This window comes from Salmo trutta, chromosome 40 (assembly GCF_901001165.1).
Source record: "Salmo trutta chromosome 40, fSalTru1.1, whole genome shotgun sequence".
Taxonomy (NCBI): Eukaryota; Metazoa; Chordata; class Actinopteri; order Salmoniformes; family Salmonidae; genus Salmo; species Salmo trutta.
Window position 1 is genome coordinate 8,655,955 of NC_042996.1, and position 118,950 is coordinate 8,774,904.

At 43.0% G+C, this 118,950-nt stretch overlaps 7 protein-coding genes and 2 pseudogenes across 13 annotated transcripts in view; 4 read left to right on the plus strand and 5 right to left on the minus strand.

Moving 5' to 3' along the window:
* Positions 1-14,584: 14,584 nt before the first annotated feature.
* LOC115180138 (peroxisome assembly protein 26-like) lies at positions 14,585-16,056 on the minus strand (annotated as a pseudogene).
* A 2,520-nt stretch (positions 16,057-18,576) lies between these two features.
* On the plus strand, positions 18,577-23,094 carry LOC115180139 (cystine/glutamate transporter-like; annotated as a pseudogene).
* Positions 23,095-23,111: 17 nt separating this feature from the next.
* Positions 23,112-29,152, minus strand: LOC115180162 (forkhead box protein M1). 5 transcript variants are annotated; one of them, XM_029742041.1, is made up of 9 exons: positions 28,317-28,414; positions 27,354-27,869; positions 27,095-27,243; positions 26,670-26,864; positions 26,354-26,482; positions 26,128-26,184; positions 25,766-25,817; positions 25,474-25,643; positions 23,112-25,379 (listed from the first exon to the last, which is right to left on the minus strand). In XM_029742041.1, the coding sequence occupies exons 2-9, from the start codon at positions 27,823-27,825 to the stop codon at positions 24,573-24,575; spliced, it is 2,031 nt and encodes a 676-aa protein (XP_029597901.1). In that variant the 5' UTR covers positions 27,826-27,869; positions 28,317-28,414; the 3' UTR covers positions 23,112-24,572. The 5 variants fall into 5 exon arrangements, with proteins under 5 accessions (XP_029597901.1, XP_029597902.1, XP_029597903.1 ...); XM_029742042.1 differs by lacking the exon at positions 28,317-28,414 and adding an exon at positions 29,084-29,152 and having other exon boundaries at positions 23,816-25,379; XM_029742043.1 differs by lacking the exon at positions 28,317-28,414 and adding an exon at positions 28,551-28,669 and having other exon boundaries at positions 23,816-25,379; positions 26,143-26,184.
* LOC115180164 (uncharacterized) lies at positions 28,800-30,725 on the plus strand. The gene is made up of 3 exons (XM_029742045.1): positions 28,800-28,916; positions 29,115-29,317; positions 29,470-30,725. Exons 2-3 carry the CDS (start codon positions 29,135-29,137, stop codon positions 30,235-30,237), a joined length of 951 nt encoding a protein of 316 aa, XP_029597905.1. The 5' UTR covers positions 28,800-28,916; positions 29,115-29,134; the 3' UTR covers positions 30,238-30,725.
* Positions 30,726-34,714: 3,989 nt separating this feature from the next.
* On the plus strand, positions 34,715-80,149 carry LOC115180516 (tubby-related protein 3). 2 transcript variants are annotated; one of them, XM_029742666.1, is made up of 13 exons: positions 34,715-35,622; positions 52,953-52,994; positions 60,126-60,177; positions 67,993-68,155; positions 69,181-69,387; positions 71,087-71,245; positions 72,617-72,750; positions 72,996-73,187; positions 73,438-73,550; positions 74,187-74,304; positions 76,394-76,492; positions 76,921-77,092; positions 77,240-80,149. In XM_029742666.1, exons 1-13 carry the CDS (start codon positions 35,522-35,524, stop codon positions 77,371-77,373), a joined length of 1,686 nt encoding a protein of 561 aa, XP_029598526.1. In that variant the 5' UTR covers positions 34,715-35,521; the 3' UTR covers positions 77,374-80,149. The 2 variants fall into 2 exon arrangements, with proteins under 2 accessions (XP_029598526.1, XP_029598527.1); XM_029742667.1 differs by lacking the exon at positions 71,087-71,245 and having other exon boundaries at positions 34,723-35,622.
* A 477-nt stretch (positions 80,150-80,626) lies between these two features.
* On the minus strand, positions 80,627-87,440 carry LOC115180140 (protein mono-ADP-ribosyltransferase TIPARP). The gene is made up of 6 exons (XM_029742029.1): positions 87,170-87,440; positions 85,978-86,846; positions 83,726-83,894; positions 83,375-83,562; positions 81,378-81,656; positions 80,627-81,080 (listed from the first exon to the last, which is right to left on the minus strand). The coding sequence occupies exons 2-6, from the start codon at positions 86,835-86,837 to the stop codon at positions 80,627-80,629; spliced, it is 1,950 nt and encodes a 649-aa protein (XP_029597889.1). The 5' UTR covers positions 86,838-86,846; positions 87,170-87,440.
* An 18-nt stretch (positions 87,441-87,458) lies between these two features.
* Positions 87,459-90,057, minus strand: LOC115180517 (nuclear factor 7, brain). Its single transcript, XM_029742668.1, has 6 exons — positions 89,912-90,057; positions 89,280-89,723; positions 88,969-89,064; positions 88,630-88,883; positions 88,422-88,543; positions 87,459-88,236 (listed from the first exon to the last, which is right to left on the minus strand). Exons 2-6 carry the CDS (start codon positions 89,694-89,696, stop codon positions 87,692-87,694), a joined length of 1,434 nt encoding a protein of 477 aa, XP_029598528.1. The 5' UTR covers positions 89,697-89,723; positions 89,912-90,057; the 3' UTR covers positions 87,459-87,691.
* Positions 90,058-95,026: 4,969 nt separating this feature from the next.
* Positions 95,027-98,049, minus strand: LOC115180600 (zinc-binding protein A33). The gene is made up of 6 exons (XM_029742815.1): positions 97,142-98,049; positions 96,835-96,921; positions 96,496-96,726; positions 96,264-96,286; positions 96,056-96,186; positions 95,027-95,950 (listed from the first exon to the last, which is right to left on the minus strand). The coding sequence occupies exons 1-6, from the start codon at positions 97,538-97,540 to the stop codon at positions 95,418-95,420; spliced, it is 1,404 nt and encodes a 467-aa protein (XP_029598675.1). The 5' UTR covers positions 97,541-98,049; the 3' UTR covers positions 95,027-95,417.
* A 17,993-nt stretch (positions 98,050-116,042) lies between these two features.
* The window catches only part of LOC115180601 (pleiotrophin-A), a 41,769-nt gene continuing 38,861 nt past the window's right edge, over positions 116,043-118,950 (plus strand). Inside the window, exon 1 of one of the 2 annotated variants that reach the window (XM_029742817.1) lies at positions 116,043-116,297. Coding sequence is in view for 1 of the 2 variants with exons in the window: in XM_029742816.1 (XP_029598676.1) it covers positions 118,558-118,625 (68 nt within the window). In the remaining variant the exon portion in view is untranslated. Of the gene's footprint in view, positions 116,298-118,542; positions 118,626-118,950 lie in introns of those variants that run through there. The other variant, XM_029742816.1, reaches the window with a different exon arrangement.

Below are 118,950 nucleotides of genomic sequence, written 5' to 3' on the forward strand. Positions count from 1 at the left end.
TCTTTACTGCGGAGAACTGTTGAGACACAAAACAGAATTTCTGTCACTGCAATGTGTTTGTTTTATTCATGAATCCCCCCAACAAAAAACAAGTAATGCACAGGTTATTATGGTGTAATTAACATTTTACCCTGCGACGTAGGTAAGAACCTTTTCTGTAAGACAACCAAAGTATCATTCATATCTGTTTGAGCACCCTGCACATCTGGAGAACATATGGTTCTCACCCATACTTAGATATTAAAGACAACCAAACTATTCTCCATTACCTTTCCTGTGTGTCTCTGCAAGGTGTTGCAGGTCGTCCTGGTGGAAGTACTCATAACACGATGTCCCCAATAGTTCCTGTGGCAAGTAGCCCAGAACAGTGGTGGCTCTGAAGGATAGAATACAAGGAGGCTGTTATTCTCTATAAACCAACTACAGTACCAGGTTGATATCTTCTGTCCACTTACCAGCTCTAACTATGTACATCATTTCAGAATGGCATAATAAATACTAACTCTAACCATCAATATACATGATGCAGACTTTCTGTTTCTATGGAAAAGAGTAAATGGAATGATTGTCAAACATTTGACCCCGGTAAAGTGAGCTGGGTTCTTGTTCTCTGAATTGGGATCAAATGCCAAAGTAGAAAGAATCTCACTCAAAAGAAACAAAAAGAAAACTACTTACAGATATGAATTATACTGTAAACATAAATCAAATTGGATGCACTCTCTGGTGTTGGTCAAAAGATCTCACCACCAGTATAACATTTTAGGACAGCCTGGGTCACAATAACAAATTCACATACGTGAAAGGCCTCCTGTTCTGAAATGGAGCTGCCTATTTGACCATCGATAAGTAAAAAGATCTTTATCTTGACATGCTTACTATATATAAAAAATGTATTTCCAACACAATGTTCCAAGTAAACATTTTCCAACTCACTAGTTAGCAAAGCTTTAATCTGTATTTCAAACCAAAAGTAATAGTATTGTACTGTTGCCATCTCTTGAAATAATCAGTACAGTCATCTCTTCAAGGGGCATATTGTCTCATTTGGAATGCATTCAGACCAGTTGCCGGAAAACTTGGGGTAACCCCATTACACTTACAGCCACTGTGGTATGGGTAGGGGGTGCCATGGCAAACCCTATCCAAGATGACTGCCTGCCAGGCCTGCCTTAACCAACGTCATTGCTTTTCTCTTTATTTGTTTCTTTCTTTCGCTGTTAATACAAGCACAGGTTGGGTTACCCAGGATATAACTGTAATGTTAACCAAGGCCAATTTAACTTACCGTAGCCTTGGCTAACATTACAGTATGTATCAAAACATACTCAACTGAAAGAGATCGAATCTGAACAAAACTCTGAGAACAATACGCTATGAAAGTTACCAGGAAGTGACTGCCCCTCAGCCTCGTAGTTGGTTAACTTTTGTAGGCTTTTTTGAATGGTCTTCAATGGGCAAAAATGTAGCACAATGGTTTTATGCACAAAAACTCCGTAAAAGGCATCTGGCAGAAGTAAATTAATCCACAAACAAAAATATAATTTTATATTTATTACGAATTTGATTATATAATCGTGAGGCCCGTTCAAAAGATTAGCGGACTTGTGTGACGCGGTGAGGTTGGACCCAGGCGCAGAGAAGAGACCAGACGAGGAATCAGTGGTTAAGGATAAACTTAAACACTTTTCTGAGAAACAGTAACCAAGGGATCACAGTAACACAGGGTGGGGAAAACAACACGTCTCAAAAACTCACTCAGGAAACAAACGCACACGGCAAACAATTCAAGCTTCTGCAAAAGACAATAGAAAACACACCTCTTTTAACATGGAAATCAGAACGAGTAATAGGAGATACCTGTCTGTTGTTAATGTCTCTAGGGCGGTCTCTGCCGCTCTTTGGTGACAGGTGAAACTATGACAACTTGATCCAGAAGTAAATTGAAATGGGTGGTTACTTTCATAGGGTATAGATTTCCTCTCTGCCAACACTTTCCTCTCTGCTCATAAGATGTATTTAGTGAAGTTCTCTCTGCATGGCTCTTTCACCCTTCTTCTTGGAGCTGCTGGGCTGGATGGTTTTGTCTTCTGTCTTCATAACTGTTCTGCCGAGCTTCACGTGGTAGAAGAAGGAGCAGTTGCTCCCACAGGGTGGTCAATAGTAAAACGTGGATTCGCTAATGCTGTTGAACCATTTTAGCATTACAAAAATGTGAAGCTTGTCAATAGATGGTTTATTATATTTAGACTTTATAAACTATAAAGATTTTTGCAACACCATTCATTAAATATACTTTTTTTTAAATTTGATATTTTTTTTCAGAATATTCAGCCTCCATACTCATATGTGTTCATTACAACAGTTTCCTAATGTAATGGGTACAGTTTCTCCACAGAAAGATGAAAAGCATCGGGTCTATCTCTTTGCTTATTATTACGTCAAGATTCAAAGATAGAGCGGCATATGTTTGTCTAGAGATACCCTCAGTCTTGGTTATTAGGACTCTTCCTTTTAAAGATAAGTCCCTCTGTAGCTATTGTGAGTTAAAATGTAGTAAGCCTCTAGACTTCTGATCTTTATTAATGGTTATGCCTAAATATTTAAGTTCTTCTTTCACTGGAATACCATAATACAAGGGTGTCACACAATCTTTGACAGCCATGAGTTTACATTTATTAATGTTAATAAAGAAATGTTTTGGTTATCCTGACCTTTCTATTTAAGCTAAGTGCAAGGGCGTCCATTCATTGTCATATGGACAATGAGGGAGGGTGGCGGTTTGCCTCTTACTGAAGAACTCCTGGAGGTCGAAGTATTCAGGAGGGAGAGCGTAGAAGTCTTGATCTTCAATGGATGCAGGAGGATACAGCGAGGCTCTTGGAGGGGGTCTTAGACATTTAGTCTCGCAGTTCTTACCCCAGTCTAGTAGGTGTCCCATAGACCAGGAGAATATTGGGTTATGTAGTGCTAGCCAGGGGATCCCTAGGATAAGGGGGTACTTAGGAGCAGTGGTCAAAAGAAAACTAAGAGTCTGAGTGGTTCACCCCAACCTGCAGTAGAATGGGCTTGGTCTGATATTCCACCTGACCAGAGCCAATGGGGTGTCCATCAAGGGCGTAAATCTCTTGCAAAGTCTTCATCAATGAAACTATCGATGGCCCCGGAGTTCACGAAGGCTTGAATCTGGTGCTGACGGTTGTCCCAGTGGAGGGTTGTGGGTAGTGACAGACGGTGACTGGGTAGCCGGGGTGAAACTGCACAGCTCGTCAGGATCTCCCCTTGTCATGGTGAGCCCTGGCATTTCCCGTCAGCTCTGGGCATGAAGCATGGAGATGGCCGAGACCTCCGCAGTAGAGGCAGCAGCCTTCGTGCCTGCGCCTGTCACGTTCCAGTGGGCTCAGATGTGTGTGTCCCAGCTGCATGGGCTCCTCAATGCTGGGCTCGGGGGGCTTGGGGTACTCAGGAAACTGGGATACTGGCGTGTTGTCAAAAAAGCATTGTCTCACGTGTTCTCGGAGGCGGTTGTCAATCCTGATTGTCAGCATTATCAGAGACTCAAGGTCCTGTCCCAGTTCCAGAGAGGCCAGTTCATTCTTGGAGTTAGACAAACCCTGGTGGAAAGCGGTGACCAGTGCCTTCCATATTAAGCCCACTCTCAAATTAAACTCACCCACTCTCAATGGCGAAGTCAGCCACTGTTCTTGCCAATGGCGGCTGTTGAACAGTCGGCTGGCCGCTTCTCATCCGCCAACTGGGTGGTCGAAGACTCGTCGCAGCTCAGCAGTGAAGGCTAATATAGAGCTGCAGGATGGTGGCTGCTGTTCCCACACCGCCGTTGCCCACGCCAGGGCCTTGCCTGAGAGTAGAAAGATGATGTAGGCGATCATAGCCTGATTGGTGTGGAACGAGGAGGGCTGTAGCTTGAACACCAGAGAGCACTGAGTGAGGAACCCCTTGCATCCTCCCGGGTGGCCTTCATACCGCTCAGGGGCTGGGATCTTGGGTTTCCGGTGCAGCATCCCTGGAGGAACTATGACGGCACCTGTAGCACTGGGCGATGAGACTTGTGCAATGACTCCTCATGGGTTGAGGTTGGACTGTGGTTGGAGGGAGTCGGTAAGTGCCCGGAGGGTCTCTGATGTCATGACGTTGCCCTCTTTGGGTACAGCGAGCACCATCCCCCTCTCTCTGCACCATCCCCCTCTCTCTATACTCCCTACACCAGGCTCTGTTAGGCAGGTCATAAATTCCTTGAGGAGTTCTCTCCTCATGGCCAGATTAGAAGAGAGGGTGAGTTTTCATAGAGAGAACGAAGTAATTTCTTCCACCTCACAGAACTTGAGAACCGAACAATATTCATGTTCTGGAGAATGTATACAAGGTTGGTGACGTAGCCAGCTACGAACTGGTCCGTTTGGTACAAACATAGACCACAACTCAAAACCCTGAAATAATAAATCAAACGCCCTCCTAACTAACACACCACCCTGAACCACATAAAACAAATACCCTCTGCCACGTCCTGACCAAACTACAATAACAATTAACCCTTATACTGGCCAGGACGTGACAGTACCCCCCCCCCTTAAAGGTGCTAACCCCGGAAGCACCTTAAAAAACAAAAAAACAAAAAACCACAACCCCAAACAACAAAACAAATTTCCCCTCTACTAAAAGGGAGGGAAGGGAGGGTGGCTGCCGTCATAGACGGCACTGTGCTACACCCCCCCTCCCCAACCCACCTATATCAGGAGGTGGCTCCGGTTCTGGCCGTTCCAGGCAGTCTGGCCACTCCGGCAGTTCAGGGCAGTCTGGCCACTCCGGCAGTTCAGGGCAGTCTGGCCACTCCGGCAGTTCAGGGCATTCTGTCCTCTCTGACGACTGTTGACTGGCGGGCAGCTCTGACGACTGTTGACTGGCGGGTAGCTCTGACGACTGTTGACTGGCGGGCAGCTCTGACGACTGTTGACTGGCGGGCAGCTCTGACGACTGTTGACTGGCGGGCAGCTCTGACGACTGTTGACTGGCGGGCAGCTCTGACGACTGTTGACTGGCGGGCAGCTCTGGTGACTGTTGACTGGCGGGCAGCTCTGGTGACTGTTGACTGGCGAGGCTGGGTTTACGCACTTGAAGCCTGGTGCATGGTGCTGGTACTGGGCGTACCAGATTGTGAACACGCACCTCCAGGCTAGTGCGGGGAGCGGGAACAGGACGAGTCGGACTGGGTTGACGCACTTCCGGGTCCGCACGAGAGACAGGTGCTGGAAACCCAGGGCTATGGAGGCGCACAGTCGGTCTTGATCTTACCTCCTGCACAACCCGCCTTGGCTGGATGGAACTAGTAACCCTGTACGAGCGGGGTGCTCGTACAGGGCAGACTGGGCTGTGCAGGGGCCTGATGGTAGCCGTGCGTAGTAGCGGGAGTTGGGTAGCCTGGTCCTCGGAGGCGTACCGGCGACCAGATGCGCTGCGCAGGCATCCTCCTACCAGGCTCGATGCCCGCTCTAGCACGGCACCTGTGAGGGGCTGGAATAACGCGCACCGGACTGTGCGTGCGTATGGGTGAGATAGTGCGCTCCTCAGCGAAACATGGCGCTCTCCACCTCATACGCTCCTCCATATAACCACGGGTAGCTGGCCTCCGGCTCTTCCTAGGCCTAGCCAAACTACCCGTGTGCCCCCCCCCAAAAAAATTATTGGGAGTGCCTCTCGTGCTTCAACGCCAGTCTTGTCCCTCAGAAACGTTCCCGGTCCATACCAGCCTTACTCCTTTCCTCTCTCTCGCTTACCACCTGTTTCCATGGAAGGCGATCTTTTCCTGCTTGAATCTCCTCCCAAGTGTAGGAGCCTTCTCCCTCCAAGATCTCCTCCCAAGTCGATCTCTCTCGTTTGTCCAATTCGAAATTCCTCTGCTCCTTCCTCTGCTGCTTGGTCTTGATGAGGTGGGAGATTCTGTCACGCTTGTCGTCGGTAATGGAGGACCAAAACGCAGCAGGTATGTGTACGCTCATCTTGACATTTATTTACTCAAAATGAACATACAAAAATAACAAAATGAAACGAACGACGAAACAGTCTTGAAAGGCTCACTCAACAAAACAAGAAACAATCTCCCACAAATGCACAGACAAACACACCCAACTAATATAGGACTTCCAATCAAAGGCAACACCAAACAGCTGCCTTCAATTGGAAGTCCACCCCAATTAACCCAACATAGAAACACACTCACTAGACTACACATAGAAATACATAAACATAGACCACAACTCAAAACCCTGAAATAATAAATCAAACGCCCTCCTAACTAACACACCACCCTGAACCACATAAAACAAATACCCTCTGCCACGTCCTGACCAAACTACAATAACAATTAACCCTTATACTGGCCAGGACGTGACAGTATGTAAACTACCAACTTCAACTGTATATAGATGAAATAAACTGGATAATATATATAGATGAAATAACCTGGATAATATATATAGATTAAATAAACTTGGTAATATATATAGATTAAATAAACTGGATAATATACATAGATTAATTAAACTGGATAATATACATAGATTAAATAAACTGGATAATATACATAGATTAAATAAACTGGATAATATATATAGATTAAATAAACTGGATAATATACATAGATTAAATAAACTTGGTAATATATATAGATGAAATAACCTGGATAATATATATAGATTAAATAAACTTGGTAATATATATAGATTAATTAAGCTGGATAATATATATAGATTAAATAAACTTGGTAATATATATAGATGAAATAAACTGGATAATATACATAGATTAATTAAACTGGATAATATACATAGATTAAATAAACTGGATAATATACATAGATTAAATAAACTGGATAATATATATGTAGATTAAAAACAGAAGGAGCCTTTATTAGATCTTGGAAAAAATGGCTTGAGGAGGGAGAACAGAATTCATGATTTAAGAAATGTCACTTTACAAATAACACTATCCATTACATTTTAGTCATTTAGCAGACGCTCTTATACAGAGCGACTTACAGTAGTGAATACATACATTTCATACATTATTTATTTATTCCGTACTGGTCCCCCGTGGGAATCGAACCCACAACCCTGGTGTTGCAAACCAGTCTACTCTGGTCCCGTGTGTCCCGTGTGGCTCTACCAACTGAGCCACACGGGACTATAAGTTATACATTGATGGTGTTATTACAGATGACCAAAAATGTAGCGCTAATTACTGTAGCAATTTTTACAAGAAATTGTATTGCTTTATGTCATCTCAGGAATCCATAGATGTGTTTTTTGACTGACTGAATAATGTTCACTCTATCAGGAATACAGAATCCAAACAGTGTGATGAACCTATCATAGTTGAAGAGATTATCGATTCTATCAAACATCTAAAGAACAATAAATCCCCAGGTATTGATGGAATTTTGTCCGAATTTTCAAAACAAGTAGCTCCCTTCCTACTTGAATTCTTTTTAGAGAGTATTAAAAACAATGTTCTTCCTCCTACATTGAGTCAGGGTTTAATAACACTGATACCTAAGCCTAAAAAATAAGTACTGCTCATGAATAGCTGGCATCCAATTTGTCTTCATAATAATGATACGGTAGACTATTCCATTGATATGGTAGACCATTCCATTCTTGTGGGCCGGTTAAGAAGTATTGGTGTCTCTGAGGGGTCTTTGGCCTGGTTTACTAACTACCTCTCTCAAAGAGTGCAGTGTATACAATCAGAACATCTGCTGTCTCAGCCACTGCCTGTCACCAAGGGAGTACCCCAAGGCTCGATCCTAGGCCCCACGCTCTTCTCAATTTTCATCAACAACATAGCTCAGGCAGTAGAAAGCTCTCTCATCCATTTATATGCAGATTATACAGTCTTATAGCCAGCGGGCCTCTTCCCGGATTTTGTGTTAAACGCTCTACAACAAAGCTTTCTTAGTGTCCAACAAGCTTTCTCTGCCTTTAACCTTGTTCTGAACACATCCAAAACTAAGGTTGGTTTGGTAAGAAGAATGCCCCTCTCCCCACTGGTGTAATTACCATCTCTGAGGGTTTAGAGCTTGAGGTAGTCACCCCATACAAGTACTTGAGAGTATGGCTAGACGGTAGACTGTCCTTCTCACAGCACACATCAAAGCTGCAGGCTAAGGTTAAATCGAGACTTGGTTTCCTCTATTGTAATCACTCCTCTTTCACCCCAGCTGCCAAACTAACCCTGATTCAGATGACCATCCTACCCATGTTAGATTATAGATCGGCAGGTAATGGTGCTCCTGAGCTGCTAGATGATCTTTACCATTCGGCTATCAATGCTCCTTATAGGACATATCACTGCACTCTATACTCCTCTGTAAACTGGTCATCTCTGTATACCTGTTGCAAGACCCACTGGTTGATGCTTATTTATAAAACCTTCTTTGGCCTCACTCCTCCCTATCTGAGATACCTACTGCTTCCCTCATCCTCCACATACAACACCCATTCTGCCAGTCACATTCTGTTAAAGGTCCCCAAAGAACACACATCCCTGGGACGCTCCTCTTTTCAGTTCGATGAAGCTAGTGACTGGAACGAGCTGCAAAAAACACTCAAACTGGACAGTTTTATCTCTTCATTCAAAGACTCAATCATGGGCACTCTTACTGACAGTTGTGGCTGCTTCACGTGACATATTGCTGTCTCTACCTTCTTGCCCTTTGTGCTGTTGTCTGTGCCCAATAATGCTACCATGTTTTGTTGCTACCATGTTGTTGTCATGTTGTGTTGCTACCATGCTGTGTTGTCATGTGTTTCTGCCATGCTATGTTGTTGTCTTAGGTCTCTCTTTATGTAGTGTTGTGGTGTCTCTCTTGTCGTGATGTGTGTTTTGTCCTATATTTTTATTTTATTTTTAAGCCCACCCCCTGTCCCCGCAGGAGGCCTTTTGCCAATTGGTAGGCCGTCATTGTAAATAAGAATTAGTTATTAACTGACTTGCCTAGTTAAATAAAGCTTAAATCTAAAATAAAAAATAACAACAAATAATGACTATAAGATGTTAGCCTTACTACTTGAAAAATAATTAAAGAAGTCCTGGATGCAATCATTGATGAAACACAGTCTGGCATTATGAGGAACAGACATATTTCTAACAATATCAGACTAGTATTATATATACTTCCCTACAAAGACCTAATAAGCGAGGATAGCTTCATATTTGTTTTAGATTTGTATAAAGCATTTGACACAATAGAGCATCAGTTCCTCTTCCACTCCCTTGAGAAGTGTGGCTTTGGGTTTTTTTCTGTAAGGCTATTAAGACTCTATATGAATGGTAACAGCTCTATCAAACGGAAACATGGCACCTCACCTAGATTTGAGTTAAAGAGAGGAATTAGGCAAGGTTGTCCTATCTCACCGTAACTGTTTCTATTAATCACCCAACTTCTTACAAATTATTTCAACAATAGTCCTGTACAAGGTATTTCCATAGCTGGTAAATAAATTATTATAAGCCAGCTGGCTGACGATACTACACTTTTTCTGAAAGACGCTAGTCAGATTCCCATTTCGATCAATGTGATATAATCCTTTTCCAAAGCATCTGGTCTATGTCTTAAATTGAGTAGGCTATGGCCTATGTATACATGGGCCGAGAAGCATGGGACAGTTATCTTTCCAAGGAAATGTACTTCCTAAATAGGCCCATGATTAGGCTATAGTTTACTACATTGCCTAAATATTGATCACCCATATTTATCTGTTTGAAAATCTTCCCACTCCTAAAAGGTAGGCTATAAAAATACCTCAAGAGAAAGTGCAAGTCTCTCCAAATCTGCTCTCTTCAAACTGCATTGATCATATTGTCTGATATAGCCCAGTAATACAAGTAAGGGCCATGTGAGAATCTCTGGTAATTTAACCTATTTCTTAAGTTATTTTTGCGCACCTATAGGGCAATATGTGCGGGAGCGGGATGAAGAAATTGGTCCTGCGCAGACCTCTACTGTGCACCATGGCAGTGAAGCCTGTAAAGTTAAGGCTGTTTATTACGGTGTCCGTGTGAAAAGTAGGGAATTAGCTAGGGAAACTGACAGATCAATAACTTTACATTGATATGCTGACGTTTGTTCAGTGCAATCTTCAATCGTTTGACTGATGGTTTCATCTTTTGATTCAGGACTAGTTTGAGGCAAAAATAATAGCTCATGTAAACCAACTTTTGGCCAGTTGTCTCTCTAAAGGTACATCAACTTGCGAAAGCTTGCCAAGTTCATTTACTTCTGAAACGTGACAAAACAAAGGCTACAAAACATGTCCATACAAACAACTGCTGTTAGATAGCGATATGAGGTGGCTTTTATTACCATCTGACAGATAACTAGAGGCTAGAGCTGAACTGGCTGTGGTAGTTACTCACTAGCGTAGCTTATTTATTCACCTCAGTTGAGAGGGGTTGAAACATTAGCTGACGTTACATGTCAGTTACAATACTAGCTCAGCACTGAGAATAAACACTTGTTTTTTTCTGTTAAGTTAAACAGCAGTTACCTTGCCAGCTACATCAGTCAGCTAAAGAGTAGCCAGTTTATGTTCCTTTACAACTCAGTGAAAGAGCACAGCGTGTATACTGAACAATGCTTAACTCTCCCATGCTGGTCCAGCCAGCCTTCCAGAGAAGCTTTGCCTTAACACAGCCTGTCAGCTCACTCTGTGGTGTCCGTGTGGCACTAAGTCTAGTCGGATAAAAACTCCAAACAGCCTACCCGACCGCTCGGAGGCGTCTGCATGGTCCTAAAGCACACCGTACCCTTGTTTGTGTCACATTCCAATGATAAAACTGGGGGGACAAAGATTTCAGGATGGGGGCGGGGTGCCCCCAATCCCCAGTGAAAGTTGCTCCCCTGCTAATAATGTAATAATGTAATCACTGTTCACAAAAAATAACATGTAATGCATGGCTGACTGCATATAGTGTAGAGGCATGGGCTATAGGCTACATCTGATATGTTTCTTCTTTCTTTGCACTTGATATGGAGACATTAGCAGAATCTCAACTAAAAGTCAGATTAGAGTATTTCATTGTCTTCTATTTACAGCAGTAGTCATTTGCTTTCCATGTGTTTTCCCACGATTCAATTTTGAAATATTGCAATATGCCTGGCTGGGCCTCTACTTTTCACTGACAGTCACAACTCAACAATAATTTATTTGTTATTTGGAGCGATTTAAAACAATCCACAATTTATTTTTAAGGCTAGGGGAAGCTAATGATCCTCTGTGGCCAAATCATGCTTTAGTAGCCTATTTTTAATGATTTTTTAAAATTCTGTATAGACAGGAGTACACTATATAATTTTGGCAATTTAATTCAATTTACTTAGGGAAAGCTGCTTCCCATAGCCTTATGCCTTAAGTGCAAGAGGTGTCTTTTTCCAAGTCTGTCCATTAGACCAGTGGTTCCCAAACTGTGGGGTGAGGGGTCAGCAGAGGTGGCGCGGGGGTCCCCCTCCACATTTATTATACTTTTGTCTTTATAAAATGATTCCCTCATTCAATGAATCAGGGATCAAATGGATAAGGTTGGCTACTTCAAAAGTAAAGTATCTAACTTCACATATTTATAAATAAGGCTAAAATATTAATGTTTTGGGGTAGATCTATGCATGGCAAATTATTTGTCAATCAGGCTATTCTTAGAATATTTTTTACATTGTTGCAATTACATAGCTACTGTTTAATAGAGGGGAATTCATTTTAATTTGGGAATCCCAGCTTTCCAACAGTGGAGATTTGTTAAGGCTCTACAGTGCCGGTGAAAAGGAACAACAGAACTAATGCTTAGTTAGATTTATTTAACTAGCAAGATAACTGCTACAAGTTATGTTTTGAATTGGGGATTTAGTTAGTCTGTGTTATTATTTTATACACCTGCTGCTGAAATGTCGGGCAACAGCCCACTCGCACTGGCACACACACAGCACCACAGACATGCACTGAACGGTCATTCTGATAATGACTGATATGTATACTGAACACAAATAGAAACGCAACATGTAAAGGGTTGGTCCCATGTTTCATGAGCTGAAATAAAAGATCCCTGAAATTTTCCATACACACAAAAGCTTATTTCTCTCAGATTTTGTGCACACATTTGTTTACATCCCTGTTAGTGAGCATTTCTCCTTTGCCAATATAATCCATCCACCTGACAGGTGTGGCATGTCAAGAAGCTGATTAAACAGCATGATCATTACACAGGTGCACCTTGTGCTGTGGACAGTAAAAGGCTACTCTAAAATGTGCAGTTTTGTCACACAACACAATGTCACAGATGTCTCAAGTTTTGAGGGCGCGTGCAATTGGCATACTGACTGCAGGAATGTCAACCAGAGCTGTTGCCAGAGAATGTAATGCTAATTTCTCGACCAAAGTCATTTTAGAGAATTTGGCATTATGTCCAACCGGCCTCACAACCACAGACCACATGTAACCAAGCCAGCCCAGGACCTCCACATCCGGCTTCTTCACCTGTGGGATTGTCTGAGACCAGCCACCTGGACAGATGATGAAACTGAGGTGTATTTCTTGTCTGTAATAAAGCCATTTTGTGGAGAAAAACTGTCTGGGCCTGGCTCCCAAGTGAGTGGGCCTGGGTCCTACCCAGTGGGTGGGCTGCACCCCTACCCAGTCATGTGAAATCAATAGATTAGGGCCTAGTGAATTTTTGTTCAGTATAGTTTAATTGATTGATCATATGTAAAAGTATGCTTTCATTAATCACATTAAAAACAATTCTGAAACTAATTTCCATGACCTTACAAACCCTCATTTGACAACTTGGAACAGAGCATCATGCCATTCAGGCTGGCACATTTTCAAGCTGCGCAATCTCGAACATGCTACTGTCATTCACAGATTCACAGACTAGCAGCAAATAAACTTGAACAAAGCAGAATCAGGAAATGAATGCCCACTCTCCATTGCTATTCAATGAAGATCCCACCTTCATTCTGCTTTGATCAACCTTTTTGCCTCTGTGTGTGAGTCAGGGCCAGCGATAGGCTATTTGTTTTTATAGAGGAGCAGGTACGCAATTCCCCAAAAATGTGAAATGCCGGTAAGGCGTTCTGTGCAGCTCCAGCCCAAGTCATGCACTGATAATACTGTATGTAGTAAAACCTTCAGGTTTCAATCAATTAAGTAGCAATATGTTTTCAAAATGCATACTGCCTCCAGCTCACTGCAAAGTGGTGTGTGACACACTGATGAAGCCTGCCTTCTGTGCTGCTTCTTGACACACTGCTTGCTTAACCCGGAAGCCAGCCGCACCAATATGTCTGAGGAAACACCATCCAGCTGGCGACTGAAGTGAGTTTGCAGGCGCCCGGCCCGCCACAAGGAGCCGCTAGAGCACAATGGGTTTCGGTCACGGCCGGCTGTGACACAGTCTGGGATCAAACCCGGGTCTGTAGTGACGCCTCAAGCACTGCGATGCAGTGCATTAAACCGCTGCGCTACTTGGGAGGCCCAAAAAAACGTTCTAACACAGGATTGATTTTACAATTGTTGCGCATTGATTGGGCGAATAAAAGAGCTGTCTGACAGATTTTCCGCTAAAAGGCCCTGCATCTGTATGCTGTGCATGTGATAAATAAGATACATAAGGAATATAATACACTCGTGCCAATTGAATTCCACAAAATTATGCAAATTAAGCCATAGACCAATAAGCATGACTGGTCAAATGTATTTCCATCAACTGGTATTTCCATCAATGAATAAGCTAAAAAGCATTATTTCGCAATGGGATTTATTTTCTTCATATTTCACATGCTTTGCGATTATGTAGGCTACTTTGTGCATAATGTCGCTATTGTACTACATAATTGATATAGTGAAGGTATACGCTGTACTACTTGGATACGCATCAGTGGGGATTAAGAAGTAATACGCAATACCCCCACTACACCACTGCTACCTAGTACACACTAGCTCGTTAATACATGCGCCATCATCTCTGGTAGGATTCAACCAGTCTGAGCCCGTATTTCTCACAGCGCCTGTGTCCTGAGAAGGTATCTGCTGGAGCCAGACCCTTTTGAAAGATACTGGAGTAATTCATAATGAGAGAATTATCATTTTACCAATTAAAAATCTTTCACTGTCATGTAAAAGTTATAGTTTGTCTGACATGCATCTGATTATAATTAGCTTGCATACAACAGTTGTTTTGGACTGGGCAATTCTTATCAACACAAAATGTGTCACCTCACACACTCAATCGCTTTCTCGCTCACACACACACACCTATATGGGAGCAACTGAATCTGCAACACCAGAGAAATTAACTCTGACTATTACTATCACATTCTGCCTTCACAGGTATCAATGCTGTTCACATTCTGCCTTCACAGGTATCCACGTTGTTGTTGCCAACAAAAGCCCCCCTAATTTCTCTTTATCTTTATCTTAGTCACTAATTCATATTTACATGGTTAGAGGGTCAATGGTGAGCTCTTGGTTCTCAGTCAAATTTAAACCATGATGTCCCAGCACTAGGCTGTATGGTTTTACAGTTCTTAGCTCTGAGCTCTGGCTCGATAATAAGGAGCAAACATGGCGTCCCACATCTGCTTCAGCATCTGCAGCAGCTGTGAGATCCAGGGGAAAGATGAGGGATGAGCTGTGGAGAAACCATATCCAAGAATCATCATAACATTTACGCTCTTTGTTCTGATATCTAGTCGCTGTTCAGTGCTTAGGTGCTTAAATACTGTAGGTAGGTTGGGTGCAATCAAAAGCTAGACAAAAGCTGAATGCTAAGTGCTAGACTAGTATTAACTAAAGACTAGACTAGTATTAACTAAAGCAACCACGTTATTTTGATGTTGACAGTTTCTTTCAATGATTGAATAATAGGCTTACAACGTTATTTATTTTGTACCTGGATCCATCCGGACAAAAAGCGTGTAGAAAAGGACCTCAGCCAGAAAGACTCTCCGAAGAGTGAATGACCCAGCACTAGCTACTGATAGGCCTCAAGTTTCTGAATCACAGCACCTATAAAGCACAAACACACAGTCAGTCACACTGTCTGGCAGCATTAAAGTCAATACAAAGGGTTAATGCAACTGTAAGTGAGATGCACCTTGAGGTGTGTAAAGTCCAGCAGCCACCACAGGACTGGGGTTGGGACTAGGGCTTGGAGGTTGTTCTTGGCTGAGGTTCTCTTTATTCGCCACGATATCCAGTGCCATTTATTTCTGGTCCTCTGTGAATGCAATACCTCCCACCTCACCAACAACTAACTCCCATGCCTCTGTCATATGACCTAAAGGCACTAGAATATGCAGTAAATACAGCTCTGCTACAGTCCCAAATCCTGCCAATCTCCCATTGGATGGGCAGCACAGCCAAACATTGCTTGCCTACTGCATCATAGCTTGCTCACCCACTTTGGTGTAGAGGAGTATGCTACAAAAAAGAGGAGGGACATGATGAGGGACATGGTGAAAAACATAAATCACAATGTGCAGTGTCTGTTATAAATGGTGTGGAAGAAATGAGAGCCTGCATATTAGCCATGTTACATTTTCCTCACCACATCTGCATTATTTTGGCAGGTATTTTCTCAGGGCACTCATAATGCTGCAGAATCCATGCCAGTACACCTGGCCACTGATTGAGTTCAGCCGTTGCTTGAATCCCCACAATGCAGAGTGCAGCCTTCAACTCCCCATACCTGAAAGTAAGATGGACAACGATTTAGTCCAATAATGCAATGCAACAAGGACCATGTCATAAAAGTAGAGACATTTCTAAGAATTAGTACCCACCTGTCTTGCTCCGCATTTAAAATACTATCCAGACCTCTCTCACATGTGTTGAAAGCAGCTTGGAAATCCCTCTGAACCATGAACTGTTCGGCAGCTGAGTTCAACAGGCCATGTGTCAGCGCAAAATTTGAACACAGTGGGGGGCTTTGACGGACAGACCTGAACCTGAGAGTCTGAGACATTGAGGTGGACGAGTTGCTCCTCATTGCACTCTAGGTAGCTAATGTTATGTCTCTTTTAGTTGTTTGTGCCGACAAATTATAAGACGAATCACAGACTGTCAACCAAACATTAGTATTGTATTTACCAATATGTTAAACGTGCCGTCAATTATGTGGTGGTGGTAAGTTTAATTGCAAAAAACTGTGGTACCTGCCTTGTACAAATTTGATTACATTCTGAGAAGATTTACATGCTCTTATTTGACTTCTGCACTCAATCATATTCAGAGATTACTCGTGAACACTAGGCTGTAAATACAGCCTTCAACTCCCCATACCTCACTTGCGTTCTTATTCATACGTGAACCTCCAGGTGCGCTCGATTTAGTTCGCCCGGCGTGCCGTATTGAGTAGGGTTCCATTTTATCGTTTGGGATCTCTTTTGATATCCCCCCCAAAGAAAAATGAATTTTGCCAAAGTATTAATTCATAAATATAACCATAGAATATGATCATTGATTTGTGGGATATCTGGAACAACGGAGCTTTTGCACATACATTTGCATCACTGTTTTTGTAAGACAAGGACAGAAAGTGATGAAGTTGAATAACTCAAAATAACTCTATGCCATGAGCTAATTATACAAAGTAAGGTTTGGGTGTTAAGGGGCTTTCATTTACTCCATTTTCTGTTGAGAGACCGATTTAGAAGGTTCTAAATATTAGATTTGATGTTGGACCTGCAGCAATTTGAAATACCTATTTTTCACAGCAGTAGGGATCTCTCCAAAACATCCTCACAATTTTTAGCTGAATAAACATAAAAATAAGAAAAATAAATGTGGCATACTTTCACTTTCTGTATTATTCAAGCCACATAATGTGATGGGGTAGAGTGGTGACATGTCAGATAAGTTATTGTGAATATGATACTTAGTCTCCCGGAAATGCCGACACCCATTGTCAAGACATGCAATTACAACTAAACATGTCAAATGAAAATAAAGCAGCTATAATGCCTTTGTTAACAAGCAACAGATTAACTGAAATGGACAGTGTCATAACTGTCGGAATGATTAGACCAAAGCGCAGCGTGTAGAGTGCTCATCTTCTTTTATTAGAGTAACGTGAACACTTAAACAAAAAATAACAAAACGACACACGACAGTTCCGTAAGGTAACATAGACTATACGAAAAACAACCACCCACAACCCACAGGAAAAGACAGGCTGCCTAAGTATGGCTTCCAATCAGAGACAACGAAAGACACCTGCCTCTGATTGGAAACCATACTCGGCCACACATAAAAAATGAACATAGAAAATGAAAACTAGAACAAATCCCCATGAAACAAACCAACCCCAAAACACACAAAAACAACACCCCCTGCCACACCCTGACCATACTACAATGACAAATGACCTCTTTTACTGGTCAGGATGTGACAGACAGCCACAGTCTCCCAAGTGTTAAGAAAAGAGAGGCAAGATACATTTATTCACAGTTTGCTGTTGGATCCCTCACATGTGATCTCACGCTGAAGTTTCTTTGCTCATGACAGAAATACTTCACAGTTCACACACAGGGACAAACATCATGACCTTGCTTTTATTCATCAGGCGTGTGTGCAGAGAGATAGAAAAGACATGCCAATTGTTTGACGTTGTATTCAACCCCATTTTAGTGTTGAAATTTGTGTCAAATTGGATGTTATTTGGTTATGATTTGGTTATGAATGAATTCTACTGATATTTTGTGGATATTAGTGAGAACATCAATAAGGCCATCTGCTCCTATAGCACGTATACTTTCTCTGTTGTGAAGTTGTTGTTGAAAGCGACCCCCCTGTTGTCTGTACAGCTGCCTCTACAAGGGGTGTTTGGGTTCTCTCCCCATGGTATTCCGTGTTTAAAGCTGTGCACACAAGCAACTCTTTACACACACCGGCACACACACGCAAAGACCCCCAAAAACTTTAGTGCATGCGCGCACACACACACACATACACACACACAAACACATACACATTCATACTCAGTAAAATGACTGCACCATGGCTTTGACCCGTCTAAACTGCCTTAATTACTCATGTTGTTGAAATGTTGTCGAAGCTTGGGAAGACTGCTGACTTTGTTTTCCGCTTGTGCAGGATTGGTGAGTTTCTATGGTTACTGACTGTGCTGATTTGCAAGAGCCAATGAGGGGGTAAAAAACAAGTTCAGGGGAGAGGGCCTTGTGTAAGTGTGAGGGTTATACTCGTCTGCCCGTTCAGCTCATACAGCTCCACTCGGCTTGTCTCGTCTCTTAGCTTGTCTCGTCTTTCACACTTGTCCTCTACATCAAGCAATCTTCATTGGATAAATACAAGCAGTTTCAGTATAAGAAGAGGGATATATGAATTTTATAGTTTATCCATAAAGGGAATTACTATACTTTTGTGTTTGTAAAGAAAGAATACTTTTTTGTTCACATTAAATGGACTACTTGTTTTATTCACTGGAACGTGTTGGTGTAAGGCTGACTATCTAAACAAGGTGTGTTCACACCTTCAAGGCTGCTGAGGCATGGGCATAGATGGAATTCAGTCGAAGGAAGAGGGGGATGAGGTGAAGGAGAAGAAAGAAGATGAAGTGATCCACCTAAGGAGGACCATAGGTCTGCTTCCGGCTATCTCCTTCATCATCGGTACCGTGGTGGGCAGCGGCATCTTCATTGCACCAAAAGGGGTTCTGATGAACAGTGGTAGTGTGGGGCTGTCACTGGTGGTTTGGGCACTGTGTGGGGTCCTCTCGACCTTCGGTAAGCACCAACTGTCATTTTAAAAGAGGTAGTGGGTAACTATGAGAGCAAGAGGAGCATAATTGTGATATTTGAGAGTGGCAGTTGCTAACACAATATCCGTCTTGAAACATTTTTGATAAATATTCACACATCAGGCTGATTCAGTATTGTTTAAGGTCCAATGCAGCTGTTTTTATCTCAATATTAAAACATTTCTGGGTAAGAATTAAGCACCTTACTGTGATTTTTTTCCCCAATTAAAATGGTTAAAAAGATTAAAAAATAGCTTATTAGCAAAAAGTAATTTGTCTCGCAAGAATTTTGCTAGGACTGTATGGGAAAGGTCTGAATGAGAAGCCTAGTTGGAGGAGCATAATGGGAGGGATTTTAACCTGAAAACTAGCTGTTATTGGCAGAGAGATATATTATTGTTATTGGTCTATTAACTTACACTGCCTGGTTATGTAGCCAGGCAGGGCAAAAACAAGCTGAAATTTCAGGCAGTAAAACACAGGTAAATCACGCATTTGACTGCACTGCCCCTTTAATTCACTGACAGCACACAACATTCACTCCCCTAATGGAAGCTTAGGCTACCTCAGAGGTGTAATCTAGTACTCTCTGTATTTTCTTTGGCAGTAAACTGTGCTGGATGTATTCACTTAGCTGAATGATCTGGCCAAGGTCCACAATCCTCTGGTATTTGCACATGCGATCAACCTTTTCACGTATAAAGTAATTTGACTTATCTTATTTAATTAAGGTAATAAGAGTTCACTGTACAGGTTATTGTCATACATGCCTCCACTATTATTTGTACCATTAACATCATTTAAAACATTTATTATCATTCAAGTATGAGTCCTTGCACAGATGTCCAAATGTTTACTATTAAACTGATGGTTTAATATACAGATGTAGAATCTTAATTTGAGCCAGTTTGCTACAGCAGGAAAATGAGCCTGTTGATTATAATTAATGGCCGTTTTTGTAGGGGTTGATGCATTTCAGACTTGATGCAAATCAAGTCTGAAATGGAAATTTCAGTGGAAATTACAAACTTCAGAAGTCTTTTTAAACCTTAAATACACTACAAGTTTGAATTTCCTGCTGCGCAGGAAAATTCTCAGCAACAAAAGTGATCAAATTAAGATCTGTACTATTCATTAAGGCTGTTTATAGGGTAATAGCCTACGGCTGACCAAATAAACAGATCAAAAGGGTAGCATGGGCTGAAAGCATGGGGTGGATGTATGGCTGACCTTTCCCAGGTATTAACCCAGTTTTTAACTTTATTATACCGCAGTTTTAAGCACAGCTATAACTAATGATATGCACTGAATAATGAATATAAAAAAAAATCGGTTTCCTGAATGTATAGAGATAGTTATACAATAGAAAATATCCCAGCCCACTGAGCAAAAACTACACATTGTTTCCACATCATTTCAACCAACAAATTCAATGTGATGACGTTAAGTCAACGTGGAAAACTGACTGTATTTGAAAAAAGTAATCAACGTAAGGAATTTAGTATTTTTTCGCCCAACTTTTCACCTGAATCCAATGACATGGTGAACATTTTTTGTGATTTCACTTTGAAATTAACGTTAGTTGACAACTCAACCAAATGTAAATCAAAACTTTACGTTGAACTGGCGTCTGTGCCCTGTGGGAGATGTGTCATCTGTCTCTGTCCTTTGTCCAGGGGCCTTGTGCTATGCTGAGCTGGGAACCACTTTTACAAAGTCAGGGGGCCACTACACCTATCTGCTGGAGACATTAGGACCCTTAACCTGTGTTCCTGCGTCTCTGGGCAGAGTTTTTATTCATCAGGTCAGCAGCCTGTATCTCTGTGTCTCTTTGCATACACTCTTAGAATAGTTTAGGGGACAGTATAGTTTAGTACACGTTTTCTAATGCTTTTACTGTACTCCATGTGGACAGTAAAGGCCAGCTGTAGCATCCTACGTGTCCCTGGCGTTCGGACGCTATCTGGTGGATCCCCTTTTCAGCCCTTGTGCTCCTCCCACAGCACTGATTAAACTGGTCAGCATTCTTGGAGTGAGTGAGTGATAAAAAACAATCGATAAGACTTTGTGAATTGTTTGATTACTATGGAATACTATTTCAACAAGGTTTATCTACCCCCTCTCCCTGTAGCATTTGTGGTGGCGATAAACTGCTGGAGTGTGACCCTGGCCTCTCGCACCCAGGTCACGCTGACATTCATCAAGATGTTTGCCCTGGTCTTAATCATCGTTCCTGGCATCATGGCATTAGCCAGAGGTGGGGTAGTGGTTTTGGTAGAGGAACATGATACACGATGTACACAATATACACAGGACCGTAATCAATCAAACCCTGCTAACTCGTTTTCCTCTCTCCCCTCCCCAGGACAGACAGAGAACTTTCAGAATGGCTTTGAGATTGATACATTAACACTGGACAAGCTACCATTGGCCTTTTATTCTGGTCTATATGCCTATGGTGGATGGTAAGCAGTGCACAAAAAATCCCAATCATACCATTGTTGTGTTGTCCATAAAGAACTGTTAACTGATAAATTAACATCTTTTACTTTCTTTGCAGGTTTTATCTGAATTTTGTCACAGAGGAGGTCATTAACCCAATTAGGTATTTTACATTAAAAAAAAAACAATGTGATTGACCAATTATTTCCACACAAATAATCAATGAACCTCATGCCTTAGTTTGTCTACTCTATTTTGTCAGAAACATCCCACTGGCAATCATCTTCTCCATGGTGACGGTGACTGTGTGCTACGTTCTTGTCAACGTGGCCTATTACACCATGATGACAGCAGAGGAGCTTCTTGTGTCTGACGCTGTGGCTGAGGTCAGTACTGTGGCATCATATGGGCAAAGCCAAGAGAAGGAAAATAACTGCATAGGAAGTGAACTGCATGTCAGCCTCATATATGCTGTCTGTTTATCGCAGATGTTTGCCAATCGTGCGCTTCACGGCTTGGCCTCTGTGATTCCTGTACTGGTAGCTGTATCCTGTCTAGGGTCGCTGAACGGTGGCTTCTTTGGAGCACCCAGGTAATAATGCTGCACTCTCGTAATTCAGAAACGTACACCTTGATGTACGCTTGGCTGGTTCTGTTCACGAGACGTCTGTCTGTCTGTCCGTGGTGCAGGATGCTGTTTGTGGGGGCCAGGGAGGGACACTGGCCAGTCCTCTTCTCAATGATCCACATCCATAGAAACACGCCTCTGCCTGCTGTTCTGCTGCTGGTATAGTTTACTACTACTGCCCATAGTCTACCTTGCCAACCCTATTAGAGTCTCTTTACAGACATCTGTATTGTGGGGATGTCCTTATTGGATTGATGAGGTAGGTCTATGCTTTGCTTTCATGGTCCAGTTGAGATGTTTGTGTTGTCCTTCCTGCAGTATCCGTTGGTGGTAGTGATGGTGGCGAGAGGAGAGATATTCCAGCTGATCAACTTTGCCTCCTTCTCTCGGTGGCTCTTCATTGCCATGGCGACCATGGGGATGCTCATCCATCGCTACCGCTTCCCCCTCCACCCAAGACCCTTCAAGGTTGCCACGACTACTATAATTAACTAATGGCTCTTGTTTGGTACTTACTAGTTGGCTGTTTCTTGACTGCTTACCTAGTTTTATTCCTATGATCAGCTCATAATTCTATTCTGTCTACTAGGTGCCGCTGGCCATTGCAGTCACCTTCACAGTGGTGTGCTTCTTCATCATTGGGCTGTCTCTGTACTCAGACCCCTGGAACACAGGGGGTAGCTGTGTTCTCACCCTGTCTGGAGTCCCTGTCTACTACCTGACCGTGCACCGCTCACGCCTGCCCACCCGATGGAGAAAGATCTTCAGTGAGTCACATCCTTATCGTGCCACTATAATGTTGTTGTCATCATACTGAATTACTGATAGCAGAAATGTCAGGTGAGGGTGGTGTTGTGTGGGATAGTTATGACTGTTGCGAGTCACTGACCGGACTGTCTCTCTATTCTCCAGACTACTGCAGTAAGCAGCTCCAGATACTGCTGGAGGTGGCTCAGCAGGAAGTTCAGACCTACTAAAGACACCTCTTTACTCACACACTCCATATTGTATATGGACGTAAATACCAACGCATGTTAGATTTGGAAAATAATGAGCCGTTAACTCTACAACATTCACTGCTGGGAAAGTTAGTTCTGCTGAAAAAAACCCCCACTATTGTTTTTGTTTACTTGAATTAATGAAGTGTACTTTTTACGCTTTGAATACGATAGATGTTTTGTGTGGATTATTTACATTTAAAATGACGATCAGCAAATGTTGACATAGTTTTATTTGCGTACCAAATACCAGTAAGAGAAACTGTGACATTCATTTATTCCATTTACATAGGAGTCATAAAATAGACACGCTTTTCTTAAACACCCCAAAATGTACCCATGTCAGTTTTTCCCCAAGCCTTCCTCTGGGGTCTGTTGTACTGGTCATGTAATAAATATTGAACCAGAATGTAAAAGTTCTTGCATATTATGTGGTGTTCATGCCTCTTCCAGTCTATCATACTTTTAAATTATATGGGACAAGAAACCCAGGACTGTGTGAATCTAGTCAAAGTCAAGACATCTAAACCCAGCCAATGTGAAAAGGAGCAGCAAAGTCACTGGGTTTCACTGTAGTCAGCACACCCACCCAAAAAGAAAAAAGGCACTTTAAACATTTACATTAGCTACAGTTTCAAGACACCAATACTGTAAAAATATGAAACCAAGTCAATCACCAGCAAACCCATGCCATGATATTAAACACTAGCAGACAGGATGCTCCTCAAACTTTAACCTGAATGTGTCCACAAGCACAGCTAACAAACGAACAGAGAATAACTATAAAAAGACATACATCATTCAGAATGTCATATACAAATGATGCAGTCTTCCTTTCCCATAACAACTATGACCCTTTGATCAAGATAAAACCATAAACTCATGCATTAAATGTTTAATCTTCTAGCCAAAAAACTTCCAATGACAATTGAAACATTTCTTTTATTCAAATATATTTCCCTTCTACACAGACGGAGTAACACAGGAATAGAATACATCACCATACTACTTTATGCTTTTACATAGTGAGTGAGAAACTACTATCACTCTTTAAAAGTTCACAAAGCAGATTGGACATTGTCATACCTAGAATAAGTTACAAAAGTGCACTAGAATAAGTGTTGACTTGGTCAATCAAAAATGGCATCTCCTTTGGGTGTAGACAGTCCTTGTTGTTTATTACTTTCTCTCATTGGTGGTTGATCATCTGTACATTATGTTACGTCCTTTCAGATGTCCAATCAAATGGAGACTCGCTCACTTTCAGAGGAGGCACCACATCTTATATTCTAGCATGGTAGTGTCGGTCTCACTGGATAGTTTGATGATTTATCTATAAATGTACATTTTAAAGAGCAAAACATATTACAAAATGTGCAAATTAACATAACTCAGGCATACTTTTCGGTTCTCTAGTAGTTCCTTCAACACTATCGTGGGAAGCAGTGAATTGTTATCAAAATATGGTCGCTTAAGCTTGTGGCATGAAACAACCAAGTGAGAGGAAAAAGACTGGTTAGTATTTAAAAAAGCAACCAATGACAAAAAAATAAAAAATCTAAGTTAAAAAGAAAACTCCCACATTTACAGATTGGAAGATGATGTGAGCAGCTTGGGTAATGAGACTATGGCATCCTCATCTAGCAAAGAACTTTGAAAGGGTCACGCTCTCTGCTCGGCTACTTGAGTTCAGGGATGAGCTGAGACCAGCTGATGTTCCCCATACCCAGATCATCATCCTCCAGTCCAGAGAAGCTGATATCCACCAAGATCTTGCTCAGGCTGTCGTTCATGGTGTCCAGGACCAAGCCCTCCGTAAGGGAGCGGTTGGCTGTGGAGGGACCCCCGATCTCGAGCTCTCTGGAGCAGCCCTGCAGACGCTCTGGCCCCGGGGAGCAGGTGCCGGTGGGGCCAGCCGCGGATGAGGAGCGTGCAGAGGTGAGCAGCTCGCGAGGGGAGTTGAACAAGGGCAGGTCCTTAAAGGGTGTGCTACTGAAGCTGAAGGGGGTGTGGTCATGGCGGTGCGGGGTGAAGCTGGGGCCGGGGGTGCGGATGGGGCTGAAGTCCAGCATGCCGCCTCTCTCCTTGCCCAGCGGGGTCACCCTCCAGGGCTCTAACAGCACAGTGGGTGGCTTGCTGGGTGTGGAGGAGGCTGGGTGGCTGCTCTTGATGGGGGTCTTGAAAGAGAACTCCCTGCAGGGGATGTCAGGCTCCGGCCGGGGATCGAGCTCAGCGTCCTGGAAGGCGGAGCCGTCGGAGGCCAGGCCCGAGTCAAAGAAGGTGCTGTCGGGCAAGAGGAGCACGGGCTCCTCGTTGGAAGGCAGGACGAGGCGCTGCTTGCGACGGGAGCTGCTGACTTCCTTCCTGGTGTTGGTCAGAACAGCCCTAGGAGCAACGGAGGTCAGGGGCACACAGACCTGCTCCTCCTTCATCTCCTCAACTGGAGGAGCATACAGCATCACTGTGGAGGCATCACTATACGTAACCTGCCAAACACACAGTCCCAACGTATTCATTTAATAATTATAGGGAATCAAGTAACCTCTCGGCACTTAAAAAAAAGGTACGGTGATACTTTACCTTGGGAGCTATACGGACCCTCTTGCCCCCTCCTGAGGAGCTAGATTTCTGTTGGGGGGCAGAAAGGGGGAGCTGTGTGGACGAGGACAAGAAGAGTGACTGGGTGAAAGGCAGCTGGATGGGGACCAGGTAGGAGTCTGCACGAGGAAGAAGGGGCTTCATCTTCCTCTCTGAACATATGGATGGCAGAAAAAAAAGTAGAGGCAACGGCTACACATCAATCATTTCCAACTCTGAAAGGTTTGGTAATTGTCCAGCTGCTTGTTTCCCCCCAGGTCTTTCCCTCACTCACCAGGGGCACTGGCAGATGTTTTCTTGATTTCAGGAGCAATTCTCTTTTGTTGCTGCGGGAAACAATTGAGATGTTAACTTCTTATTCCCAACAACTATTCTAATTGAAATGGTCCCTTTCTCTTCTCAAAGACAACGTATGAAGACGGCATGAGTTAGACCTGTGTAGAAGAAGTTACTGACTATGTACGGTGGTCCTGTGATGTCTGCCTCTCTGCCTACACCTCGCATCTCCCCTGAAATTAATTGTCAGCTTAATGAGCTAAACAAGAACAGATGGAAAGCATGTCCTGTCCTCTCTCCGACTGTCCTGTCCTCCCTGACTGACTGACACAGATGAAAAGAAGGGTAAAACAATCTTACATGTTGTTCACAGACCTGCGTGGTCCGAGACGAGATGGAAGTTGGATCAGACTCAGTCTGTGGGGGTGGATAATTGGTCAAAAGGGACAGAGTTAACATAGAGATAAGAGGTAGATATCAGAGTTAAGACCGTTATATGCAGAGATTTGTCCTTTTGTGGAGTCCCATAGTTGTAATTGGCCAGCGACAAAATATGACAGAACAGAAAAGTGGGTAACATGCCGACCTTGTAAACCTGGTCAAGAGTAAGGCAGCGATTGGCCTCTGGGCGGATGGTCCAGTAGGAGATCTTGCCATCTTGTGTTGTCTCACGGATGAACATGTCATGCAGGGAGAGATTGTGGCGGATGGAATTCTGGCAAAGGAGCATAGACAATATCAAACTAAGAGGATGTGGCTTATGCCATTGGCAATTATACACATTTTTGTTGGGTGCTTAAGGGGTATTTTTCTGCTTCTATTGTAACACGATCTTGTCCTCAACTACTACAGTGACACCAATAAAATCTATCTGTGACCAAGGGCTTATTGTGGATGTTTACCTTCCAGCCTGGCTTGGCCACCTTTCTGAAATATGGAAAGTGATCCTCAATCCAAGTGTAGATCTCTTTCAATGTCATCCTTCTGCTCTTCTTACTGTTGATGGCAAACTGAATCATTGCCATGTACGAGTAGGGTGGTCTCTCTGACAAGGGGTCTTTGACAACCCTGTGTGCTTCCAGTCGCTCACTTTGTGACTGTGTGCAAAACAGAACAAAAGAGAGGTTGCTTTTGTTTGGCCTATTTAGATACACTTTGAAGACTCAACAAATGCAGCAAGCACACAGAACTAATATCACACTTGAGTGCAACATTTGAAACATTCTAGATAAACGTATAACACGTTGCCGGTGACACCCTCCTTGAGCATCGCTGTTTACATACGTCCGTGAACAATCACACCGATATGCTAAAAGAGGAGCCAAACCTGGAGAATCTGTTGGCAAGCGTCACGATTCTCTTTGTTGGCAGCTTTCTTAGCAGGATCTGGTTCAAGACCGTCTGTATTCATCCTCCCAAGCCACTGGATGTTAGTAAGGCTGTCATCTAGAGGACTGCAATCAAGGTCCCTATTCACTGTGAAATAATAAAAACTGTGCGCATCAACAACGTTCATCATCAAATAGTTAAACACCTGAAAAGTGGAGGGTCATTTAACCCAAAATCATGAAAGCAAATAAACATACATGGTTTAATTGTAGTCAAAGTCCTAGTATCCTTTAGGCAGTCCATTGTTGTTGCCTTCTCTGGCTGTGTGACAAGAGCCATGCTACTCCTACCAGAGCTGTGACCTCTCATATAGCTAGGTTGACAGAAAGAATCTGCACCATCCTCGATACAGCCGCCACCACTTAGAAGGATGAATTTGTTTGGTCCTTGAGAGCCACACTCCTTCCCCTTGGCAGTGAGGGCCCCAATTACACTCTGAAGGTCTGCAGTTTTGGGGATGACAACCACTTGTGTGCCAGGCATAGTGGGATGGTCCATGATGCGGATGCCATCAGGAAAGCACTGGCCACCTGGGGGTTTGGATGTGGATGCTTCCTTGTGTTGTAGTCCATCAGGCTCATCAATTGAGCCATCAAGTGCTGGTTCATTTAGCTGAAAAGGAAGCTTCCTCCTCCTAAGGATCAGGGGCCTTCTTGGGCTCTGTCTCATTTTGCTCAGATTACAGAGGCTGGCCCTTTGACTTCACTTGATGTCTGAAGAGATAACAGGTAACGTTAAAGTCACAACTACATTTCACCTGGGGCAGAAAAAGCTGGTTAGGTTAGAGCTAGTTAGCTATAATGGTTAAATGATAGCTAAACTGATCTGATGACGAATCAGGTGCTGACAACTTTCTACCGGAGTTGATATGCTGCAACTAAACAAGCAAGACTGTCGATGCAAAAGCTGTTAGTTCAAAAATTATCTAAGGTTCTTTTGATGGGCAAATTAAAGTAGCGTTAGCTAGCTTGCGTAACCTGGTAACAACGCCGAATTAAATGCATTTCGGATATGGATCACATGAACTGATGTTTTCCATATTTGCGCTGACGTTACTCTAGTAACTTGCTAACTTAACTATACTAAAATATATTTGTTTCAATTAAAAATAGTTAATTGTTACTATAGCTAGCTAGCTAACGATTTTAGAATATAAATACCAGTCTTTCAAATATCAGCTATGGTTATGACGCAGTCTTCTAGAACATGATGGTGTTAACTAAATTAGCTAGTTGCTAATCCACGGGTTTATAGTTAGCTAGCTAACATACAAAGAAGGTAGAACAATATTCCCCAAACTAACGTAAACTAGTAGTTAGCTAGCTAGCGGTAGTAGTTAGCGCGTTTAGTTTGCCAGCTAGCTAGCAACTTTAACCAAGTTGAAAATAACAAACCTTCATATTATGGTGATGCGATGCGCTTTTGTTCTGGGTTAATTGACTCCTTAATTAAACAGTGACAATACTCGAAAATGAAAGTTGATAGGTAGTTTGTAGATCTCCACCTCCTTTCATTCAGTGTGAAAGGGAATGGGAGTTTGAATTTTGGCGCAGTATTTGCGATTGCGGTCATGTGGTCTTTGCATATCCAATGAGCTGAACCCAGTGGATGTGAAAACCAATCAGCGTTAGCCATTATGTTAACGGAAAGACTTGAGGAGGACAGCAAAGCAAATGCCAAATGTTTGTCCTTTCTGATTCTGACATTATTTCTTCAAAACATTGATAACTAGCTTCTTCTGACATGCAGTTTACACCCAGGTACGTCGTGTGATATACGAAGGCGTACTGTGTTCATGGAAGGGTACTTCACTGTATTCTGTTTTGTTGTTGTAGCTAACTAGCTACTTAACCCGAAGCAAGCTATAGCGTTATAACGTTTCTTATATACCACATCTGTTCCATACTGCATTACTTTGATACGTCACCTTATATTTCACCTTCTCTTGATCCCATCAGCTCCTCAGCCATGATCTCTGATGCCCCGTAAAACAAGAAAGACATCTTTGCCAAACTCACAGAAGTCGTCGCTGTTGTTTTTTGAGCCACCACTTGATGACGCCAGATACCACAACGTGCCTCAAGTGAGAGGCGCTCTCAATCCCAAGTCATTTCTGGTTGAGGAGCAGCGACAGAACAGCTGTACAGCCTGTAGTTCTTGGGTATGTATGTATGTATGTATGTATGTATGTATGTATGTATGTATGTATGTATGTATGATGATACTAAATAATTAAATTACAACATGATTGATTATCTTCGGAATGTTGTCCGTTCAACATGTTCAAAGATGTCGTCTCTCACTCAATTTCAGGTGAGTCCACAGTTTGATCAACTACCGCCCCCTGCACCCAAAGGAAGGCGAGGGAGGGAGAAGTGCCTCTCTGCAACAAGCATTATTGACAGGAGTTCTCACTTATCTAGAAAAAGTAGTGTTTGCAAGTTCCAAGCCTTATCTTTTCAGAGAAGGTCAACAGTCCAATCTCTTCATCAAAAGCATGCACGTGGAAAGAAAGCTGTAGAATCTGCTCTTGGGGCCCATGAGGAGCAGCAGGGCTTGCAAGTGCATAAGGTCGGTTCTCTAAGTACAGAGTACCTAAGTAACCAAGATGAAACGGAGACACCAACACAGAGAACTTCTCTCAGGAAAGGGACGGCTGAGAGGAGACGGTTGTCAGCGGTAACACCGGAAGATGCAGCATCAACCTCTATCAGATGTGTGGGGGTCCTTAGAACTTCAGCTGCCAATGTTGCCAGACATTGCAAGAGCCCAGCGTCATGCTCTGCTCGGACTCCTGCCTCAGCAACACACCACACCCCTGGCACGGACAATGTCTTCTCCCCACCTGATGTAGAAACTCCAGAATTACACCATGATGGTAGTTCCTCCTTTCTTCGTCTCCTGTTGCCTGCGTCACAGCCGATGACCCCGCCACACACCGTGACTTCAGAGATTTTAGCAACAGACACCCCAGAGAGGGACTATGGAGTCAAGGTTACATGGAGGAGGAGGAAAGGGCTGATGAGGTTGCTGAGGGACCGAGGTTATCTTTCAAGTGCAGAGGCACTGATTAGCATCTAATAACTGTAAATGTTGACATTTTATTATCATGTTCTGCAATTAACACTGAATTGTAGTTAACACCACCTGAATACATTAGTCCACTGATTGAAAGTGATATGTTGCAATGACTATAATATTATCGAGTCCACTCAATTGTTTTGCTGCTCGGGACATTATCGAGTCCACTCAATTGTTTTGCTGCTCGGGATATTATCGAGTCCACTCAATTGTTTTGCTGCTCGGGATATTATCGAGTCCACTCAATTGTTTTGCTGCTCGGGATATTATCGAGTCCACTCAATTGTTTTGCTGCTCGGGATATTATCGAGTCCACTCAATTGTTTTGCTGCTCGGGATATTATCGAGTCCACTCAATTGTTTTGCTGCTCGGGATAACTTGGCATGTTGTCCATGTGCAGTTGGTAGTTCAGCCCATTATGGATGTGGCTCTGTCTAGGTTCTTGTTTTCTTTGTACCCTGGGTCCACATTAAATATATTTTTTAAATTGGTTGTTTTTCAATTTAACAAAAATACATAATGAATTTCCGTGGTGTGTGTTACAACACTAGCTAGTAACTTGGGTATAAATAGAGGGGTCTATTACTAGCTACATGTGTGGTAACATGGCATGCAGAAGCAAAGAAACCTGTCCAATCACTCAGTCAGTATAACTTGCCATCCAATAGCATTGTCAGTGTTGCCAACATATCGACTTTGTTGCTATATTTACAGAGTATTCAGACCCCTCTAGCGACACATTTTCAAAAAATCGACTTGCGACAAATCTAGCAACTTTTTCAGGTGTTATTGGAGACTGACGTGAAAACACGTATCGTTCTTACTCTTCTCAACGAGCAGCGGGTGCTGCCGTGGTCCCCACCTCCGTCCCAAAGCATTCACAGGCGGCCCAGTCCTCGCGCAGCAGTCCCTCCCAGCTGCAGTCAGAGCAGGAGATGTTCACCCCTCCGCGTCCAGAATGCAAATGAATCGCGCATGCGGGAAGCTGCCGCTGGCTGATCCTGCCCTGGCTTACATTCAGGGAGGGATGTAAATGTAAAATGTTCTTTGTCTAAAATAAATCGCTGCATTTGACTCACACAGCCTCAGTCACTCACCTTGTCCACTGTGTGTGTGCCTCTCTGTGACATAAGCTAAACATCTAGCTGGCTAGCTCATCATGTCTCAGTCTAAACTGTACACTCAAAAATACAGAAAGGAGTGGGAATCAAACCCTGAATTCAAAGGCTGGTTGAAGCCATTTATTGGAGATGATACACAGGCATACTGGCTGTACTGTAAGGCTGATTTCTACGCCAAACTTAGTGATGTAAAAAACACATGACAACTCAAAAACATACTCAAAAGGCAAAGCCTTATAACAGTTCCACCCAAAACAAGCTGCCATTTATGGTTAAAAAAATGTACTACAAAAAAGGCTGAGGCCACCATGGCATTAGCTATCGCTGAACTGTTCCATGCTGGCATGTGATCACATTGGAGAAGCATGTAGAGCTGCTTTCTCAGACTCCACTGATGCTACCCACTTCAAAATGCACAGGACAAAGTGCACAGAAATGATTAATGGTGTTCTAGCACCATACTTTCTGAAAAAGTTGGTTGCAGATGTGGGTGTCCAGCGTTTCAGCCTCCTCCTCGAAGAGTTCACGGATGTAAGTGTTTCTAAGTACCTGGGAGTTGTGATAAGGTACTTTAGTGACATCAAGCAGACAATTGTATCAACATTTTTGGGGCTTGTTGAGTTGGAGGGAGGATATGCCAAATCTATAGCCCGTGCTGTTGTGGCTTTCCTCAAGAAGTGTTGTCTTAAAAAAGAGGAACTCCTGGGGATAGGGACTGACAATGCCTCTGTTATGACGGGGATATGGCCTCAAATATCTGGTTGTTATTCGCTGTAGCTTGCTCAAAGTCATGCTTCCAATGACACCATCCCCCGTAGTGTGGAGTACTAGGTACGAGAGACTTATAACTGGTTTTCATTGTCTCCAAAGCGCAGGGAGGCCTACAAGGCCATATATGAGACCATCAACTGTGGGGAGAAACCTTTACAGATAACCAAGGTGTGTGCCACACGTTGGCTCTCCATTGAACCCGCGGTTTCACGCATTTTGGACCAGTGGGAGGAGCTTAGGCTGCATTTCACAGTCACCAAGTCCAGTGAACACTGCTACATGGCTGAGGTTTTATACTCCATGTACAGTGATCCTCAAAACATATTGTATCTGACTTTTTTGAAGTTAGTGCTGGGTGAGGTACAGTTGGCCATCAAGGCTTTTGAGGGAGAGCAAGTAGATCCTCTTAAGCTACTTGACAGCTTGTTTAGCCTGATCAAGTCTGTGAGCAGCAGGATGCTGAATCCACTGGCAAATGTTGATGTACTCAAAGGGCCAATAGATGGATACATCAGTCGCAAACTGTACCTTGGTTACCTTTTTGAGACAAAGGCAGCTGAGCTCCATCTTGCGCCTGAGGATGAAAACAATGTCCGAAAGCGGTGTGTAGCCTTCATCATCTCCCTCACTAATGAGTTGAGGGTGAGACTGCCGGACAACATTGAAGCATTGCAGTACATGTCAGTTTTCAAAGTGGAGGAAACTCTAAAGCACAATAAGAGCCCTGGAGAAAAAAAAATAGCCAAGCTCCTTGGCGACTGAAATGCAGAGATAGACAAGATTGTCCAGCAATGGCGTGCCATCTATCTTAGTAAATGTAATGAGACAAAAAACACACTGGGCTTCTGGAGTGAGATTTGGAAGTTCAAGGATGCAGCTGATATCAACCCGTTTCAAGAACTTGCCATGGCTGCTGTGTCTGTGTTGTCCTTGCCACACTCGAATGCTGAAGTCGAGAGAGTATTCAGCCAGATGAGTGTGGTAAAAAGCAAACTTAGAAATCGGATGTCCTTGCAGACCCTTAACTCCATCCTGTACATTCGATATGGACTGAAGCTGTCTGGTGAGGCTTGCTATGAGCACCAGCTGCCTGATAATGTTTTGCAGATTTTTGGCACATCGGCTGCTTACTCATTTAAGCCAGCTCCCTCAGTTGCTGAACCTGCCATAGAGAGCCCTGACCAAAATGACGATGACCCACTCTTTGTGTGAGCCAGCACAGCCTATGTGTGTGTGGAGGGGGGTCTGGAAAAAAAAACTATTAACCTGAATTAGGGCCAGACTAGTTACCATAATTTTCTCACATTGCCATTGACAGTTTTTTCTATTGTCTCTTTTTGGTCCATTTAGATTGTTAATGTAGATTGTATACAAAAAAATGTAAAAAATGTTACGTTTAAAAATGTTCATGTTTTACTGTGACTTGTTGTAGGCTCCTAAGTGGACCCTAAGGTTAAAAACCAAACCAAATAAAAAAAAATGTAACTAAAAAACAAAAAAATTTAATAAAAAACTAAGTAACTCCGCCAGTGTCTCTTTTGGGTCACTTTTGCCGGCCCCAAGTCCGGATAAAGGAGGAGGGTTGGAATTCTGACATAAAAAAACAAGAATCGACAGAAGAAAGTTAATTTGTATTTCTAAACATATTTAGGGTGTTTTTACTCACGTTTTGTCTCTCCCATGACGTTATTCCTCTCTCCTACAGCATCCATCACAATTACATGCACATGGCCAATTATGCAAATTAGGCGATGACGTCATTTAGCGACTTGTAGGACAGCCAATAGCTACTTTTCTTACTGAGGAGTTGGCAACACTGTGTTGTAGTCATGTGCGGTAACTAGGGCTGTGGGGAACAATTTTCCAAGCGTGTCAAGGAAAGTTGTCTGCTGCACCGGGAGGCCACCACAAGCTGGGATCCATAGCAACCGTGGATAAACATGAGTTACTACAGCATAAGGTAAGTAAAAAAATAAATATATATTTATATTTTAATTATTTCTTTTTTTCCTATATATATATATATATATATATATATATATATATACTACATATATATATAACTATATATATATAGTTCTTTGCCCATGATATTATCACATAAAACATCTCCAATCCAAAGTTAAATCTAGAATTGGCTTCTGCACCTGTACATAGCCCATCTATAAATAGCCCAAAGAACTACCTCTTCCCCTACTGTATTTATTTATTTTGCTCCTTTACACCCCAGCATTTCTACTTTGCACACTCATCTACTGTCAAATCTACCATTGCAGTGTTTTAATTGCTATATTGTATTTACTTCGCCACCATGGCCTATTTATTGCCTTTACCTCCCTTATCTCACCTCATTTGCTCACGTTGTATATAGACTTATTTTTCTACTGTATTATTGACTGTATGTTTGTTTTACTCCATGTGTAACTGTGTTGTTGTATGTGTCAAACTGCTTTGCTTTATCTTGGCCAGGTCACAGTTGTAAATGAGAACTTGTTCTCAACTTGCCTACCTGGTTAAATAATGGTTAAATAAATAAATAACAAATATTATGTAGACATGCGGTGTCCAAATGTGATGGGCGAAGTGTGTCTGGTGGTGGTGCGCGAGACTTGTCTATCGCTTAACTTTTTCAGAAGGCACTGTTGCTCGAGAAGACTACGATGCTAGTTTGGCTAATGTTAGCCTAGCTAGCTAACGTTCCTTGCTTGCCTGAAGATAGCGTGCTCCGCGAAGAGACTAGAACAGAGGCTGAGTGGTAAATTAATCATGGAAGATAATACATAGCACAAACTAAAATACATATTTTTCACAACTTGAAATGCAGCTAACTATTCTATTTTTCTTGTTTTTCTTGGAATCAAGCAGAGTTAAACGCGTATCATTAACGATTTGGCCATCGTTTTATCACGAAAAGGAAGCACGAGCTGGTCAGTGAATTGTAGCTAGGAAAACTCCATCGATTGTTAGCTAGCTAGCGTGCTTGTTAACGGTAAAGCAGAAAGCACACAATTCGTCATGGATTGCTCGTAAACTTTTTGATTAATGTTTTGTAACAGGAATGTGTTTGAAAATGAGAGAGTATTTTTTTATTTTAACTTGCTAGCTAGCTATAACGTTCCATCTGAAAAATGTCAAAATGGCATGAACATGCATGTTGACAACGGAGCTATAACGACGTTATAAACATCTGGAAAGGCTCAAGCCTTGAATATGTTGGGTTGCTAACGTTACATCATTGCGTCACGAAAGCCATCAGATGGGGACTATATTACACTCGATTTCTCGAGTTACTGTGGCTTTGTCATAGGAGCTTGCGCCATTCTCCTTGGAGACGGCACCGCAGAAATGTGGGTACTATAGCAGCTTGCTAAAAAATACAGTATTAGGGCCTATGAGGTGGGCAATCTTGGCAACATCACTCAGCACGGACACCACCAAAGAAGTCTCCCGAAACGGAAGAAGTGACAGGATGAACAACATCAACAAAAGCAGGTGAATCAAGCTAATGTCATAGCATAATGATTGTATGGAACTGTGGCCAACATGGGGACAATCCGATGTTGAATAAGGTGTTGGATGGTTCAGTTCGTTAATGATGTGATAGTTATGTGATATGCTACATGGAGGCAATAGACAAATTATAATATGTCAGTCAGAGTATGATTATTATTTAACACTACTTGAACCCTTCGGCATAACAGAATCAGCTGTCATAAACACAGTCATGACAACTTGTCATTAAAATGACAACTGACTTTATACTGTTTAGGACCCTGCTATTATGACAACAAACACTGTTCTTTTGCTCAGCTTAAGGTCTAGCTAGCACCCACAAGTGAAATCCACTGCATTGCTTTTGCAACTTCATTTCACCCTGTGACGTTGAGTTTCATTTAGGGATTCTTAATGCCTATTTCACAAGCAAACATGTTCCTTATGCTGTGCATTCCTGGTCAAAATAATGACACTCCACCCCCATATTATTGTGGATTGGAATGTTGTATGTCTGAATGTTATGTGACTATCTGGAGGCAATAGAGAATTCCACAGTCTTTGGTTTTTAAAGAATGCCCACGAATGTTGCAATACCATTGCACCCACAACAAACAATATTATTAGCTATTCCCTTTGTGACATTAATGCACACTGTGGAAAAGGGCTCAGGACAATTAATAGGCAAACATGTTGACACAAGAACTATGCCATCTGGTTTCCGAGCTGGTCATGGGTGCACCTCAGCCACGCTCAAGGTCCTAAACGATATCATAACCGGCATCGATAAAAGACAATACTGTGCAGCCGTCTTCATCATCCAGGCCAAGGCTTTTGACTCGGTCAATCACCGCATTCTTATGGCAGACTCAATAGCCTTGGCTTCTCAAATGACTGCCTCGTCTGGCTCACCAACTACTTCTCAGAGTTCAGTGTGTCAAATCGGAGGGCCTGTTGTCTGTACCTCTGGCAGTCTCTATGGGGGTGCCACAGGGTTCAATTCTCGGGCCGACTATTTTCTCTGTATATATCAATGATGTCGCTCTTGCTGCTGGTGATTCTCTGATCCACCTCTACACAGACGACACCATTCTGTATACATCTGGCCCATTTTAGTTTAGTTTATTCATTCGACCATTTAAAAAAACAAGCACACATAAAACTTAAAAGCCATACATGCACATGAATAAAATCATCGAGGATAACACACAATAAAGTCTGGGACTTATTTCCATTGTGGTCCTCTTGAGACAAGATGGCTAGACAAGATAAAACACAGTATGGCAGTGAAATAATAAAACAAAAACATAGAAGAAGAACATCTATCTCATCATTCCAGTTACATCATAGGGGTTATTCATATGGGCACAGAAGACATCAAACATATTTTTACTTTATTTTTAAAGCTGTCCAGAGAGGACATTGTTTTTATAGGCAGAGGCAACTCATTCCATTCTGAGGCTCCAGTATACAAGAAATTACCTTTCCCAGCATTACTCCTGAACCTGTATAAGAACACATCAGCAACACCTGATCTGGTGCTGTGATTGTGTGCATCCCTAACACGAGGAAAGTAATCACTTAAATATCTGGGCGCAGGACCATAAATACTCCTGTAAACCAAACCTAGTCTGATCTGGGACACCCAAGCCTCAACAGGCAGCCAGTTTAGTTCCTGAAAGCAGCTCCTGCCCATGTGAGTACGTGGACTCAACTTCAATACTACCCTGATCAGCTTATTCTGGGCTATCTGGAGCTTCCCCTTCATAAGTTTAGATAAGCCCCCAAACCAGGAAGTACTAGCATAGTCAAAATTGCATTGAATGAGGGCAGTAGCTAGCACTTTCATGGAGTCCTTATCAAGCAGCTTGGGCTTTCTAGCCAAAGCCTTAGTCCTGGCATTAACCTTCCCTAGCACTTTATTGGCCATGCTCACACCTCCCAAGCTTCCATCAAGGATACATCCCAAGTAGCTAACAGAGGTTTTAGTAGTCCACACCTCACCCACTCACCCACTCCACTGATTTCAGACGACCTACACAATTTAGGTCTGGATCCCAAAATAATTGCTTCAGTTTTCCCTAAGTGCAGAGATAGCTTATTATCTCCAAGCCATTTGCTAATGTTAGTAAGCTCTGTACTAAGTATGCTCTCCAACATAGTTTTACTTTTGTGAGACACCAGAAGTGTAGAGTCATCCGCATAAAGAAAAAGACGGCAAGAACAAGCATCTTTCGTATCGGTAATATACAATAAAAACAGCAGAGGCCCAAGCACGCTCCCCTGCGGAACGCCACAACTCATTGGTTTTGCCTGAGACAGTGAACCATTAACCTCTACTACTTGCTCCCTTCCTGATAAATAGGACTTTACCCAGCCTAGAGGGATACTGCTTAATCTTACATCTAGACGTTCCGCTAGCGGAACACCTGCTCCAATATCCAATGATAGGCGTGGCGCGAAATACAAACTGCTCGAAAATTCGAAAACTTCCATTTTTCAAACATATGACTATTTTACACCATTTTAAAGACAAGACTCTCCTTTATCTAACCACACTGCCCGATTTCAAAAAGGCTTTACAGCGAAAGCAAAACATTAGATTATGTCAGCAGAGTACCCAGCCAGAAATAATCAGACACCCATTTTTCAAGCTAGCATATAATGTCACAAAAAACAAAACCACAGCTAAATGCAGCACTAACCTTTGATGATCTTCACCAGATGACACTCCTAGGACATTATGTTATACAATACATGCATGTTTTGTTCAATCAAGTTCATATTTATATAAAAAAACAGCTTTTTACATTAGCATGTGACGTTCAGAACTAGCATTCCCACCGAACACTTCCGGTGAATTTACTAAATTACTCACGATAAACGTTCGCAAAAAACATAACAATAATTTAAAGAATTATATATACAGAACTCCTTTATGCAATCGCGGTGTCCGATTTTAAAATAGCTTTTCGGTGAAAGCACATTTTGCAATATTCTGAGTAGATAGCCCGGCCATCATGGCTAGCTATTTTGACACCCACCAAGTTTGGTACTCACCAAACTCAGATTTACTATAAGAAAAATTGGATTACCTTTGCTGTTCTTCGTCAGAATGCACTCCCAGGACTTCTACTTCAATAACAAATGTTGGTTTGGTTCCAAATAATCCATAGTTATGTTCCAAATAGCGGCGTTTTGTTGTGCGTTCAAGACACTATCCGAAGGGTAACGAAGGGTGACGCGCCCGGCACGTTTCGTGACAAAAAAAATTCAAAATATTCCATTACCGTACTTCGAAGCATGTCAAACGCTGTTTAAAATCCATTTTTATGTGATTTTTCTCGTAAAAAAGCAATAATATTCCGACCGGGAAACCCTGTTTTCGTTCAAAGACTGAAAATAAAAACATGGAGTCGTCTCGTGCACACGCGCGCCACTCTCATTGTTCTCAGATCGACCACTATCCAAATGCGCTACTGTTTTTCAGCCATGGCCTGCAAAGTCATCGTTCAACGTTCTGGCGCCTTCTGAGAGCCTATGGGAGCGTTAGAAAATGTCACGTTACAGCAGAGATCCCCTGTTTTGGATAGAGATGATCAAGAAGGCCAAGAAATGGTCAGAGAGGGCGCTTCCTGTTTGGAATCTTCTCAGGTTTTGGCCTGCCAAATGAGTTCTGTTATACTCACAGACACCATTCAAACAGTTTTAGAAACTTTGGAGTGTTTTCTATCCAAAGCTAATAATTATATGCATATTCTAGTTTCTGGGCAGGAGTAATAATCAGATTAAATCGGGTACGTTTTTTATCCGGCCGTGAAAATACTGCCCCCTATCCATAACAAGTTAACCCCAGTGCCTCCAGTTTGGAGATTAGGAGACAGTGGTTAACTGTATCAAAGGCCTTCTGTAGGTCAAGCAGTACCATTCCACACAGATTTCCCTCATCAATCTCTTTCCTGATGAAGTCAGTCAAGTAAAGTAGACATGAATCAGTGGAGTATGTTTTTCTAAAACCCGACTGAAAATCATACATTAAACCCTGTTTGTTAACATATTCATACATTTGCTCATGTACAATTCTCTCCAGGATCTTTGATGTTACACAGAGGATAGATACAGGCCTATAATTCCCAGGGTCAGACTTTATCCCCTTCTTATACAGAGGTATAACTTTAGCTTGTTTCTTGGACACTGTGCTAACAAACCTCCAAACGAGCTTCAATGCCATACAACACTCCTTCCGTGGCCTCCAACTGCTTATAAATGCTAGTAAAACTAAGTACATGCTCTTCAACCGATTGCTGCCCGCACCCTCCCGCCAGACTAGCATCACTACTCTGGACGGTTCTGACCTAGAATATGTGGACAACTACAAATACCTAGGTGTCTGGTTAGACTGTAAACTCTCCTTCCAGACTCACATTAAGCATCTCCAATCCAAAATTAAATCTAGAATCGGCTTCCTATTTCGCAACAAAGCCTCCTTCACTCATGCTGCCAAGCCCTTGTAAAACTGACTATACTCCCGATCCTCGACTTTGGCGATGTCATTTACAAAATAGCCCCCAACACTCTGCTCAGCAAACTGGATGTAGTCTATCACAGTGCCATCCGTTTTATCACCAAAGCCCCATATACTACCCACCACTGTGACCTGCATGCTCTCGCTGGCTGGCCCTCACTACATATCCGTTGCTAAACCCACTGGCTCCAGGTCATCTATAACACGTAACCCAAACCGGCTGAGCGCGTGCGCCATCGTGCATAAATGGAGTTTGTCCCCCACACCAAATGCGATCACGACACGCAGGTTAAAATATCAAAACAAACCCTGAACCAATTACATTAATTTGGGGACAGGTCGAAAAGCATTAAACATTTATGGCAATTTAGCTAGCTAGCTTGCACTTGCTAGCTAATTTGTCCTATTTAGCTAGCTAGCTTGCTGTTGCTAGCTATTTTGTCCTGGGATATAAACATTGAGTTGTTATTTTACCTGAAATGCACAAGGTCCTCTACTCTGACAATTAATCCACACATAAAACGGTCAACCAAATCGTTTCTAGTCATCTCTCTTTCTAGGCTTTTTCTTCTCTTGACATTATATTGCGATTGGCAACTTTCATAAATTAGGTGCATTACCGCCACTGACCTTGTTCGTCTTTCAGTCACCCATGTGGGTATAAACAATGAGGAAATGGCACCTGTTTCTATAAACCAATGAGCAGATGGGAGAGGCAGGACTTGCAGCGCGATCTGCGTTACAAATAGAACTGACTTCTATTTTAGCCCTTGGCAACGCAGATGCTCGTTAGCGTACGCGAGCAGTGTGGGTGCCATGATTGAATAATATAGATTTCTACATTTAGCGGTGCGGTGTTGTCAGCCTGTAAGTCTTTGCTAAGTAAAGCCCCACCTTATCTCAGCTCACTGGTCACCATAGCAACACCCACCCATAGCACGCGCTCCAGCAGGTATATAGCACTGATCATCCCCAAAGCCAACACTTCCTTTGACCACCTTTCCTTCCAGTTCTCTGCTGCCAATGACTGGAACGAATTGCAAAAATCTCTGAAGCTGGAGTCTTATATCTCCCTCTCTAACTTTAAGCATCAGCTGTCAGAGCAGCTTACCGATCACTGTACCTGTACACAGCCAGTCTGTAAATGGCACACCCGACTACTTCATCCCCATATTATTACTTACCCTCTTGCTCTTTTCCACCCCAGTATCTCTATTTGCACATCATCGTCTGCACATCTATCACTCCAGTATTAATGCTAAATTGTAATTATTTTCGCCTCTAGGGCCTGTTTATTGCCTACCTCCCTACTCTTCTACATTTGCACACACTGTACATAGATTTTTCTATTTTTATTTTATTTTGTGTTATTGACTGTACGTTTGTTTATGTGTAACTCTGTTGTTGTTTTTGTCGCACTGCTTTGCTTTATCTTGGCCAGGTCGCAGTTGTAAATGAGGACTTGTTCTCAAGTGGCCTACCTGGTTAAATAAAGGTGAAATAAAAAAAAGAAATACAGTGTTTCCTCTAGGATTTCCACCAAACATTTTAGAGGCCCTCGTGGAAAACACCCTAAAGTTTCTAAAACTGTTTGAAAGGTGTCTGTGAGTATAACAGAACTCCTATGGCAGGCAAAAACCTGACAAGGTTTCATGCAGGAAGTGGCCTGTCTGACAAGGAGTCGTGCGTCTTGCATCTGTTTATTGAAGAGTAAGGATCTTAGCTGTAACGTGACAATTCCTAGGGCTCCAATAGGCTCTCAGAACCCGGGAAAAACCTGAACGATGACGAGGCGGCCTCTGGCTGAAACAGATTATCGCCTTTTCCAAGTGGCCGATCAGAGGACCATTGAATGAGGCGCGTGCACGATTCGCCCCCGTGGAGAAATTTCATTCGGCTGTTTAGGCTCATTGCAGATTCCCGGTCGGAATATTATCGCTTTTCTACGAGATAAATGGCATAAAAATTGGTTTTAAACAGCGGTTGACATGCTTCGAAGTACGGTAATGGAATATTTAGACATTTTTTGTCACGCCATGCGCCATGCTCGTGACCGTGATGTAGCATTCTGATAGTGTCTAGAACTCACGAACAAAACGTCGCTGTTTGGATATAACGATGGATTATTTGGGACCAAACCTACATTTGTTATTGAAGTAGAAGTCCTGGGAGTGCATTCTGACGAAGAACAGGAAAGGTAAGAACATTTTTCTTATAGGAAATGTGATTTTGGTGAAGGCTGAACTGGGTGGGTGTCTAAATAGCTAGCCCGTGATGGCTGGGCTATGTACTTAGAATATTGCAAAATGTGCTTTCACCGAAAAGCTATTTTAAAATCGGACATATCGAGTGCATAGAGGAGTAATGTATCTATAATTCTTAAAATAATTGTTATGCTTTTTGTGAACGTTTATCGTGAGTAATTTAGCAAACTGTTAGTAAATTCCCCGGAAGTTTGCGGGGGGTATGCTTTTTCTGAACGTCACATGCTAATGTAAAAAGCTGTTTTTTGATATAAATATGAACTTGATTGAACAGACATGCATGTATTGTATAACATAATGTCCTAGGTGTGTCATCTGATGAAGATCATAAAAGGTTAGTGCTGCATTTAGCTGTGGTTTGGGTTTTTGTGACATCATATGCTAGCTTGAAAAATGGGTGTCTGATTATTTCTGGCTGGGCACTCTCCTGACATAATCTAATGTTTTGCTTTCGTTGTAAAGCCTTTTTGAAATCGGACAGAGTACCCAGCCAGAAATAATCACACACCCATTTTTCAAGCTAGCATATAATGTCACATAAACCCAAACCACAGCTAAATGCAGCACTAACCTTTGATGATCTTCATCAGATGACAATCTTAGGACATTATGTTATACAATACATGCATGTCTGTTCAATCAAGTTCATATTTATATCAAAAAACAGCTTTTTACATTAGCAGGTGACTAGCATGTGACTAGCATTCCCACCAAACACTTCCGGTGAATTTACTAAATTACTCACGATAAACGTTCACAAAAAACATAATAATTATTTTAAGAATTATAGATACAGAACTCCTCTATGCACTCGATATGTCCGATTTTAAAATAGCTTTTCGGTGAAAGCACATTTTGCAATATTCTAAGTAGATAGCCCGGCATCACAGGGCTAGCTATTTAGACACCCAGCAAGTTTAGCACTCACCAAAGTCAGATTTACTATAAGAAAAATGTTATTACCTTTGGTGTTCTTCGTCACAATGCACTCCCAGGACTTCTACTTCAATAACAAATGTTGGTTTGGTCCCAAATAATCCATTGTTATATCCAAATAGCGGCGTTTTGTTCGTGCGTTCAAGACACTATCCGAAAGGGTAAATAAGGGTTACGAGCACGACGCATTTCGTGACAAAAAAATTCTAAATATTCCATTACCGTACTTCGAAGCATGTCAACCGCTGTTTAAAATCAATTTTTATGCCATTTTTCTCATAAAAAAGCGATAATATTCTGACCGGAAGTGTCACGTCATGCCAGAGATCCCCTGTTTTTGTTAGAGATGATCAAGGAGGGCAAGAAATGGTCAGCCAGGCCACTTCCTGTACAGAATCTTCTCAGGTTTTGGCCTGCCAAATGAGTTCTGTTATACTCACAGACACCATTCAAACAGTTTTAGAAACTTTAGGGTGTTTTCTATCCAAAGCATATTCTAGTTACTGGGCAGGAGTAGTAACCAGATTAAATCGGGTACGTTTTTTATCCGGCCGTGCAAATACTGCCCCTTAGCCCCAACAGGTTAACTCCAAAATAATGTTGTTGACTCGTCCTATACTTGTATTTGTGGCCAAAGCATAAATTACAGCCACATCGACATTTTCCCACCTGGGGCAGAAAAAGATGGTTAGCTATAATGGCTAAATGACAGCTATACTGTTGAGCTGATGATGAATCAGGTGCTGACAACTTTCCACCTGAGATGATGGTTCTTTTGATGAGCAAATTAAAGTAGCGTTAGCTAGCTAGCGTAACCTGTTAACACCAAGTTACATTTCTATCATGATCTGATGTTTTCCATATTTGTGCTGACGTTACTCTAGTAACTTGCTAATCCTTTCCTACAATTCTACACATTTTGCCATGGGACTGAGAAAAAATTTGCAGTTTTAAAGTAACTGTCCAGTGAAAATCTCGCTTTTAAAAGTTAATATTCTGTTATATACTATTCTCATATTCAAATAATGTTGTTGACTCGTCCTATACTCGTATATGTGGCCAAAGCATAAATTGGAGTAAAAACACTTAAAATTTGCATCTCAAACAGACCGTTAAAAAAAATGCTTGCTAATTTCCTCATGGAGTATGATGTACTACTCATAAGGAGATTGAGCTGGCCAATCAGTGGTCTACTTGTATACATTTTTTTTAATGACCGGCATATGCCCACACCATTCTGTTGTTGGGGTACGCCTAAACCATTCCAACACAGAAAAGCTGCTGTGCATACTTAATTACATTTTTTGGGGGAAGGAAAACTATTTTACTCATATTGTAATTCATTATAGGTCATATTTCATATTAATCTGGAAACACTGGACAGCTACTTTTAAGCAGATTTCATGCAATTCTACACGTTTTGCCATGGCTTATGCTGTGTTCTTATGCTATCTGAGTGACTCAAACATAACAAAATCAATAGTTCAATGATTATCTTATTTAAAAATATGTACCCTCATTATCTTTTCTGCATACTTTATATCTGGTTTTAGTCGTTTAAGTTTACACTGAAAACGTTTTATGAATACAGGGGAAACACTGACATGACATGTTGGAGCCTGCCTCTCCCTGCCTCGTCTTACACTAGCTTCTCAATCAGTTTCAGAACTGAGGGCACTGTGCTTAATATAATGGTTTGTCTGAGGGAAATCAACTCTCCCTATGGTCCCCCAGCACTCCTATTGATGTCTGTTTGATGTCAGTGCATTAGGACTGTGCTGACCAGAGGTGCCCTGAGAGCAGAGCATGGTGCTGTGTGCGTAGGAGGTTACTGTTAACTCTGCAGAAAAAGTGTGAAATCCATAGGTCCATTTTTACCCTGAGAGGAGAATATAATCAGAGGGCAGTTCCCACTCTTTCCTGTTCAAATGCTGCAATGTGGACTGTGATTATTTGATGTAATCTGCTTGTGTAGTCTTTCAGAGGATGTGTGTAGAGGATTAGTGTAAGGAACAGACATGTAGCCTAGGCAGGGTTTCCGTTAGGAAAATTTGGCGGCGGACACCGTGACCGGCAAGATTTTAATTTACCGGATGTTTGAGAAATTTACCGGACATCCATATGCATTGGGTGCGTAACATAGGGTGTCCTCCCATGGTGCTCAAAAGCACATTTTAGATTATTGTAATTAATCTTAACAGAATAGAAATGAGCTATGTAAAGTTTTAATAAAATAAAGTACAATGATGTTCTTATATCAGCATGACAGGTTTTATCGAAAAGCAAAACATTGCCCATTGCGTCTTCATCCCTGCTATAAATCGTAAGTGAATATCATTAAAAAAAGAAAAAACATTTAGCCTATAAGAACAAGTCGCCTACACAGTAATAAAACACAACTTCAAAATGTAATATTTGTATAATATCATTTGCAAACGACCTGCCCTATAGCCTATTTGTATGAACATTTGAATTAATAAATAACAAACCACAGCTAGTTTCAAATACAATCTAGGACTCTCTACTTTAATTTAACCTAGGCGTGGAGATTTTAATTAGGCCGAATAAATAACAAAACATGGCTGTCTACAAACTCCAGGGCCAGCCCGCCTCGCTCCCAATTCCAGCTGCGATTCAGCACCACAGCAGTGGAAAGAGGCCACTCTAGGCGGCCACAAAATGAAGAAATGATCAAACTGGTGTTGGACAATCAAATTCCATATGTAAATAAACAACATTTGTTACAGCTGGTTCATTAACAGAAAGCTTATTTTACAATGCTCCTGTGAAACGAGGAGCATTTATGCATTTATGCATTTATGGAAGGACTTGTTTCCAAAGCTCAATGTTTAGTTTCTAAGTGCTGCTGAATAAGCTCAACTGAAATGCACCAATAGTGCATGATACACATCATTACTCTACTCTGGTCTATCAATTAATTCCAAATCTATATAGGCCTGGCCTACTATACATGGTGATCTTGCCTAGGGTGGCAGCAGAACTGCTAGGACTGGGCCTGTCAAACATAATAATTTTCCTCTAATTTACTTGCGTTTTTGCGGCGGAACTTGGCCTGCTCAAAGTGAGCTGCTGCTGCTGTTGGGAAGTCAAAACTGTCCAACTCCTTGGAGCAGCTTGATGCACATCAGCCTCGTTACTTTGTCCTCAAGAAGGAGCGATCTTGAGGCCGTCTTTACTTTGGTTTGGGGAAAGAATCCCCTCTCGACGGGCACACTGGAAACAGGGTTAATCAACACAATCTTCGCCAATTTTGCCCAGTCGGGGTACATTTAGCCGAAGCCCCTTGTGAGGACCTCGCGTCTTTTGCGTGAGTAAAAATAGAAACACACACCGACACACATTTCCAAGCAGCTTGAGGATTTATTAACCAAATGAAGTGTATTTGCCTATGAAGTTGGAGCACATCGACTGGCATCTTCATCAATACCTAAAAATAATGATTTTGCAATAGATTATTAGATTTTTTTTCAGGACAATTTGTCTGGTTGAAATTTTATTTAGAGGCTTTTTATTTTATTTTGGGCAGAAAGCCACCATTTACCGGGTAACGGAAACTCGGAGCCTGGGTTTGGCAGGCAAAAACACACCAGGCCTGGTTCGCCACCATGTCCAAGCCCCCCCCAAACACCCAGACACTGTTTGTTTGTGGACAGCAGTCATGCACACAGATAGCACAGAGTTTTAAATCCTGGCATGTAAAACATCTCACCTATCTCTCAAGCCCTTTCCAGTAGCCTATCCTTTTCTCTTTCTCCGTAAGGGCAACTGAGGCTCTCTTCTCTCTGCTGTGGGTTTCATGCTTGGGTGACTCAATTGGCAGAAGATGCGAGTGTCTGTTTTAAGAGCTGAACAGAGAGGTGGAAAGTGACCTTAACACAGCAGCATCTGAGGCTGATACCACAAACCTCAGAGTAGAGGGAAAAATGCAGCACATGAAACTGTACTTAACAAGCACATGGATGGACAAATGAAAATCAGGGTGTCTGTAAGGTATAGTGCACACGATTATCATGGTCAGTGATCAAAGATAATCATTCACTCACACTCTCACTCAAAATCAGTTACCATTCAGTCTGCTGTAGGAAAATTGTTCCTGGTTTAATTCAAATGTGTCTTAAATCAGTATCAGTATCAGTAATTCCCCTTCCATAAAGGTGTGGTTGTTGTATGCCTATTTCACAATGGCTCGGCAGACCTAGAACCAACCAGCTGGACCTCAAGTATCTAACTGTACAAGACCTGTGGGTGAGAAAGCCGTTTCAACAGGGTAGAAAATGAGGAGCAATTTACTTCCTGTTTTCCAGCACATTCCGAACACATGCCTCCACAGTGGCTTGGACAATCCACCCAGTTGAGTCAGGGTCTGACAGACAGAGATTTTTTTGTTGGTATTTGCAATAGGACGGCTGGTTCTCAACTGTATCATGTAGGCTACATCATTTCAGCCTACCTAATCTCCCGTGGGCCGATTCTGCGTGTAGACCGAAGAATCTGCCGTGACTCAATGGGATGCATGAGATAACGAGCTTCTGTCGTTCCGTTCTTTGGGTTTTCATCATTGTTATATGGATGTAAGGCGGTGCTTCGAGTGCTTACCAGTCGACACTTAGCTCTTGTTTCCGTCATTTCTTTTGACAGTGTTTAATTACTCTCAGGTGAATCATTCCCCAGATTGCCCTCAGCTGAGGAGAATGCCATTTTCCCTTCGCTGGCACGCGCATGCAAACACACGTACACACACAGAAGACGATATGACTTAAAGGTCCTGTGGTCTCCTAGCAACAGGATCAAGGTCCCCCACTTCTTGCCAGTTTAAGGAATGAGAGGGTTGTTTGTTTATACTTCCGGTAATTGGGAGTAACTGTGGTTGTCATCCAGAAACCGCTCTACTTACATGGATACAAGGAGCATATAAGGAAAGCCTATGTAGAAAGGCAGAAAACCATAATAAAGTTGTTTCACATTGACAAGAAAGAGTTTGGTTCATTTTGCTATGACTAAGCAAATTCCATGTTCTGGCATTTTCTGTCAAAATAAAAGTGTTGGAATATTTTACTTAAGATACTGGGCCTAGGCTAAAGCCCACAAAACGGAAACTTTGTCAATTGGTGTTAAATTCAGTTTGTGTCAATGGTCTGCGGTTTTGATCTGTGAAATATCTCCCTCTGAGTCAGAGGAAATGGCGTCTGTGGAGTTCTGCAGAAAGCATTTTTAGCTATTCCGATACAGTCATGTCCAGTTTTAGTACGTGGCCTATCAGTCTATATATCTGATACATCTTAGAAACTGAAGAAAGACAGACATGTAACTAAGTCAGAGGACCAAGTTTAGGGATGTTATGCCCAGTATTTTGTCTTGGCATGAACTCACGCCACATTTAGACTCCTCTAACAAATCCCTGTGGGTTCACTGTGTTGTGTTCAGAGGCTAGCCTCAAGTGTGGCGTCATGGCAACGGCTCCTACTCCGAGACCTCACCCTCAGCTGTGTGGCGCTGGGACTCGCTCCTGGCTGCAGGGTAGCAGGGTTGTAGTTGGAGCTTCAGGTAGACCTTCAGACTGACTGGACCGGGTTGGGAGTACCATACATTACCAGAGCTGCTGCTGGACTGACTATCACACACCTAGACTGGCTGATACAGCATCATGGACAGTGTAAAGAGTGGTGTCTCCCAGCCTGTCTACAGCCGCTGGTCCTACAGGTATTCAGCAGGCCTACGTAGGCACACGCTCACGCATAGACATGATCATATTGTACACACACACACACACACACACACACACACACACACACACACACACACACACACACACACACTGTGTGCTTGGTTTCTCATAAATGTGTACTGTAGGGTGATAGAGGAACTGAGAGAGGACTGTGTCCTGTGAGTCAGGTGTTTGTTGTGCCTGTGACAGACAGATAGGCTTTGAGCATCTCTTCCTCCTGTTCCCACTGATCCTACCTCCTACCCACACGCCGGTTCTCTGTTCTCCTTGGGCTGAATGGCTTACCTGTTGTTAAAGGGAAACAAACACCAAAAGGTTGTTTTTGAGTGGTTTTTCATTAGTCCACTGTTGATACAGCCCCAAAATGTTTTGTATGTCAGCAGTCACGTTTTAAAGATATTGGAATTTCAAGAAGCAAAGTGTCACCGGCCAAATGCAGTGTCACCAGTGGGCTAATAATAAAAAAAAGGTTTACCTTTAAGGATCTCTCCCACGCTCATGTTTCGTCTGGTGCATTGTCGTTACTTATTCAGAGCTCCACCTCTTGTACTGTAACACGTTTCTTTCTAACATGTTATATTGTGAGGTTTTGTTTTACAGCTGTTTGCTCTAACTAAGGACGTGCTAAGAATATTTGACCAAGTAGCTGACATGAAAGAATTTGATTGAAGTCGCTTGTGTTGAAAAGACTGTCGCTTTAGCTTGAATGAGTCCTATAATATCCTAGGCCTAGTTAAACAGTGTTGTTCATGCTCTACACCTCACCATGCGTTGATCATTTATTCAACTGGTGTCTTTTCGTCTGGCTTCCTTAAAGGCATAATCTGCGATCTGGAAATCTGTTTTAATGGTCATTTCAATTCTTGGTATATAGCAGGGCTGCCGTTTCACACAAAAAACTTCTAGCTTTAACTTCTAGCTTTCCCAAATTCTAGCTTTAACTTGACGCAGAGCTGATCTGACTGCCAGGGAATCAAAAACAGCCTAATCTCACCCATGTCATCACCCTGTTTTTAATAATCTCTCTCTCTTGTGATTTCACTCGCTGAACTGGAACTGAAGCCATTCTGTCCAACCTCTGGGGAATTAGAAGTTTAATTAGACTACCTCTCGTTCGGTCTTTCTTTTTAACCCCGGAAAGTCATTTGCCGAAGGGGAAATTAAAGGTACTTTATTCGATGAACTTTAAAACATGATTTAAATTAGTCCAAAGCTGTGAAGTAAATTAATGAGAATCATTTTATTGCAGTTTGATAATACGCTTCTCCCTTGTCTCTCGTCTGATAATAAAGTCTCTAATTTTATGCTAAATGCCAGAGACACGTTTGGAACTGCATCATATTGTCCTCTGAATGCAGTAGTCTCATCCTATTCTCAAGCTTTTTCACCAACAGACCGAGGACAATGCCATGACATGGAGGGTATCCTTAAGCTTGTTCGTGACAACATAATAGGCTATTACTGTTCTGAGTTTTGTTTGCTTGTCAGTCATTAAGTCTTTTACAGCACAGTGTCAGTGTTATGAAACATTGATTACCGCGTAGATACCTGTGAAGTGGACAGAAAGACGGTGTCCTCCAAGTTTGATAGAGGTGGAGGACACAGTGTATTCTCAGATTAAAGTATAGAATGATGATACCCTGTGGCGGATTAAGCAAATACACACCACTTGATCAATGTTCATTCACTGTCTGGGGGACTGTGACCACGCCACGGTCATATAGGTGTTCATTCACTGTCTGGGGGACTGTGACCACGCCACGGTCATATAGGTGTTCATTCACTGTCTGGGGGACTGTGACCACGTCACGGTCATATAGGTGTTCATTCACTGTCTGGGGGACTGTGACCACGTCATGGTCATATAGGTGTTCATTCACTGTCTGGGGGACTGTGACCACGCCACAGTCATATAGGTGTTCATTCACTGTCTGGGGGACTGGGACCACGCCACGGTCATATAGGTGTTCATTTGTAGTACTACTGTACAGGCCACTGTCTGTTCTATATCTGTTAGCTCAGGTAGGCCTATTTTAGATAAATGAAAAATATACTGCTCAAAAAAATAAAGGGAACACTTAAACAACACAATGTAACTCCAAGTCAATCACACTTCTGTGAAATCAAACTGTCCACTTAGGAAGCAACACTGATTGACAATAAATTTCACATGCTGTTGTGCAAATGGAATAGACAACAGGTGGAAATTATAGGCAATTAGCAAGACACCCCCAATAAAGGAGTGCTTCTGCAGGTGGTAACCACAGACCACTTCTCAGTTCCTATGCTTCCTGGCTGATGTTTTGGTCACTTCAGAATGCTGGCGGTGCTCTCACTCTTGTGGTAACATGAGATGGAGTCTACAACCCACACAAGTGGCTCAGGTAGTGCAGCTCATCCAGGATGGCACATCAATGCGAGCTGTGGCAAGAAGGTTTGCTGTGTCTGTCAGCGTAGTGTCCAGAGCATGGAGGCGCTACCAGGAGACAGGCCAGTACATCAGGAAACGTCGAGGAGGCCGTAGGAGGGCAACAACCCAGCAGCAGGACCGCTACCTCCGCCTTTGTGCAAGGAGGAGCCGGAGGAGCACTGCCAGAGCCCTGCAAAATGACCTCCAGCAGGCCACAAATGTGCATGTGTCTGCTCAAACGGTCAGAAACAGACTCCATGAGGGTGGTATGAGGGCCCGACGTCCACAGGTGAGGGTTGTGCTTACAGCCCAACACCGTGCAGTACGTTTGGCATTTGCCAGAGAACACCAAGATTGGCAAATTCGCCACTGGCGCCCTGTGCTCTTCACAGATGAAAGCAGGTTCACACTGAGCATGTGACAGACGTGACAGAGTCTGGAGACGCCGTGGAGAACGTTCTGCTGCCTGCAACATCCTCCAGAATGACCGGTTTGGCGGTGGGTCAGTCATGATGTGGGGTGGCATTTCTTTGGGGGGCTGCACAGCCCTCCATGTGCTCGCCAGAGGTAGCCTGACTGCCATTAGGTACCGAGATGAGATCCTCAGACCCCTTGTGAGACCATATGCTGGTGCGGTTGGCCCTGGGTTCCTCCTAATGCAAGACAATGCTAGACCTCATGTGGCTTGAGTGTGTCAGCAGTTCCTGCAAGAGGAAGGCATTGATGCTATGGACTGGCCCGCCCGTTCCCCAGACCTGAATCCAATTGAGCACATCTGGGACATCATGTCTCGCTCCATCCACCAACGCCACGTTGCACCACAGACTGTCCAGGAGTTGGCGGATGCTTTAGTCCAGGTCTGGGAGGAGATCCCTCAGGAGACCATCTGCCACCTCATCAGGAGCATGCCCAGGCGTTGTAGGGAGGTCATACAGGCACGTGGAGGCCACACACACTACTGAGCCTCATTTTGACTTGTTTTAAGGACATTACATCAAAGTTGGATCAGCCTGTAGTGTGGTTTTCCACTTTAATTTTGAGTGTGACTCCAAATCCAGACCTCCATGGGTTGATAAATTGGATTTCCATTGATTATTTTTGTGTGATTTTGTTGTCAGCACATTCAACTATGTAAAGAAAAAAGTATTTAATAAGATTATTTAATTCATTCAGATCTAGGATGTGTTATTTTAATGTTCCCTTTATTTTTTTGAGCAGTGTATATTGCTTCATATGTGTTATGGACTGGGGATCGATTTACATTTCCCTGTAAGCTAGAAAGATCATGTGCTTCTCAAACTGAAGGACTACACAAGCGTTGAGACAGTGTCAGAACAGTACCAAAGCATCCCGTTTTAGCATCATTCTTTTTGGTGTCACTGATCTTTTGCTAACTCTATTCTTCTCTGTGTCCTGTGTTACCTGTTCGAAAACCCCATGGCCCTGAAGACCCTCCAGCTCCGCCAGCTTCTCCTCTACCTCAACAGCAAGGTAAGCAGCACAGATGTTGGATCTTAACTTGATCACCCAATGCAGGTGATTTAAAACTTGGAGTATATTTGAGGTTTGTAAAGGCTTCTGAAGTTTGTAATTTCCACTTTGAAATTTCAGACTTGATTTTCCCTTACGAAAAATGCATCAACCCCTACAAAAAATGTCCAATTATTATAAACCACATAATAATTCACATTTCCTGTTGCTGCAAGATTATTCTCCTGCTGTAGCAAACTGGCTCAAATTAAGATCCTACATCTTTAGCACCCATCCATTTTTTTATTCATAGTACAGTCCAATAGGTCAGTTGACAGACTACTTCAGAAATGCTCTGTTTTTGTGAGTGCCAGGTAAAGACCCTGTAGTGCAACCGGTGAAGTGAAATTTGCACAGATCAGTCTGGATAAGGGTCTACTAGAAAGAGCTGTTGTGTTGTCAGACAGACTAAGTTGAGTGTTGGGAGATGGATAGCCATATTGATTGTGGTGTCAAGTAGATGGATGGAATCAAGGAATGTCCACAGTGGCCACACACAGTCACTCTTCTACCTCTAGGGTTGAATGGGGACACTTTTCGGGTGTTAGAGCCACCTAAAAAGGGTCAGTTTTACAGACCGGTACGTTTAATGACAGTATCCCAACTATGTTTTTTCCCCCCAGTCCAAAAGAGGTCAAACACACTTTGGTAGTAACCATATCCACCAAGCCTCCAGCCTTTCCCCAGTGGAGAGTATTCCCATTGTGTCTCCACCCAGGTCCCTAGCTGGACAGCTGTTGAAAAGAAAGGTTCCCCTGCTTTTCCTCCACTCCTCCCCCTGGCCTGGCCCTCCTCTGGATACCCTACACTCTTAGAAAAAAGGGTTAAAAGGGTTCTTCGGTAGAACCCATTTTGGTTCCAGGTAGCACCCTTTTTGGTTCCATGTAGAACCGTCTATAGCAAGGGTTCTACATGGAACCCAAAAGGGTTCTACCCGGAACCAAATAGGGTTCTTCAAAGGGTTCTCCTATGGGGACAGCCGAAGAACCCTTTAAGGTTCTAGATAGCACCTTTTTTTCCCTAAGAGTGTAATGTCCATCCCGGATGTGTAATTACCACCTCCCATCATCCTTTACTCGTCACTACCGTCACCAACACCTGCTCAGGGCCATGTAATGGCTTCCATGTGGACAGATCTGCACGCCTGTATGGATAGCGCTGCACTGGGTTGATTAGACTCGAAGAGGGCTGTTACAATCAGCACACTAAAACAGAGTGCTCTGCAGCCTCTGAGATGACTGATCATTAATGTTAAGCTGACCAAACAGGGGTTGTTGAATAAATAGACAAGCAACTCGCCAAGTCAGGTCCAAAACTCATTGGTTCGATGACATTGGTAACATTTCTTATTGCCACAGAATGTGGAATTTCAATCTGTAATCATTTACTTACTTACTTAGCCTAATGATTTTAATCCATCATTCTGAGGATGTCGGAGGACATGGCCAAGTCATCGGTGTTGATGTCTGTAATAATCTGAGTTCACGTAATAGACGGATGATGTTTGCCTCTCAGCAGATGATCGTCCTGCTTTCTATTCCTCTTGGCATTTGGTGACGGTCCTTCAGAAACGGTGATGATGACATAATGAGGCCCTTATATCCTCATGGAGAGAGAGAGAGAGAGAGTAAATCAGTGGAGAGATTGTTATTTACTGTAGATAGTTGTGCTTAATGAAGTTCTTCTTGTCCTACTCCTGTAACACGTTCTGTCTGAATGGGAGATGTAAAGGGTATAGTACAGCCCAGGCTGTTTGACAGCAACAGATGTTATGAGCATGTGGACTGACAGAGAAATTAGTGAAGCCCAGAGATGTTAAATTGTTCTGAGAGATTTCAGCAGATGGTGGCAGAACCTTGTTTTTTTCCTCCCAATCTTCAACCATCCTCCATCACACACTCCCCCATCCCTCCATCACACACTCTCCCATCCTCCATCACACACTCCCCCATCCCTCCATCACACACTCTCCCATCCCTCCATCACACACTCCCCCATCCCTCCATCACACACTCCCACATCCCTCCATCACACACTCCCACATCCCTCCATCACACACTCCCCCATCCTCCATCACACACTCCCCCATCCTCCATCACACACCCCCCATCCTCCATCACACACTCCCCCATCCTCCATCACACACTCCCCCATCCTCCATCACACACTCCCCCATCCTCCATCACACCACCCCCCATCCTCCATCACACACTCCCCCATCCTCCATCACACCCCCCCATCCTCCATCACACACTCCCCCATCCTTCATCACACACTCCCCCATCCTCCATCACACACCCCCCATCCTCCATCACACACTCCCCCATCCTCCATCACACACTCCCCCATCCCTCCATCACACACTCCCCCATCACGCCATCACACACTCCCTCATCCTCCATCACACACTCCCCTATCCCTCCATCACACACTCCCCCATCCTCCATCACACACTCCCCCATCCTCCATCACACACTCCGCCATTCCTCCATCACACACTCTCCCATCCCTCCATCACACACTCCCCCATCCTCCATCACACACCCCCATCCTCCATCACACACTATCCCATCCCTCCATCACACACTCCCCCATCCTCCATCACACACCCCCCATCCTCCATCACACACCCCCCATCCTCCATCACACATTCCCCCATCCTCCATCACACACTCCCCCATCCTCCATCACACACTCTCCCATCCCTCCATCAGACACTCTCCCATCCCTCCATCATACACTCCCCCATCCTCCATCACACCCCCCCATCCTCCATCACACACTCCCCTATCCCTCCATCACACACTCCCCCATCCTCCATCACACACTCCCCCATCCTCCATCACACACCCCCCATCCTCCATCACACATTCCCCCATCCTCCATCACACACTCCCCCATCCCTCCATCACACCACCCCCCATCCTCCATCACACACTCCCCCATTCTCCATCAACCCCCCTCCCCACATACACTGTGTTCTTGCAGTGAGAGTGTCTTGTAGATTATGTCTGTCAGTGAGAGTGTCTTGTAGGTTATGTCTGTCAGTGAGAGTGTTGTAGGTTATGTCTGTCAGTGAGAGTGTTGTAGGTTATGTCTGTCAGTGAGAGTGTCTTGTAGGTTATGTCTGTCAGTGAGAGTGTTGTAGGTTATGTCTGTCAGTGAGAGTGTCTTGTAGGTTATGTCTGTCAGTGAGAGTGTCTTGTAGGTTATGTCTGTCAGTGAGAGTGTCTTGTAGGTTATGTCTGTCAGTGAGAGTGTCTTGTAGGTTATGTCTGTCAGTGAGAGTGTTGTAGATTATGTCTGTCAGTGAGAGTGTCTTGTAGGTTATGTCTGTCAGTGAGAGTGTTGTAGGTTATGTCTGTCAGTGAGAGTGTCTTGTAGGTTATGTCTGTCAGTGAGTGTCTTGTAGGTTATGTCTGTCAGTGAGAGTGTTGTAGGTTATGTCTGTCAGTGAGTGTCTTGTAGGTTATGTCTGTCAATGAGAGTGTTGTAGGTTATGTCTGTCAGTGAGTGTCTTGTAGATTATGTCTGTCAGTGAGAGTGTTGTAGGTTATGTCTGTCAGTGAGTGTCTTGTAGGTTATGTCTGTCAGTGAGAGTGTTGTAGGTTATGTCTGTCAGTGAGAGTCTTGTAGGTTATGTCTGTCAGTGAGAGTGTCTTGTAGATTATGTCTGTCAGTGAGAGTGTCTTGTAGATTATGTCTGTCAGTGAGAGTGTTGTAGGTTATGTCTGTCAGTGAGAGTGTCTTGTAGGTTATGTCTGTCAGTGAGAGTGTCTTGTAGGTTATGTCTGTCAGTGAGAGTGTCTTGTAGGTTATGTCTGTCAGTGAGAGTGTTGTAGGTTATGTCTGTCAGTGAGAGTGTTGGAGGTTATGTCTGTCAGTGAGTGTCTTGTAGGTTATGTCTGTCAGTGAGTGTCTTGTAGGTTATGTCTGTCAGTGAGTGTCTTGTAGATTATGTCTGTCAGTGAGAGTGTCTTGTAGGTTATGTCTGTCAGTGAGAGAGTCTTGTAGGTTATGTCTGTCAGTGAGAGTGTTGTAGGTTATATCTGTCAGTGAGAGTGTCTTGTAGGTTATGTCTGTCAGTGAGAGTGTCTTGTAGGTTATGTCTGTCAGTGAGAGTGTCTTGTAGATAGCCTTCCCTGTAGCTCAGTTGGTAGAGCATGGTGTTTGCAACACCAGGGTTGTGGGTTCGATTCCCACGGGGGGCCAGCACAGAAAAAAAAGAAAAAAATGTATGAAATGTATGAATTCGCTACTGTAAGTCGCTCTGGATAAGAGCGTCTGCTAAATGACTAAAATGTAAATGTAAAAAAATGTTATGTCTGTCAGTGAGAGTGTCTTGTAGGTTATGTCTGTCAGTGAGAGTGTCTTGTAGGTTATGTCTGTCAGTGAGAGTGTCTTGTAGATTATGTCTGTCAGTGAGAGTGTCTTGTAGGTTATGTCTGTCAGTGAGAGTGTCTTGTAGGTTATGTCTGTCAGTGAGAGTGTCTTGTAGATTATGTCTGTCAGTGAGTGTGTTGTAGGTTATGTCTGTCAGTGAGAGTGTCTTGTAGGTTATGTCTGTGGCTGGGTAGAGTAGCGGTGGGTTCCTCTAACTCGCTCTGTGCCTCTGAATAGACTCCCACTGCTACTCCCACCTTCTTCTCCTTCTCCACTGTAGCTTAGCAACATGTACCCAGCAGGCCTTTTCACAGGAGTCCAGGAAAAGTAGTCCCAAACAACAGCCACCACTCTGACGGCTAGAGACAGGACTCTATGGAGAACTGTGTTTTAGATCTAGACTTGCTGTTGCTTTGTAGCACAGTAGTGCTGCTGTCTGATGCGTTGTTCTATTGAGTTACACAGTTCTGATACAGTATCATTTTTGACCTCACCAGGAAAGTGAGGAGTTTTGTAGCTTGAGCCCTAAGCTTTTCTCATCAACTTAGCCTCTGTGGTCATGAACAACTCCTGGACAAAATGATATCTATTAACAACTACATGTTTTTTTACAGTATGCAGATCATGCAGTCAGGCTAAGCTCAAACAGTTATAGCCTAAGGTATGACAGTAATCCTGTATGACAGTCTTAGTTATGCGCAGCAGTGAAACTGCTTTTTCAAGCAAACACCTTGGTAACATTCAATTGTAGCTCTGCCAGGAGATTTCAGTGCGTTGTCAGCAGTTATTATTCACAGCAGCAATGCCCCCTGGTGGATTTCCATTGAAAATCATTAGAGTCATTGATGTTTGTGCATGACAAAAGTAATTTTTCTAACAATGGTTTACAGACAGATTATTTCACTTATAATTCACTGAAGTTTACATACACTAAGTTGACTGTGCCTTTAAACAGCTTGGAAAATTCCAGAAAATTATGTCATGGCTTAAGAAGCTTCTGATAGGCTAATTTACATCATTTGAGTCAACTGGAGGTGTACCTGTGGATGTATTTCAAGGCCTACCGTCAAACTCAGTGCCTCTTTGCTTGACATGATGGGAAAATCTAAAGAAATCAGCCAAGACCTCAGAATTTTTTTTTTGACCTCCACAAGTCTGGTTCATCCTCGGGAGCGATTTCCAAAAGCCTGCAGGTACCATGTTCATCCGTACAAACAATAGTACGCAAGTATAAACACCATGGGACCACACAGCCGTCATACCGCTCAGGAAGGAGACGCGTTCTGTCTCCTAGAGATGAATGTACTTTGATGCGAAAAGTGCAAATCAATCCCAGAACAACAGCAAAGGACCTTGTGAATATGCTGAAGGAACAGGTACAAAAGTATCTATATCCACAGTTAAAAGAGTCCTATATCGACGTAACCTGAAAGGCCGCTCAGCAAGGAAAAAGCCACTGCTCCAAAACCGCCATAAAAAAGCCAGACTACGGTTTGCAACTGCACATGGGGACGAAGATCGTACTTTTTGGAGAAATGTCGTCTGGTCTGATGAAACAAAAATAGAACTGTTTGGCCATAATGACCATCGTTATGTTTGGAGGAAAAAGGGGAAGGCTTGCAACCCGAAGAACACCATCCTAATCGTCAAGCACGGGGTGGCAGCATCATGTTGTGTGGGTGCTTTGCTGCAGAAGGGACTTGTGCACGTCACAAAATAGATGGCATGATGAGGTAGGAAAATGATGTGGATATATTGAAGCAACATCTCAAGACATCAGTCAGGAAGTTAAAGGTTGGTCGCAAATGGGTCTTCCAAATGGACAATGACACCAAGCATACTTCCAAAGTTGTGGCAAAATGGCTTAAGGACAACAAAGTCAAGGTATTGGAGTGGCCATCACAAAGCCCTGACCTCAATCCTATAGAAAATTTGTGGGCAGAACTGAAAAAGCATGTGTGAGCAAGGAGGCCTACAAACCTGACTCAGTTACATCAGCTCTGTCAGGAGGAATGGGCCAAAATTCACCCAACTTAATGTGGGAGGTTTGTGGAAGGCTACCCGAAGCGTTTGACCCAAGTTAAACAATTTAAAGGCAATGCTACCAAATACTAATTGAGTGTATGTAAACTTCTGACCCACTGGGAATGTGATGAAAGAAATAAAAGCTGAAATAAATCATTCTCTCTACTATTATTCTGACATTTCATATTCTTAAAATAAAGTGGTGATCCTAACTGACCTAAGACAGGGAATTTTTACTGGGATTAAATGTCAGGAATTGTGAAAAACTGAGTTTAAATGTTTTTGGCTAAGGTGTATGTGAACGTCCAACTTCAACTGTAGATACACCTATGGTATGATTTTCATTACCTTTTTCAAAAAGAAATGAGGCCCCTTCCGGTAATACCAAATACCCCGGTATGGTACAGAAACGGTATGAAAATCTGTATGCCACCCAACCTCGATCAGGGGTGCATTCATTAGCACTTTGAGATATCAGCTGATGTAAGAAGGGCTATATAAATACATTTGATTTGATTTGATTAGTGACCACTGTAGCAAATTGTTTCTTATTGGAAATATAACAGATAACAGATGAGACCCAGATAACAGATTGGTATTAACCACAGAACCACTTGTATTATGTCTCAGTCAGATATGAGTTATGAGTGGATAGTAACCATTTTGTCTTTCGTCTCTTCTCAGTGCCCTTGATGATGACAGCACCAGCCTCAGGCAGCAGAAGCTGGAAAAGCAGGTAAAGACTAACTTTATTATACACATGAAACTAGTTACGCCACATACAGCACCTGTTCATCATCATAGCCACTCTATAGACATTACAGCTCCCATATAGACACTACAGCTCCCATATAGACACTACAGCTCCCATATAGACACTACAGCTCCCATATAGACACTAAAGCTCCCATATAGACACTACAGCTCCCATATAGACACTACAGCTCCCATATAGACATTACAGCTCCCATATAGACACTACAGCTCCCATATAGACACTACAGCTCCCATATAGACATTACAGCTCCCATATAGACACTACAGCTCCCATATAGACACTACAGCTCCCATAAAGACACTACAGCTCCCATATAGACACTACAGCTCCCATATAGACACTACAGCTCCCATATAGACACTACAGCTCCCATATAGACACTACAGCTCCCATATAGACACTACATCTCCCATATAGACACTACAGCTCCCATATAGACACTACAGCTCCCATATAGACACTACAGCTCCCATATAGACATTACAGCTCCCATATAGACACTACAGCTCCCATATAGACACTACAGCTCCCATATAGACACTACAGCTCCCATATAGACACTACAGCTCCCATATAGACACTACAGCTCCCATATAGACACTACAGCTCCCATATAGACATTACAGCTCCCATATAGACACTACAGCTCCCATATAGACACTACAGCTCCCATAAAGACACTACAGCTCCCATATAGACACTACAGCTCCCATATAGACACTACAGCTCCCATATAGACACTACAGCTCCCATATAGACACTACATCTCCCATATAGACACTACAGCTCCCATATAGACACTACAGCTCCCATATAGACACTACATCTCCCATATAGACACTACAGCTCCCATATAGACACTACAGCTCCCATATAGACATTACAGCTCCCATATAGACATTACAGCTCCCATATAGACACTACAGCTCCCATATAGACACTACAGCTCCCATATAGACACTACAGCTCCCATAGACTTGATCAGGGTATATGTCATGAGTATTCTATTTATGATGCAGAAATGACCAGACTAGTCCATATCTTATATATCTAGAGGCATTTTGCGTTTGATGTTTTGGTTGTTTTTGGTGTCTTTTCATGTTTTTGTCAGAATTGTTTTTGAGGTCTCAGTCCATGTTTATAGCTGTGAGCCTGTCAAGCTTGAACATTTGACTGGCAGCGAGTGTATAAATGACCTGGTTTTCTGCCTCCGGTGTCACTCAGGCTATGAATTTAGTTGGCTTTGTAATAGCATTTGTATTTCCGACCATCAGCACAGTAAGGCTGATTGTCATGAAACCGAGGGAAAACATTGTGTCTTTGAACTCTTTTATTTTCAAAGGAAGTACAATTTGTCCAATTAGCAGAAAGAAACGTATTTTTCCTGAAGTGAATTGTTTTAGCACTCATTGTAGAGATAAAGCACCAATCTGCTCCTTTCTCAGCAAACAGCTCTTCCTGGTCTGCGTGTTTGATGATTGTTCCTTACAATCCCTCCTGCCTTCAGTGTCCTTATCACCACCCACGCTGTTTTAAAGTGAAACTGACTGATTTGGTTTAAGAAACCAGTCTTAGGCAACAGTCACACAATGGAGTAAAAGATGGATGAGATGATTGGTAGGCACATAGACTGACTCGATGGATGCGTCCCAAATGGAACCCTGTTCCCTACATAGGCTCTGGTCAGAAGTAGTGCACTAACGAATTAGTGCACTATGTAGGGAATAACCGTAGAAAGGTTTCAGTAGACAGTCTGTGTAGTGCGCTGTATGCCTACAGATGTAGGATCTTAATTTGTTGCTTTTGTTGCTGAGAATTTCCCTGTACAGCAGGAAATGTACACTTGTAGTATATTTTAGTTTTAAAAAGGCTTCTAAAGTTTGTAACGCTAAACCTAACCCTAACCACTAACCCCTTACCTTAACCTTAATTCTAACCCTAACTATAAACCTAACCCCTCCGCTTAAAATAGCCTTTGTCCTCATGAGGACGTGGGAAATGTCCCCATAAGGGAGAATTTTCCTTGTTTTACTATCCTTATGGGGACTTTTGGGGATTTTAGGTTCCCACAAGGATAGAAAAACCAACCCACACACAAACACAGACACTTGCAGCACCTCTATCCCCCTCCCTCCCTTTCTCCATCTCACTCATTCTCTCTCTCTTCCCCACTCTGCCCCGGGGTGAGTAACACCGCTGATTCAGTTAGTGACAGTGACCACCCAGTCACACGCACATACACTCTAGTTCTCTCTCACTCACACTCTCTCACACTCACTCTCTCACAGGCTGAGGAGGAGACACGGACTCAGAGTGAGAGGGAAGCTGGTGTTGCGTGGTTATCCTCGTGTTAGTTGTCTGATCTGAAAGCCTGATCCAGGGGTAGAGGGGGGCAGGGAGACAGAGGCATGCCCGGCATGACTGCTGCTCGGTGGGAGAGAGTTTAGACGTGCCGGGTCTCACAGAGCATGGAACCCTGAGCTCCACAGAGAAACTTCTGCACTTCACTGTTACTCTCTGTCTCACTCCGGACACCAATGGACAGGGTGGGTCAGCACCTCTTATTCTCTGTTCTGTTTATGTCCTTTATGGTTGACTATTTTGATCTGAGAGTAACATGGGAAGTTGTGTGTGCACAGGTACATGCTTGCGTGTGTGTATATTTCTCTGTGTGTGTGTGTGTGTGTGTGTGTGTGTGTTTGCATATGTCCGTGCTTGCGTGTGTGTACTGTGCATGTGTGCGAGCATTTGATTTCAGCTCATCCTGGTGATATCATTGTTAAAGCCTGTCTCTAGTGGTTCACACTTCCGTGGATGTGGGATATCTCCTAGTCTGCTATTTTCATTAGGCCTGTACAATGTCTTGCTCCCACAGCCTCAGGTTGGTGAATGAAACAGTGTATTGAGTCATATCCTTTTCTCATATCCTATCCTCTTAAGTCTTTTGTTTAAATGGACAATAATACAATGGATTGTTTTAATTGTAGGGCAGTTTTGTTTCTAGTAGCCTACGTTCTTTTCTGCAGTTTAAAAGAAAAGATTCTGATATTTTATCATTTAGAGGTATGATCTGTGGAATGGTGGTGTACTGGGAACAAATAGCCTATTCCACAGATTCTATCAACTCTTTATGTTGCTGTTTGAATATGCAAATAGTTGAACAATGAGTAGCCTAAAGCATAAATATTCCTCATTTTCCGGCCATACTCTATGTTCGGATTATACACTCTTAGAAAAAAGGGTTCCAAAAGGGTTCTTCGGCTGTCTCCATAGGATAATCCTTTTTTGGTTACAGGTAGAAACCTTTTGGGTTCCATGTAGAACCCTCTGTAGAAAGGGTTCTACAAGGAACCCAAAAGGGTTCCTTCTATACCTGGAACACAATGGGTTCTACCTGGAACCGAAAAGGGTTATTTAAAGGGTTCTCCTATGGGGACAGCTGTGTAACTGTTCAACGTTCTAGATAGAAAAAAAGGTGCTAAGAGTGTAGTCCAAGCAAGCTAGGAACTAGGTTTGAGTTCTGTTCAGTTTGGATAGGGTTAATTCAGTGAAGTGAAGTGTTCTGTCAGCGAGTGAGACACTTCAGTGTCTGCTCTACTGCTGTCAGTTCTTGTGAGGTAACCGTTCTGTAAAAAAGTTATCATGAGTAAAATCCAGGAGTGGCCATTGCTAAGATTCCAGCAGCAATAGCATCTTAGTTACAGATCAATATCACACCAGTGAGAGAAAAACAGCTTACACGAATAAGGCTAGTAAGAATTTCCCAGACAGTTTACACAGGAAGACTACTGCTAGCCAGTTTACACAGGAAGACTACTGCTAGCCAGTTTACACAGGAAGACGACTGCTAGCCAGTTTACACAGGAAGACGACTGCTAGCCAGTTTACACAGGAAGACGACTGCGTGCCAGTTTACACAGGAAGACTACTGCTAGCCAGTTTACACAGGAAGACGACTTCTAGCCAGTTTACACAGGAAGACTACTGCTAGCCAGTTTACACAGGAAGACGACTGCTAGCCAGTTTACACAGGAAGACGACTGCTAGCCAGTTTACACAGGAAGACGACTGCTAGCCAGTTTACACAGGAAGACGACTGCGTGCCAGTTTACACAGGAAGACTACTGCTAGCCAGTTTACACAGGAAGACGACTGCTAGCCAGTTTACACAGGAAGACTACTGCTAGCCAGTTTACACAGGAAGACTACTGCTAGCCAGTTTACACAGGAAGACGACTGCTAGCCAGTTTACACAGGAAGACGACTGCGTTCCAGTTTACACAGGAAGACGACTGCGTTCCAGTTTACACAGGAAGACGACTGCTAGCCAGTTTACACAGGAAGACTACTGCTAGCCAGTTTACACAGGAAGACGACTGCGTTCCAGTTTACACAGGAAGACGACTGCTAGCCAGTTTACACAGGAAGACTACTGCTAGCCAGTTTACACAGGAAGACGACTGCTAGCCAGTGTACACAGGAAGACGACTGCGTTCCAGTTTACACAGGAAGACTACTGCTAGCCAGTTTACACAGGAAGACTACTGCTAGCCAGTTTACACAGGAAGACAACTGCTAGCCAGTTTACACAGGAAGACGACTGCTAGCCAGTGTACACAGGAAGACTACTGCTAGCCAGTTTACACAGGAAGACTACTGCTAGCCAGTTTACACAGGAAGACGACTGCTAGCCAGTTTACACAGGAAGACTACTGCTAGCCAGTTTACACAGGAAGACTACTGCTAGCCAGTTTACACAGGAAGACTACTGCTAGCCAGTTTACACAGGAAGACTACTGCTAGCCAGTTTACACAGGAAGACGACTGCTAGCCAGTTTACACAGGAAGACGACTGCGTACCAGAGCAAAGAGGGAAGACGAAGAAAAACACTAGACAAAAGAGTTTCAAAGTTTAATCAGATCCTGGGTCAGATGTTATGCTCTTGATAACATTTTTAAATAGGATCTCATCGTGAAGCATTGTGGGGCTTTTGTTTCTTGTTTACATGGAATCTGTATCCTGTGTCCAAATGAACAGTCTGTTTTATTATGATAATCCATTCAGATGTTTTATTCATTTGTCTGCTATTTTTAGCCTTAGAAGAAAATGAAGAGGCGAGCCCTGTTCCACTCTTGAAGGGATACTTTAGGATTTTATCTACTTCCCCAGAGTCAGATGAACTTGTGGATACCATTTGTATGTCTCTATGTGCAGTTTGTAGGAAGTTGCTAACTAGCGTTATCACAATTGATAACTAGTGTTAACGCAATGACTGGAAGTCTATGGTAATTGCTATCATGCTAATAGATGCCATAGACGCCCAGTCATTGGGATAACGCTAGTTAGCATTGGCTCTGGGGAAGTAAATATAGGGCTTCATGCCAAAGCCCCAAGTGTCCTTTTAAAACAAAGCCTGTTTGAAATGTAAACCATCAGACTCCAAGCTGAAACCATTAAGCTCCCAGAGGCCTTTCATCTGGTCTTATTTTCATTTTAATCAAAGACAAAGTCTGGGTATTTAATGAATATAATTTTTCAGGTGCACCTTGAGATTCAGGTGTCAAATAGAAGCAGACCATGGTAGTGTGTGTGTGTGCACGAGCATGTGTGTGTGTGTGTGTGTAGCTACGAGCGTGCGTTGCTGTGCTTTTGTGTGTGCGCCTGTGTTGCATTGGCCCTGAATGTGTGTTGCGTTAGCCCTGAGTAATAAAACCTTTCTGTAGTGGTGGATAATCAGCACAATGAGGCTTCAGAGAGACAAGGACCTCTCGTCTCTTTCCAGCCCAGTTCGTCACTAAACACCACTTGTTGTTTTGATGCTCCCCACTAATTGATGCAGTTACGTAACCCATCGCCTGCTTTGACCAGAGACCAGGACTGCAGGGCCAACTGATGAATGTCACCATAATTCATGGAAATTGACCATTTCTCTAGTGTGAAGCTTTTTTATATTCATAGAGACATTGTGCTGTGTATTGTTTAGCCAGAAATCTAAAGGGGGCTAACCCTCGTCGCTGTTGTCCCTAGTTTCCCAGAGCGTTTGTGATGGCTGTGACAATGTCAGCTCTAATGATCCCACTGCCTTGTCACTGTCCTCTGTCCCCAGTCTCTCTGTCCCCGTACTGAACAGAGCCTCAGCCAGCACAGCGTTATAGGGTTCAACAGGAAGCAGCATTTCCAACTCTAGGGTTACTAAGTAGTTTGAATTGTTTGCACTGTATGTGAAGCACTCTGTTACTTTGTCTCATGGCATCTTTTACAACAGTCTAGGCTTACTTGTCCAGGACCCATGTAAAAGGTTTTTCTAAATTGATTTCAATGGATTTGTTGCTGAAGGTTCCTTCACTGAGTGTTACGATCGTCTGAAGAACTGGACCAAGGTGCAGCGTGGTAGGCGTACATTTTACTTTTAATAAAAATGACACCGGAAAAAACAACAAAATACAACAACGAACGTAAAGCTATATGCAGTGCAGAAAGCAACTACACACAAACAATATCGCACAATCACAGGTGGGAAAAAGGGCTGCCTATGTATGATCCCCAATCAGAGACAACGATAAACAGCTGCCTCTGAATGGGAACCATACTAGGCCAACAAAGAAATAGAAACCTAGATATGGCCACCCAAGTCACACCCTGACCTAACAAAATAGAGAATAAAAAAGGCTCTAAGGTCAGGGCGTGACACTGAGTAGCTAACTCTCTTATGTCCCATTTCCTCTAGTGGTATTGCTAGGATAGGAAGGTCCATTATTCTGTGACCTTTACTATGAGATAAATATAGCCTTGTCAACCTTACCTCACCTGTCCTGTTTCTATGCGAGTTGCTTATTCTGCCTTCCAATTTAGTCTCAAAGATACCAAAGGAAGAAAACATGACATTTTACTGTGGCTGAATAATTTGCCAGTTCAGGTAAGAGAGCTTGTGTGTGTTGTTTACAAAGCCATCTGGGGTTCCATTTTGAGATTCACATTGAATGGCCATCATGTTCTGTCCTCTCCCTCAACAACAGTGGGAGTGGTGAAAAGACAACAACAATGAGTGTGGAGTCTATCAAGGACACTCTGACACGGTTACCATAGGAACATGCATCTTATTTGACACCCCTGAAACGAAGCTGGCAAGCCACAATAATGAGTTTTTTTGCTCATTTGTTTTGTCGTATTGCTTAAGATAACTCTGAGAGAGAGCACTCTTTTTCAAAACAACACCACCAAGTGTCTGATAAGGACAGAGTCGTTACTGATTGTCTGGTTCTCAGCATTTTGAGTGATCTGGAGAAGGTCTAAGGCTGTCTGTATAAGGTTGAATATAGATTAGTGTCTGGCTTGATGATGAGGAAGTCATCATAAAGTAATTCTTCCCCAGAGTTAGATGAACTCATGGGTACCAGTTTTCTGTCTCTGCATCCAGTAGGAAGGAAGTTAGCGGCGGTCGTTTCGCCAGCCAATGCTAACTAGTGTTTAAGCAATGACTGGAAGTACACAGTCTACAGGTATGCATTACATAGCAGCCAGACCTCTGTGATTAAAGAGTGTTTTAATGAGGGAAAGGGATGGTGTCCTCATGGACCGTGGGGAAGCGAGGCCAGGTATACCTGGACAGATACAGGTAGGGTCCAGAGAGAGAGGATCACTAGAGCCTTATCACCAGCTGTCAGTCCAGCTGTCAGTCTAGCTGTCAGTCTGGGGCAGGGAGGGAGGGAGGGACGGACAGACAATATTTGCATGGTATACTCTCACTGTCGTAATTCCCCTCCCGTCCACAGAGGGCGCTGTTGGAGCAGAAGCAGCGGCGGAAGCGGCAGGAGCCCCTGATGGTGCAGCCCAACCCAGAGGCCCGGCCCAGGCGCTCCAGGCCTCGGCGCAGTGAGGAGCAGGCCCCGCTGGTGGAGTCACGCCTCAGCATCACCAGCGATGTCATCATAGACGGTGAGCCTTGGTTCTTGGGGTTAGCTACTGTACTAGCTAGTTTTTCCGGGGTCAGGTCGCACAATCGGGAGAAAGTAATGGGTCTGAGGAAGCAGAATCAGTGTTGAGTGATTGAACTCCAGTCCACAGTCAAGAGATAGACAGTTGTTGGTGTTGGCTGTGAAGAAGAATACTTTAATGATCCATTTGCTTTCCAGTCCAGAGTGAGGGCAGTACATCAGGTGAGGACAGTGAGAGGGAGAAGGTGGGGCCAGGCCCCATGTTGCCCAGGAAAGCAGGGAGACGGGCCAGTCATGGAGCTCGCTCTGGAGGAGCAGAGTGGCTTTCCAGATCGAGGTAGAGGAAACCAGTCAGGAAATACCAGACTAGAGAAAAAGTGCTTATATAGAATAGGATCATAAACATTGGTGCATCCCACTTCTGATACCAATCACCTGTACATTGACATGCAACACATTTTAGTCTCTCACATACTGGGAAACAATACAATGTTCCTACAAACAATCAGGAAACTAATATGTTGAGGTGTGTGTGTGTGTGTGGTGCGTGCGTGCGTGCGTGTGCTCGCGCGTGTGTCTAATAACGCCTCCCTCAGTCTTGGGACATGTGGAGAAGCGATTGTTCAAGGTAGTGGAGGAGACACCCAGGAAGCTGTTCTCTCTGATGCCCTGAGGGTCCTTCAGATGGGGAGGAGAGAATCACATTCAGAGAGGCAGAGCAGCATTCAGACTCTCAGGCAAGAAAAGGGCCACCTGCTCAGTGCAGCATATCACTCCATAGCACAAGGCTAAGCTCTGACATGAACATAGAGTAGAGCTACTACAGAGAAATGCAGCTGCAAGCAGACGGCTAAGTAATAAGGGGTAGGTACAAATTAAATCACCTCAGGGAAGCACAGATAGAAGCACTGGAATACAGAACAGCTCTTGGAGAAGTAAACAGCTGGGTGCTCAAACACACAGACAAGCAGGACAAAGTCATTAACATAATTCAAAAAACGTCTGTGAATGCGCCTCACCCTGCAGGTATCGACGGCCCTGCTGCCTTCATGGGCTCTGAGGCCCCAGACCTGGGTGCCAAGATCCAGATTCTGTCAGTGAGCAAGTCTCAGCCCCTGTCCCTGTCCCAGTCGCTGCCACAGTCTCCCCCCGCGGAGGAGCCAGACCGGGATGGGGACACGGAGACTCTGCTGGAGCCCAAGACGGACATCCACGAGCTGCTGCAGAAACGAGGTGAGCCGGGGGGGCTTGAGAAGGGGGTCAGATAGGGAGTCAGGACAGCCAGTTTGGACAGAAGGTAGGAGTGTTAAAGCAGAGTGTTATAAAGAGTTTTGTCAGTAGGTAAAGGCTGGAGGGTTTCCTGAACACCTTACCTGACCAGGAAATACTGCGGGACCTAGTTATGGTCAGACCATGTGACCAGGAAACACTCCGGGGCCTAGTTATGGTCAGACCATGTGACCAGGAAATAGTCCTATCCCTATGGCCTACACAGCACAGACAATGTCTCATACGCAGTAGTGCTATAGACAGAAGGCCTAGGAGAGTGTGTACACATGCGAGTCAGTCATTTATATCCTCATCGTCATCTACCCTGATAAATCCTCTGGGTCGCCTCAGCACACGAATACCAAGCAGCTTCAGAGATCACATCCCGTCTGCTGCTCTGGCGGGCCTCACGGCTACACCGACAGGGCACTCAATATAAGTGCCTCTTTCACACCTCTGGGCTGGTAGAGGCACTTTGTAGTCTAGTGAGAGGACAGGCTGAACTGACAGAGAGAGAGAGAGCGAGAAATGCAGGATAGAGTGATAGGTAGGGGGTGAGAAGATAAAGAAAGCAAAGGAGGACAGATGAGAAATGGGAGCGTATCTGGTCAACATCGTTGTTCAGGGACAGTCTCAAGAACTTTGAAGGTTGTGGTTTATTGTTGCAGCTGTTGCTGCTGTCCTTTCAGTTACCCTCATTAAAAGCCATTGCGCAGTGCTAAAACCTTTTCCCTGCTCTGGGATACTACCTCCTCCCAGGGCGGAGGGTGAGGTTGATGGTGACACAGTGAGAATTGGATCATTTTATAATGTGTAAGGGGCAAGAGTAGCATCCACCTACCACAGTACCTATTTATGTCACCCCACCTCCTCTCCTGGCTGGTCCACGAAGAGTGTTGAAGTCTCTTTCATTTCCTGAGACTAATTCATTATCCTTCTGTACTGTTACTGTGCTAAATGACAAGCTAAATGAAGGTAGCCAGGTCTATATCCGGGAGAGAGATGTATTACCTAGTTAAACCTGAGACCCAGATTAAGGGCAGCATATTACTGCATTAGCCTCGGTTTTTAAGGATCTTCTCCTGGACAGCAACAAGAGGGCAGGTGACACTCCCCTCTCAATAATGCAAACCTTCATCATGAATGAATGTCTGGTCTGCTTAGTGCTACTGAGATCCAGCCTGTCCTCAGGTGCCTTTAGATAGTATCTGTCTGCCTGGCTGCCCATGCTTTTTTATTTCCCAGTAGAAATGAATTGAAATGGAAACGGCAAAGGATTAGTAATAGCCTACTGCCTCCATTTGGATTTGACTTGGGGACGCTATTCAATCAAAACTGGTCAGCTAGTTCCCAAGTTCTTCATGTGCTGTGAGACAGAGGAAGGGGTTGAAATGATCACGTTGCAAGTTTTGGTTTTACAACCTGAGCTTTGACTTTTCCATTTGGCTGATATAGTAAAAGCAGTGAGTCTACAAAGCTTTGTGTGTTGTTTTAATTGATGCCTTTGAGTCACTATTAGAATGTAGTTGACATTTGCGGTCTGTATTTCATGTTTGGCAGTACCCTGACATTTAGACACATCTCTGGGGCTGGATGGAGTGAACACCACTGTGTACATATTGTTTCTAGCCACGTTGGCCAATACATACGTGTCTGTCTGCAGAGGCGTGGGACATCTCTCTCAGCCCCTCCCCCTCTCTGACTGACCCCGCCAACGACAGGGTGGTCCAGTTGGTTGGTGCAGTGGAGGAGGGCCCAGAGGAGGGGCCGGAGGAGGGGCCAGAGCGCCCACTGTCTGCCAGGGAGAAACTACTCCAGTCAGGTAGTAGAGAGCAGCCTGCCGTTCCCATGGTGACAGGGCTGTAGTGAAGGTTGCTGGGTTTCTGTCTCTCTCCCTCCCTCCTTTCCTCTCTCTCTGCAGCACTAACTCTATGGAGCAGAGGTGAAACTAAGGGAGGATACGACAACAGTGAATTCTATAGTTACTGATAATAACCTAGTCATTGGCTGTAAAGTGCTAGATATCATACTCTAGCCTCAAGCCACACTGAAGAAAAACATTTCATATTTCTTGTATCATCAACAATGGAACACATTGCGAGCGGACATTTTTCCCCTGCTCACTTTGAATTATGCTTTCGCACCTAAAAAATGCTTTCTCATTAAAATATTCCAAAGCACCAGCCAGTGTCACGGCTGGTAAATCCAATTAGCAGCATTACTGACACCTGTCCAGAGCAGCTCCCACAGAGGCCTGTCTGACCACACCGTGCTGGGCCTGTCTGGCTGGTATCTCTCAATAGGATTTCTGCTTTCACTCGTTCCTAACTAACCCCTTTAAATTGGACTATCAGGGCCGCTTTCTCGGACACAGATTACTCCTGGACTGAAAAGCATGCTTAACGTGCATTTAGTACAAGCCTAGGCTTAATCTGGGTCCAGGAAACCTGGTCTCAGTGATGGATAAAACACACTGAAGATGGAGAATCTATTGTCTTGTATTTCAACAGTATTCTTTCCAATATGGAAATGAATAGGGCTCTGAAGTGGACTAACAGTGGTGTCTGGGGATAATGAAGGCTGCTGGGATGGCTAGAAGTTCATAACAGGTCTCTTCTATCGTAACCTGGTTACTGGGTAGTCTCGTCTTCTATACAGAAACGTTTTTCCTCAATGGGTCTCAACAGTTACTCAGCACTATTTCGCTTCCGCTTTCCTTCCCATCCTCTGCCAGCTGTTTTGAGGTTAGGTTGTCTCCTCAAATTGTTTGGGGACTACGAAATATTTTTAAAGAGCAGTTTTAGCTGCATATTGTAATATGTGGCCTTTTCCGATTGCAGAAATATTGCATCAGTTCATATTTTCAACTGGGGTAGTATGATGACTTAGTTGGAACAAATCAAAGGCTATGTGATCAAAAACAAAATTTGCATACATTTGAAGAAATACGTTGCCCATATCCATTACATGCAGGCTAATCACTTTGGGTCCCAGGAGAAAAAAATCCATCTTCGAGTCATGGCAATAAGAACCTATGGGATTACTGAGGAGATATGGAGGCGTTTTCAGCTTGGCTGGGCATCTGAGATGATCTCTCCTGTCTGCATAGAACCCTGGGCCCTCCTGATCCCAACCAATGGAGTGTAAGCTGTAGGCCACATCTCCCATAGTGCACTCTTTCTCCCATGACCAGGTCTGTCAGGCAGTATGAACTACGAAGAGGCCAGTGAGGATGAGGAACACGGTAATGAAGACCGGACACGCTCGCTGTCCCCCAACCCAGAGTCAACCCGGCCTGCGTCTGCCTCCAGCACAAAGTCCAACACAGTGAGTCCAACCATATATAGTTGTCTCTGTCCTGTCATATCATTAGGAGCACACACATAGCTATGGCTTGTGAGATTTAATGTATTCATTACACATGGCAAATCAAAACTTGTCACTTGAAGACACTGAAACAACAAGATGGCAGATGAATGTTGTTCCCCCTACTCCTGGACCGTATCTCCTTTATAACAGTGATTGGCCAGTATGTTTTGTGACGTAGCAGTGTGTGTGTGTGTCCCTCACAGGAGTACGTGACACCGGGGTCGCCCACGGCGGAGAGCGCCCTGATCGAAGTGGACAACCTGGAGGAGTTTGTGGTGCGTCCCGCCCCCCGCGGCGTCACCATCAAGTGCCGCATATCCCGGGACAAGAAGGGAATGGACCGCGGCCTGTACCCCACCTACTTTATGCACATGGAGAGAGAGGACGGCAGGAAGGTACATTTGACCTCACATCCTGTCATGGTGGATTAACATGGAGACAAGACCTAGATAGATTTACAGTCAAGATAGATTTATTTTACCATCTTATTTCACGGGCCTGTTTAATTTTCTTTTCCTAAATAGCTACATTTGAAATGGTATGAGAATATAAAGTAAAAGTAACACCTGTTTTGATTGCGCTGATTAAAATGACGGTTTGTGAGTTTCCCTCTCACCCTGAGTTTACTCTCTTTATTTCACCCAGCTGTTTCTTCTGGCTGGGAGGAAGAGGAAAAAGAGCAAGACGTCCAACTACCTGATCTCAGTGGATGCCACGGACCTGTCACGCGAGGGAGAGAGCTTCATGGGGAAACTGAGGTAGGACCATATCTCACAACTCTAAATATAATTCTAAATCTTTGCTGATGAACAATTTCCATATTATTTTGAGCCCTCGGCTGCATCTGATAACCCTATTGGGTGTGAAGTGGGATTGTGTCACGCATATCGTAAGGAGAGGACCAAAATGCAGCAGGGAAGTGTATACTCATCTTCTTTATTACAGACAAAGAAGGAAAAACCTAAATAAACACGTATCCAAAAACACACACGAACTAGACAGTCTTGTCAGGCACACACAGCAAAACAAGAAACAATCTCTCACAAACACTAAACCAAACACATACCCATATATAGGACTCTCAATCAGAGGCAACTAGAAAGCACCTGCCTCCAATTGAGAGTCCAACCCCAATTAACTAGACATAGATATACAACTAACCAGAAAGAACATAGAAATACTAACACAGAACATAACCCCAAAACCCGGAACTAACTAACCAAACACCCTACTAAATAAACCACCACCCCGAACCACATAAACAAAATACCCTCTGCCACGTCCTGACCAAACTACCATTACAAATAATCCCTAATACTGGTCAGGACGTGACAGATTGTGAGTGCTGGAGGGACATTGTAGACTCTAATGTGATTAGTCTGGTCATCCTGCAGGTCTAACCTGATGGGGACCAAGTTCACGGTGTATGACCAAGGCACCAACCCCTGTAAGAACCCTGGAGCTCTGCTGGAGGAGAGCAACACACGACAGGAACTCGCAGCCATCTGCTATGTGAGTGTACACACACACACACACACACACACACACACACACACACACACACACACACACACACACACACACACACACACACACACACACACACACTAGAGGTCGACCGATTATGATTTTTCAACGCAGATACCGATGCCAATTATTGGAGGACCAAGAAAAGACGATACAGATTAATCGGTCAATTTTTTTATTTATTTATTTGTAATAACGACAATTACAACAACACTTATTTTAACTTAATATAATACATCAATAAAATAAATTTAGCCTCAAATAAATAATGAAACATGTTCAATTTGGTTTAAATAATGCAAAAACAAAGTGTTGGAGAAGAAAGTAAAAGTGCAATATGTGCCATGTAAGAAGGCTAACGTTTAAGTTCCTTGCTCAGAACATGGGAACATATGAAAGCTGGTGGTTCCTTTTAACATGAGTCTTCAATATTCCCAGGTAAGAAGTTTTAGGTTGTAGTTATTATAGGAATTATAGGACTATTTCTCTCTACGATTTGTATTTCATATACCTTTGACTATTGGATGTTTTTATAGGCACTTTAGTATTGCCAGTGTAACAGTATAGCTTCCGTCCCTCTCCTCGCTCCTACCTGGGCTCGAACCAGGAACACATCGACAATAGCCACCCTCGAAGCAGCGTTACCCATGCAGAGCAAGGGGAACAACTACTCCAAGTCTCAGAGCGAGTGACGTTTGAAACACTATTAGCGCGCACCCCGCTAACTAGCTAGCCATTTCACATCGGTTACACCAGCCTAATCTTGGGAGTTGATAGGCTTGAAGTCATAAACAGCGCAATGCTTGAAGCATTGCGAAGAGCTGCTGGCAAAACGCACGAAAGTGCTGTTTGAATGAATGCTTACAAGCATGCTGGTGCCTACCACCGCTCAGTGAGACTGCTCTATCAAATCATAGACTTAATTATAATACAATAAACACGCAGAAATACGAGCCTTAGGTCATTAATATGGTCGAATCCAGAAACTATCATCTCGAAAACAAAAAGTTTTTTCTTTCAGTGAAATACGGAACCGTTCCGTATTTTATCTAACAGGTGGCATCCCTAAGTCTAAATATTCCTGTTACATTGCACAACCTTCAATGTTATGTCATAATTACGTACAATTCTGGCAAATTAGTTCGCAACGAGCGAGGCGGCCCAAACTGTTGCATATACCCTGACAGTGACACAATTTCATGTTAGCAGGCAATATTAACTAAATATGCAGGTTTAAAAATATATACTTGTGTATTGATATTAAAGAAAGGCATTGATGTTTATGGTTAGGTACATTGGTGCAACGACAGTGCTTTTTTCGCAAATGCGCTTGTTAAATCATCACCCGTTTGTCGAAGTAGGCTGTGATTCGATGAGAAATTAACAGGCACCGCATCGATTATATGCAACGCAGGACACGTTAGATAAACTAGTAATATCATCAACCATGTGTAGTTAACTAGTGATTATGTTAAGATTGATCGTTTTTTATAAGATAAGTTTTAATGCTAGCTAGCAACTTACCTTGGCCTCTTGCTGCCCTCGCGTAACAGGTAGTCAGCCTGCCATGCAGGCTCCTCGTGGAGTGCAATGTAAGGCAGGTGGTTAGAGCGTTGGACTAGTAACCAGAAGGTTGCAAAAACGAATCCCCAAATCCCCCCCTGAACAAGGCAGTTAACCCCCGTTCCTAGGCCGTCATTGAAAATAAGAATGTGTTCTTAATCTGACTTGCCTAGTTAAATAAAGGTGTTAAAAAAATATATAAAAAAATCGGTGGCCAAAAATACCGATTACCGATTGTTATGAAAACTTGAAATTGGCCCTAATTAATCGGCCATTCCGATTAATCGGTCGACCTCTAACACACACACACACACACACACACACACACACACACACACACACACACACACACACACACACACACACACACACACACACACACACACACACACACACACACACACACACACACACACACACACACACACACACACACACACACACACAAACAGTAATATAATTGAACCTGTAAGATTGTGTGACATTCTGATCTCCTGTGTTCTCTCTGCAGGAGACCAACGTTCTGGGGTTTAAAGGTCCCCGCAAGATGACCGTCATCATCCCAGGCATGAACATGAACTTTGAGAGGGTCCCCGTCCGTCCAAACAGTGTATGTATCAGCCCCATGGGAATGTACAACTCCAATCACTTCTCCTAACATTTGTAGTCACTGTACTTGTTATGCACAGTAAGGGAGAGGGGCGTGTCAGAGGGCATGATTGATTTAAGACTAGCATTCTTACATCTTGAAATAGAAAATAATTTAGCACAATCTGAATAATGGAGTGAGTATTGAAGTCAACATCATGTAATGGAAACAGCCCTTAGAGGCTAACCCACTAAGGGCTGTGAGATGTGGTCACTGGGGAGTGACGTCAGATCAGATGGTTTGGATGTCTGGGTCGTATTCATTAGGACACGCAACTGAAAACTAAATTGAGCATTCTTATTGGGTAAGTCAAGGTTGTCACTCCCTGTTTCAGTCCTATTTCTTCTGTTTAGTGCCTAATGAATACAACCCTGTTTGTGTGTTTCCAGGAGCAGGAGAGCCTTCTAAGTAAGTGGCAGAACCACTCAGTGGAGAACCTGATCGAGCTGCACAACAAGGCCCCCGTGTGGAACGACGACACCCAGTCCTACGTGCTCAATTTCCACGGCCGCGTCACACAGGCCTCCGTCAAGAACTTTCAGATCGTCCATGACAACGATCGTGAGTCGATCCGTCAGTGCTTCTCTCGACTCTTTCTCTCCTCTCTTTCTCTATCGCTCCTTTTCACTCTCTATTTCTCACTCCCTCTCCTTGGGTAGAATGGAATAATGATTTCACATTATTGAGTCGTCTCTTCTCTTCCCTCAGCGGACTACATCGTAATGCAGTTTGGCAGAGTGGCCGAGGACGTTTTCACCTTAGACTACAACTACCCCATGTGTGCCCTGCAAGCCTTCGCCATTGGCCTGTCCAGTTTCGACAGCAAACTGGCCTGCGAGTGACCAACCCCATCACGACTCCTAACTCGCCATTCCCTCCATGGTCTTTTCAACCCACTCCCTCCCCCTCCAGGACAATGCCAAGTCCACAACACCGCCCCTCCCCGTCACAGGATTCAGCGCCTTCCTTGTACAGTCAGCAGTCAGCTCGCCAGCAGTCTGCCACTATGGAAATAATCATGAACTATGACCTCTCACCCCTACGTGGTACATCCAATCATGGCACCCGAATCATGCTGACTTGGAGAGCTGATGAAGAGAGTGGGTGTGTGAGAGAGAGGACAAAAGCAAGTAGATTTGGGTGGAGGATATAGGATTTTCCTTATCGGCAGAAAAATGAAATTACCGTCCACAAAGGGAAGCTTGTCAAATCATCAAGGCGCCTTTGTTTTTATTTGTATTTATCTGTAGTTCTGTTTCAATGAGTTTGTATTGCTTTTTGTTGCTTTAGCTGTTGTATATTGGTGATTTTATGTGTATTGAAATTGATTGAAAGGGAAAAAGGACACCAAGCATCATAGACCAAACTGTCATGGGCACTCCCTGTTAGGGACAGGACTTCTAACACAGACTAGACCAGGTCACAGGAGATGGTGTCTTTGATTTATATCAGATTTGAATGTTTTATAGGCCTCAACACATGTCTGATGAACTTATGAGTTTTTAGCAGATGTTTTTAAAGTTGCCTTTAATGTTGATTCCAAGTGTCATTTTACTCCATTTTACATTCACGTTAAAACCTCACGGGAAAGTCCATAGAGTTGCCCAGCAAGCACGATTAAAGGATTTTATTATGGTTTTATATAAGATATGTCTTAATGTTTGGACATACTGCTCATTTTCAAATATCATGAAATGTCAGCCTAAATGTAATTTCAATGTGTGGAATACAAGCGTTAGCCTGGAATCCAAACAATAGAGGAATATTCCGTTTGGATTCCAAGTGACAACGGTCGGCCTGTACTCAGTCTACATTATATGCCAAATGTATCTACCCATTTGAAATGACACCCGATTGAATAATAACACTACATTTAATATGTACTGTAACTGGAAGTGTTATTACTCTGTTCAGCAGACTACACTTGTACTGTACCAAGAAGTCATTGAGAACCCACTGGGCAAAATCTGGTTGAATCAACGTTTCCACGTCATTTCAACCCCAACATTTGAGGTGATGACTTTGAATCAACGTGGAACACTGATTGGATATGCAAAAAGGAATTGGTCTTTTTTTTAACCCAACTTTTAAATCCAATGACTGGGTCAAATGTTTGGTTGATTTCACAACTCAACCAAATGTAAATCAAAACTAGACGTTGAACTGACGTCTGTGCCCAGTGGGAAATTACTTTTGGGGTGACATTTAAGGTGCAAAATAGTTCAAATCTGTGCAAAAATAAATAAAAAGGTGAGCATAAAAAGTTAAGTAGAGTTTTAAGTACACTGAAAAATGCATAAATAGTGGCCTTTTTTACAACGCTCGTTGCTGAAGAAAAGTTTCAAATTGCATCACAATGCCAGATTATTACATTTACAGTATTTTTTGCACAGGTTTGAACTATTTTGCACCATGTAAAAGTCACCCTTGATTAAAGTTTCAGCTGGATGGATGTGCTAGAGATGATTCTGTCCAGTACTGTGATTCTTTTTCTTGGAGGATTAGGAACATTCCTGGGTAACCTGCAGGATGCATTTGATTCCTGTCCAAACAAGACAAACACTGATTATGTGTGACAGTGTTGGGAAACAAAGTTAATTCACAAGATGTACTGTTTGAAAGAGGGAAAGGGTTTGTTTGTACAAAATATATTAAAGAGAGAAATATAACGTTTTACTACAAGATACTTATGGGGAATTGCATTACATTCATAACTTAACTTTCTGACAATGTTTTGGGGATTGAATTTCAGAAATATGACTGTAAATAGAATAAATTAAGATATTGTAAAGTGAACAAGACTCCCCTTGTAAGCTTAAGTAATTCATGTATTCAGTAAAAAACATTTATTTGCATCTACAGTGCTGTGAAAAATGATTTGCCCCCTTTCTAATTTTCTCTACTTTTGCATATTTTTGATACTAGATGTTATCAGATCTTCAACCAAAACCTAATATTAGATAAAGGGAACCTGAGTGAACAAATAACACAATTACATACTTGTCTAATTGATTTAATAAACAAAGTTATGCAACACCCAATGCCCCTGTGGGAAACAGTAAGTGCCCCCTTAAGCTCAATTACTGGTTGTGCCAGTTAGCTGCAATGACTCCAACCAAACGCTTCCTGTAGTTGTTGATCAGTCTCTCACGTCGCTGTGGAGGACTTTTGGCTGACTCTTGCATGCAGAGCTGATTTAACTCAGTGACATTTGTGGGTTTTCAAGCATGAACTGCTCGTTTCATGTCCTGCCTCAACATCTCAGTTGTGATTAGGTCTGGACTTTGACTAGGCCATTCCAAAACTTCTAATTTGTTGCCTTTTAGCAATTTATTTTAGCTTTTTATCTAATATCAGGTTTTGGTTGAAGATCTGATAACATTCAGTATCAAAAATATGCTAAATAGAAAGGGGCAATTACTTTTTCACAGCACTGTACATTATAAACTTTCATTTGTAGGCTAGGTTGTAGCAACCTCATGATGGGTACAGGGAAAATGTTAGTATCATGCAGTAGCCTAAACCTGTCGCTGTTACACTGAACTGGGTGACTGGAATATGAATGACAGTCATCCAATATTCTGGAATAGAAATAAGGCCACGCTCATTAAAAAAAAATCATAAAATCATAAACGGAACCGACTACCCCTGATGTATTCAGTAAACCCATTTATTTTCAAGAACATAAGAACCTTTTTGAAAGCAACATCTAGAACTTATAATTTCTTCTTTCTACATTATCAAGTTACAATTGTCTCGATTATTAAAACATTTAGAAAATATATCAAACTTGTTTTAGTGTTACATTTAGACCCTAACCCTAACCTTAAAATGGGACGTTGTAAAAACGGTAATTGTAAAACTTCATAAAACACATATCTATTCTAAAAACATTCCAAGTCTTTGGAAGGCTTTGAACATTATCATTTGGACTGGATACACAAACATTTTGTTTGATACAGTTTTGACTGATCTATTCTTGCTGTCTTTCACTTTAATTCAAGGTGCTGCAGTACGATCTGGTGTGGAATGAACATCCAGTGAACAACAACAGTTACCATCACAGGCAGCAACACTAGCTCTCCCAGGGCAAACCTACTCATTGACGTCCACCACTAGCAGTTCTTTGTATTTGATCAGGTAGTAGGGGTAGCACTGGCACCGGTCAAAAACTACAAAGATGGTGGGGTTGACCAGCTGGTCCACACAGGTGTCGTACAGGTTGTAGTCCTCCTTCGTGGATCTGACGGGTGGCGGCCGGCGGTATTTGCACTTGCCCACGCTCACCTTTCCCACCAGCACCTTGGCCAGGAACATGTGACGCACCCCAGCGTCAGGTGACACTGCAGCGAATGTGTTGGAGTAGGCGGCGTCGCGGGCGAAGTAGGAGCCGTAGCCGTACATGAACCCGTTGACTCCCGAGACACGCGGGTCAAAGTTGTTGTGGCAGATGTCCTCAATGAAGTCCCCGACGGTCCCGTGGAACAGGTGCCTCTCCAGAGCCCCGTCTTCCTTGGTGTCGCCGCGCTTCCGCATGTGCTCCTTGTACCTACAACACAAACAATGCCACCTAATGTATGAACTCATCTTAAATTCAATTCAATAGGTTTTTATCAGTATTACATTTATTCATGCTCAAATGGAGCAGGAGAATAAAAAGCCTCCATCTCTGGGTAACCCTGATCAATGCAATGATATTGATCTGTTGTGTGATGTAATGTCGCACCATGTTATCTACCTTTTCCCTATCCTTTATCCCATTCCCACATAACGGTCATATACACAGTACATGAGGAAAATTAAGGGTAGAAAACATCAGAGGGCCAGAGGGAGTCCCCATCCACACCTTTGGAACTTGTCCCAGTGGAGAACATTCTGGATCTGGTGGAGGCTGACTATCTCCACCCGGGTCTTTGACAGGGTCTTGTGGAACAGGCAGTGGACCTTCTGGAAGGCCTGGGTGTTGGCAGGTACATCCACCATGCTGTAGTCCTGGTCTGGGGCGGAGCTAGGGGTCCACACTGGGGGGTACCAGGTGCTGAACTCCCCCAGGGGGTCTACACTGAAGTTGGCCGGGGAAGGCTCGGTGGATGTGCTGGCCAGACCATCCAGCAGTATACCTGTCCTATACAAATCAAGTAGATGATTGTTTTCGTGAATGTAGTTGATATTATTGATGAACTACAACTAATATGGTGTGATTCCAACATTATGAGTAGGACCCTGAGAAATTCTCTTCCACCTGACCTATGACATTAACCTGCAGTTCAATCAATCATTTTACTGGTGACACTACAGCCTCTTTCAAACATATTTCAACATAATGAACACATGGTTAGTTGTGGTTAGTCATTTTACAGGTCAGCAGTATCTTTCTAGCCCCTCCCACACAGGTGCGTCCCCTGTAGGGTCTAAATACCAACAGGTGGCTTGAGATGACACTATCAACCTTTTGGTGCTATAGGACAGAACTACTGGTTTGAAAAAGAGTGGAGAATTTCTCCTGGCCCCAATTATGAGTTACACTACATGACCAAAAGTATGTGGACATCCCTTCAAATTAGTGGACTCGGCTATTTAAGCAACACCCGTTGCTGACAGGTGTATAACATTTTGCAATCTCCATTGACAAACATAAGCAGTAGAATGGCCCGTACTGAAGAGCTCAGTGACTTTCAATGTTGCACTGTCAACAAGTCAGTTTGTCAAATTTCTGCTCTGCTAGAGCTGCCCCGGTGAACTGTAACTGCTGTTATTGTGAAGCGGAAAATTCTAGGAGCAACAACAGCTCAGCGAAGTGGTAGGCCACACAAGATCACAGAACGGGACCACCGGGTGCTGAAGCACGTAAAAATCGTCTGTCCTCGGTTGCAACACTCACTACCAAGTTCCAAAATGCTTCTGGAAGCAACGTCAGCACAAGAACTGTTTGTCTGGAGCTTCACAAAATGGCTTTCCATGGCCGAGCAGCCACACACAAGCCTAAGATCACCATGCGCAATGCCAAGCGTTGACTAGAGTGGTGTAAAGCTCGCCGCTATTGGACTCTGGAGCAGTGTAAAAACACGTTTTCTGGAGTGATGAATCACGCTTCACTATTTGACAGTCTGATGGACGAATCTGGGCTTGTTGAATGCCAAGAGAGCGCTATCTGCCCAAATGCATAGTGCCAACTAGTTTGGTAGAGGAGGAATAATGGTCTGGGGCTGTTTTTCATGGTTTGGGCTAGGCCCCTTAGTTTCAGTAAAGGGAAATCTTAAAGCTACAGCATACAATGACATTTTGGACGATTCTGTGCTTCCAACTTTGCGGCAATAGTTTGGGGAAGGCCCTTTCCTGTTTCAGCAAAACAATGCCTCCGTGCACAAAGCGAGGTTCATACAGAAATGGTTTGTCGAGATCGGTGTGGAAGAATTTTACTGGCCTGCACAGAGCCCTGACCTCAACCCAATCGAACACCTTTGGGATGAATTGGAATGCTGACTGTGAGTCAGGCCTAATCGCCCAACATCAGAGCCTGACCTCACTAAAGCTTTTGTGGCTGAATGGTCCCCGCAGCAAGTCCCCGCAGCAATGTTCCAACATCTAGTGGGAAGCCTTCCCAGAAGAGTGGAGGCTGTTATAGCAGCAAAGGGGGGACCAACTCCATTTTAATACCTATGATTTTGGAATGAGAGATTCGACGAGCAGGTGTCCACATACTTTCGTAGCCATTTAGTGTATAACAAACAAGTGCATGTAAATTAGATTTAAGATAAATGAACACAGTTTAAAAGAGCCTAGAAAGTAAGGTAACTGAACCAATAAACCAGCTCAAGGTTAAAACAAAACATGGATACGTACCTCAAATGCGCTCTCAGAGACTTAAGGGAGCGGTAGAAGGGTCTGAGTCGGATGGCCCGCTGAAACCCTGTGGTGACGTTGGTCTGGATCATACTGATGAAGTCCACCTTGTATTCCACCGCTAAGATGTGGAAACGACACTCCAGCTCCCCAGCATCCCTCTTGTCCAGAAGGATCTTGGACACATCCTTAACAAGACAACCTGGTAAGTCAAAGCCTACATAGCACAACATGAAACAAGAGGTAACCATTTGTGAGGGAATTATCTTTTGTAATGAACAAAACGCAGTCTGCCATAGCGAAAGTTCATAAAAAATCTGAGGGTATGAGAGAGGGGTTTGAAGCACTCACGGGTTTGTACTTTGTCCAGCTGAGGTTATTCCACCAGAAGAAGCACCATCTGGTGTAGAGGTGAGGGTTCTTGGTTGGGTCTGCGGTGTTCTGGAGTCTTCTGACCCGGTCGTATTTCTCCCCGTCCTTCAACGTCATGGTGTCAAAGTGCAGGGTGAACATATCCGTACTAGTGATGGGGGAAATTAGATACAGTTACATATCGGGATATAACTTTTTGACGATATACAGTGCCTTCAGAAGTTTATTCACAGCCTGAATTCAAAATGTAATAAATCGATATTTTGTATCACTGGTTTACACACAATACCCCATAATGTCAAAGTGGAATTATGTTTTATAAATTAAACAAAAATTAAAAGCTGAAATGTCTTGAGTCAATAAGTATTCAAACCCTTTGTTATGGCAAGCCTAAATAAGTTCAGTAGTAAACATTTGCTTAACAAGTCACATAATAAGTTGCATGGAATCACTGTGCAATAATAGTGTTTTACATTATTTTTGAATGACTACCTCATCTCTGTACCCCACACATCCAATTATCTGTAAGGTCCCTCAGTCGAGCAGTGAATTTCAAACACCGATTCAACCACAAAGACCAGGGAGGTTTTCCAATGCCCCGCAAAGAAGGGAACCTATTGGTAGATGATTCCAAATTAAAAAAGCAGACATTGAATATCCCTTTGAGCATGGTGAAGTTATTAATTAAACTTTGGATGGTGTATCAATACACCCAGTCACTACAAAGATACAGGCGTCCTTCCTAACTCAGTTGCTGTAGAGGAAGGAAACCATGAGGCCAAAGGTGACTTTAAAATAGTTTGAGTATAATGGCTGTGATCGAAAACTGAGGATGGATCAACAACATTGTAGTTACTCTACAATATTAACCTAAATGACAGACTGAAAAGAAGGAAGCCTGTAGAATAAAAATATTCGAAAACATGCATCCTGTTTGCAATAAGGCACTAAAGTAAAACTGCAAAAAATGTGGTAAAGAAATTAATTTTATGTCCTGAATACAAAGGGTTATGTTTCAGACAAATCCAAAACAACACATCACTCTTCATATTTTCAAGCATGGTGGTGGCTGCATCATGTTATGGGTATGCTTGTCATCAGCAATGTCTAGGGAGTTTTTGGGGATAAAAAGAAATGGAATAGAGCTAAGCACAGGCAAAATCCTAGACGAAAACCTGGTTCTGTCTGCTTTCCAACAGACACTGGGAGACAAATTCACCATTCAGCAGGACAATAACCTAAAACACAAGGCCAAATATAAACTGGAGTTGCTGACCAAGACGACATTGAATGTTCCTGAGTGACATAGTTACAGTTTTGACTTAAATCGTCTTGAAAATCTCTGGCAAGACTTGAAAATGGCTGTCCATCCAGTTGTGCAAAGCTCTTGAAGACTTATCCAGAAAGACTCACAGCTGTAATTTCCTGCTAAAGACAACTCTAACATGTATTGACTCTTATGTGAATACTTATGTAAATGAGATATTTCTGTTTTTCATGTGCAAAAATATCTCAAAACATGTTTTCACTTTTTGTCATTATGGGGTATTGTGTGTAGATGGGTGAGAAAAAATATAAATTGAATCCATTTTGAATTCAGGCTGTAACACAACAAAATGTGGAATAAGTCAATGAATACTTTCTGAAGGCACTGTATCTGCACCAACATTTCAATATTTTTCCTTCATAGTTCTCCATCTTCTTTTTTAAAAGGGAGACCATTTTTTATTTTTAGCACTTTTATTTTCACGACTGGTCAGAACTCATGGTTCTCTCATGGCTTTCTCTTGTCCCTCTACAGCTGGCATCGTGAGCAATATGCTTGGAATCACAGTATCGAAACGCAATACATATCATATTGGTACCTAAGTATCGTATCGCGAGGTACCTGCCAATTCCCAGCGCTAATCATAGAAATAAAATCATTAAGAGTTATGGTGTGGTAGCAAGTAGCGCTACGTTAAAAAGACCGGTATCAAATCCTTGATGTCATCTCTGGCACTTCCCGTGTGTGTGTGTGTGTGTGTGTGTGTGGGTGAGTTGCAGTTCCTGTATTTTTCTTCTTCATATACTCTGTAAATGTGCAATATTTTATACATTGATAAACTATTGTGTAATTAAAATTCAGCAGTACTTATGGAGCTATGAGGAACAACAAGCATGGAAATCACAGATTTTGAGGACTGATGGACAGTGTTTTATGATTAACATCTACTACCTGTACTACTCACCCTTCCTTGACTCCAATCTCCTCCCGGTTGACATTGCAGTAGGCCTTCTCTAGATTAACCTGGGTGCGCGGGGTGAAGTCTACCCACTGGTGACTGTTGACACACCACAGCTGCCAGTGGAAGGGGTATGGCGTGTGGTGCTGCTTGCAGTTGCTCCCCATCCTGCAGAAGTAAGTGAGAAAGTGGTCGCAGATCTGGACGTCGCCGGAGGTGTTTGTGTGGAAGGTCAGACTGACTGCTGTCTTGGATGTACCAGGGGGCTGATTAGTGCTAGCGGCTTGGGCTTGTGTTTGGGCTGGGGTGGTAGGCTGGTGGACAGGCTGTGGCTGGGTGATGATGACAGGCAGGGGGAGGATGAAAGAGGTGGTTTTGACTGGGCCCGGTGTCATGTTTTGGGGCTTGTGAGGTGAGATGGTGACTGCTCCAGGTTGAGGAATGAGGGTGCTTTGAGGAAAGGTGAGGAGCACACTGGGGGTGATTTGTTGTGGTAGAGGTTGGATGATCATTTGGGTCTGGCTTAGGGCTGATGGGTCTGACGACGACTGGATGATCCTGGTGGTGCTGCTGCTTTTGCCAGGAGAGCAGATAGGAGTATTGCTGGCACTAGTAGTCTGCCCTGACTTGGACGGGAGAGGAGTGAAGCGGACATTGATACTGTATGGTGTCACAGTCCAGACAACGTCCACCTGTTGGGAGTGCATGGCGTCCCACACTGGCAGACTGGTGTTGGTGTCAGAAGGGACCTCCATGAGCAGTAGAGAAGGAGTGAGGAAGCTGACCTTGGGAGACTTTGGACAGGCCTCTGTGATCACGGTTGTAGGTCCCCTCTTCTTCCCTTTGATTGATGAAAGGTCAGTCATCTTCAATATCTTTTGAGGGTAAATGGTCAGTTTGTTGGCATAGCATGGTACATGAAAGACTAAATAAATGTCCCAATCCTATCCCGAGTCTCTGACAAAACAGCCTAATAATTTTAAAAGCAACACTTATCACAACCAAAATCCAATTTACTGGAATCCTAAAAACGCTTAGTGATATCCTGTAGACACTTATTGAAAAGGTACTAATTAATGCGAATGCTTGAGATTTTGCCGATGCTTTTCGCTTAATTTAGCTTACAAGCTATTTCAGTTTACTTGCTAAATTACTTGCATCGCATGATGCATAAACAGAACATGAACTTACTTTTTACCTGTTAACTTGCAGTGTTTCAGGCTTAATTAATCTGTCCACGTTTTGTTTTACTCGAAAAAATTTATTGATTGGTGAGTAACTAAATAAGACATTTATATTTAAGCCTAAAACAGATCTGGAAGTCGTCTTCAAACAATATTCTTACAGGCTCGTTTGTAGATTTCAGGGGATACCATTTGACGGTGTTACTACAGTAATGGTTTAGCCCAACTATTTGAAATTGATGACGACTGCACACAAATACTAGTTTATCTTAGTAGTTTCTAATAAAATATCACCACAGCAAGTCTGATGTTCCATTTTTATTGCACACAGAAAACGAAACTTTTATTCCATACTACACAATAAAATGTCAACATGTGTCCATTAAATAAAATATAAGTATTTATTTAAAGGCAACAAGTGGCAGATATTTAAATATTATTTATCCATTAGATGTTTCTCATGACATAAAATCAACATCAAGAAAGACACTTTAGAGACAGAAAATTCCATAAAACATTCATGCGCCAACACATTCTCAGGTGTGATCTACAGCTTTCACTGAGACCTCTAATGGCTCAATCCTCAGAGGACACTGCTTACAGCCAACCCAGAAATAGGGGAAGACCCTCTCAGAAAAGGTGTGTTTGAAAGTGTAGATCTGCGTGTTATCAGCTGGGTCAGAGAAGCACACTCTCCCCTTCTCCCAGTCTAGCTGCACTCTGATCCTCCGAGGGCTCTTCTTCAGATTGAGTCGCGTCAGGGGTGAGGTCCCTGCAAAGTACATCTTGTGGTAAAAGTACACGGACAGGTATCCATTCTTCAGCACGGAGGAGACCTTGTCTTTCCTCTGGATGGACTCTTTGGCTACGCCAAGGACCCAGGCGCTGTTCTCGCCAACCTCCACGTCCCAGACATGCTTTCCTGAGCTGAAGCCCTCAAAGCCCAGTACGCCTGTGTCAGGGTCAAACCTCTCGGGGTTGTCTGGAAGCTTCTGTTTGTCGTCGCTGTCCCTCACACTGGTGAGGTCGTCAGACAGCAGGAGCCAGGGGGCAGCCGTGTTGGGGTCCAGAGTCACTGGCGCTGAGGAGAAAGTATATCCAGTTACCATGATGCAGTGGTTCTCACCACTGTAATTGCTGTGTCAATACACATTAAGAAGCACTCTAAGTGCTTAAAAAGTTAAGGTTTCAGTCTATCATGTAATTAAATAGACTAGTCTTGACACCGAGTGATGTTCAACACTGCAGTTAGTACTCAGTACTCACTGTATTTAACAATCCCTTGCATCTTCTCCCACACTTTGTATTGAAGTGAGCCCAGGTACTTAGCCACATCGATGAGTGCTCCAGAGACCATTTCTGGGTCCTGCAGTGTGCTGCACTGAGCACTATACAGCCAGAACAAGTAGGAGTTAGTACTCATCATGTAATGGTCTGTAGACAGTGAAACCACCAGGGGTTGTAATGTACTCACCTTCTCACTGTCTGCTTGCATTTCTGGAGAAAAAAAGTATCCTCCAAAGCCATCTCCTCCTCCACGGCTCTGATTGTGTCCGAGAGGGAGGCCAGGGTTCTGTCCATCTCCCTCATACTCTGCCTCAACATCTCACTCTTACTCTCCTCCTCCTCTTTCAGAGCTGCAAGCCTAGCAGCCTCTTCAGCTTGGAGGAAATGGTGGAGTGTCTCAAACTCCTCATGAATCCTCTTTGCCACAAACCGGGCCTGGACCTGAAATGAGACCTTTGTTAGGATTGTGTGTTAACACATGAGAGATTTTGATTTATTTCATACTATGGCTAACCACCAACACTACCTGAATGTGTGTCACTGTATTTTCATAGTTTTGCTTCATTTTGTCAAAAGCCTCCGTCTTCTCTTGCAAACAAGTAAGCACAGACTTCATCTCCTCCTACAAAGAACATTAAAAAGACAATTGGACTAAGAATAGAGTAAACAAAATATATCAGTTCTTCAAAGGCAAACAGTTGCAGAAGGCATAAAACAGATTAGCTCAAACTCACAGCATTTTCCCCTTTACCTTCATGTTCACCTCTGAACTCATAAAATGCTAGCTAGAGAACTCAATTTATATTTATAGGGCTGCCTATCATAACACCAGATTACCTTCATGTCGCCTATAGCCTCCCCCACCGGGCAGCACTCATGGTTTTTATGCTTCCTGGAGGTGTGACAGACCACACAGATGGGCTCCTTGTCCTGCAGACAGAACAGCTTCAGCCTCTCCCCGTGCAGGGAGCACAGCTCACCCGGTTCACACAGCTCCCCTGTAGGCCCAAGCGCTCCGCTCTCTTGGATGTAGGAGTCACACAGGTTCTTCAGGGTGAGGCTGGCCACCGGCTCGTCCACAAACTCCCTTCTACAGAGAGGACAGTCCCGGACCGAGCCCTTCCCAGACCAGTACTGCTGTAGGCAGGCCGCACAGAAACTGTGGCTGCACTTGAGGACCACAGGGTCTCTGAAGATGTCACAGCACACAGGGCAACAGAGGTCCTCCTCTGGGAGAGAGAATCGGGTGGCCATGCCTTCTTCACAGGAAAGGGACTCTTCCTCTGGAAGGGAATGTAGGGCAAAGGGACGCACAGAGATGCAGGCATTAGACAAACACAGAGCGAGCCCTTGTTTGTGTTCTAGTTAGCTAATGACCTCTGTAAGGTACAGTATTTACTTTAACTTTACCCAACTAAATATTTGGGCTCAACAACATACTGTCTGAACTTCAAAATAGCCGTACTTACTGCCTAGGTCCTAGGACAAGTCGATGTTTAGTTTGGGAGTGCTTTAATAGAACAAGTTACAGTGACACTCGGCTGATGTCCAAGACACGTCTACAGGAGAAAGCAATCCAACACACGTAACTAGCTCCTTGTTTTATCTGCGACGCCAAGAGTTGTTTTGACTTCCTTCTTCCTGTTATGGTGTGACACATCCCTTATCGGGGTGGAGCCAGGCAGACCATTCTTTAACACTTTACCACCAGTTCCACTTTGTGCTCACATTGGTTTCATTCATTGGTGGTACTAGACTGTTACTCCATTGTTTGTGTTTGTGTTTGTTGTCATTGTTGACTTTGTAAACAAATTATTTATTCATATTAAATGTAATGTTTCACTAATGAGTTTTCAAGCCATGAGCACTACAAATACATAATATAAATCAACTACTATTTGAATGTTAATGTCATAACCGTGGGATGTATTTACTCCATATATATTTACATTTGTTTTTTGTAGGCCCACTTTGTCTATAGGCCCATTTTACAGCGTGGCATTGAGCAACAGTGGTCTCTACTGTATAGTTGGAGATCCCCATCTAGTGGTGAATATTTGCAATGGTAGCAAATTGAAACGATTTTATAACGTGTTAATGAATTAAATGAGCTAAACCCACTTAAATAATTAAGAAGGTACATTCAGTTAAATAGAAAAGCACAACATGAAATGCAATATAAACGTTTAATATTTATTTAGATAATTGACTGTACTTTACATATTTTACATACTGTAACAGCTGTTTTAAACACTTGTACAAGCATTATGAGATAGAAAGTTGTTACCATACAGAAGGTATATATGCATTCTATTGGCATCAATTCAATTACACTACTTATACCCATAGTATGCTTTGTGTTGAGGCAAGTCTTACAGCTATTTACATGGAGCTGGATTCAACTAAAGTTCACACAATGGGGTCCCTCCAGTTGATACATCAACTAATTAACATGTTAGTAGATATTTGTCCCCACATATTATAAACTTGGCAACCTGTCTCCACTCATGTTAATATTCTGCCCAAAGTTGGGGCTGACTGACAAAAGGCGCAGTGGGACCAATTGATTGGTACTGTAAAAGTATGTGAACACTTTTTCAGTGAATGTATCATTGAAGGTGTACAGAGTAGTGCTCTTAGTGGGATCGCAGAATGTCAGCTCCCCCTTGTCACAGTCCATACGTACTCTGATCACTCGTGGCCTCTCATCCAGCTTGATCTGGATGTCTGGTTTTACACATACTCTATATTTCCCATTAATATATCTGATGCTCCACAATCTACATTTTGAGTGACTTGTTGCGCACAATGGACTCTTTGGCTACTCCCAGGGTCCAGTTATCACTTTCTCCTACCTCTACATCCCAAAAATGTCTGCCTTTACTGTACCCTTCAGAACCCAACACTCCCATTTTAAGCCTCTCAGGATTTTCTGGAAGGTTCTGCCTCTCCTCACTGTATGTCACAGTGGTCAGGTCATGAGTCAGTATGAGCCTTGCAGACACTGTGTTTGGATCCATGGTCACTGAAGCTTAAGGGGAAAGTTTATTGTACTTTAATATTGTACTTTAATACTGAAGTGTGTGGGTGTAATGGGAGATAAAACAATTTCAAATAACTATTGAAAAAATACATTTATTTTCAAAGTATTGTGGCCTTATTTGCTACAGTAAGATATTAAAAAACAACATTTGTGAAAAACTTGGACTTACTATAGTAAACGATCCGAAGCGTCTTCTCACAGACCTTGGATTTCAGAGATCCCACATGCTTGGCTATGTCAATGAATGCTCCCGACACTGTCTCAGCATCTGCAGTGTCTGTTGCTGTGGATTCGGCTCTATGGGAATAATAAACATCAGTGCTGTTGGAAATGGAGTGTAACATGTATTTAGTAGGGATGAGATGGGACTTAATTTCCAACATAACTATTAAAAATGGCCTTGTAATTCTACAAAAAGATGGACATATTTCACTATGTTATATCAGATGACACTGAGATAATTGAGAAAAAACTCATTTACAGTTGTGAAATCATTCACCAGCAATTTCCGACCTGGTTGAGAATTTCAAGGCGTTATATGACATTTGACTGCAGACCAGCAGTGTGACACTTGCGTCTTTTGGACGAACATACGTTTTTGCAGTGAGTTCATGAGCTCATGTTGGGAATTTACATCTTGGTTATTTAAAAAGTCTTTACCCTTACCTGAAGGAATGTGATATTGTCAACTTCCATGGCCTTGATCATTTGAATAGTCTTTATTAGGGTTGAAATCTGCTTGGTCAACGGCTCAGCTCTTTCTCGCATCACTTGACATTTCTGTTGCTCTTCCTTTCCCAGGGCAGTGATCCTGGCTGCCTCTTCGTCTTCCAGGAACTGGTGGAGTTTCTGAAACTCCTCCCTTATCTGCTCCTCTCCACACTGGGCTTGAACCTAATAGACAAGATTAAAATTGAACACTGCTCAAATATTTTTACATTTAAAACCTTTTTTTTATGACAGAAACCTGTATATGCTCCTCCCAGGTTAGATGGTACATCCTGGCTGTGTTCATGTTTTCTAATTCCTTCTTGAAAGTGGAATCCACACGCTGGATTTCACTCTAAAGATAAATGAAAATGGATTATTGTAAACCTGGTAAATGTATGTTACACAGACCAGTCTTTTAATCCAGCCAGTCACTCTCTACTCAGACACATAATGAGATTGAAATGACCAGTTCAAATAAAAGCAAAGTGAACAGATACTTTCACAAACTGACCTTCAAATAAGGCAGAGCCTCCTCAATGTAATAGCAGGCCTTTATGGCCTTTATGTTTCTTTGTTGTGGGACAGACAACACAGATGGGCTGTTTGGAACCGAGTTCCATGTTGCTGGCAGTTGTCCTGAGATACTTTCTCCTTTTCACTCCCTCTCTGCAACGATTCACAGAGACTCTTTAAGGCCAAACTTAGGCTAGGTTCATCAATAGAACACTCGTTCCTGCATACAGGACACAGCAGATTGTCCATATCCTTCCAGTATTTCTATAGACACTCCTCACAGAACCTACGGCTGCATTTGAGGACGACAAGGTTGCTGAATATTTCTTTTTTATTGAACCTTTATTTAACTAGGCAAGTCAGTTTAAGAACAAACTCTTGTTTACAATGACGGTCTACTAAAAGGCAAATGCCTCCTGCGGGGACGGGGGCTGGGATACAATATGTATAGGACAAAACACACATCACAACAAGAGAGACAACACAACAGTACATAAAGAGAGACCTAAGACAACAACATTGCAAGGCAGCAACACAACATGACAACAACATGGTAGCAGCACAACACATGGTACAAACATTATTGGGCACAGACAACAACACAAAGGGCAAGATGGTAGAGACAACAATACATCACGAAAAGCAGCCACAACTGTCAGTAAGTGTTTTATTTATGTCACAACACACAGGACAAGAGAGGTGTTCCTCCAGGAGGGACAAGCTGGCGTCCATTAGAATGTATCACTCAGTGTGCTATTCTGTCTTGGTTAAGGCTAGAATCCATCAAGCATGTTGACTGAGTTGTGGCTCAAGGGGCAGGTTATACTGGTTATAAAGACATGATACACACTAAAACTCCACCCACAGTTAAGTTTTTATATTCCAGGAAATGAAACCAGAACTATCCCATTTCTCTCTGTGTCCTGGCAGGAACCCAGATGTGTATGGTGTACCAACCAACAATAATGAGTGATCTAACACAGCCATGTATTAATTACAGTCTTATCTTGTCATAGCAGATATTCCCCATATGATGTAATACTTATAAATAGTAAGTATGCAGCTGTCACCTTTCCAATATCTATTAGGAAATACACTGTACAGACTAGAGTGACATTTTTTTATTTATCAAACTAGTGACGTGCCTACTAGTACCTGTGTTGTGAGAACAGTACTTTACCACTAGAAGTCAGTAAGTATCCAGACAATGCAAAGGGAAACAGTTATTACTGTGAAACTAATTGTAAAACTACATTGTAGACTGTTACTTACTGCTGGTGAAGATATCGTAGTATTGCTTAATAGTGTATAAGTATACAGACATGGTCACCCAATGAGATATGCGGTTTTTATATATGCTTTCAAATCTAGTCTGGAAATAATCCTACAGTAAGTCCCATTTACTTTGAACCTGTCTTTCAACACACCAATGTACATGTCATCCTACTAACAAACAATTCCTCAACTAAATGGTATTGCAGTGTCTCTCTCTCTTTCACTCTCTTTCGCTCTCTCTAAGATGGAGTGGCAGGCAGGCAGTACGATGTATGAAGGCTTAGTGTTGTTCACATGTATTTTTTATTCTTATCTAGACCACTTTCCCCATCCATCAGTATATCCATAAAATTATTGTAATGGTTGGATTTCACAATATGTTGCCTCTTTGAAACATCAATGATGCCTTATGTGTTGAAGGGAATTCTTCAAATCAAATCAAATCAAATTGTATTTGTCACATGCAACAAATACAACATATAATCTTACCATGAAATACTTACTTACAAGCCCTTAACCAACAATGCAGTTCAAGTATTTACTAAATAAAGTGAAAAAATTATAATAAAATAAAAATAATTAAAAAGTAACACAAGAAAATTACATAACAATAACGAGGCTATATACAGGGGTACCGGTACTGAGTCAATGTGCAGGGGTACAGGTTAGTCAAGGTCATTTGTAAAGTGACTATGCTTAGATAATAAACAGCGAGTAGCAGCAGTGTAAAAACAAAGACACCAATCTGGACTCTGGTGTTTCAGATCAAATGATGTAATTTCCTGTTTGCAAGTGTTCAGTATAGAGTCCATTTGGGCCAGAATGGCTCTCTGTATAGATCTTCTGTATAAACTACTGTGTACTATATTCTCTGTGTAGATTGATATCCTCATCTAGTTGTGAGAACTTCAAATGGCAGTAGATGCAAAAAATGTATCATCTGTCAATCAACCACGTTCATGGTAGTTCAATTCACTTAAACAAGTTGAAAGGACATTGGGAAAACAATATTACATTGATATGGAGACGGCACAACATGAAGTTCAATTGAAATGTTGTATTATTTAGAATGCACATAGTGAACACACTAACATAATCAACTGCATCATACAGAATCTGTTGAATACACATAGCCATGATTGTGATGATACTTTCTAAGGTTCTATTATGTTAAGTAATGATTTGATAAGATAATGTATACTTTATTAGTTCATATGAGAGGAAAATGTATCTTCTGCTTTTTTTCCACAAACCCTCCGATATACACACACACACACACACACACACACACACACACACACACACACACACACACACACACACACACACACACACACACACACAAAAACACATTAGGTTGGAGAGGCTGGAGCAGAGAGAATGCGCAATGCAGCGCCCAATGAGCAGATTTGCCTCGTCTCCCAGCTCACGTCTCAGTTCACAGTTACCTTAGTGAGGGGTCTCTTACAAAGGCGCAGTGGGCTTTTAAGACTGCCTATACTAAAGTATGGGAACAGCTTTTCAGTACATGTGTCTTTGAAGGTGTACAGAGTAGTGCTGTTAATGGGGTCGCAGAATGTCACCACCCCATTGTCACAGTCCAGACATACTCGGATCACTCGTGGGCGTTCATCTACCTTGATCTCTGTGCTTGATTTCACACCTGCTTTGTATTTCCCACTAATATATCTGATGGTCCACAATCCACTCTGAGGATCCAGTTTTACTAGCTTCTTCCGCAGAATGGACTCTTTGGCTACTCCCAGAGACCAGTTATCGCTGTCTCCTACCTCCACGTCCCAGAAATGTTTGCCTTTATTGAAGCTCTCAGACCCCAACACTCCTACATGAAACCTCTCAGGATTGTCTGGGAGATTCTGCTTTTCCTCACAGCACGTCACAGTGGTGAGGTCATCAGTGAGGAGGAGCTTTGTGGACACTGTGTTTGGATCCATGGTTACAGGATCTAAGGAGATACAGAGAAACCATTTCACAGAACTATTGAACGATATATTCTGTTCACAAATGTTGGAGAATTGGTGAATTGAATTGTGATATACCCCGGACTTACTGTAGTCAACAATCTTAATCAGACTTTCCCAGACTTTGAACGTCAGACATCCAACATGCTTGGCCATGTCAATGAATGCTCCTGGCCCCATCTCAGTATTTGCAGAAGTGTCTGGAGGTGTACAATTGGCTCTAGGGTAATAATGAAGCATTAGTGACTCCATTCAATGGAATGGAAAAATATGGAGATAAAACAAAATGGGACTTACCTGATAAGTATGGCCTCGTAGTTCTATAAAAATAAAACATAAAAATGACACTGTTACAGTATGAGGTGGCAGTGAGACAGAAGGCCATAAACTAGTCAATCATTGCAAATATGCTTCTGTGACTCATAGCTCACAGGTGTGTGAATTGACAGTTGTGAAATAATTCTATTCACCAACAATTTACATCAATTATAAAATACCTTGACTAGCCCTTAACTTAAGGCCCACGTACCTGCAGGAATGTGATATCATCAGTCTCCATGTCCATTTTGATAAATCCAATAGTCTCAGAAAGCATTGAGATCTTCTTGGTCAATGTCTCTGTTCTTTCTCTCATCACTTTATATTTCAGCTGTTGTTCCTTTTTCAGAGCAGCGATCCTGGCAGCCTCTTCTTCTTCTATGAACTGGTAGAATTTCTTAAACACCCCCCTTATCTGCTCCTCTCCAAGTTGGGCCTGGACCTACCATAGACAAGAAGGAAACATAAAATCATTGTTCACCCAAATTACAAAACGACATATTGGTTTATCTCTTTACTAGAAAAATATTTATTTATTTCTGTGAATTACCATTAAGTGTTCCGCCCAGTTTTCATTGTCCAGTTTGGCTGAGGTCATTTTTTTCAATTTGTTCTGCAAAGGAGCCTTGATTTCACTCTAGAATGACATAAGAAGGGAACTTGTCAACCTTGCCAAATGTTTATGTAGATGACTCAAAACTGAGTCATTTGGGCGTTCATTGTACCGTACTCAGCGACTCGTGTCTTTATTCAGTCACAGAGGTATACATTTGTCTTTAAACAAAGGCAAAGTTAACAAATCAAATAACAAAATGATCAGTTAAATAAAGGCAGATATGTTTATGAATCTGTCTCACCTTCAGTTCAGTCACAGCCTCCTCAATGGGACAGCAGTCATGGCCTTTATGTTTCTTTGATGTGTGACAGACAACACAGATGGGTTGCTTGTCATTCAAACAGAAGAGTTTGAGTGTCTCTCCGTGCAGGTGGCAGATATCCTGAGATCCTTTCTCCTTTTCATTCCCTCTCTGGAATGATTCACAGAGACTCTTCAAGGCCAAACTTTGGCTCGGTTCCTCAGAAGAACACTCTTTCCTGCATACAGGACACAGGACAATCTCCATGTCCTTCCAGCATTTCTGTAGACACTCCTCACAGAAGCTGTGGCTGCATTTGAGCACCACTGGGTTGCTGAATATGTCACAACACACGGGACAAGAGAGGTGTTCCTCCAGGAGGGACAAGCTGGCGTCCATTATAATGTATCACTCAGTGTGCTATTCTGTCTTGGTTAAGGCTAGAATCCATCAAGCATGTTGACTGAGTTGTGGCTCAAGGGGCAGGTTATACTGGTTATAAAGACATGATACACACTAAAACTCCACCCACAGTTAAGTTTTTATATTCCAGGAAATGAAACCAGAACTATCCCATTTCTCTCTGTGTCCTGGCAGGAACCCAGATGTGTATGGTGTACCAACCAACAATAATGAGTGATCTAACACAGCCATGTATTAATTACAGTCTTATCTTGTCATAGCAGATATTCCCCATATGATGTAATACTTATAAATAGTAAGTATGCAGCTGTCACCTTTCCAATATCTATTAGGAAATACACTGTACAGACTAGAGTGACATTTTTTTATTTATCAAACTAGTGACGTGCCTACTAGTACCTGTGTTGTGAGAACAGTACTTTACCACTAGATGTCAGTAAGTATCCAGACAATGCAAAGAGAAACAGTTATTACTGTGAAACATTGCAAAACTACATTGTAGACTGTTACTGCTGGTGACGACATGGTAGTATTACTTAATAGTGCACAAGCATACACCCAATGAGATATGCTGTTATTATATGTTACATGCTTTTAAATCTAGTAAAAAGAACTGCTTTAAGACACCACGTTGTACTGTAGTTTTATTAGCAAGTCATTCCAAAAGCCTCAACTAAATATTATTTTCTGCAGTCTCTCTCTCTGTTTATGTCTCTATTGCTCTCTAAGATGGAAAGTGTCAGACAGGCAGTGTAACAGACGCAGGCTTAGTGATGATTTATCTTACTGTTCAATGTTCTCCCAGGCAGCCAGGCAACTAGGAACATCATTGGGTCTGAGAATGGCTGTCAATCCCTCTAGGTTCTAATGAGCTTGGGCAGTTTGACATGCAGTGTTCTCTCTTACTATCCTCCCTGGGACTTGTCTCAGTCACGGATGCCTTCTAGAAAGTATCAGGACCCTTCCACCAGTCTCACACCTCTATCAGGGTGTTACAGAGCTGACAGTACCGTGTGTCAGTGTGCTGAGCACTGCCCTCAAGTGTCCTGGGAGAGAACAGGGTGCTGGTGCCCAGTGTCTGTCTCAAAATGCCCTCCTCCTCTTGGTTAGATGTTAGAATCGATCAACGTGGCAATGTAAGTTGTGGTGGCTTGCTGGATCAAAGGTCAGGTTGATAGTGTTGAAATGGTCTCCACCCACAATGACCAGCAGTTTCTATATGTCAATCCCATTATGGAAAGTTGCCAGGCAACAAAACCGAAACTTACAGTCACATTTCACTCTGCCTTCTCCAGACTAACTAAGGTTCAGGCTCATGGGTATATGCACAATACTACCAACCCACATTATGACAATCTAACAGTCAGATAACAAGTAATGTCTTGTCAAAGCAACTGGTATCCGTATATATACGGTAAATAGGCAGCGGTCACCTTTGCAATATCTATTAGGAAATATACATTTACATTTTAGTCATTTAGCAGACGCTCTTATCCAGAGCGACTTACAGTAGTGAATACATACATTTCATTTCATTTCATGCATTTATTTTTTTTGTAATATATTGTACAGACTAGAGTGACATAAAACAACAACAAAAATAGTAATAATAAAACATATAATTAAACTAGTGGTGTACCTACATTGGGCCTCCCGAGTGGTGCAGCAGTCTAAGGCACTGCATCTCAGTACACGAGGCGTCACAACAGACAGCCTGGTTCTAATCCAGGCTGTATCCCAACCGGCCGTGATTGGGAGTCCCATAGCGCGGCGCACAATTGGCCCAGCGTCGTCCGGGTTTGGCCGGTGTAGGCCGTCATTGTGAATAAGAATTTGTTCTTAACTGACCCGCCTAGTTAAATAAAGGTTAAATAAAATAAATGAATAAAAGCTTGTACCTGTGTTGTGAGAACAGTACTTTACCACTAGATGTCAGTAAGTGTCCAGACATTGCAAAGAGCAGCATTTATTACTGTGGAACACATTGTAAAACTACATTGTAGACTGTTGCTTGAAGACATGGTAGAATTCCTTAAAAGCATACAGATATGGTAACCCAATGATATATTCTGTTTTTATATGTAACATACTTTCAAATCTAGTCAGAAAATTGTCCTACAGTAAATCGAATTCGCTTTAGATATGTCCTTTAAAACACAAGGGTTTACTGTAGTTTTATTAGCAAGTCATTCCAATAGCCTCAACTAAATGTTATTGTCTGCAGTCTCTCTCTCGCTCTCTCTCTCTCTCTAAGATGGAGAGTGGCAGGGAGGCAGTGCGACGGACACAGGCTTAGAGATTCATTATTTCTCTCATACAGTTCAATGTTCTCCCAGGCAGCCAGGCAACTAGGATCCTCATTGGGTCTGAGAATGGCTGTCAATCCATCTAGGTTCTAATGAGCTTGGGCAGTTTGACATGCAGTGTTCTCTCTTACTATCCTTCCTGGGACTTGTCTCAGTGACGGATGCCTTCTAGAAAGTATCAGGACCCTTCCACCAGTCTCACACCTCTATCAGGGTGTTACAGAGCTGACAGCACAGTATGACAGTGTGCTGAGCACTGCCCAGCATTGTAGTCATGTCCCTAACCTGGACTCGAGTACTACAACACTGGCACTGCTCCCAAGTGTCCTGGGAGAGAACAGGGTGCTGGTGCCCAGTGTCTGTCCCAAAATGCCAACCTCCTCTTGGTTCGATGTCTCAATGCCACTCTGCTGTGGAGCTCCTTCCCGTAGCATGTCCTCTGGAGAGACAGAAGGTATTGATGCCGATGGCTCTGAGAGCATATTAAATGTTGTTATCAATATAGTATAACGGTGTCACATTTATTACAGCCTTGTGTAAACGATTCAATAGGCTATTAATCTGCTGGGCTATGCAGTAATGGTGGACGGTAACTAGTGAGAAGAGGGACCATTAGTTATTAGGGTGCTTATAGACTGAAGAGAGCAAAGTGTAGAGTGGAAGGAAGAGCGAGAGAGAGACGGAGGGACGGAGATGGAGGGAGAGAGAGAGAGAGAGAGGGAAGGATGAATGGAGCGAGAGGGAGAGAGGGAGAGAGCTCCTCAAATGATCAGTGTGAATAACTACCAATGGAACAGGCCTGTAGAGTAGTCCTTGGGTAAATAGTGGAAGACATTAGCAGATGAATATCCTCAAGTTGAAACACAACTGTAATTATTATAGCCCCAAGATGGAAGAAGGCCATGGTGCTTGGACTGTATGTCATGTTTTATCAGTATTTCCTATTCAGAAAAAAATTGTTGTGTGACGTGTCGACCAATCATTTCCATTCCCTTCACGTTCTGAGTTGTAGAGGACCACCAGCGTCAAAGGAAATAAACCTCAAGCACATCCATTTAATCAGAGGAGAATTTCATTTCTGCTTTTCACACATGAATTCAGGCCTCCATATCAATTGGATGAAATGCACAATATCACCAGACTGGCCAGGCTGGCTGCTTACCAAGTACCAGTTACCTTTTCGGTCATATTGATTATTTTCTCCCTTCTCTGTATTGGTGGAGGAACTCTTGACAACAACCAATCCTCGACTTCGGCGATGTCATTTACAAAATAGCCTCCAATACCCTACTCAACAAGCTGGATGCAGTCTATCACAGTGCCATCCGTTTTGTCACCAAAGCCCCATATACAACCCACCACTGCGACCTGTATGCTCTCGTTGGCTGGCCTTCACTTCATAATCGTCGCCAAACACATTGGCTCCAGGTCATCTACAAGACCCTGCTAGGTAAAGTCCCCCCTTATCTCCGCTCACTGGTCACCATAGCAGCACCCACCTGTAGCACGCGCTCCAGCAGGTATATCTCTCTGGTCACCCCCAAAGCCAATTCCTCCTTTGGCCGCCTCTCCTTCCAGTTCTCTGCTGCCAATGATTGGAACGAATTACAAAAATCTCTGAAACTGGAAACACTTATCTCCCTCACTAGCTTTAAGCACCAGCTGTCAGAGCAGCTCACAGATCACTGCACCTGTACATAGCCCATCTATAATTTAACCCAAACAACTACCTCTTCCCCTACTGTATTTATTTATTTTATTTATTTTGCTCCTTTGCATCATATTATTTATATTTTAACTTTTAACTTTCTTCAAACTACAAATCTACCATTCCAGTGTTTTTCTTGCCATACTTTATTTACTTTGCCACCATGGCATTTTTTTGCCTTCACCTCCCTTATCTCACATCATTTGCTCACATTGTATATAGTCTTATTTTTTTTCTACTGCATCATTGATTGTATGTTGTTTTACTCCATGTGTAACTCTGTGTTTTTGTATGCTGTCGAACTGCTTTGCTTTATCTTGGCCAGGTCGCAATTGTAAATGAGAACTTGTTCTCAACTTGCCTACCTGGTTAAATAAAGGTGAAATAAAAAAAATTAAAAAAAATAAAATAAAAATTTCAGACAGACATGAAACCAATGGAAAAAAAACAGGGAAAAAATATTCTAGGAGCAAACAGTTTAGAAAGTTTCCCCAGAAGCCATTTTATTTATGGATTCTTACTCAGAGGCCAAATGTGTGGTGATCACTGGAATAAACACACACACACACACACACACACACACACACACACACACACACACACACACACACACACACACACACACACACACACACACACACACACACACACACACACACACACACACACACACACACACCCGTCTTGCCCACGGCTTGCATAGGGACGATGAGAGGTGAGGTCAATCTTATTTGGAGAGAATGGTGAGAAGCCTGGGACTCAGACTCCATCCTCCTTGGGGCTCTGGAAGGTCGCCAGGCCTCACATTTCAGATCTCCAGGATTCACTGGGAGCCCAGCTGTTATTGGGTGTGCAGCCCTGCATACCTCCACCTCCACCTCTGCAAATAGAGTTTAAAGGAGCTACATCAATTCAATAACCCACACCTGACAGGACAGGTCAATACAGCACACCCACTCTCCCCTCCCCAATCTAATTCTTCTTTTCATTTTTATTCCCAAGCTTTCCTTAAACTCTAGATGAGGGAAAGAGTGATTACAAGGTTGTTTCTGGGAGATGAATTTGTGCTCTGCAATGACTCAAATCGTTATTTGTTTTTTTCTCTGGCTTCATGATGGTACGAGCGAGGAAAGCGCTCGTACCAAGGAAGGTTTTCACAATCACCTTCCTGAAATTGTGTTTCATGTTATGGATTTTATTTTCTTTCTTCAATATCCTGAAACAGTGACTGGGGACAATTATGGAAACATCCACTCTGGAGAGATAAACGTTACAATGTGATTCAGATCACAGACGCAGGCACTACATCACATCACGAAGACATCTCCAGACTACGGTGTTTAGGGTAGCGTCCATTTTATAAAGGCTGATCTAAAAGGTTGGTGCCAAACCAATGTCACAGATTGACCGTCTCCAAGTAGGTCACATGGCCTACAGTGCAGAAATGGTCATTGTCAATGGTGAGGGGCCTAATCCACTGTGGTTTATTGGGATAGGCTCTAAGCTCTGGGCCGCACAGGGAAGAGAAGAGGACCAGCTTCACACCACAGGCAGATAAGGAGGTAGTAGCTAGAGGAAACTGGGAGTCTTTTTAGAGCCAAGATGGATGGTTGTGATGCTCCATCATGGCACAACAGGGCCTCTGTTCCAATGATAGGGGATATTAAGAGCTGCCCTGGGAGAAAGGATCCTGCCCTCATTAACTGTGTGCTAGCGGGGCATATACAAGATGGGAATGGTTATAAGGCGCTATATAATCCTCCATTGACCTTTACCAGCCACCTGCATCCGTCTCAGAGCGGAGGTGGAGTTCAGGGACACATCCGCTGCCGCTGGCTGGAAATAGGGTGACTTGTGTGGGTTGATTCATGACATGATGGGGTCCTTGGAGACAGTGGATAGTAGATGGTGCCGTACAGTAACAATACATTTATCTTCCTCTGAGACATCACTGTTATATGTGATTACATTGAGAGTAAGAGATGACGTGAGGCCTCTGTATATGTCGTTTTTCCATCCTGATCATGGGGGGGATTTAATTAATAAAACCTCTTCGCTTGCAGGAAGCGCTTGTTACCGTTTAGAATTCGACAGTTTCCATGGGACCGAGAATGCAAATAATCCTTTAATCTTAGCAGTCAGTCACAGCCTCATAGCCGCCCTCCTGCATCCCACATTGCAATTCACACAACTCACATTGGTCCCAGCAACCCTTTGTCCCATGTGAAATGCTTCAGGCTCGTAGCCATTGTGGGGTTCTAATGCTTTTTATTAGTCATTTCTTAGAGGTTTTAAATTTGATCAGTTGGTGCGCTGGCCTCCTACTGAGGGGAGATGGCAGAGAAAGTAACATTCAGTAAATTAGCCTCCCAAAGTGCATCAGCCCAGTCTTTAAGCACTGACCCGTCATACTAGTGTGTTAGCGTAGGAAATCCCGGGATACTTTGAACTGCTGAGGGCAGAGAAAGTACCATTCAGTAAACAATGAGGAAGTAGAAGGTTTGAGTGAGTCAACAGGGAGTTTTAACCTATAGATAACGAGGATTAGACATGCAGGTGGCATAACAGGTGCATCACTGTGGTGCCCTAGTATAACCGACAGTTACTCATAGCTCAAATCCATTTTGAGTTTCAGTCATCAGTGTACAATAGTCTACATCCTCTTTGTCATGCAAGGAGCCAAAGTGGAGCCGATGAATGAAACGGGATGCCGTCACTCCCGGCAACCAGCCCGTCCCCTTACTCCTACTCTGTGGGTGGACGCTGGACAGACATGGTCCCGTTGCCAGGCTACGGCAGGGGAATGCATTGCTTAGTTGTGTCATTTAACAACCGTGAGGATGATGTCCCTAGTTTTGTACCTTATTCATCTGACATTTCTACCGAGGGGGACCGGGGATGTGTCCCTGAATGACTTGCAGAACTGCTGCCAGTAAATGTCAACTCTAAGACCTAATGATTTTTAGTCGTTGACATGTTTTAATGTGTCCATAAAAGTAGAGAGGAACCAGTCCATTAAAGAGTAGATGGCAGAGAGTGGAGAGAAACTAATAAGGTCTATTTTTTTATCGCCCAGTGCCTTTCAGAGTGACATAAATTGAGTTTTCAAGGAAGTTAGAAGGCTTCGTAATAATTGTATTTGAGGAAAATGACAAGAAAATAGAATTGGGGCTATAGTCTTAAATCCTGGTTTGTAGTCCCTCATTCTCTTGCTCATAACAGACCATCGACCATCCAGCATGTGATGGCTCCAGTCTGTGACTGTCACAGATGGAAGATGCCGAAGTACCTACACATCAGGTGTGTATTCGTGTGTCTGCACTGTTCATAAAACAACAAAGTCCCCTTTCATCATCCTAATAGGGTCGTTATCAAAGATAGTTTCCTGTTTTACCCTTTGCAACGTGATAAATGACGGCCATAATCTGACCGCCATCTATATCGACTGGCGCTGGGACTGGAGGAGTGGACTGGCCCTGAGAGGAGAAGAGATAGGAGAGGTGGGTTGTTGTTTAAAATAGTAGCAGTGTAATCAACCATTGATCTGGGGGGGGGAAGCGGGAGCCGGCCCTGCAGCGGCTCAAATTAATGCTAGGGTTTAAATTTTGATAAGCAATGATGTATGAGCCGATGCGGAGAGACGGGGGAAACGAAGCGAGATAATTGTTTTGTTGGTGTTCGCTCCCTCGTCCATGGTGCCCAGTGAAGGTCATGCTTTACTGAGTGTTTGACAGCGTTTTTATCCATAACCATACTTGAAACACGAAACTATGGATAATGGCACTATTGAGTCTAGCGATCGCCGGAATCGTATATTTTACGAGCCTTCAAACGCGGCCCATAAAGATGCAAAATAAATGTCTCTATTCAAGGTGACAAAAAAAGCTGTCCATTAGCCAAGAGGAATTGGAGGCTGTTATATTTCTAATGCAATGCCATTGAGGGGGAGTAAAATATACATATGCAATGGTTTACAGGAACGGTAGTAGGCCCTATAGGTGTCAGGTAAGTGGCATTCCATTTGTAGTTATGGACATCAGAGGCTGATGTTTCATTGCTGTGAGGCAGCTCTGGATGATGCAGTTGACTGCTGCTCAGACAGTGGAGCAGAGAGGGAGGTGACATGATCATCATGACAACAGTGGTGCAGTCTCTTTGGGTTATCAGTGCCTGTAGAGAGAGGACTGCTGCAACCGCTCTCTCTGTCTCTGCCTAGCCCTGGTCCCAGTTCTGTTTGTGCTGTATAGCCAACTCCTATGGTTGTTGATATGCCAGGTGTTGCAGGCATAGCAGGCATAACAACCACCATAGTAGGCCACACAGCACAAACAGATGTGGCCACCAGGCTAGTCTCTGACACACATAGTGACCTCCCTCTCTGATAGTCTCGTCACTTTCCAGTACAGGGTGATTGATGTATGGCGTCCGCTGGGTGGATGGTGCGATGGTTGTTTGCAGTCAGACACAGACCCTTATGATGGGTTTTTGTGTGGGGTGTAAAGGTCAACGCGGTGTGGAACTCCCCTGCCCAGAGCAGACCTCCTCTCAACCTCATTAGAGAAGAGCACAGAACTGCCAGCACCAGACAACCTCATCTGTATGCTAACAGACTAATAAACATGTCAATGTGTCTGGAACGCTGCCCTGTCTGACCCCCAGTATGCAAAAATCACTTAATAAAGCTGTTACTGAACAAAAAACAGTGTATCATTCTAACACCTGCAGATTGAAAACCAGATGAGGAAAGGCGTAGTGAAATCAAAATGGACGCCCTCTTTGACCACGGGTGACCCCACTGAAATTTGATGGGAACACGTCAAGTTCCAGTATCCTGCACGGATATTAACTCTAGTAATAACACTAGATATATTATTAACAGTAGATACAGTATATTTCAGCCCTGAGAGAAGTTTCAAATGAAATTAAATAAAGCAACTCTGTGGTACTTCATTCTCATCAAACTGGGGATTAAAGCTAAATCTGCCTTTATTTTTTCTATTGTACAATAATGTGTAATCTTTACAATATTCCATATTGCCATGGAAATTAATGCACACCCAGCGCACTTCAAAGCATTCAAATTTGAGTTGTGAATAGATTTTCATTAATAATCAAAATCAGCTCTGAATATTGTGATCAAAGTTAAAATCCATGTTTAAAGAGTTCCCTTTTTATTGTCCGTAATTACAGTGGATTATGTGGGATTAGTTGGGAAGCAGTGCCATTAGATTAGAGATTATGTCACTCGCTCTGACGTCCCAGGTTGTTTCATAACCTTTGTTTTTCTTCGTCCTATCAGAAGTGTTCTGAGTGATGACATCACTCACCGGATGCTATAGCCTACATCCACCTCCATACATGTACCTATAGATAACACAACTACAGATATAGGATCTTAATTTGATCACTCTTTTGTTGCCGGATACGCCGGATATGCAGATGAGCTTCTGTGATTTCCATTAATTCACTGAAAACTCACACTAACACACGGTTATATTAACAGTATTGTACTTTTCCTGTATCCTACTTTTTTGTCCAGCTAATAGCCTAACCACCGATCAAGCAACAATATTGACTAAACTTTACATTCCTGTTGCTGAAGGAATATTTTGCTGTGACAATATACACCACCATTCAAAAGTTTCGGGTCACTAATGATAAATTAGCCTTTTAAAATTATAAACTTGGATTAGCTAACACAACGTGCCATTGGAACACAGGAGTGATGGTTGCTGATAATGGGCCTCTGTACCCCTCATGTAGATATTCCATTAAAAATCTGCTGTTTCCAGCTACAATAGTCATTTACAACATTAACAATGTCTACACTGTATTTCTGATCAATTTGATGTTATTTTAATGGACACAATTTTTGCTTTTCTTTCAAAAACACGGACATTTCTATCAAGGCACAAAGCGAGACCCAAATGCAGACACAGGAGGCAGATGGTTGGAGTATTACAAAGTTTATTCATCCAAAGAGGTAGGCAAGAGAATGGTCGTGGACAGGCAAAAAGGTCAAAACCAAATCAGAGTCCATGAGGTACAGAGTGGCAGACAGGCTCGTGGTCAAGGCAGGCAGAATGGTCAGGCAGGCGGGTACAAAGTCCAAAAACAGGCAAAGGTCAAAACCAGGACGACTAGAAAAAGGAGAATGCAAAAAGCAGGAGAACGGGAAAAACGCTGGTTGACTTGGAAACATACAAGACTAACTAGCACAGAGAGACAGGAAACACAGGGATAAATACACTGGGGTAAATAAGCGACACATGGAGGAGGTGGAGACAATCACAAGGACAGGTGAAACAGATCAGGGCGTGACTGTCACGTCCTGACCATAGAAGCTTTTATTTTCTATGGTAGCGTAGGTCAGGGCGTGACGGGGTTGTGTCTAGTTTAGATTTTCTATGTTATCATGTTCTTGTTTCTGTATTTCTATGTTGTTGTTTTTTGGGATGATCTCCAATTAGAGGACATTAGAGGTCATCGTTGTCTCTAATTGGAGATCATACTTAAGTAGTTGTTTTTCCCACCTGGGTTTGTGGGAGATTGTATTTTGAGTTAGTGTATGTTGCACCTCTTCGTCACAGTTTGTTGTTGTTGTTGTTGTTGTTGTTGTTGTTGTTTATTAGTCTATTTATATGTCTTGCATAGTTTCACAGTGATAATAAAATGTGGAACGATACACACGCTGCGCCTTGGTCTTCCTTGAACGGCGAACGTGACAGTGACACATTTCTAAGTAACCCCAAACTTTGAATGGTAGTGTATGTCAAATTAAAATCCGACATCTGTATGCAAACACAATCCACCAATAATTTTAATTTCCATTGTAAAGGTTTGATGTTACAGTATCCATTACCATGAATCTGCTCTAGTCCGGTCTTGAATCTAACCCAAACTGCAGGTTGAGGAAGACTGATTACAGATTACCGAGGCACTTGCTGTGTGTCAATGCTATGGATTTTTATTTACTTTTGTACTGGCAGGATTGACAGTGAGCACCTGTGAACGGCGAGGCAGCAGCCCACTAAACTGATCTGTTTATACACTCCATTGATTTAGAGAGGAGGCTGAGAGAGGAGAAATGAGGGCTTTGCTGCCCCGTGCCAATCAAAAACAATTCAGTGTCTGCTGAAGAAGCAGCACGCCCTAGTAGTGATCGAAAGCCATAAATAACGCCAGCGCTTGATGCCGTCCTCATCTGATTATTAGCGTTAGCTAGGTTTGGTTTCTTATAACTTTTTTAGTATTATTTTCTAAATCGTTTTTTACGTTTGTCCCACAAAGGAGTTTAGAAGGAATGGAGATTCAACCTCTTTCTCCTCAGGCCTCTGGCGAGGTCTATGCTGCCTGTGGTAATTTATTTTCCAATCAATTTCCACTGCAGGCCCCTCTCTGCTATCACTGATGTCCAGTGATCAGCTGGAGTGAGACAGAAATGTTTTATTTTGGGGGTATTGCTCTCTATATAAACTGCATGGAAACATACTCTTTATAAAGCACAGCCAGAAGGAGTGTATCACACCATTTACAGGTCACTGTTCTGTCTGCCTCTGTGGCAGGAATGGAGGGGGAAGGGTGGGGTGAGGAGGGTAAGGGTGGGGTGAGGAGGGTAAGGGTGGGGTGAGGAGGGTAAGGGTGGGGTGAGGAGGGTAAGGGTGGGGTGAGGAGGGTAAGGGTGGGGTGAGGAGGGGAAGGGTGGGGTGGGGTGAGGAGGGTAAGGGTGGGGTGAGGAGGGTAAGGGTGGGGTGAGGAGGGGAAGGGTGGGGTGAGGAGGGGAAGGGTGGGGTGAGGAGGGTAAGGGTGGGGCGAGGAGGGTAAGTCGTATGTCTAATCTGCATCTTCTGCCACGTAGCAGCTATCAACATGAATGTTTCAGAGAGAGACAGTTCCTCAATGTCCTCAGGTGATACTGAATATAGGGGTTCATTTCCTGGTCACAGTCCCATCTCTGTCTCGCTCTCCAGCGCTTTACACAGGCAAGTTAAAAGGCTAGACCTGAGAACAAACAGCCAAACCCAGTGGCAACAGACAAAAATTACAAAGAAAGAGCAAACTGACCAAACCAAACACAGAGCTTGTGCAATGCTCCCGAGGGCCCAAAGTTCCATCATCTGTAGCAGCCCAAGTCAGGCTTGATCCACCTTAATTCTCTGTTCAATGTTCACTCCCACTGGCACTAATCTCAGTGTTCAGTCTGCTGCCAAGATCACTGACAGTTCGCTCAGAGAAACACAGAGGTTTTCCTCTGAGGCTGAGAACACAACACTGCATATTAGGCAGATACATGTGAAAAGGAAAATAATTATTTTTCACTAGATTTGTCATGTTTACAATGTACTTTGAAAGGAGAGAAAGAGCGAGATGTGACATTGTGATAGTAGAGAATAATGCGCAAACATGTCTTAAGTTTGTTCTGAACAGAGGATTCATAATCAGAGAACACAAACAAAATATATGAGTTGTTTTCAATATTTCACCAGATTATTTTGAGAATTTTTTTGAGAAATCTTTGAGGTTGATCAAGAAAAGTCTGGAAGATAGAACACATATAAATCACATATCTAACAGAGGTTTTGGTCACCTCAGGGTATAGATTTCAATTATAAGCAGTGACACAATACTGCAAGACCTGCCCCCTCTCTCTCTCACTTTCTGCCCCTCTCTCTATTCATCTATCTCTCACACTCTCTCTCTGCCTCTCTCCCCTCTCCCTCTCACACCCAGTCCTACGGTGCTTGCAGCTCTAGTCATTATTTTAGTGTACATTGTCCTCCCGATCCCAGAAGACTGAAGTAGAACATGTATTCGAATGCCAAAAAGCAAAGAAGAACTGGAGGATTTAATTAATACAACCTCTTTTCTTGCAGGGAGCGATTGTTTAGCTTTGTTTGACTGCAAAATTCATTTTTGTTTACAAAATTGACCCTCAAATAAAACATTTAGAATTATAGTTCTGCCGCATATGATTGAAAACCCATTAATAAGAACAAACACGTGGCATCCTTGCACATTGAAATAAGCCATTAAAAATGCATGAGTTTCTGAGGTGGAGCGTCTGTAGGTGGATAAGCGCATGGCGTCTGGGTGAGAGAGTCGAGCTGAGAGACAGATCGCACCCGTCCAGGCTGGCTGTTGCTGCTGCTTCGCCAGCGCTGTCACGCTTCAACAGCCAGACAGGGTGTTTGGCTCCTGCAGATTAATTGTCAGGGCTAAATTAACTTTCCTTCCATCCAATTGCAACCTGAAACAGCCAGGTCTTTCGAGGGTCTGGGTTCTCGAGACAGGGGAGAAGGGCAGCACATCAGGAGCTGTCAGAAGCATCAGGAATCAGTTCACTGGGAGCACTAGACCAGGATTCATGGTGGCTGCTGTCTGAGTGGGTACAAGAGAGAAGGCTTCAGTTGGATCAGTATCAGAGGTACATTCAGTTAGAAATATTTAGTTCAAACTGTAATACATTGTGTAGTAAAATCCCTTGACACAGGGAGAAATTCACTTTGAACCGTGCATCCTATTCATATGATACAATGAGGCAGCAGTAGTAGTAGTTGCGATAGTCGTTGTAGTATATTCAAGAAAGAGTACACGTCGACCTGAAAGACTTTTGCGTAATATAGAACAATGAAATGTTCCTCAGAAAGTGCATTGCGAAGGCTTTCATTATAGGGAAACATCATGCTGATAAGGGTTGTTTGGGTGGGTTAGAAAAAACCCTCTTTACTTTTATAAGCAGTGGCACAGACGCATAAATATTAATACTCAGCCGAGAGCTCATGATTTTTTTATACAACTGAGAATCTTTTGAAATTAAATTGGCATAATAGAATTTCTTTCATTACTTCATTTTGAATTAATGAGGGTCATAAAAAAATGTGGGAGTTTAAACTGCGTTGGAGAGGACTTGATCCCGATAAGAAAAGACTGTATTGTGCACCTTTTGTTTTCCAGCCAGTGAAACATCCAACAACATGGAACTGAGTGGCCTCGTCTTTGACATGTTTGCCAACCTGTCAGATTGTGTGAGGTTTTTCAGGATTGGAGTGGGTCCTGTGACACATCCAGCCTGGTTGCTAGCCAACAGACCCTCAAATCACATACAGTGTGCTCCAAAGTAATGATGAGTGAGAACGTTAAAGACCCACAAATAGCATACCCCAAGACAACCTCTCACCATTACAATAACAGGGGAGGTTAGCATTTTTTGGGGGGGGTATGATATTTATGCCTCTAACTTTCTCACTCATCATTATTCACGTTTCATTCAGGATTATCCGTAATCATGGTTGCATCCATATTAATGTAGACGTGTTAACAAACATATTTTATTCTTATTTACAATAAAAGTGACTCTAAAATGACACAATACATTACTTACCATTAATTTCTATTGGGCACAAAATAATCTGAAACACATCCAAAACAAACAGCAAATGAGTCACAATCTTGATGTAGTCATTACATGCTATGAATATGGGACCAAATACTTAACTATTTACATACAAGTGAATTTGTCCCAATACTTTTGGTCCCCTAAAATGGGGGAACTATGTACAAAAAGTGTTGTGATTTCTAAACGATGTATCCGAGATGGATGAAAATACCCACAAATTAAAGCTGACAGTCTGCACTTTAACATCATAGTCATTGTATCATTTCAAATCCAAAGTGCTGGAGTACAGAGCCAAAACAACACAAAGTGTCACTGTCCCAATACTTTTGGAGCTCAACGTAGCTGGCGATTAACGTCGTCAGCCAGATACTCATTTGGCCATCGTCCTGGAGGCAATTATGAAGTGAAGAGCAGATGTCATCGGATTCTGAGCGTCTTAATAGATAATAAATAAATGGATCCAAAGAGCACCGAAGGACACTGACATTTAATCACCAGGCTGATAGATTTTAGACACTCCACGGTGACATGCAGTGAAGAACAGAGTTACCCCCTGAGAACTCCTCAATGATTGGGTCAACAGATTGCCATCACTTTCACCTGTATTGATGGGTTCCATTCCCTAGGCCCCTCCCCCTCTTGGTTTTGTTTGATCTCAGTCTCTTCCAGTGCCCCAGAGGTGCTCCAAATGTGTTTGTATGAAGTCAGTCTGTTTGTGTGTGTGTAACAGAAATTAGATGGGGGTGTGGGGGGGGGGGGCATGACGTCCACATGCTGAAGTTGGACCATACATTTTAGGTCAAAACTTTCAATCACGCAGACGGTCAGAGACTGGTCTAGACATTGTCTCCATTTGTTCTCTTGCTGTCTCTGTTGGACCCAAAGTTGCTAAGATGAATTGGATAAGGACCACTGTGTAGTATGGATCCAGACAGAAGAGATGGATCTCATGTGTTCTATCTAAACACAGTGTGGTGCTGTTCTGCTGTACTGTGTGACACTGGAGAGGACTAGCTTACCAGACAGTGGCAGCCCAGCCTGTCTCTGTGCTAGTCTGATTGAGATGCATGGAGTTACCTGTCCTCAATGGCCAGAGTGTTAGCTGTCAGCCTGTCTCTGTGCTAGTCTGATCGAGATGCATGGAGTTACCTGTCCGCAATGGCCAGAGTGTTAGCTGTCAGCCTGGCTCTGTTTGCGTGGCTGATTTATGTCATTTCCACTCTTCCACTCGGAATGGACTCTCGCTTCCATCAAGGTAGAGGAGTTTAGACTCCTTTCAACCCAGAAATAAGTTCAATCTCAATTTCCATTCAGACACATAGCAGAGAACATTTGCAAGAATGAAAGAAAACAAATAAGTAATTCTCCCTTTCCGCCGTATGCTCCCTTTTAGCGATGTTTCCCCAACAATATTGCTCTCTGCTCAGCAATTTTCTCCCAGCCAACGTATTTGTGTCTGGGAGATGACAGAGCAAACGACAGCCGGATCTCTGGGCCTCGGGTAGGTAGGTGTTCCATATGTCATAGAGGCAGCGGCACGACGGCGTTAACATGGGATTTCATTTGGTTTCATCAGATAGACGTTCGACACGCGCACACACAGGGATGGGATGGGGCTAACCTAATGGTAGAAAAAGCCCTCATACTTTGCCAGGTTCATAGGGCCAACAACCAGTTTAAACTGATAAAAAATAATGAGGTAGGAACGGGAGCAATTTTCAACGTCCTCTGCTTGTGAATTGTGTTTTTGAGAGCGGTGCCCTGAGATAATGGCGAATCCACAGTTGTTCTGGATTGAATGAATAGAATAAAACGTCTGGTGTTGACCAAAGTCCTTTTTCATCGCATCTCGAATTCATTGTGTCTCATTTTTCATTCAATAAGTTGATAAAAATGGCATCATTGAAAGAGCTCAAGAGGGACATAGTGGGACATATAACACACTTAGGGGAGGGGAGCAAATGGTGTGAGTTCATTATTGATGAGAAGAATATGAGAAGGAAGGAAGGGGATGGTGGAGTGGCTTATCACCACCTGGGACCATGACTCATACTGACCAATGACCACTGATGATGTTTTCCTGATGAATGTCTCAAATGAATCAGTTACTTTAACTGTAGTGTGACACCGATAGACGAGGCTGCATGTGAGCTGATGATTCAAATAGGTATTTTAAGCATATAATGCGGTGCACAGCTTCCTCTACCAACAACACAGGGTAGGTCCTCCTCTATAGATTGGACAATACTCAGTCCTTTCAGTTTGTCTAATGCGGTAGAGAAAGGCACTTTCCAGCAATCTAAATAAAGATTGCTTTATAAAGAGATTAGATCTTTTCAAACAGATATTTGATTTCAAATGAGAACCTGGATTGATAAAACAGACATTCAACAAACATTCTGATAAATACTTAGAAACCAGCATCAAAAGCCTGTCTAATAGTATGTCTAGGCTCAAGCTCCTGTTATGAAACACAAGGCTCTTTTTTCAATGTGTGTGTGTGTGTGTGTGTGTTTGTGCCTGCATGCCTGTCTGTATAGGCAATGTTAGTCTGATGTCAGTATTGTACATGGGCTGTAGAATATCCAGTGTTAATGACACGTTATTGATTCAGTGTGCTGTAATCTGTCGAAACCGGTCAGGACCAGCTGCAACAGGGGGCGACGCTTCCTATAAGGTCATCTGCAGCCATCTGCTCCGCAGCGGACGTGATTATCCTCCTACCACTTGTTAAAGTGCCACCATTAAGAGGATCCCACAGCAAATTACAACTGAAATGAATTGAGAAGAGGGAGAGTTTTCAGAAAGTTACTTTCTTTGTCGAACGCAGTTGTAGTCGACAGAAGTACAGTGCTGTCGATTGAGAATGATACCAGTTAAAGTCTAACTGATCCAAACTCCTATTACTCAATAGTATTTTGACTATACTCATATGGAAATAGAAATACATCTAAAATAGAACATAACCCTTCATTCTATATATATATATATATATATATATATATATATATAAAGTCTATATCACAATATATGTTAAATACATCGGGAAATATTTCAATGATTTTCAATAAAGGCTAAAGTGACAAAATTCAGAATTTTGACATGTCTCTCCGTGGACCCTCTGAGACTTCTAGGAAGATTTTAGTCCACAAACCCCCAAAATGCTTCAAGTTTTCACCATCATTGTAAAGCCCTAGTTATTTCGTTGCTTTGACAAAGTTATTTCTGAAGATCTTTATTTCTTTCAAGTGATTAGTGATTAATTTACATCTGTCCCTCATTTTAAGGTCAACACTGTTACATGAACTGAACTCTTGTTTTAAGAAACTATTTCTTTTTAAAAGAAAAATGTAACATCTAATAGTCAAATCATAGTGTAAAAGCAGATGAGCTGGTTCTACTCTTTTTGGCCATTTTCTGGTGCTTTATGGTAAAAAACTGAGTGAGTTGAGCATAACATGTCAACCCTGTTACCCTTAGATAGACAGGCTAGAAATGTATAAAAAAACGTTTTTTTTTTTTTTTTTGGGGGGGGGGCATTCAATTGCCTCTCCCTGCTGCAGTCAACAAACTTCCTTTCCTCCTGTCACAAAGGGATTCATGGCTGATTTAACTAGTAATTAACAGTTTGAGGGCCGTTCAAGTGGATTTTCCCCAGATGTGGTAAATTCCCACTTCCCACTTGGATACAAACACACCATAACACAGCTAAGCATCCACTGTAGATCCATATAATACCACTCACTGGAAGCACAAGACTTACACCTACATTTTGACATATTATGGAGTGTTGTACGAAGAATAGTTTGTAGCTAACCCCACCCCACCCCACCACAACCCAACCTCTCTCTCTCTCTCTCTCTCTCTCTCTCTCTGTCCCCAGTGTGACTCCATAGCTCCAGTTCTGGTTCGAAGTGCTCCCTCTCCTCCCTCCTGTCTCCCTCTCTACCCCCTCTTTCTCTCTTCTCTCTCTCTCTCTCTGAGTGCTGCTCCCCTGCCAAGCGGGCCGTCCCTGGAGTAACCTTGTGGCAATGAGATCCTGATCACGAGTCAGGAAACCAAGATTTTCAGAAAGCCCTCCTCTCTCAGCAACAGAAATGAGAGGGTGAGAAAAAGTGAGAGAGAGAGAGAGAGAGGGGGGGAAACAGCTATCGTTTGCCCAGCCTTGTGGAGAGACAAGAGTGAGAGAGTAAGTGAATGAAAGAGAGGGAGGTAGAGAGAGAATTAGAGAGAGTGACTGACAGCAGGGGTGAGGAGCAGATGAGAGGAGAGTTCACAAACTATTGCAAAGCGTTGGAACAACCACCAGACCTCCAGTTCAAAGTAAGTACTTCTAACCGGAGCAAGGTGCACACTTGGATGTGTGGTGGTAGTTGGGTGACCAGGAGAGATGTGGCGTGTGAAGCTATTGGGGCTGAGATGAGGAGGGAGATTTCAGAACTGTGAGAGGCAGACAGGGACTAGCAATGCTGGGAGTCTGGGGAGTATGAATGGGCCGAGACTCAATCAGATGAGTCCAACTGTAGCCTAGACAGATATGGACAATTAGTGATAACAGAAGGAGCGTATGGGGAATGTTTGTGTTGTGGGATAGTGGAACTGGTGTCTTTGAGTTGGCAGCATCATTATTAACTCTCTGTGTAGTAAGTGTTCTCTGGCTTGCTTTGTTTTGGATGTCATGCCACGTCCCAGGCTAATAATACACTAAATACTGCGACAAACCAAAGTATAGCTCGAGAGCCTTTTTGTGAAGTTTTTTTTTCCTGGATATCTCGATTCTAATTTATGGTTGCAGATACTAATCCCCACAAGCTACGGGTGTTGTTTTTGTATCCCTTTCAGCACACTGTTGCTGTAAACCCTCTTGATTGTCCATGTGTTTTCTATGGTTTATTCAGTTCTGAAGGTGGAAGGCTCAGAGACTCAGGTATATGAACATAAAAGCTCTTGTTTTTTCAATTACAAAGGATTTATAATTTGAACTGGATATATTTCCCTTTCAGGCTTCGTATGTGAGACAAATAAAACAGTAAAGAACAAGAAGCTCAAAACAAGCTCAAGAGGAAATGAAAACAACAGTAGAGAGAGCTGCAGGACTTTGTGTCTCCCTGTAATATTTAGTGTTTGCATTACAGTAAGGGATTAACTCCAAAAGTAGCATTTATCCAAATACTTAGTATGCTGTAGGACTCGTTGCAAACTTCAAGACTTCTAGGAACATCTATGTTTCCTCTAGTCTAAAACGATATTTCGTTTTTCTTCATATTGTAGCACAACTGCTCGAATCACTCCATCTGTCAAGTTTCACAATTCTACGGAGGTGCACGCCCACCAGAACACAACCCTTCATTCCCCAAGCATATCATTAGACTAGTCATTTTATTGGCTCCGTTTGGTGTCCTCTTATAAAGACCTATGCTTGCAGTGTGTGTGAGTGTGTTTGACAGAGCGTATTTGTGCGTGGCCGTGCATGTGCGTGCGCATGCGTGTTGTTGGGGACAGTGTTTTTCCCAGGATATTGTAATTTGGGTCAGGCCTGACTGGAATGAGAAACCGAGGGCATCGGTATTGTAGAACTCCTGTGGTTGAGCAGACCTTGCGCCTGTGTTGCCATAGTTATGTTCACCCCTGGTATAGGAACCCCAACTTCGACCAACATCTCTGGCATTCCTACTGTGTACAAAAGAGCCCTGGTCTCGATCTAGCTTTAAATGAGCTTTGGCCAGTTCATTGCTTTAGAAGTAACACATGGTGTGTTCCTAATGAAAGAGCTGGGAGATTAAACATGAGGCAATAGGTGGAGAGATGAGCTTGAGAAACCAGCTTTGGTCAGTGGGAAGTCAAGCTCATTGAGAGACCCGAGGTGGAGCTGAGCTGCCTGGATGGAAGCCAGGAGGGTGAACTAACTCTCACATAACCAGTCCCATTTGTCAATGTGCACTGACATTTATGTAAGGGCTGCCATTTGAGGAAGATAAGGCGAGGCACATTTTACAGATCCTGCTTTCCCTCAATGTTAAGTTGTCCCTCACATTTCAAATACTTTCTATGTGCGACACTGAGAGATGCTATTCAGCATGGAACACAAAGCCAATGCATTTCCCCCATCTATACAAATGCTGTGTCACGTGACCGCTCTCCATGGAAGACCTGGAGCAATAAGGTATAGAATGGTCTGTGAGATGCCTAAGAAGGCTGCTTCACAGTGGGGAAGGGAAGCACTCTCAAAGGAGCCAGGTCCGGTCTATAGGGAGCAAGAGGCTGAGAGAGAGAGAGAGTGGCAGGGATAAGGAAAATGCACAAAGATCCCCACATTGAGTGGCTGGTTCATTCTTGTGGTGTACACATTGACCTCTCACATCACATGTAGGCTGAACAGAGAGGCTGTTGATGGGGTCTGGAGAGGTAGGGAGGGAGAGGGCCGCCAGACCCAAACCAGAGACGGGCCCCAGTCTAGGCCCTGAGAAGCCCCTTCCCATATTTGCATCGAATAGCCCTCTCTGGCTGTCATCATGCCAATGACGACCTCAGAAGTTGGCAGTACAGCACAACAGTTCTGAGACCAGGCTGAGCTCGGAAGTTCATGGGCTGTATGCTGTTTGGTACTGTAGCTAGACTAGAGCCGTCAGCTGGGACCCTGCAATACGAGAGGTAAGTTTCAACAGTATCCACTATCACAGAGCTAGAAGAGGCTACTAAGATACTATGATACTAAGAGATGACTAGATCTCTATTTTATCAAATCCTCTCAGAAAGTCCATAGGTAATCATGGCATGGGATTTAGTCTAAGCTCAGGGCCTGTGTCGTTTTCAATGATTAAGTGGTCAATTGAGGAAATGCACATATTCTAATTGAGACATCAAATAGACGGCTATTTCATTACAACAAAACCGTAACAATCTCTGGCTTACTGAAAATCCTTAAATCCAGCTATGAGAGAATGGATTTCACAGTTTTGAAATCTGCCATTAGACC

What these genes read in the sequence shown, in the direction of transcription:
- LOC115180600 (XM_029742815.1), bottom strand. Translation starts at nt 97,540, where the DNA reads ATGGACGCCAGCTTGTCCCTCCTGGAGGAACACCTCTCTTGTCCCGTG. An exon ending in TACGAGGCCATACTTATCAG is followed by an intron (nt 96,187 to 96,263) that starts GTAAGTCCCATT and finishes TTATTACCCTAG; the next exon opens with AGCCAATTGTACACCTCCAG. An exon ending in GATTAAGATTGTTGACTACA is followed by an intron (nt 95,951 to 96,055) that starts GTAAGTCCGGGG and finishes GTATCTCCTTAG; the next exon opens with ATCCTGTAACCATGGATCCA.
- LOC115180516 (XM_029742666.1), top strand. Translation starts at nt 35,522, where the DNA reads ATGAGGTGGGCAATCTTGGCAACATCACTCAGCACGGACACCACCAAA. An exon ending in CCAGCACAAAGTCCAACACA is followed by an intron (nt 72,751 to 72,995) that starts GTGAGTCCAACC and finishes TGTCCCTCACAG; the next exon opens with GAGTACGTGACACCGGGGTC. An exon ending in AGAGAGAGGACGGCAGGAAG is followed by an intron (nt 73,188 to 73,437) that starts GTACATTTGACC and finishes TATTTCACCCAG; the next exon opens with CTGTTTCTTCTGGCTGGGAG.
- LOC115180517 (XM_029742668.1), bottom strand. Translation starts at nt 89,696, where the DNA reads ATGGCCACCCGATTCTCTCTCCCAGAGGAGGACCTCTGTTGCCCTGTG. An exon ending in AGGCTATAGGCGACATGAAG is followed by an intron (nt 89,065 to 89,279) that starts GTAATCTGGTGT and finishes TGTTCTTTGTAG; the next exon opens with GAGGAGATGAAGTCTGTGCT. An exon ending in TGCAAGCAGACAGTGAGAAG is followed by an intron (nt 88,544 to 88,629) that starts GTGAGTACATTA and finishes CTGGCTGTATAG; the next exon opens with TGCTCAGTGCAGCACACTGC.
- LOC115180140 (XM_029742029.1), bottom strand. Translation starts at nt 86,837, where the DNA reads ATGACTGACCTTTCATCAATCAAAGGGAAGAAGAGGGGACCTACAACC. An exon ending in GCTGGACAAAGTACAAACCC is followed by an intron (nt 83,563 to 83,725) that starts GTGAGTGCTTCA and finishes TGTCTTGTTAAG; the next exon opens with GATGTGTCCAAGATCCTTCT. An exon ending in CACTGGGACAAGTTCCAAAG is followed by an intron (nt 81,081 to 81,377) that starts GTGTGGATGGGG and finishes TTTGTGTTGTAG; the next exon opens with GTACAAGGAGCACATGCGGA.
- LOC115180164 (XM_029742045.1), top strand. Translation starts at nt 29,135, where the DNA reads ATGCCCCGTAAAACAAGAAAGACATCTTTGCCAAACTCACAGAAGTCG. An exon ending in GTACAGCCTGTAGTTCTTGG is followed by an intron (nt 29,318 to 29,469) that starts GTATGTATGTAT and finishes ACTCAATTTCAG; the next exon opens with GTGAGTCCACAGTTTGATCA.
- LOC115180162 (XM_029742041.1), bottom strand. Translation starts at nt 27,825, where the DNA reads ATGAGACAGAGCCCAAGAAGGCCCCTGATCCTTAGGAGGAGGAAGCTT. An exon ending in TTTGACTACAATTAAACCAT is followed by an intron (nt 27,244 to 27,353) that starts GTATGTTTATTT and finishes ATTATTTCACAG; the next exon opens with TGAATAGGGACCTTGATTGC. An exon ending in CGCAGGTCTGTGAACAACAT is followed by an intron (nt 25,818 to 26,127) that starts GTAAGATTGTTT and finishes TGTTTCCCGCAG; the next exon opens with CAACAAAAGAGAATTGCTCC.